Source organism: Atractosteus spatula, chromosome 12 (genome assembly GCF_055471065.1).
Source record: "Atractosteus spatula isolate fAtrSpa1 chromosome 12, fAtrSpa1.hap1, whole genome shotgun sequence".
Taxonomy (NCBI): domain Eukaryota; kingdom Metazoa; phylum Chordata; class Actinopteri; order Semionotiformes; family Lepisosteidae; genus Atractosteus; species Atractosteus spatula.
The window spans coordinates 47,024,138-47,168,316 of NC_142717.1; the positions used below are offsets into that span (position 1 = coordinate 47,024,138).

A 144,179-nucleotide genomic window follows, 5' to 3' on the forward strand; every position below is an offset into this window, starting at 1 on the left:
GCTTTGAATGTGCAACAGCCTGAAATCTTTGTAACTCCTTTGCTGCATTTTCACTATTACAGATTTCAGTTGTGTTACATCCTCTTTCAACTGGTTGATTTGACAAGTTATTTTAACATTCATTTATTACACTCTGAAAATATGTCAACATTGCTCAGCTGAAACAACTGATATAGAAATAGAATTTATTATATTACATTCACAATTTCTTAGCCTAGTTTAATATCAGCACTCACGAATTAAAATACCATTCATGAGAACACAAGACAAGTCATGTTTTAAGACATTCTATTTAACCTTATTGATATCTGTAGTTTTAAAAAAATGATGATGATGGAAGAATATATCCTCATGTCACCAGCAGTATTTTCTATCCTGTCATGTTTCCACATCGACTGTACATCTAGCGCATCTGGTTTTGACTGAGCCAAATTACATATGAGCCAATGCATAATTGGGCAAGTACACATAAAAGCATTTTAATACTAACAGTCACTATGTTTTCTACTCATGTCTTATAATAGGTTAGCCACAGTGTTGTTTATTGTAGCTTTTATTGGTTTCAGTTAAACATTGAATGTGTAAACATTGTGAATGGTTCAGCTCAAACTAAAAAGTTCTCTAACATGCCTGAAAACTCCCCCAAGAGTAACAAAATGGGATTAATAACTGCAGCATCAGTAATGCAATTAAAACATTTCTGTTTACCCAGTTATGCTCTGCCATCAGGAATTTACCGTGCTGAAGAGATAAAAACATAAGATCCTTTTTAGATGTGAATGTTCCAGACTGTTCTCTGTGTACATAAAGAGCAAATGAAGCTGGAGCTGACTGAGCATTAAACTGGTGGTCATAAAGTGCAAAAGGAAAGTCAGGACATTAGACTGAGGATAGAGGCGAAACCAGTCATGGAGAAACAGAAGAAAGATGACCCAGCTTTAGCAATGCTACAGTAGGTGAAGGCTGGGTTGGGGTTAAGGTTGTAAGCGGATCTAGATTCAGAGTAAGTATGAGGATAAGGTTTAGAGTAATGGAAAATTAATAGAGCTAGAAACAGTATTGTAAAATGTGTTTATCTGAATACAGCATACAAATGCCAGCTATAAATATGTATATTAGTATTCTATTTTAAATACAGTTTAGTCGTTTTTTGTTTTTATTATAATTTTGCAACTTTAGGATTAAGGTTAAAGTTTGGATCAGTATTAGGTGTTTAATATGGCAAGTACTGCAAATTCTGCAATTTCCCTCATGGGATCAATAAAGTATCTATCTAAGTACAACAAAGCAAAGGCTGAGCACAGTGTATGAACAAGGGGTACAAACTGTCCGCTAAAAACACAGAGGCTCTTAACTATAGGATCGGACTCTTCTGACCATCTGTACTTCTTAGTTACTTATTTTTATATTGTTGTTCAAAAGAATGAGAATGACACAGTGTAGTGGGATACAAAATGGTTATGTTAAGACTGTAATTAAAAAAATAGTTTTGATCTGATGATTGGAATTTCTTGGGCAGTGAAAATAATGGCAGAAGAAAACAAAATATACCAAACAATAACAATAGGGCTCCAGCAACTTTGCTGTTTGGTCCCATCATTATAATTGCATCCTGCCTGTGTCTAAAAACAAACAGAAGTACTCTCAACAGGGAATCCCAGTGATCTAAGTCTAAGGAGATTATAAAAATGGCCCATATGTTACATAAAGTATCATTTTAAACCTTTTTCTGACAATGCCTGATTAATACTGAACATTTTTAAAAAACTTTTTACACTGGGGGGTCATCTAAAAACATGGATGTTTAACCACATGGAGGTTAGATGCCAGAGGAGGCCATTTGACACATTGCAAATGTTTGGTTAGAAACATATTCCTGAAAGTTTAAGATGGAGTGTGGTTTATAAAATCTCATTTAGAGTAGAGTGATTTTGATTACATCACAACCTCCCATTCCAGTCCTGAATGTGTGCTAGTTCTTAATTAATATCTTTAGCTGATAGGCTTGCTCTTTTAGACTTTCTTTTCCTCTGTCCTGCACTGAGTTCTTATTAGTATATGCAATCTCTCCGGTTCCATGAAGCTGACCCCCTACAAACAACACAAAAAACTTCTTCCTTCATGAATTCTGTCTGAACAGTCCTTAATAGCTCATTTTCCTTCTCCAGAAGTCCAATTAATTACATTTAAGGCAACAATCTGGGATGTGTGCAGTTTTGAAAGTCAGAATTTTGTGCAGTGTTCATCCAATCATAAATTCCATTTGACTTTTTAAAAATTACAGGTAGATTTTAAAATACATCACAAGCAGAAAACCTAGTAGACACAGGTGTTCACTGGGTACGTACAGTACGTACTGTAATTGATTCTTTTAACCTTTACTAGGTTTTTAAAAGTTTGCAGTCCTTACTGAAAAAATATTTGTTTGCATCATGTATCAAATTTCTAATACTACTTTTAAAAAGTAATATCTTAAGGTAACATAATCTTGGGGTAGTGGGGTCATGGCCCACGTCGAGTGCCAGGTCCTCCATGTTGGAGGTTGGGCGCAAGGCTGACAACCCTGTCTCATAATGTTACGGAAACAGCAACAGGATGTCGCTGCCCCTACATGCCGGAAGGCATAATGGGCAAACATCCATCCATCTTAAGGTAAATACATTAGACATTTCATATTCAGCTCTCTGACTGATTTCTTCCTTAGATCTATTTCATGGGGGAAAAATTAAATCAGACCAGAGTCCATTCCTCCTGAAGTCCTGGAATAAGGGCTAGCCTGGGTGAGATACAGATATCTCATCGAACTGCACAGACAAGTCCCACCCTCTCTCCCTCAGTTCTTCTGTTTTCCAAGTCTTAACTTTCATGGGAAAATTAAACTGTTTGGGACTTGCACCCATATTTTACATAATTCTTCCTATCTGTGTCCCACCCCACTATTCCAGCATCATCCGAGATGACGACAAACAGCTGGTGTTCTTACTTTTTCCAGTAGCTCTGGAAAACTCTTTAAGGCAATATCCCTCAGAACATTATTACAGTAATATTCTCTAAAGTTTCTAAAGTTCTCATTCAAAAACTTTAGTGTATGCTCTTCTGTGTAAAAGTAATGATGTCTCTCTAGGAAAAGATAATTATTTGCTATTTATTTTATCCCAGTACTTGTTGAGTATAATTACTGATTAACATTGGACGACAAAAGCATGAAGTTTCTCAGATGTCCGTCTGCTGCTTGATGGCAATTGTGAGAGCAGAAGGACTTTTTTTCCAACCAGGCCAAGGTGGATGAATTACAAATAATCTACTGTAGCCTTTTTCTCGTAAAAGGCTGTCATCCAGGATGTACAGGGGGATGCGGAACTGGTTATACAAACAGTCAGCTGGCGACAGCATGCTAATCAATGTCTGAGTAAGATGAATGCCCTGGGTAGGGGTAGCTGAGATCTGTTTCTTCCCACAGAGCAGGGGTGTGCCTGAGCCCCCTTGATCACAGGTTTAAAACAGCAGTAACAGAGTCTTATCAGCTCTGGGAATCTTTTGGTTAGGAAATGTTTTTCTCAGTGCCAGGGCTCTAGTTCTGTACAAATTATCTCTTGCGTTCTGACATTTATAAACCATTGCAGCCATTTAGCCTGTCTCCTTTGTTGTTCGACAGTATGCAGGTATTTGTTCTGAAATATTTCAAAGTTTTAAATGTTTTTTTGTGTGCAACTCGATCCTTCACGACACAGACAACAAGACCTCCACGAGGAACAGAAGGAGACAGTTTTAAAACCAAGTGGCTTTGTTCTTAGTCTGGGTAGGGATGGTGAATATAATTTTAACATTCTCATAACTGAAACATGTTGTTCTCATAGTTCTCCCAAGAGGTTGGGGTGGACATACACTCATGACGTTAGTAAGATTAGATTTGGAATAAAACAAAAACAAAGCTGTTCTGTTTTAATTGCCCAACTCTTTTTTTTATATTATTGCACTTCATACAATAGTTTTTGAGTAAATACTGTATTAGATTATGTTTAGTATTTAATAATATTTTTTACCGGTTACACCATTTTTAACATTTGATTAATACTGTAGTTCTCCAGAGATTGAACATCCTGATTAAACAGAATAGATGGGTAGCTACCTTTTCTTTATCCAGTACAAGGCTGTGGGTACAAGGCAGGGTGTACCCTGGACTGGATGCTTGTCCATCGCAGGGCACTTATCTGATATAATAAAGCAATAAAAAATATTTTTATTTATTTACCCTTAAAAATAAAAACTGCTGCATTTTACATTTAAAAGTACAATCAACCAAACAGAAAATAGTCATGTTTTATTTTATCCTAAATCAACCTCTTACTGCCTGTGTCCCAAAGCAACATTTTAAGATTTGGAATGTGAGTAATGTAACCCTGTACAGTACCCGACAGACCTTTTCCACCAGAGTTGCAATGAAGGTCTTGATAAAGTACCTGACCCTGCAGAGACCTGGAGTGACACTAAAGGTTGTGATGGGAAGCTGTCTCCTCTTGATCAACCCTAGGGGAAAAGTGTGAATTAGGAAAGAATGACCATTAGGTTATTAAAATATATTTAATCTCTTGTTTCATCTGTCAACAGGAGCAAGTAGAAGAAAGACTTGAAATTGCCTTTTCCATCTGGGTTTGTCCTGAGACAGCTGACTCTTGTCTAGTCAAATTGAAAAATGCTGGCAGAAACATGACAGACATGTATTAAAGGAAAAGAGAAAAAAAATCTTTACAACACTAAATCACACTTACTCTTAATACGCTTCATAATTCCCTCTTCCCACTCCCCAGTTCACAGATCTCTGGGGTTTATTATAGGCGTATACTGTAGGCAGTGGCCTCCACCTAGTCTGCTTGCCAGGCTCAGACATTGACTTACAGCAGCTTTTTAGAAGAATGCATTATAAAATGTTGCATAACTCTTTCAAACTTTCCAGTCCTAAAGCCATTACTCAGTGGAATATGCTCTTGATTCTCTGTGGTGTAAAAAGTAAACATTTTGAGATCTAAACATTCCAGAACACTGCACAGTAAATAACAGAAAGATCTTTACCTGCGCTGCTGTTAAAGAATTTTCTTCTCTTCTTGTTCTGAGCACTTTTACTGATAAAGCAAGCATGTTCCAGAAAACATGAATGCCTAAAACTAAAATGAAGACTCACAGGATTGAAAAAAAAGTTTTTAACACTTATGCAAAATTTGCTTCACTGTTTCCATCACCAAATGACATGTAGGAATGATTCCCAAACTTTACTCAAGTGAAGCAAAAAACATATTTTCCTTTCCCTTTTAATTCAGAGGTATGCACCTTTGTATTCTTCGCAAATTGTCAGAAAAGGTTCCCAAGTCCACAAACCCATTGTCTCTGTGGATCCTGAGGAATGAGTCATGTACAGTAGCATGGACTGTGTCAAGTACGGAAAGATTTCTTCTGGCCTGGAGTGCTGGCCCCCCTTGAGGATAAATGGAGTATTTTGAATTGAATTGAATTTGATTACCATGAAGGCCTTTTGGTTGCCTGCCCCTTCATACTAAGTGGGTTCTGAGTTGGTGCTGATGATGCCGCAATATGTGCTTTGACAGACCAGGCTCTCTGGAGACTTTTCAACACTGACAGACCAGGCCAACGTGACATATTCACCAAAGTGATGTCCCGTTTTGTTGAATTACAAATGATGTATTATTTCTCAAACAGAAAGCTTTTATTTCCAAAGTAAGTTAAATGTCAGCAAAAATTGCTAAGAAAAATTCAAAACTAAAATATGTTGATTGCGTAAGTACTCACCCTATTTGTTGTGGCTAAATTAGTGCAGCCGCTCCAATAGTAACAATGTGTTAATTTCAGTTCATGGTCAGATTTGAAAAACATTGTTGTACACTGTATGAATTATAAAAATTGTAGAGTGTGAGGATAAAGAAATTAGATTTAATGTTTTCAGCCAAAACAAGGTTAATTGGTATTTTCCTATACATTACAGCTTCGTGTTTTTGTTCCTTAGTAAGCACAGGGATGGTGTCATGGAAATCTTTTAAACTAAACAAGTAGGTGTTGACTTGAACGCAGCATCCAGGAGTCTGAGGTGGAAGCTGCCAATCACCGTGTGAGTCAGCAGGCTCTCGCCGTAGCTGCGAGGAACACTGTGTCAACTGCAGGGGCCACTTCCTGTTTACGTGGTTTCTTCTGTGTTAAGCATTAGCATAGAGAGGTCCAGCTTAAGTGACTCATGTGGTGCGAATCCTTGATCAGGGTCAGAAAGAAGCAGACTTAATGAGGCTTTACAGAAATCTCTGAAGTTTCTGAAGGTATCGTAACAAGCAAAAGTTGAGGTCTGCCTTCTACAGCATACCTGTAGGCTTCTGCTTTTTACACAAGGTACTTTACTGCATAGCTCCTGTTTGTCAGGAAACACAAATCACTGTGAAGGAAGGCAATGATAATGTATGGTGTAGCAAAGGACGAATGATATGCAGGTAAACCCCATAAATATGACACAGCTCTCAGTCACTGCTTGATCTCACATGGTGTCTGGTACACAGAAAAATAAATGAGAATTTGAATGACCGTAAGAAATGTTACAATTGGTATTTTGACCACCCCAACCTGTTTGGTTCCTAGTTGACTTAAGAGTCTTGTCGAGCTCTTTCTTGGAAGAAGCCAGGGCATTCGCTTCATCAACACGGCTAGAGCAGCTTGTTTATTATTCAGAAGCCATTGACAAAACTCTTGCTGCATTTGCTCAAGACAGAGGTCTTGCCCATAAACTGGAGAAGTGATAACGTTGTGCCCATTCATGAGAAGGGTAAAAAAAACTGATCCAATTAAATAATTATTGGTTGTTAAGTAATAATTAAGTAACAATAGACTATTAGGTCTGACTTCAATTTCATGTTAGATTATGGAAACATACTGTATATTTAAGAAGCATCACATGCATGACAATCGGATACTAGGGAAAACTCCAAATGGATTTACAATAGTAAAGGGAGGTCTTGCTTAGCTAACTTGTTACAGATTTTTGAATAAGCAACAACAGTAAAAGATACACACAGAGAATATGAGAGCATATGATTTGGTGTATTTAAATTTTAGAAGGCTTTTGATAAAGTTCTTCATTAAGGATTACTTCTCAAATTACAATGCAGTAGGCATTCAGGAAGATGTATTTGTTTGGATGGAGAATTCCTTAATACAAATTAGAGAGTACAGTTAAGGAGTAAATCCTCAAATTGGTGTGATGTAATCATTGGAGTATCACAAGGATATGTAGTAGGACCACTGTTCCTCCTATTTTGCATCAATGATCTAGATTATGGAATAGTTAGTAAACTGGTCAAAATTACATGTGATACCAAATGGAAAGGATTGGCAAAAACTGCAAGAAGCAACAGATGCAATTCTGAAAGATTTAGATCAAATTCAAGACTGATCATATACTGTATGTGGCAGGTGATGTGGACATGTGCAGGGTTTTGCATGCTGATAGCAAAAAATTAAACTACTGTATGTCACAGTAATCTAGGGCCGATTTTCCTTCTTCAGCCCTGGAAGAGAATGAGAAAGCTGAGGTCTTCCTCCTTTGCCCTCATTCACGATGATGAGCTGATGGATGTACATTCTTTGCACTTTTAACCTCATCGTGTCTGTGTGTGAAGATGGAGGCCCTGAAGTTTGCATCTTCTAAGAAGCATCTGAGATAGAAACATCATGTTTCATGTGTTTCAGGTTCTGTAGTCATACATACGCAGACTCATATAAAGTAGTTTTTCTCTACTCTCCCTTTTCTTCTAAATCATCATAAATTTTCTGCTAACTAATTGAAAGGCCAGTGTGACACCCAATGTTATGAATTCCAAAAATTGTTAACTACGTGATGTACTGTAAACAATTCCATGTGCTGTTATTATTAATTACATGTTACCTGAAAACTCTTTCCTGAGTGCTATCAAATGGCCAGATGTGTGAGAAGCAAAGCAGTATTAATGTCCTGTCTCAAGGGTGTTATTTTTACACAGATTTTGAAATTGCAAATTGAACGTTTTTTGTGGGAGGCAGTACAAAATTAACATCCTATAGGGAACTGTCATATGTAAATTCTTCATACAGTATGTGATCTTGAGTTTCTGATAAACACATTATACATGTGCAGCTTGTGTCATGACAGAGACTGCTTGAGACTATAATGATTTCCTCCTGCTAAAACAACCACACAAATGGCATATTTAAGAGAAGAAGGGTTGCATCTTTAAGACTGTGAAATTATAAAATAATATTTTTTTTCTTTTTGAATGAAATACATGTTTGGTTTATGAATAGAATTTAATGTGATCAAGTGCCATTCCGCTAATTTCATAACACCTAGCACCTGACAGTCACTCACAGTAGCCTGATTGTTACAATAGCAGGTTTCTGAGGTACATTCTGGGGCTAAAGTGATTTCTCGAGGTTATAAATAAATGAATTTTGAACAGCATGGCAGCTGAGGGAGAAGGAAAACAGAGGGCCCTTGTTTCACTGAGTGACACTAATTTTGGGTAAAGGCTTTGTAAACATAGCACCAGGCCTCCTGGAAGCTGGGCAACATACTGTAAAGCTGGCATAACAAGCCATGACGTATGTAAATAAATATACAATGACTGGAGAAGTCTGATTTAATTCAGATTAGCCGAAACGTTATGAATGTCGTTGCAGGGTCTATTACACAGTTTGTCTTCCTCTTGCATGCAGGTGAAGAATTTTATTTGACAATGACAATATGTTTTAAGGGCAGATATTAAGCTTAAAATTTCAATATCTGTTTTCTTGTTTAGGATGTGTGAGTTTGGTTTAATTTAATGTAGACTTTGTAAAAGCCTTGTAAAAACAGAATGTTGCTGTTCAGTCATAGAAAAGGAGGGTAAGTCTGAGTTACACATACACTGTAGCTGTAGGGATAAAAAGAAAACATTCCTGCTTTTACATTGTTTAACCCTATAACCTTCAGGTAAGTTAAATGTTATTCTGCATTATAAACACCTCAATAAGAACAGTCTTCATTTGCTGATGTTGCACTCAGAAAAAGGTGCAAAAAATTCAGTTCTGCCTTAACTTAAGGTTCAGTTCATAAATGTTGATCTACTGTACAGTATGACAAATGGACTTTAAAACATCTGATTTTAAAACAAATTCTTGATATTTTCTTTATTCATTCATCATGATTTATCAAAGTAAATGTATGAGACCCTTAAATAGAAGCCATTTTCATCAAGGTAAAGTTACATGTCAAATTTCATTTTTTTCTTTAATTTTCCTTGTCTGATATAAGGAAGACATCGGTGTCGTTTCTGATGTGGGTTAGAAAATGAATTTTGGAAACTGAGCACTTTATTAGTCCGCATCTGTTGTACACATCACTGCTCAGAGCAGAAGAAAAGTTAGAATCCAGAGGGGATCATTTGGACCATCATGTTCATCCTCCTTTGAAGGATTTCAAGGAATTTGCTTTGGAATTTGATTTCTAATCATCCTCTTGGGTTAATGAGCTCAAACATTGCATGGGCTGGGCTGAGCACGCAAATGAAGACTTAGCCATTGACAACTATAAACGAAGAGTGCTGTGTAAATGTGCTGAAACATGTCAATACATGAATGTCTGACAGCTCTCACAGCAGACAGATCAGATGTGTTATTCTTTTTTCACCTACAGCTTAGGCTCTTATCCGTTTTGGGATATAAAGGAGGTTCATTGAGTCACCTGCTGTCATAATGAAGTTTCTAAAATCTGCTTAAAGGTAGAATTTGTATTTAATAAATAATAGTAATACAGCAGTGATAAAAACAAAAATTGTGAGTCTGTATTAATTCTTACAGATAGCATTCAACTTTATTTAGCTGACCCTGACAACTGGTCATACAAAACTACTACTCAAAGGGAACTTCAGATTAGTTTGCTCTTGTTATTGCATACTCTATGTACATCTTACATTAAGTTGTTTTTATCATTCCCCTAACATAATGTACAGCAAGAAATGTTTTCTTAAAAATGGATGTATGTTTCTGATCACTGGTGGAATATTATAAACTTTGCTTTTTATTTTTCACCTTAAAACATTTCCTTAGTCCGGCCGGTATCACTGAACAGTTATTTCAGCTCCAGCACTGGTTCTGTAATGGCATCTCTTAAATTCAACACTTAGAAGTCGACATAATCCCGGGCATTATTTATTTATGCTACATGGCTTCATTATTCATCATTTGCTTGGGTTCGCTCGAGTCACGCTGGTTAATTTACAGGGGAGAGCGCAGGCGTCCCGCCAGAGTTGGGGTGCTCAGAAATCGCCACAAGAAACCCTGGCTCCAGCGTATTTATACGACTAGCTGCCTGTTTATTATGCTTCGGGCAATGGTCTGTGAAGCCAGCGCAACCTTTCCTGTAGTCTGCGTCTCCGCTCCTGGTTCAGAACTTCCTTACTGCTGTATTTCACTGCGATTTAGAAAGCTGGGACTTGGGAAACGAAACAAAGTTCATTCCGGAGAGGCATGGAACAGCCCTGGCTGGGGCCGAGCAGCCTCAGCTCTGAGAGCGTCACCGAGCAGCGCCCCAGACAGACCGTCCCGGCCCGGCGGTGCGGTGCGGCGGACAGCGGGCACACCCACCGCCGCGCAGCCGTACGCGTGCGTGCGGCCTGGCCCCGCCCGCCCGGCCGGGCCGCCCCACCCCCGAGCGGACCGCAATGATTTAGAAGTTCAGGAATCCCACGTGACGTCACCATGGGGTGATGTAATGCTTCTCTAAATAGAACGTATTGTAATCTTCTCTCAGTCCAACGTGGTTCCTTCTCATAGAGTGTTGCTTCGTCTCTGCACTTGTTTGGTAAGTTCATAAAATTGCCCTTTATTGCGCAGAACTCTGTAATAGCGCGAAACTGAGCCTGCAGATGTTGAATGTTAAGTTCCTTGCCTAGATTACTGATGTTTTCTGTTGGAAATAACATGTATGACATCCATCTCTATTATTCCCGTGCTAATAAACAGTTAGATCTGTATCAGTTTGTAGCGTGTGTATCAGCGAACAGTGAAGTAATGTAAACTGCTGTGACTAAAATTACTTTTTTTTTAAAGTTAACAGGTTGCGTACTCTCTGAATGCTACAGGTCAGTCTAACTAAAAGCACGTCTGTGTTTTTCAAAAGCAGACTTGTCGTTCTAAGTATGCAGTCAAATCCGGGGGTGTGTTAAGTGTACTGAACTGTAGCTGTTAAACATTGGCAGACTTGGGCGGACAACTGTTCTCTGACGAGAAAGCCGGTTTTGGGGCTCCAGTCTGAAGATGTCTCTTTGCCTTACATGAACCCCAAGCTGTTGGTATTCGTCTGTGAGGTTGATTTGCCTGTCAATAACAGACAGCACAGAGAGGTTAGCCCTACAAAGACGGGGCTGACCGAGGAGAGTGACAGGCTGGTGACATTCCGGAATTCACGTTCGCTGGTGCCCAAATACATGTGCACTTTAGCAACATATAAAGTAATGTACTGTAGTAATATACAGTTACGGATTTACTGACAAGCAACAATAAAGACTCGTTTATCAGTTTCGGTTCACTCTTTCTAGTGGTGAAATATATCATTAATCTAACTTTGCTTGTTCATTCACTCATTGTCATTTGCAGCTAACCGTGTGTACTGTTTTACTGTAAATAAGAATTATATTTTCAGGATTACGTCATTCTGCAGACCAGTAAGTGTTTGATTAACAGTCTGAGATATTGAAGGGTTCAGGGGCAGATCTGCTGACAAAGCACTCTTGCGTTTAAAAGCCCACAGGCTGAAACGATGTTTTAATCTGGAGCCTCAAAGTTTTGAATAAACGCGTCTGCCTCGGTTTGCCTTCCAGAAGGCTTGTTTCAGCTGTCATTTTTACTGTAGCCACGATTTTTGCAAAAGTTGTTTGCTGAAAGCTAATGCAATTATATCGTTTATATGTAATGAAGTACCCGCGCCTTTTGTCTTTATTAAGCCATTCACATAGGATAGAATAGTGTCTCGCATTCATGAAGGTGAATATGTTCAAGTACCAGCAGTCGGATAACGGATTAAGAAACTCTAGCAAGCCGTAGATAGATGGCATATCGTTTTATACAGATCTTTGTAAAATCTAAATGAATCGATCAACCAAAGTATTTTTTGGTTCACTTGGGAATTCGAGGGCATACTCATCATGCTGTTCATGCTGGAAAGGTAAAGTTATTAACACCAGCACGCAGACAGGACATTTCTCTGCAGAAGCTCTCCACTCGAGCGGCGCCGGAGCCGTGTTCGCTCACAGGCGGTTTAACAGTCCGAGAGGGACTCGGGGCTCTGTGGCTAAAATAATTTCCAAGTTTATATCCTCACAATACATTCAGTTTAGTTTCAATTTGTAATAAAATATATAATTCTAGGTGTAGGTATAATAGAGGTACAGAGTTTATTTGACGTGATAATATACCAAAGATTAACGTTTCAGTACGAGTGGGTGCTCTTTACCTGGACTGTCATCTCGAATGTATTTTTTAAAAATAACACAATTAAAACAGTAAGATATATTCACATCCCCCCAGCTTTCTGCAAAAGACTAAAATTCCTCACGTCATTTTTGGCGTAAAACAAACTGTGCTAACACTTTTAAAGATCGACCATTATTTTTTAACAGTAAGACCTAATATCTTAAAGTCAAGAAGACACCGCAGTTATTTCGGCTCTCAGGTAAACTACAGCAGATGGCGCAATGTAAAGTTATAACATCCCGACAACGCATTGTTTGGTGTTGCACACACGATGCTTACAACAGCGAGCAACTTCTCCCTGATCATCTGTAAATATATGCGTCTCGACATAAAAAATAAGGCACAGTACATTACCTAAGTTTACACGATGAGAAAAAGACTAAAAAATGAACCAAATTTTAAAACTAATGTCTGCTAGTCCCTTTGCCATTTCAAAATCCTCTACCTATAGGGACCATCTCACCTGCCTCTGTAAAATGCAAACACATTTCTGACATTGACCAAGAAATCTATGTTGTACAATTGTCTACAACCCGAAGATATTTAGCATTTTTCATATGCAGGAATCTCACATGGTGTCTGATGAAAAGATTGCTGAACTAGATATTGAACATAAGAAAAGTTAAAAACAGGAGGAGACCATCCAGCTTGACTGGTGGAAGCTCATCAAGTCTGATGCAGATCAATGAAGTATTGAAAGCATTTATTTTGAGACAGACCAGGCAACAACATGTAGTAATTGTACCCTCAATAAGACTGAACCGAAGGGTCATATCACCGTAAAGTATCTGATGACTCAAAAACAGAACACCGTTAGGATGTGTAACTAGCAACAAAGAAAGACAGGGAAAACAACACTCTGCTCATCTCAGGTCAGTATTTGGACCAGCTCTGAGTGGACGTAACTGCACAAACAAATGCACTTCACAGTTTCAGGTCAGGCGTTTATATTCTGTTATTGGCACAGGACAATTTTGACCAAAAAAAATCTCACAGAAACATGACAAAAATGAATGAACACCTCAAACCTTGATCGTTGTGCACTATAGAGATGTATAGTTTCATGCTGCCGGAAGAGCAGAGTAATGCAAATACTGTACAGTAGCTTAACGTTCATTAAATATATTTTTGTATCAGTTCTCCTAGTGTTTACCCTTGGTTTTAACATCCCAGTTCAAAAAAGAATTTCATGCTCTTTCGTTAAAACACCAAATTGTTTGATTGCCTCCTCCCATTACTGGAAAACATTAACTACTGTATCTAACTAACTAGATGGCAGCTTTATATAGCAATAGTGCTTATTGAATTACCCAAATCAGTATAGTATTATAGTCATTAATTAGAATCTGCACCCACATTTGCAGAAGTCAACTAGAGAAGTCTTAAAATGCAATCTCATGTTAAAACTTCTAGATTTCAGAACTAGGTTCTTATGAAATAAAACAGACAAATCCTAATTTAAAAATACTTAATTTTCAAATAGGCATTTAACATGTGACTTTATCAATCCTTGCCAACATTTTCTTTAATAATCAGATATCAATACCTAGTCAAAATGTCTTTGTTGTAAAATGCTGCACAGATTACAAATAATTAATTGGGTGAAACGCAGGACAGTACCGTTTCATTCTTTTTTTATAATGTTCATGGCATCACTGGCCAAAGAGGCAGATTGTGTTATTATTAAGGACCATATGTACTGTAAGTCTTGGAAGGGGTCACAAAGTTCAAAAAAACATATCCTCTTTCTGCGGAAGAATTGCTTTTCCAATATCATTGTTGTTTTTTTATGAGGAAAATAAATGGAAAAGTAATATAGTAAGTTGTGGAAATAAAAATGCAGTTACACATATGTCATTTTGAATTTCAGAGGAAAGTTTCTGCTAGTTTCCATGTTTATAAAAAGTTCCAATTTATGGAAATTACCATTTATTATTACATTAATATGTGATAAAAACCCAGGTCATACAGCCTGAGATTTTGTCAGAACAGCCTGAGGAAATGTTTGTCATTGTTGTACCTTTTTGTTTTTTATAATCTTTCCCAGGTTTTAAAGTGCACATATTAATTGTTTTCAAACCACCAGTAAAATTCTAAACATGACAATATTTTTTCTCCAATAGTATTTGTGCAATGTTGTCAACACTTACACATAATTTATAAAATATTTATAGAGAGGCCTAATGCATGGAGTACAGTTGTTTTGATTATGTGCCCTTTTCAGTTCTGTGATTTTTCTGCTGCAAAAAATTATACAAATATGGTGAAAGAAATTAGGCTTCAGCCAGAGAAGTAGAAGTGTTTTTGGGCTTCTTCTGATATTCGTCTGTCATTCTTGGCTAATTCTGTACAGATTTAATGGATGAAGTGAGGTTTTGTGATTGAGAAGGTGGTTTAAGTCTGTCTTCTTTTTGTTTTATTCCAATACAGTGACGTACATATAAACACATGGGCCATAGATAGATGAAGACCTATACATGAAAAGCATGAGAAATTAAACTAAGGGCTACAGTGCTTACCTTGAACTTGGTCTCTGTAAGCCCTTGGGGTGCAGCACGACTCAGATTTCTAACACAAGTTTGTGCCTGTCTCTTATTCATGCCATACTGTTTGAATTCTAATGTGTACCTGGAGAATTATACTCAAGTTCCTTATGAAATTCTACTCCAAGCCCTAATCCTGGCTTTAATTCTCATGAAGAGTTACTTACTGTATAATGTAACCAAATTTCCTATACTTAGCTAAAACATCAACATGGTGATTTATTACATAAAATATCAACTAAGCATTTGAGAAATAAAGCCATAGAATTGATACAGTATGTGTGCTATTTAGCTTCTCTGTGGAAGATACAAGTGAATTTCAATCTGAAATTTTCTTTAAGGTATAGTGAGGTTGCAGAATTCACACGGTTAAACACAACCGAAGAGCAATAACTGTAATTATCCACTTTTGCCGTTACTTAATAATTGATTTTTTTGTGTGTTTTTGGTGGAATTGAGGGAACTGGAATCTAACAAAACGAATGTTGTTTGTGTTTCAGTACCCATTTGTCTTAGAACATTGTGGAGCTTTTTTTTGCAGTAACGTAGTGGATGAAAATCTTACGCTCAGTGTAAACTTTGCATACAATTGAAATTGCCCTGGATAAGGGCATCTGCTGCCGAAAAAATAAATAATAATGTAATTATTTTTGAAGGGTCCAGTAACATCTCAGATGAAATTATACTGTAAATGGGGGAAACATGTGACTTGCAAATGTTTTACCTCAGTGGAGTGCTGTTTGCACTGCTGTCCTCAAGAGACTTTGCATTCGAAAGGCTGCAGGGTATCTGTGTTATGAAGGGAGACGCAGGATCAAACCAAGAGACAGACTGCTTTGCTTAAAATGAAACCATGTTTGACTGTTTTGACATCAAGTGACAAAATATTTGGTAAAATTTAAAATATTTTTTAAAAAGTTAGAATAGTTATTTTGCTCGATTATTTTGTCAGCATAATCTTAATTTTGTATAATTGTACTCTGTCCAGGATAACAAAGAAGTCTTAAAGCAGGAATAAGTGTCGTTTTGTTTTAAACAAGAAGTCTGTTTTGTTTTTTATTTTATGAAGTTCGATTTCCTACAGTGAAATATAGTAAAGAAATCACATCACCTTCTCTGGATGACTTAGAACTATACAGGAAAACCTGTATTCTCTTACATTTTGAAAATAAAAGTCATCAAGTACGTACGTGCTGTTAGCATATTCATCAATACTCTTTTTAAGGCCTAATTGTAAGTATCATCATACAGCCTATGATGTAAAGTCCAGCTGTTCATGGAGATGTTTCGTTGTGTATCCACGCTTCATTCACACACATCAGAATGCATCACACAGAGTGTTTACTGACTAGACGTGTTTATTTGTTGCATGAAGAATGAAATTAACTTATTTGTTGGGCCATTTTCAGCATTGTTTATACATAATCTGTTCATTTCAGGCATACAAGTAATATCACATGGACATTCTGATTCATAATATTGATATATTCATCACAATTCGAACAGTTTTAGTTTTTCACATTGTATACAATGTGTGTAAAATGTATTCACTATACCTTTGAACATAAAAAGATCCTTTAATCCACACAAATTGAGTTTGGAACTACTAAAGGCCTGTTGTTTTTTCAGAGTGCAGACCCTATATTCAAATGATATAGATGATACTTTAGTACAATACATACATTTGTTCATATCTTTCTCTAATTCTTTCCTCTGTGCAGTCTGTATTTTTCATTTTCCTTTTGGAACGTCAGATTTAAAGTCTAGGATCACAGCTCCTGAGTGACGGCTGCAGACAGTCTTGTCCTGCTTGCTAACTGGCTCCTTTATTCCCCTGACCAGCTTCTCCAGTGGATATTGTTGCACTGTTGACCTTGGCAGTAGAGAGCCGGTCCCTGTTGACTTTGACCAGGGCTGTTGCTAGATCGCTGGTTTGTAGTTGGTGAGGTGAAGTGACCCTTCCCAGCTCATCTCCAGATGAGTCTCCAGTGAGTCCGCAGCCATGCTCAGCTGTTTGTTGTTCAGCTGGAACTATGATGGGCAATTCAGAGGGTCTGTAGTGTTAGTAATTTTGGATTGACTGGAATTCCAAAAGCCTGCTAAAATGCCCCCCTTAATTCCAAATTTTCATAGTAGTCCATCTTAATATTGTCTCTATATTATTGATATTATGCACCCCTGGATGTATTTTAGGTTGTCTTCTTAAAATACATTCTTAGTAACAAGTCAATTTCTAAAAAGTCTCTAAAATAAAGGGTTAATATTCTGTATTATATTAATTAATTGCATGAAAATGGTTTGTTATATGAAGGAAGTGAGTATCTAAATACTTCTAAGTCCTTTTTGGTGTACTGAGCCTTTGTGCTATTTTTTGTGGTGAGCGTTGCATTATTTTTATGTCTCCAACGGTGCTTTCCGAAACAATGTGTCTTTAAATACCTAGCAGTGGTGTTCCTGATTACCGCCTTGACACATGCCTGTATTAGATCACACTAGATTCCCTCTGAGCAGTTTGATGCCCTCTTTGCAGCTGTTAGTAATTAGTAAGCCAACATATTAGTCGCACTGTTGCAGGTTCCTTCTTTGATGAATCGCATTCAGCTTTATTCTGAGAATAGTGTGCTTAGAGCACTGCAGAACATGTTGTGACTTTCCTAACACTCCCTGCATTTTGTGTGGCTGTGTCATACATTGATGTCTCAAGGTTTCACGATTTATGTGTGAGAATTTAGTTGATGTGTTGATATCTTCCCTCCGGTGTTTTGTTTATTACATCAATGAATGGCTACAGTAGGTATATACAGTATAACGTTTTTCAGATTTGATTTTCATTACATGTTTTTGCCTTAGTTGGACATCCTTCTACATTATTAGTATATTTGAACTCCTCAGAAACTTTTCATTAGGAATGTTACCATTACATCCAAATTCACAGAGTTGTATTATACTGTGTTCTGTTTTTGAAAGGAAAAAAAACTAATTAAAAACTTAGTTTTAGGACTTTATTTGAGCTCTATTGCTTTGTTTTGGTAGTGCTGGTGTAAAAGGACTCGTGCTTTTGATTCACACTCTCCTAGGGATGTCGGAGGATAACTTCAGGGCTGGGGAATGAAAACATTGCCGCCATCCTGTGAAACAAACAATAAACAATCTTAACGAGAATGATAAGAGTAACCAAAACATGTATTTTGCTATTTGACTGTATTTTAGATAAATCAATTGCTTTAAGGTGTCTGCATTTAATTAATAAAAGCAAGAAAACTTGGACATTGAAGGCAACACGAATTTTGTACTGTGATTTAGTATTGAAAATGATTTTTCTTACCCTAATATTACAAAACGTTTTTGGTTTCTCACTGGAATTTGTGAAAACCATTATATTTTCATTACTATACTAACAGACTTCAGCTTCTGAGTCACGGTTTTGAGCAGACTGCTTCTCTGTGCTTAAGGTCAATTCTTGATGCATCTCTGATACACTGTGCAAGAAGTGTTGATTAATTTGCAGCCATACTCAACTGAACCAGCTCAACAAGACCGTAATGTAGGACAGATCCAATCATTATTAATGCAAAGACATAAACATGAAAATGCTTAATGAATGATTGTTTCTCTGTTCTAAAGCTATTTTTTCAAAGGGGAGAACAATTTTTATAATTTATGGTATTTTGCCATATAAAAATCTATCCAAAAAATACATGAATTCTGATGCTTCCTGAAGATATCCTGTAACTAAGTAGAGTGGCAAATTAATAGATTTTTTTCTTCAGTTTATTTACCCTTTTTTCCATCTTTGGTCATCTTGTTTTTTTTCAGCTAATCAGATTTTGACCTTGTTTCATTAGTAACTCCATATTCTTAAAGTTTCCAAAATCGGAATAAAAAGGCTGTATGAGTGAAACAAAGTAAATGGAAAGGGATTTTCAAAATTTGAAAAACAAGTTCTGTTTTGTCAAACATCAAAAGTTACTTAGCTGAATCTCTACTGAAACCTGTGACTATATCAGAAGGAGCATAACAGCCTGTATAGGGTGAACCTGAACACGTTCTCATGCGCTCTTACACACACGGCAATTGCTGTCACAGGACTCTTCGGCTCCGTTACAGTGCATCCTGCGTGTGCCTTAAAGCATAGATGCTCAGATTGGAAAATCACGGAAAGCCTATGAGTTATGACAATAAACACATTTTAAATTCTTTGCTTGAATTTACTTAACTAGACGATTTTACAGCATCTGTGGTTGCCCAAGTGTCATGTTCTGAAGAGGTGAATCTATGAAAGAAAGCAAAGAGAGTGAAGATTAATAAAACACTAAGTCATTAACGCACTTGCCAGGAAATACAGAGTTGGCCGTTAAATTTGTGTACCAGCTGGCAGAAGCAACCAGAAATGTGCTATGATATTTTTCCTGGTTAAATCGCTTGGCTGGGTGATTGTTTTAAAATTTGTTAGCTTGCCCTGGCCAGTTTTAATACATTTTCTAATCCTAAACAAAAACAAACAGCTTTGAGTTACTTTTCTCACCCATGGGAACCATAATTTTAAGTGTTTTGACTTTAATGGGGCCAAGTTTCATGTGATGCTTTTAGTCTTTTGATGGAATCTACTGGGCAGGTTTTGAATTGATGGACCTCACTGAAATTGATGAATTGCTGTAGATTTTGTGTGTTCTGCTTGTGTCTTTGTGAGTTTACTCCTGCCTCCTAAAGGCTAAATAACTGGTTCATTGGTGTCTTTATATTGTATTGTTGTATTATGTCAGTGCCCTTTGCTTCTGGATGGGATCAGTGTTCTCATGATCCTTACCTGAAGTAAGCAGCTTAGTAATGTTGACTGGATGGAAGTAATTGAATTTGAATTTGAGTTGAATTTGATAATTACAGGATGTCACAGAAGTAGGACTGTTAATATTTAATAATATAGGTTCAGGCACATCTTGTAAACTCAGCAGTTCACCAGTTTCATTCTATTTTGTATGTAAATAGTATTTTGTTTGCCTTTTCTGTTCATTTAGCACAGATACTATGAGTCACGAAACCAATTCACCAATTTTAAACCCTTATTTAATACTCCATGGATGCAATCTACAGTATAAATCATATACATTATGCACACGTACTGTACATTATTCACATATTCATTATATACAGGAACAAGTAATAGGTTTATTCCATGCTGAAAAGAGAAGAAAGAAAACACAACGTTTCGGCCATGGGGCCTTCTTCGGGTGTGAGAAGAAGGCTCACACCTGAATAAGGCTCCACGGCCGAAACTTGTTCCTTTGCAGCCTACGCATGCTGACGCAGCTCCCCACCTGAACCACTTCATTATATACAGTACATGGTTACATACATGTATCAAGAACAAGAAGCAAAGGCTTCCAAAGGGGCTTCTCAGCTGCTTGTCATGTGTCACAGAGAGCAGCTCCCCTGACATGCGATGCATAATGGAATCGACAAGCCTACAGGCTAAAAGAGGGAGAAGAGGAAGGAACCTTTCCTTAAGAAGATCCTTCTTGAAGGGAAACACTAAAGGGAAAGAGAGAGAAAGAGGCCCAGAGAAAGTAGGTTGGATGTGTAAATGAGACCTGTACTGAAACTGGTAAGCAGGCTAACTGACCAATGCTAGTTAGGATAATTTACTGTACCTGAGCCAGGTTTTGGGTTTGTATTTGTGTTTGTATGTCCTTCAGCTGTGTAAGTAAAAACATTATTTCAACTATACTGGCACCTCTCTTTGTGTCTATTACCAGAGATAAAACCTTTCCCTGCTCACAATGTGTGTGTTACTGGGACAAAGAAAAAATGTTTATAGTCACAGATGAAGGTGAAAAATATTTGATCACATGCTGAAATAAAGGGCCTTTGCTGAGCATGTTTCATTCAAAACAAAGTGCGTTCTTAAGTTTCCATATAAAGAATCATCCAGCTGCCTAAATGCTAGGAATTGGAATCATTTTGACTGGTTTCATTGTATTTAGTGTGGACTGATATATGATAGTATATTAACCGTACAAATCGACACCTCCCTATGATTCACTCGTTTGCCTCTTATAATTTAAATAATGTTGATTGACCTTGTTCATGTAATCAATTCATGCTCTATGCAAGCAAACCACTGACAAAAACACTATTTACAATTTCTCTCTGGCATTTCTGTCTTGGCCTTTGTGCTGACCATACGGTGGCACAGCGTGTTGGATTCCTTCATTCTCCAAACTGCTATGTGTCTAAAGCTTGGTTACATTCCTGGCCCAGAGATAGTATAAGCCATACTGAAAAACACATTTGAAAAAAAAGTAGTTTCAGTTGGTCCTCAGCAGGATGTTGTTTTAGACAAGGTTACCAATTTAAAAAAAAATGTAATACAAGCCATTTACCCCGTAATAACTACAGTTTTCTAATGGATACTTTGGATTGTGTTTTTTGAATAATAGATATACAGTAAAACCTTAATATTCACAAGTTTCATATTCACCTATTTGCGTAAGATTATTAGTGTCTACTTTGCCACATTAATGGACCAAAATTGCTTGTTCGCAGGCTGTGCAGTACTAGAGTAAATGTGGGCAGCCGCTTGTAGATCTTTTCACCCGTCCTGCATTGGTCTTTGTAATAACAAAAGAACATGTTTACAGTATGTCTCTTTGTTAGAAGTGCTTCATGGGTTGGGCTTTAGGTACTCAGTGACTTTCAGGAAAGTGTTAGATGCACGTTGTGTGTTAACGCCTCTATATGTGGGGAGCCGGAGCGGTGGCAGGAATCCTACTCCGTTGGGCTCCTGAGCAAGGCCCTTAACCCCAACTGCTCCAGGGGTGCCGTACAATGGCAGACCCTGCGCTCTGACCCCAGGCTCTCTCCCTGTCTGTGTCTCATGGAGAGCAGGCTGGGGTATGCGAAAAGATAATTCCTAACGAAAGAAATTGTAAAAGGTTAATGAAGTGATGTTATTATTATTATATAAGTGTTGTACTGCAAAATAAGAGAAATATTAAATATAAAAAACTTTTGTTAACTGTAGTTCCCTAAGTAATTGCAGTCTCAGTTCTCACATGTCTTGTGGAAAAAGATAACATAATAAATTGTAAGAAGAAAGAAAGCTAGACCAACCGCAGGAGCAGGAGAGTGAGTTGGTTGAATGGGAAGGGAGTGAGGCCACTGCTGTTTCTCCATCCACACCCCCACCTCCACCCAGGAGCAGCTAACAAAACCACCTTTATGTCCAGCCTCTTTATGCAAGATGTCTCCACTTTTACAGTAGGTGCAAAGCTGTACACTTCACTTACTTTCTTGTCAGTTATTACTGAGCTGTAATAAACTTCATTACTGAATGGTAGTACTGCATTTATATTAATTAGAAAAACAAGTCGTAAAAGGTAAGGAAAATGTGTGCTACTAAGAATGAAAAAAATAATTCTAATACAGGATAAACTAGGTACTTTACTCTTGCAAATACCAGTTTTTTATTGTAAAAAATAAATACATGTACAGGGGTGTTTTATACCCATGAGGAATTCATTTATTTATTATTTGAGGCAATATAAATAAAACGTTGAATGATTAGTGTTCTTTTGTTGTGATTGGTGAATTTATGGTGACATTATAGGAAAATTTAACAACCTGTCATAGAGACACAAGAATAGATTCACAGTCTTTATTAATCTGCTTGCTTGATACTGGTTTCTTGTTGTCTGACAGTAATTTTCAGTCAGGTAGAATTACTTTTAACCTTCCCAACATTTCTTTTAAGTTTCTTTTGAATATATTAATATTAATATTGTAATATGATGTTACTGAAAGACTTCAACATGTAGGCCTATGGAGAGCAGGTCTTTCAATGCTGTTGACTATTTACAGCAAGGGCTAGACGCAAGACCTCAGGTTAGCGCTGCTTACTTTTTGAGAGCTTTTTGAACACTCCTCCACTCACTGCTGAGTCACCTTTGAGAGACTCCCTGGAGCTACCTTACCACAGAAATATCTAGTTCTGGCTTCAGACACCTGAAGAAGGCTCCACGGCCGAAACGTTGTGTTCTCTTTCTTCTTTTTTTCAGCATGGAATAAACCTATTACTTGTTCCTTTGCATCATTTTAATATGGTTCTTAACCTAATCAGCTTACAATTTGGTTCTGCTAGCCCTTCAGCTGGTGGTGCTTTGACACTTAAGAAATGTGCAGACTCACTGACCATCTAGAACCCAAGTGCCCATGCGTGTTACACTATGGTTTGTGTAAATGATACAATTTAAGAACTAAAATTTCTAGCTGTTAAAAAAGTATTTTAGGCAAAAATCTGTTTAAAATTCACAGATGGAAAACGGAACAATTTGTTTATCCCAGTCTTTTTGCTTTTCAGATGGTTTAGGACTGATGAGTCTGTGTATACTTAGCCGTAGTTTTTGGATACCTGTTCTTCATTTACTGTATTATTTCAGTCAAGTTAAGTTTTGTTTTTGTTCGTAGGTTATGGAGTATTTTTACTCAAATCAGACTTTGTACTTTTGCTGTTGTACTACAATTTCTCTCACAGGATTATTAAAGTATCTATCTGATCACTTTGCTTCCAATTAAAAATATCATAAAGTTGGTAAAAGGTGGCAACCTCTATGTGGAATTTTTAATGTGAAAAAATATGCAAAGGAATTTAATTGTTACCAATATGATACTTACAGGAGAATAAAATCCTTCTAAGTAATATTGTAAAGAGGGTTTTACTGTACTTAACATTAATCTCCATTATCCGTTAAATTTTGGATGACTATAGACATTGTAACCATTAATATGTTTATTTTTTATAGCAGAGTCTCAAATACAATGTTCAAAGTTATATGTATTAAAGAATAATTAAAAAGAATGAGTGATACAGCTCGATATTCTAGTCTAGATTTGGTAAAACTTAGTATTATGTAGTCCTTTGCAGTGCCAACAGTCAAACAGAAAAGTGCGGCTGCATGCCAGAGGTGGTTTTCCACATCTCATTATCTAAATGGGGTTGTACTTTTATCATCGCTTTTAATATGGCTGAGACTCACCCCTGTATTATACCAGATGTTATAGCAGAGACTGCTCTTCTTTCCAAATGTTACTTTATCTCAGTTTATACTGGGCAATGGAAACATGAGAACATCAGTGCCAAAGGTGGAAAAGGATTACCGTGCAAATGAAAAAATGACAAACATTTATGTACAAATCTTGTGATTCTTGTTTTTGTAGCATATACTGTATTATCTACGTAAAAGCCAATGAAGTCTAATTAATGAAGTTATGAATTTAATATTACACCAGTACTGTTGTAGTTATTAGGCTTTATTTTTTCTATGCAACTGTAAGCTAATGTATGAGTAGGAGAAAGGGGAATAATAATGAGGAAGTGGTAACTAGAATACAGCATGTTAAGTGTGGTGTTTTATTCAATTTAATTAAGTTTGTTCTTTCCTATGGAAAATATTCGTCTTCTAGCTGTCCTTTGCTGATTGGAGAGACCATAATGCAAAATGAAAGGAATGTTAAAGAATTTAGAATGTATGCATTTATTTAATTTGAATGTGACAGCATGAAGTGGAAAAGTTATGTAATGAAACATGTATTTTGAGTAATAAAGTGGTAAGGAAGGGATTCTGCACTGTGTGGGGTTCTCTGCACCTGGGTGACAAAAAGGAACCTGCTTGGGCCAGTGTTGATATCAGACTAAGAACTTATGTGTCCCAAGGTTCTGAACTCATTGTCCTAGCAAATATAAGTTTTAAATCCAAATATTTAATTAATTGTAAGGGAAAGTAAGAACTTTAGCAGAATTGACAAGAGATACTGTATCTCAAAAACAATAACTCAATGAACATTTTTGATAAAATTGCATTGTGTTTGCAATATACACCAGTTATTAGATCATGTGACCATTAGTCCTTTTGGACGTTAAAGTATAGAAAATGCACAAATGCTTATTTTAAATAACCATAGTATAAGGGCTGTGTTTTGTGATTGATGTTTTGGTTAACAGTGTGCTAATTTAAAAGTGAGAAAACTCTCATTTTCAGTTACTAATGCTCTGGTATGAGATTAAATTCTTCTTTGATTTGCAAAGAACCAGAGATCAGAAAAGGCAGAAAGTATGTTGCCTTCGAGTTATTGGCTAATATTACCTGCATTCTTAGATTCAGCTTAGGTTTGAGTACATTACGTACTGAAACTTTAGGCTTCTTTTTCAAGGGTCTATTTGGACAGCACCAGTACCACTGTTGTGTGCTATGGCATTGTAGGCATGAATGTATAATCCATAGTCAAGAGAATCTGAGAGTGTTCAGAATTTACCTGGAAGGCATGTTCATGGTCTTTTTTTCCTGTCTTGTGTTTAGCTTTATGAAGTGTCAATGATGAATTTGGAACAAGAAAGGCCATTTGTTTGTAATGCCCCAGGCTGCTCGCAGGTGAGTCCAATGGAAACAATGTGATGTATGTTCATAGTAACTTGATAATGAATCCTGTCGTACATCTTGAATAGAAGTGGAATAATGTGTACCTCAGTGAAATGCAAGACGTATTAAAGGTCATTTGCAGCTGGTGTTTTTCATTGATGTTAAAAGCTGCATTTTAATTAGAGTTGCCAAAAGTGCTATAAGGAGACAGGTAATTTAATGAGAAAAATCAGATTTAAAATGAAATTGAAATATTTTTGTGTAGAAATGTAAGTGCACTAGTCTTTAATAATAATAATATTTAGAAATATTTAATTCTTACAGTCAACAGTCATTTAGATCAGCACTCTCACATCCAACATCATGTCTCTTTGTTTCTGTTTTTTATTTACATTTTGTTCATGTGTTACTTTTACCGTTACTTTTTTGCTTTTACTTCAAATACGCCAATAAAAATTAACTATATGTTTTCCTGAGTTTATTTATCTAAACTGACCTGGATCAGTAGAAAGTAGACAGAAAGTAGTCTTGATTGAATACAAATTCAAGAATTCAGAACTTAATTCTGAAAACACTGAGCTGCATTCAGTAAAGAAGAGCCTTTTTTATTTTTAATTACAGTTCATTCTTTCCATAGAAGAGCTTGTGAAGGCAGTGTTTTCACATAACTCCTGTCTTTGTCAGAAGTTTGAAGCCTGTTTTTCTGAGCCTCAGGGTAAACACTGGGCTAGCCACTCAAAGCAGCCAACTTCAACTGTGAATGTGGATTTCAAAGTCAAAAGTTGTTTTAACAGCTCTTCGCACATGTGTAAAAATTTGATAAAAAGGCAAATTATTGCTCTGAAAGTTCTCCTGTTCTGTAGCGTAGTGATCATGCAAGTTATAGCTTTCATGTTACTGTGAATATAGTTATGTAGCATTGTATGTGTGAAATATGGAAGTAGTTTAAACTTTTTGACTCATGGAAAAGCTTGACAAATCCAAAACAGTTATAAAAATGTTGTTTTAAATAATTTGGGATGACATTGCTGCTTCATTGCACCTTCAAGTGGTTTTAATTGTTTTTCTTTGCAAAGTTTAGTTTTTCTAGAACCAAGACCAGTCTAAGTCCAGTAGTTCAGGAATGTCAGATTTCTTAACATAAACATGCCTACACTGTCTTAAAAGTACTCAAGCTTCTTCCATGTTTTTTACGGTTCCTTATTACTTACAAAAGAACATATTGTGTATCACTTTGTGATTATTTTTAACATGATATTTTTACTCAGTATGTCTTTAAAAAGGGGCTTCAGTTACAGCTAACCTGCCACTGGAAGCCACTATGCAGCCTCTAAGTCTTTGTAAATAGCCATACCAGAGGTGACTGACTTAATTGTTTGCTTTTTGGTAAAGATTTTAGAAATTCAGTTTCATATAGGGTGTAATAAAGCTTATTGATTGGCACAAAGGACATGCACAGTGCTAGTGGTGTTTATTTGAAGTCATACAATAAAGCCTCCTGAACTTCATTTTGTGGCAATTGTGATTTTTTGTATGTGCAGACGAGACTGCTCTGGTTAAGGCTAGTGTCTATCATAAAATGGTGCACTCTAGTCTTGAATAATGCAGAGCTATTACTTCACTCTTTTCTTTTCATTTGTCACACCATTTGATGAAGCGCCTTGGTAGAGACTTAGATTGGTGTGGTACTGTAGCTACTGTAGGTAGATTGGTGTGGTAAATGTGTATAATTAGGCTTTTTGTTTGATGAGTGTTTTTGAGTGCTGACTTTTTGTTGTGTTTGACATGGAAAGACATACAATGAAGCCTCCTTGACTTGACTCTAAGTCACGAGTCTTGTGTGTGTAAGCCCATGGGACTGCCCTGATTAAGGGTAGGTCTGTCGTAATGGTATTTTTTCCATTTTTACATCCCACTTTCACTTTAGTATATGAATCTCTTGTTGAGGTGTTTTCTTCATGCAGTGTTGCATAGTACTGCAGTCAGGCATGAAACCATGTGCATGAAGGACACAGTATTTTCAGACTGTATGTTCGTGATATCCTTTCTTTCAGGTTTTACTTTGCTGTTGTGCTTATTACAAAATGGTTTCAAGACTTTTGGTTTTGTGAATACAAAGCAGCAAGGTGCCATGTGCAGTCAGCTGCACAAGCTGTGGTGACTTGCTGCACTCTTTTGCATACTCGTACCCTGTACAAGGTTGGCCAGATAAGCTGTAGTGATCTGCTACCTGTTGTGCATGTTCATACCCTGCATCAGGTCAGCTAGATAAGCTGTAGTGACCTGCTATACTCTTGTGCATATTCATACCCTGCACAAAGTCAGTCACACGAGCTGTGGTGACCTGCTGCCTTCTTGTGCAACCTCATACTGTGCACAAAGTTGGTCACACAAGCTATGGTGACCTGCTGCCCTATTGTGCATATGCGTACCCTGCACGACTTTGGCCTGACATACTGTAGTGATCTGCTGCCCTCTTGTGCATACTCATACCCTGCATCAGGTCAGCTAGATAAACTGTAGTGATCTGCTGCGTTCTTGTACTTTCTCATACCCTGCATGAGGTCGTCCAGACAAGCTGTAGTGATCTGCTGCGTTCTCATACTCTGCACGCTAATGCCAGCTCTTTCTGTCTGACAGCGCTTTCCCACCGAGGATCACCTGATGATTCACAGACACAAGCATGAAATGACTTTGAAGTTTCCATCTATAAAAAATGATAACATATTATCAGGTAAGACAGCAGTCTTTTAATAATGCTATTAATGGTGAATTACAAAGATTGATTTTTTTATTATTGTATAATATGTAAAATACAAAAAAACAGAATCATGGAGTTCCTTAATTTTTTCATTTATTTAAGAAGTCAAACTTTAAAACAATAATTTTCTTCTTAGTTTTGAATTTCTGAATCCAATTCATTGTCCTTTTCGGACTCATTTCATTCCCTTTGACAAATAAAAAAATCTGTTAGTTGATTGTGTGACTACATTGGCCTTATAGATCATGAGCTTTGTTAACATGTGTTGTCTACCAAGCATCACCAGCTAATTTAGAGAAGCAACATGTCCAGTGAGGTTATCACTGGAAGCCATTACCCCCGCACTATCAAACGATTAAACTCCCAGCCTCTCTCACTTACAATCTGAGCCTCACAGTGCCTTCTCTCTTACCATGTGTAAGATCTTTTTTGCTAAGGTTCTAGGCGGGGGAGTTTTTTTAATAAACCGGGTGGGGGAAGGAAAGATCTTGTTATGATGCCCCCCATTACTATCTGTAACAATTACCAAGGTTCTGGATCCCTTCTATACTACAATATTTGGTACTCTCTTAAATAATTTTTTTGCGTTATCAAAAGGCCTTGTAGTTTTTTCATTCTGAATTTGGGGTCTCCATTAAATTCTAAAATTCTGAAACAAAACAGTAGATGCTTTGTGCTGGTGCTGTTTGCCTAAAGAGATTTCTTATTGGTGAAATACTTCAAATGAGACTTCTTTCATTGAGTGTGAAAACAGCACTAGATGTGAACACCAAATAAACTGAAAACAGCCATAAATATATGCTCCAATGAGTGGTTACTACTTCATTGATTTTTGAAAGGTATAACTGTATAGTTTTTATTCCAAAAAGATTTATACACTGTTAAATAAAACATGAGACATTTTTCCATTTTACTATTTTGAAACCCTGAAAAAAAATAGTAGGTTGAAGAAGGCTGAAACTCTGTGGCACTAGAAGGTAACATTTAGGTGCATTAATATTTGAGGTCAAAGTTTTCTTTGAAGTTGAAGTATAAATGTTATATAAGTAATTTGTATCTGTCCCAAATGTCCAAACGTTGAACCTTATCAGACAAAAAGCCCTTTCCTTATATTGGACCTTCAATTTTTGGTCTTGCTTATGTCAAAGGTGCTGCTAGTCTCGCATGGCCCAACATCCCTAAATGCTTCACTTTTGCATTGAACTTGTTCTAAGTGAAGCCTGCTTGTTGTTTATTTTGGTAAGCTTGACCATTAAAAGATCTAAATCTTTACATTGTATATATACTATACACATTTTTTAGTATTTTAAGTGAGGAAAACAGTTAATGAAACACTTCACTATTGTAGCTTTATGTTCTGAATCTGGGACTGCTTAACTGTAAAATATCAGGCACAACCGAGAGGTGAATTGTACAATATAACGTATATAACATGAATTGTCCAATTTTCAATTTTGTCTAAAACAGACTTTACTTTCTCGTTCCCCGAATTTTCCTCTGTCTTCTACCAAGAGACAGTTGGAATAAGTAACTGGACACCACATGAGTAATGATGATGAAGTGGAGCACACTGCGGAGGTCAAGGGGAAGATGTGATGACTTTACTCTGATACTAACTATGCTGTGCCCTTTTAAAAATTTGCTTGGGCGAATCAAAATATTATTAAAAACATTCAGATCAAAGTGTAGATCAGTAACAGTACCCCAACAAACCTTTAAGAAAGTAAAATCTGAAATAAATTATTTGAAAGGCTAAAACTGCATAAAAGATTTTAAATAACTATTTTTTTTATAAATGTTTCTAGGTTATAACCTAATAAACAGCAGAAAGATTTTATGTATCAACTTGATGTCTGTGACTATTGGATCTTACAGCTTTTTTATTTCTAGGATAGCCCAGCAGTGGAGAGAGTATACTCTGTAACATTTAACCACTTAAAAAGCAATTTAGACAAAGAAAAAAACAAGCGAGTCTCAAAGAATGGTGTACCCACTGCATACTGTTGTCCTTCAAGTTGAGATCTCACCAGGGCCTTTTGTCAATATAGTGTCAGTGATTTTGGAGATATTCTAAAACCAGCTCATGACAGAATACATTAATAAACATCTTTTCGTATGATTGAGGGTAATATTATAGAGTAGTGGTCACTGGCCTTTAGAAAGTTGTGGGTTCAAATCCCAGGAGAAGTGCTATTGGCTTACATTTAAGCAAGGTACTTCACTTAAATTGCTGTAGTAAATGAATGCTTGTATAAATGGGTATCCACGTTGTCATTTGATATTTGTAATGAGAATTTCTTCTCATTTGACTTGCCTGAATTGCAGTAGTTGGGCTACATGTGAGAGTAAGACGAGATATGCATGCTATTTGACAGAGCTCCCCTGGGCAAGGGAATTGGCAGCCTCACCACGAGGACATGGCCACCCAGACCCTCCCTCAAATTGCAAGGATTGAGCCAGGGAGCTGCTACAGGGTGTAGGGTGGCGGGAGGGGTACGAGTGAGATGAGCATGGGAATGTACTTATATATGCAGGCGAGCAGAAGTGTGTGAGATTAAGATCTGCCCTTCCTCCCGAATCTCTGTTATAACTTTGTTATAATTCCATAAATAAAGCTTTAAAAAATCATCTTATGCACCTTACAGTTTGCTCAAACTGGACATTCAATGAAATAGTTTGCAAGGTCTTAGCAAGGTCTGTTTGATCTGTGACACAGAAGAACAGCCGCTGTGATTTGGAGCCTTTTCTATTATTTATGCTCTTTGGAATGTAATAGGATTCCCTGATTTAAAAAGCTCACTCTCTTGGGTTACCGGGGATTGGTGTGCCACGTGTCTCCAGTGAGACTCTTGCAAGAATGTAATATTAGAGTGCTGTGGACTGCGGGGGAACTGAAGGGGACACAGCTGACGGCAGGACAGTGCAGGGCCGGCTCAGCTTCGGATAAAAGATGGCTACTCCTGCACATTCCACAAGCTGCCGGCAAAGGCCTGCTTTTCTGATCTTTTCGGACTTTTCAGTGGGCTCACTGTCTTCGCTGAAGCCGTGGAATCTCACATCTCTTAAAAGCACAGCACAGTCCTGCCCTAATAATGAGTTTTATTTGAGAAAAGATTTGAACAGGCGTTTTCTTGTTCTTTCTGTGTGATTGACACACACAAAGATAAACTTAACTAGAATCAGATTAGATTATGTGAAAATTATTTGAAATGCTAGGGTGTAAGGATCTGACATTTTGTGTATGCTTCACAAATAGGGTTGTAAGAGATGAATATAATAGGCATTGCACTCATTTTGCTTATGTCAGAATCTTGCTGTGGTTGACAATTGGTCTGATAACAAGTGAAGTTAATTGAGTGGTCTAATAACTTTACTATTTTTATGTTTACTAATGGGAATTTAAGTATATTTGACCTTTCCTTCAGAGTGTAAGAAAAAAGTTGATGTACTGCATATACAGTAAAAGCTGTCTGACACGATAATCAAATACCATGCAGGAAATCTCTTTTTAAAGAAAAGTGGCTTATAAGTGGGAAAGATTTTGAAAAGATGTATTTTTTACTGTAAAACATACTATAACTACACTATATATACAGACATGATATACTTACATGTTAACATACCGGAAGAGGGCTCCATGGCTAAAACGTTGTGTCTCTTTTCTTTTCAGCACAGAATAAATCTTGTTCCTTTGCTATTATTCACTCGTTTCAGACCAGACACCTACACCCACTCGGTTTCTGAAGAACTGTGAAGAAGTTGGCCTCTTCAATGAGCTGGACTGTTCCATAGAGCAGGAGTTCAGAAAGGCACAGGAGGAAGAAGACAGCAAGCAGGTAAGCCAAAGTCTCTCTACACAGGGTTGTGGCAATGGCACAGAGAATTATATCTACATACCATCTGACTTACAATCAATTAATGGGATCCACATCCCCCGCAGTCCCAATAAAGCCCATTCCATCATTCAGGATGGAATTCCCCCCCCACGCAGTGGAAAGTGGTACCGCACCATTAAAGCAAAGACCACTAGACTTAAGAATAGCTACTACGGTACACATCATCAACAGCTAACTGAGCAATGCCTCAGAATTCACTGCTCCTCATAACTCTGCACTACGTTTACTGGACTACCACGTATTTATCGTCTTGTGTGTTTATTGTCCTGTGATGCCTGTTGTATGTTATTGTCGCTTTGATGTACTGTCATTATTTATTATTATTTTTGTATTAGTTTTGGAATGTACTGTGTAAATTATGTGAACATTTTGTTTATTGTACTGTACACGATCAAGAGAGAATAGTGCGAGTACAAATCTCAGTGAACCCTTTACTTAACTGGCTCCATTCTTTACCCCTCTGCTCCTACTATACTTAGTACCACCATCCACGGTCTCCTCTGTGTATTGTAATTGTGTTTTATCTTGCGTATTCTTTTTATTTATTGTTGTTTTTATTCTGTAAAGTGCTTTGAGAAGCCCCCTTTAAAGGCGCTATATAAAATAGACTTTTTTAAATTATTATTATTATAGTATATGTACATATGACAAATAAACTCCTCTCTCTCAAGTGCGTGAGAAACTTTTCACTTGGAAATATAGTGCTTCCTGTTGTAGAGCAGAAAATTGTAATGTCTTAAGAATTTCCCCACCTGTTGTCATCACTGTCACCAGTACTACATAGCTCACAGCTCACAGAAGCAACCTGAAAAATAAATTACTTTAGTGCTGAATGTCAATTGAACAGGAAACAAAATTAAATGTCTTCACATTGAGGCCTGGTCTAATTAAATATTGAAAAGTAGATAGTTACACTTCTGCAAGCTCTGGCAGGATCCAATTTTACATTCAAAACAGGAAAGACAGGACCATAATGGTAGTTGCTTGTTTTCTCCTTAGAGCATATCATTTCTGAAAACAGTCAAGCCTACTGTCTGTACTCCTGCTATACAGCATTTAGACTGCAGGCAATCTGCACTTCAGTGCATGGTCTACTAATGGTCACTAATGTTTGCTTGTTTTTGTGAGACTCCATTCTTTGTCACTTGCTAGCTGGATGGTTGAATCAATGGGCAGAGGGTAATTCCATGCTGAAAAGTAGAAAAGAATGGAAACTGGGAGGTGACAAGGTGCTACAGAGTTTGGAAATCTAAGATGATAATTTTAGCTTCTGACATCTTTCTGGAGGATCACAGATCCCTCCGACATAATAATTCCTCATTTTTTCTCCCAGCCATGCTAATAATGACCTTTCTTTGTGCAAAATTTCCTAGGGGTTCAAAGACTCCTACTAAAGAAAGAAATCCTAATCCATAATTATATTAGGTTTACACCTTTCCCATTGCTAAATGTCTTTTTTGATACCCCTCCTGGAATTCACAGAATTCCATCCCTTCTACCCACTTTTTCCATACTTACACAATCTCAGATTTTTTGCTGTTCTTATCCTAATCTTGGTCTCATATTCCTGCTCTCTCATTCTCTCACACACCTGTAGAAGGCACCACTGCTGAGAGGTTTTGTTCGTATTCCTTTTTACTTTTTAATATGAAATTGACAAATAAATATGTTTTATCTACCTGACGTTTTCTGAGCCTGAGAGGATGTCTAAACCACATCCATCATGCTGATGCCTGTTGCCACTGCCATACTGATGTACTCCCTGTTTAATGACTATTTGCAATGCACCTTTATAAATAACAGATTACACCTACATCAATGAGTCTTTTTACCTTCTCAAAACATTTTGTCAGTACATCAAAATGACTGATACTTTTAGATACTAAATCTAATAATAAATAGATTTCAATTTCCTCTCAATTTCCTCAATTTCCCTTTGGGATCAATCAAGTCTTATGTATCTAGAATTTAAGATTTCCCTTTTTGTTGATGTACTCAATACCGATTGATTTCTGTTGAGTTTAGATACTTGCTTTATATCCTCACTGGAGTTTTTACCTCTTTGGTATGAATACGCAGAAGCCCTGCAGTAGTCCGGTGTAGAAGACAGTCCGATATTAGCAGTCGTAGTGTAGGGTAGCAGTGACAGCAGAGCTGCAGGCAGACTCTGCAATCTGACCTGGCTAAGGTAAGGAACCCTGCGGGATCAGGTTCTGTCCCTTAACCTACATCCAGATGGTTTTAGGTTTATATTGAACTGAGCATTAAGTATCTAGAATGTTTTTCGTAGTTTATATTTGCTTGTCGTCCATCCTCACTGCTAGGGGATACTGGCAGGTGTTGAATCAGCTGTGAGTCAATGAGGTGCCTGGCCGGTGGGTGAACACAGCATGGGAGTGACTGGCCTGAGTCTGCTTCATCCATCCCAACAAGGTGGACCATGGCTGTCTGCTTTTGGGTTTGGAGGTTTGCTGTTCAGTCAGCATCAGACCTGTAAGGACAGGCCTATAATTGCTAGGTTACAGAAAAAAAGCTCTTGAAAAGCACAACAGTCTGATTAGCATGACTGGCTAAAAGTCCTAGTTTAGTCTGACTAGACACTCAGCTGAAAATGTGCTGGCTGAAGAAAAAAGTCTTCCATCCATCCAGGTTTTCTAACCACTTCTTCCAGTTCAGGGTTGCATGGGAGCCAGAGCCTGTCCTGGCAAGCAGCTGGCGCAAGGCAGCACAGGGCAGACACGGACAGGGACAGGGACAGGGACACAGACAGGGACACAGCTACGGCCAGTTTTCCCAGAACTGTGGAAGGAAACCAGAGCACCTGGAGTAAACCCACATGAACACTGGGATAGAACACAAACTCTGCAGTTGGCAGCCCAGGCCCAGGGCCCGATGATAAAAAGGCAGCAATGCTGAACACTTCGTCACTACGCCACCCAAGACCCTGAACCGACAAGATGAAATTGGTTTTAAATCTACAACTTCCCAAAGGACAGTCTAGATTCCCAAAAGATTTTTGATTGTGGGATTGTGAGCTAAAAACGTCAGGTGTATAAATGTGTACATACAGTGACAAAAGTGTTACACAGTATATACCACATACTCTGCAAAAGTAATTTTTTTTTGTTTTTTTGAGATTTTTGACTGTAATTTTTTTTAAGTAATACATCCAAAAAGTAAAATTTAAAAGCAGTTTTTTTGTATATCCTAAAACTTTTTTCCCTAGGAAATAATCTGAAAACTGCTTTTTCCTTAAAGGTCATTGTAAGCATGCTTGTGTAAGCTTTGTGGGACACTGTCACTGACATAAGTGTGAACCCTCAGTGGTTACAGTTGCCGAAAATGCTTGTAGTACATCATCCCAGGAGTTCTTGTGTCAGACGTGTTGGACAATACGTTTGGAAAAGTATTAGTGCTAAACAGTTCTTGAATTAGTTAAATTAATTGTTCATTGTTCTTTATAAAGTTTTATTACAGGCTGCTAAACAATAAATATCCATTTCCATTCAAAAGAAGTAAATTCAGTTGGTAACTTCATCATTTGCATCAATATAGAAACTTAAGTTAAATTTTCCCTTAATTGACTGGAAATGTATATACAAAATAAATACAAAGGCATTTGGATTTAATAAATGATTGCTTCCTTGAGTAGGCTAAATTTTACCTATTGAGATTAAATCTTTAGTGTGGGTTGGGGTTATATACAGTATGTTGATAAATGGGACAATGGAGAGAAACTATGCATCTGGACTTTAAATTATTTAAAATAAATATTCCTTTATATGAAAGAATTGTATATTCCAAAGGCCAGGAAAATAAAATTAAGAGGTCCTCAAATGGATCAATGATTCTATAAGAAAAGGCTTGATCAAAAACACTGCTATACCAGCTATGTGAGAATCACAAGATTTATAACAGAGAATATTGTGAAATACTCCCTGGAGGATTTATAACAGAGAATATTGTGAAATACTTCCTGGAGGATTATAACGAAGAATAACACACAAAATTCTCTCTGTTTTGCAAAATAAAATAAGATCATCCAAAAGGCACCTTGAAAACAACCTTACTATTGGTATTAAAACAAACCATAAACCTTTTCATTATTTTGTAATGGAAATGGGCCCAGGAGGAGATGAAGTTTATTACAAATTATGGGGACAAAACAGTGTACAGTGAAAAGGGAATTTCAGATACTTTAATAGCTGCTTCCCTGATGTCTTTGAAGATGAAGATGAATGAAGATGCCACAAATAAACCCAGATAATAAAAAGTAAAGAAAGAAAAATTTGAATTATATATGATACTGAGGTATGGCTCAGAACCTAAATCGGTTTCAAGGTCCATACTGAAGGAACTTAAATATATTAGTGAAGCAATTTATAAAACACTAACACAAACTGTCACTCATTAAAAAACTGGAGGAATTCCAGGAGATTGGAATATTGCCAGTATAATAAAAGTTAGAAAAATGGGGAATGTACTGCTAATTATAAGCCCATCAGCTTGACATGCATATCTTGTCAAGTAATGGAATACACCATTAAGTATCATGTAAAACCATATTTGCTCTGTTTTTGGGGACAGTTAACATAACATCTGCATTGGGAGGTATTGCTTAGAAAATTATTTAAATGTGTTGTTGTATTACAAATGTTGTTACAGTGCGTATGACGTTGTGCATCTGGAACATCAGAAAGTTTTCCCATGAGTGACTTACTCTTTATCTTAATGCTGCAGAATTAATATTGCACTGTGTGTATGGATTCAAAACTGACTCCAGTGTTGCACACAGAGTAAAACTTAGGCTGGAAGCATCTGTGTAGGACCATGCATGAAATGGACTCCTGCAGGGCTCAACGCTGGGCAGCTGTTCCTTGTACCTAAAGACAATATTGATAAAGGTGCTGGTACGAATTGTATAGATTTCCTGGTAATGCAAAACTTGAGGAAATGTCCATCAATCACCAACAGGTAAATACTGGAAGATTTGGATAGTTTTCAGACATCTGTCGATCATCAGAATGCACTTATAAGCAGGCACAAACACACAGTGATAATCTAGAGTCACTACCACAGCATTTACATAGAGAGGAAATCAGCACTAGGTGAGACCATTGCATGGTAAATTAAATTTAGTGTAAATAAATAGACAAGTAAAGGTAAGCATATAAGAGAAAAAATAAAAAATAATAACATGGGTATATGAGTATGGTAAAAGATCCTACTGTATGCTATGTTGTAGACTCATTGTTTTCTGCACCTATGCAATACAAACAAGCAACTTAAAAGCCAAATGCAATGCTTGGCTTCATAGCATTAGAATGTAGAATAGAAGTCAAGAAACAATGAATCAGTCTGACCATATCTAGAATACTGCATTCAGTTTTTGTCAGGACTGTGTTTGGCTCCATCTCCAAAAGAAGAACTGGTGAAAGTCCCCATAAGAGCAAGACTCATTTGATATGAAAGTGTGTTTGTAGCAATTTTAAGCTTTTCAGTCTCACTACAAGAGAGATATGAATGAGATCTTAAACATCTTAAAGGGAATCAATAAGGGTGTTAGAATAGTTATTTCAGGTTTAGAAAGCAGAATATAGGGGTATAATTGGTAACTGGTTCAAAAACAATTTTGCTCTAATTACACAATAACACATGGAATGCATTTCCAGGGCACAGAAGAGGCACAGATGCTGGGAACCTGCAAATCTAGACACGCTGCTGTAGCTTGTCCAGAATGGAGCACACATACAAATAAGCGTTTCATTTCACTTGTGCAGATGACAAATAAATTGAACTAAACTGAAACCGTTCTACTAATATAGCTTCCTTCACAGGGCACTGCCAGGCTAACAGAAGAATGATGAGAAAAATGTGATTCATCAGGTTTCTGGAAGGGGCTGGTAAAGAATGGTCATTCCAAAGGGAATTGTGACTTTGGAAGGCCCACTGGATTTAAAGGAACAGCCTGCTCTGGAGTGAGAGAACAGGGCTGTTGGTGAAAAGCCTGCTGTGTGAGTTACTGTGACAGTTTGTGCGTTAGAGAGAGTAGGTGTGGTAGAGGGGCCATGGCACTGGTGTCACGCCCTCCACATCTAGAGGGCGCTCCTGCTCGGTCCTGTTCCTAGTTTCCCTGTGCTTTCCTTGTACTTCCGGTGTGTCTTGTGTCTGGGGCTTTATATTTCCGGGTCTCTCCTTCCTCCTCGCTCAGCATTGGGATCGGTTGTCAAGAGGCTCCCCTCACCAGGTCGCCCCACGCCTGCTACCTGAGGGCTCATGTCTCGCTCCGACTCCACCCGATACCTTGAGCCCGGACCGAACCCTCTCATTCGCTCCATTCTTACCGCTAAGCATTGGGTCCTACTGCCTCGCCGGTCTCTCTCCACGGCTAGCCCCGGCTTCCGTGACACCTGGCGCCCTGGCAGTATGGGGTGATGGGTGGAGAAAAGGATCTGTCGGGCTGCTGACCTCTGGTGGTCGGCATGCGGTGGTGAAAGTGTGAGGGAACCACTGATGCAGGTGTGTGAGAAGACAGCGGTCTGGGCATGGGGACTGTGTATTTCTCAGAGAGATGTGTGTGACATTGGCGGAGTAGGAGGCTCCGTGTGTTGTGACTAGGAGCAGGGAGACTCACAATGAGCTGCAGCCTCACTGGATAAATCACAGTGTTGGCCCACCAGTAAGGTAAAGAAGGCAGTAGAGCAAGCGATCCGAAGGTCTTCCACTGCTGCTCCCTGAAAGGGACTAGCCTGTGTGAAAGAGAACCAGAAGTGAGGTTAATAGAGCTCGAATACCCACGAGTGAAGGGCTCAGCGACTGGAATAAACCTTGAGACGGATCTCAGTGGAGGTCATGAAAGGGTGGAGGACCGTATGAGTATCAGGCTCTGGGCTTGAGAGTCTGTGGCCATCGTATAACAGCACCATTCTAGGAGAAGAGTATGTATATATTGGGGAAAATCGCCAAAAAGTTTCCCAGCAGGCTGTGAAGTTGTGTTACGATTATGATCCCTAATTCAATTCATTTTGATTCAGTTCCCCGTAGATTCAATCTGATCCCATCCCATCCTATCCGATCCCATCCAGTCCTGGGGAAATGTGTTATACAGGTGGGCCCAACACAACAATACAACAATGGACAAACAACACCAACAATGTATGCACTGTAATAAAGTGGAACAGTGCTATAGGAAATAAGAGAGTTATTTTCCCTTGTTTGAGAGTGAGATTTCAGTAGGAGTGAAAACCTGACTCTGTTCCATTAACTCTTATAGGAAAATCCTCCTGCTTTAAATTGGTGGGACAAATTTACACTCTTATGGTCCCAGACATGCATTTTTATATTGGTCTTATGGATAAAAATCCCCATTATATATTGTTTCACTATATACAGTATGTTGTGATTTTCTGGTCCCTAACCCTGACATATATCAGACACTGTACTCCTCCAAAGTTGTTTTTTTGCTTTTAATTATTTTTCTTTGGCATTACTATTTTTTTAATGGAAGACTGGCAAGCTACTGTTTCTCTGAGCTAGACATTTTGGGAGGAAAGGTTGTGTGACTGTTTCCTATTGAATCTGCATTTTAGTGTCTAACCATTTGGGAACCATTGTATTTGATTTCAAATATTTTTTTTCTTTTGTTTTATTCAATGAGGTTATATTTTAGAAATTATATGTTAATTCATGATGTGCTTCTTTTTCTGATGCTGGCTGCTAACAATGTTTTGTGTTAGGCATGTTTGGGTTCCTGGGTGAGGTTGGTTTTACTCTGCTGTCTTTAAATGTCCCTAATGGTTATGTGTAATATTATATTCTGGAACATAGGAGGTTTTAATTTTTCCATCAAAAGAGCAAAATGTTTATACTTTTTGTATAAATTCATTTGAGGATCTCATCCAGCTGTTTCTTGATAGAAACCAGAGCATAAGCTTTGATAGTATTGCTGGTTAGCTTGTTCCACACTCCCACAACCCTTTGGGTAAATAAGGATCCCTGCTCTGAATGCACTTTTACAAGTTTCCACTAGTGTCCTCAGTTTGTGTTTCACTGTTAGTTCTGACGAAAGTCCAAGGATTTAACTTTGTCAGTGCCTCTGAGGATTCTGAACACTTGTATCAGGTCACATCATAATCTTCTCTGTTCATGACTAAAACGTTTTAGATGGAGTTGGCTTTACTACTAACTTCTATATACTTTTCTTTGCAAATTGACACTTTTCACTGGTTTAAAAAATTAGCTCAAATTCTTCTTAAAAATAACTTATTAGGATGGTCTGATTATAGGCTATCACTCGACAAAAACCAACATAAATTCTGTAAGCATACATTGGTATGTATGTACAGTATTTCATATGGTTCATATGACCAATATTTCACTGTATTGATGGCATTCTCCTGCTGTTTTCATAGTTCAGGCTGCACTACATGTTAGAATTTCCATTATAAAAATGAATAGACCTCCTCACTAAGGTCTCACATTAGTTTATTTTTATGATACCCATTTCACTCACTCTATCATACTTGGAGTAAATTGGTAAATTGGTTCAAACATAACTAATTTTATGCAGGCTGTGGTCAAGGGTCCAGCTGACATCTGTACATCAGTCTAATGTAAATTCTGTTCCTCCCTGTTATCTTTATCTGGGTTAGTAAAATAGAAAACTTGGCTGATTGTCAGTGATGGTTGAAACGATGTTTTAAGATTGGTTCTATATGACGACTGCTCATGTCCCTCTGTCACAGATGATTTGTAAATTGTTCTCATTGCTGCATAATTAAGAAATGAGGAATTGCGAGAAAATAAGTGTTTTTTTGTAGGTTTGGGATGGTTTGGGATGGGTGAAACTGTAAAGGAGGTACTGCATGTAGCCAGGAAAGAACAGTGTTTTAAAGTGTTTAATACCTTAAAAGTCTCTGGATTAATGTCCAGAGAACGAAGAGTACTGGAAGTCACATTTAGGCTGGTATGGGAGGTGGATGGAAGCTGATGTTGTAGAAATGATTGTATTTGATTGCTAGATACAGTAAGTAATGACACTAACACTAGGGTGTCAGGTTTGCAGATCTTGAGAATGGGGACTCCTGTGGCTTAAAAAAAACATTAAACTAACTAATGACTTAGGCATGATTCACTGTTGATGAGGATATTGCAGATATTGCAGATAGATCCTTCTTTTGGTATTTAAAAAGTTTTTCAACTTAGTTTCAAAAGGGATAGGATAACTGTCTCACTGTTGCTTGTGCTGTTTGGAAGATTTCTTCACAGTCGCTTCAAAGCTGTAGAGTCAGAGTGGACTATCAGTGAAGAGTCACTAGTTGTTGCGGAAAAGGCAAGATTAAGTCCAGTGGGCCAAGACTATAGAGGAGTATGGAAAGAAAAAAAAAGGAAAGAAAATAAAGATGTTCTAGTGCCAAATATTTCAGAACATTAAGATAATATTTGAAAATTGTTTTGTAAATTTGATTCATTTATGCTGTAATTTAGAAAATACACTGTATTTTATTTGTGGAAAATGGTTACTGAAATAATTTTACAGTGGTGCCTAGCAGTGCTGAAGATGGTTTAATTTTTGTATGTATAGTTTTGTAAATCAAACTGCATTTATGTTGTTAATTATGCTGTATTATTAGACCAGCACTGATTCCACAGTGAATTATCTATATAAATGGAGCTCTCTTTGTGTGGTTGTGCAGAACCAGGACAAAAACAGTGTTTGTATAAGGAATTGTCCAAAATGGTCAAGTTACTTTATTTTTTTAAACTAATACAAATGACTTTTGTTTCAATGGTAAACCAAGCAGACTTTTATTCTGACTTAGGACAGATAATAAAAATAGGCAAGAAAGGGGTACTATTGAGAACAGAGAGGACCCTGAATGCACAGAGGAGACCAAGGTACTGTAAAGTGCTGCTTGCAGGGCACCTCTGATGAATGTGTAAATTTCAAAACATATCTATCACTACATTGATTATATGTTGGATATAAATTATAAAACTGTTTATATTGTTACTAAAGGTAGTTTAAAGTTAGTTTAAGAAATGTATTACTTATATAAAGTATATCTCATTCACTTTGTGCTATGTATAAAGTATTTATATTATGCTTTATACTTTATAATATACAGTATACCATACTAGAAATCAACTACCTATATGTATATAGCATTTTATATATGATGTGCAATGTTGATGAAAGGAATCATTACAGTTATTTCTGTTTTGTTGAATATCCCTTGAGGCCATTACTGTGTGCCAACCTGCATGTAAATGTTGTGGCAACACTGACTTAAAACCCAACAACACAATTAAAAGATGGAAACTTCAGCTTGGGCTTCAGTAACCCATCTGTCTGTAACATGTCATGACTTTCCTTCTACTTGGAGTAGAGTGTAAAGGAAAGCCAGTTCATAGAGGCAAACAAGTTAATGCCAAACTGATATCTTAGTCTTAAACAAACCTCATTACAGGCCTGGGATCCCTCCCCCTCCCCCATGGCACACATTGTGAAACACAGACATGCTTCTTAAATTATTGTTCTCCACTTTCATGGGAGACAGAAGTTTGGAGTATGTTCATTTTTGCAAGTGAGGGTATGTATTAATGCCAGTAAGTGACAGATGACTAAAAAAAACAAATCTAAACAGTCTCCCACAGATTTAGTGGCTGTTTTCTGCAGTATCAGATACAGTATCTTTATAGTAATACAGATATTATAAAAGGCAATTACTAAGCACACTCTTTAAAGCTATTTTAGGTATTGCAAATGAGATGCATGCATCACATGAACAGCTACAGTACAGGTGGTTTTCAGAAGTTGCAGGATCCATTTTGGATGGATCCATTTTCTAACCACTTATTCCATACAGGATCACAGGGGAGCTGGAGTCTATCCCAGCAAGCAATGAGCATAAGGCAGGATACAAAACTGGATGGGGTGCCAGTCCATAGCAGGGCAGAGATATAGACACAAATACAGACATGTATACACTCATTCCAGGGCCAGTTTACCCAGACGCCAGCAAATGTCCGAGTATGTCTCTGGACTGTGGGAGGAAATCCACATGAACATGGGGTGAACATACAGACTACACACAGACAGCACCCGCAGATCTGGAATTGAACCCAGGGCCCCAGCACTGCGAACTACTGCACCACCATGGTTCCCTAAATTATATAGAAAAACCTAAAAATAATATAAATTAATCAAATAAGTAATTTTGCATTTTTAGGAATTATTTTGGAAAGGAAGCTATTAAATAGTTTTTGTTTATTTAGTAAAGTTATTAACTTAGCAGATACTCTTATCCTGGATGATTTACAATATATACTGTAATTGCATTTAATAATTAATAGTAATTGCTTACATTTATATAGCGCTTTTCTGGACACTCCACTCAAAGTGCTTTACAGGTAATGGGGACTCCCCTCCACCACCACCAATGTGCTGCATCCACCTGGATGATCCACCATTTCTATAACAGTTTTCATCCCAAAGAATTTCAAAACACCCATCTGGATAACACCTAGCAACCTTTTTTCATCAACATCAGCTGGAGAAATGAGAATTTACTTTGCCAGTTGAATTAAAAGGCAGTTTTAGGAAAGCCACAACCTGTATTTCCTTAGAGGTGTAACAATCTGGGAGGTATTTACCATCTCAGTACTGACCACGCCAGCTGTGGCTTGTTTCTGAGGTCTGAATGGACCCGTCTACAATGTGATAACATTGCTGTCAAAATACAAACTATAACTGTTAAGATAAATACTGAGCAAGTGCTGGAAAGTGGTCAGGGACTGAACAATCCTGAACTCTGTGAGTAGTTCAATCTCCCAGTGAGGAGCCAGGGTGGAAAATGAGCAGGCTCAGATCAAGTGGGAGAAAGGTAAGGGTGTTCAGAAAGGAATGTGAATGGAAAGATGATGACAGATGTCATGTGTGAGGGGTAGGCTGAATGAACCGGTATTGTTGCTTTCATCAGAGTGTAAATCTAGCATCTCTTTTTTTTGTGCTCAACATCTCTGTGGAAGCAATTCCTCTTTGTATCCTTCTGAAGTACAGTAGATACTGTAGTTGTTATTTGTTTCTTCTAATCACTTGTATTTTATATGATTTCCTTTTTTTTTCAAGAACATTTCACTGCACAGTACAGCAGGACCATCTCCACACCAGCCTGCCCAAGCAAGGATGCCAAACCACGACACCAGCATTGTTATACAGCAGGCCTTACCCTCTCCACAGTCTAGCTCTGTCATCACCCAAGCACCTTCCACCAACAGACAGATTGGGTGAGTAGTGTTTCCTGTGGCAGTTGAGTTTTACTAAACAGGTAAGAAACGGTGCCCACTTTCTGAAAAGCAGTGTTATTTAGTAGAAATTATCAGAATGATTAGTTACGATTATTTTAGATTTGATGCTGTTATAATACAAATCACATTTTTTGCATGGTTGTCTTATTTGCTTGTTTATTCAACATATACAGTACCTCTTAGACAGAATGCAAACATAATTTGGAGCACTAATATATTTAATCACATATTACATACAGTAACTTTCTGAATATATGTTTTATGCTTTTTTCCATTATTCTTATTTTATTTTTTAATATATATCATATTCCATTTTCATATTCCATATTTTTAAAGACTTTGATGGACTAGCATCTTTTCCAGGGTATAGTATCTCCTTGCACTCTGTGCCTGCCAGCTCACCATAACCCTCAGAGTATAAAGCTATTAAATAAAATATAAAGCTAAGAATAAAGTTATTAAAAAAGGATGGACAGTGGTTTTAAGTTAATGCTAGCTGTACATTATTATTTACATCTATAATAGGAATACCATTTGGTACCAAAATGGTACCAAAATACCATTTGTAGCAAATAAATATGAAAAATACAATATCCTGTATTGTCACTTGGAGTTATCTTAAATGTAACATAAAGTAAAACATGGTCTACTTATTTGATCTTGAAACTTAAGGTCAGATAATCTCTTAGTCAGCAATTGTTATGTAGGGCTCTTGCTTAGGTTAAAATAAGGTGAGTGTTGGAAAGATGTGATTACTCATCAGCTGCTCTTCTGACTTAAATCACTCCTCAGCACATTGCAAAAGTACCTTTTTTAATTTCGCAATAGTGGACACTTTTGTAATTACCCCATGTAAGTCTTGTCTCGTAAATAATTATGGCATAATCCTGGACAGGCTAGGATGAAAATTAGTCCATTCTTAGGCTCTGTGCTTTGCTTCTAATGCAACTTTCATTCACCAGCCTTACAGCCATAATGGCTGAGTGAAGGCCTGGAAGTCTGGGTTGTGCTGAATTTCCACAGGGATCCTCAGTGCATTTTCTTCTGGTATACTGTATGGTTCAAACAACAGTTATAAGGGAACTGAACTGAAGAAAGTTTTTCCTTAAGACTGGGGCAGTTTCATTCCATTGAAAAATCAAAAAGACTTAATGAGTAATTCATTCACCTTCAGTAGCAGATCTCACATGGTTCTCACATTACTTTTGTTATCCTCTGGTTCTTGTACCTCAAAAACTTTTAAATATGCAATTTGTTAATTCTTTATTGTCATAAGCTTGACCCTCACAGCATTAGGATGTAATTTCATCCCACAGTACTGTAGGAATAAGTGGACATGAGTGGTGCCTTGCATGTCCTGTCAATGGTGCTGACAACATTTACCCTTTTCACTGAGCCCTGAAACACAAACAGGAGGAGGTGGACATGTATCTGAAAACTGGGAAAAGGAAGCAGTTCTTTACACAAAAGGTTGTGGGAGTATAGATCAAGCTGCCCAGCCACTTTTCTGAAGTTGATACTTTAGCATTTTTCAACGAACATCTGGATGAGATCCTAGGGTCAATTAGCTGCTAACAACCAAAAACGTCCTATCAATTGTAACTTTTCTTATACTCTTTAGTAAAATGTAAAAAAAAAATATATATATACAGATTTATGTTTTCATCCTGAAAAATATAAAGGGACATCCCTGGTGTTGAATTGTGATCTGCAGCCAATATACTGGCCAAACACATGACACTCATGTTCAAATGCAGTGATGGATGGCTTTGGTGATTTTGTGAATGTCCCAGTATAGTGAATAAATAAACCTATGGTAAACCTTTGAGTATACCCAGATGGAACCATTCTGTAATTCTTTACAGAATGGAACCATTCTTAATAAATTATTCCAAGTCAAAGACATAATCTTATTCAACTGTAGAATGCAAATGAACGTTCTGACGGTTGCTCCCAGAAATTACCCAGCCATCTAAGCACAAGACATCTATGCCAGGATGTAAAATCAGCAAGGAAGGTATATCAGCATTACTGTGTGCAAATGCTGATGGCCTACACAGGGTAACACCTGTAGTTACTGGCACATCACAGAAACTGAGGGTCCTCTAGGATATAAATAATGAGCTTCCAGTAGTCTGTTATCATTCCAAAAAAGCTCGGTTTTCTTCTGACACAATTTCGTTTACAGTGTGTTTTGAGCTTGAAATATCTCATTGCTAATTTAACAGACAGCCAGCAACACCCCTTGCTGCCTATTGGTTTGGTGAAGTGGGGCTATACTGTTCTGTAATACAATATAGTGTGTTTATATAAACAGTACAGTGCAGTTTAGTATATACATATCCAGAAAACATCTATATGTTATACTATACTATATTATATAATACATGAAATATATGTATATACTGTATTTCTCTGATTGGGATGAAATCATCATTTGTGACTTTGGAAATTCAGCGGTAACCATTCAGGACAGCCTTTTTCCCATTAGTCCATTAAACCAATTCTTTTTATGTGAAATTTTTTATACACAGCTGTTTAAAAGTTCTAAACTTTTTATGTAAAGACACAAGTTTCTACTTCTATAACAACTTTGACTGTTATTAATACAGTTCTGACATCTTCCTTTTGCATTTCTGCTGCTTGAAAATACAGATCTTTCAAGATCAGCTGTTAAAAGAAAATGAATAAATTTGTCAGTAGGAAATCACTGTAGATTTCTTCACAAAGAAGGAAAAACTGGTATAAAAGTTTTTTATAAAAATGGTATAAAAATAGAATTTTGCACAGCAGTATGCAATACAAAAGTGTTGTACGACCATGCTGATTAAAAAGGATGTTATACATTTTTCCTTAAATCTCTGCGGTGATGATGATGTGACTAGTTTCTAGGTTGTTGAAAGCAATTAACTTGATACTAATGAGAACCATTTGTTAAAAATATTAAAACTAATATTGCCAGTGAACGTTATACTGAAAAATGAAGCCTTCATGACAAACACTTTCCCCAAACTCTCCAGCCCTGCCAGTACCAGTTCGACACAGGGGAATGGGGACGTTATGTAAAAGAGGCTTTGTCCTCTGCAGCAAAAGGTGTTGAGACACAAGCAGCCTCCCGAGTCTACACTCACTGTGAAGTTACATGTGCCACACTGAGTCAGTGTGTGATTAAGTGTTCTCATGGCATTCAGTTAGGATGACGTGGCTATTTTTGCTAAATCCCACATTTTCATTTTAAATTTGTATATTGATTTAGGAACATCTGTTGTTTTTGATAGTTGCTTATCATTATTATTTGCTGTCTTTTCGTAATTGTATTGCAGCAGATGTTGGTTTTTGGCAGTGGGCTGTGGACAGTGACTGGATGTATAATACACCTGCACTTCCTCTATGTTCTGATGCCACTTGGTGGCATAGGAGCACTAGAGAACTGTACACCAGCACAGCTCACATCCTCTCCAGCAGCGAGGGGAAGGCTGTGACACCAAAACAGATCAGTCCTCTGAGCATCTTCATCTCATAGAAATGGTGTGGCTACATTCATGTTGTTATTGTTAAGTGATTACACTTTCACATGTTGTTAAATCAATGGTATCTTGAAAGTGCAGGAGGAAAACAAAAAAAAACTGCAGTGCTTACATTTTGTTTTATTTTCCTCAGGTCTAAGAGTTGACAAGTTTTCTGTTGTTGAACAGGTTTTTCTTTGTATGGTTTGATTTTGCACCATTGCAGCTGAAGGTGTCTGTATGACCTCCGGCCGGAAAGGGAAGATCCGTGTCAGTGTAATAGTGAAAATTGGAAAACTTTGAAACACATTTCATTGGAACCCTGCAAATATAGAATGAGCTGGATTAAGCTCCATTCAGATTTATAAAGTAAATGAATTGCTGCATGATTGCTGCCTCTTTATTAAAATGAGGCTAACAGGAAAATGTTGGGAAACACTACATGGATCACAGCCTGTGTTATCTTTTGTTTCTGAAAGGCAGCGTAGACATGTACCAACAAAGGCTCATTTACTGACACTCACAGCTCAAACCTGCCCTTGGCTGTTTTTGTGTGTCAGGTACTTTCATGGCCTGTAATTATGGGGTGGGTTCAAGTCTGCTTTTTCCCTCCCACTGTATTTTGAATACTGGTTGAAGCTGTTGAAGCTGTTTACAGAAGGTGAATAATGCAGCTGCAGCCCAGGCGAAGACGTAGCTGCCTGGCTAAGTATTGGTCTTCATGGCTCTTTGACCGTGGTGCCTGTTCATTTCATATTGCTAATTCTGTTCTAACCTCTTCTTCCAGGGTTAGAGGCATGCTTGAGCAAATTGATCTTACCAAAAAACTGGCTGAGGTTTATTAAATAATAATGATTTATTCTCGTTTTTCAGATATGATGTAAAGCGGACATCTCCAACCCTGATCATGGAGCCACAAGCTAGTTATTCTTGTTAGAAAATTTTAGCAATCGATCAATTAAGCAAGTAAAGTATTGATGACATACTGGTCCTTGAGGGCTGAATGATATTCTTCAAAATAATCTCTAAATAATACTTGAATTGCTCCAGGCCATTACAAATTGGTGATTTAAAGGTAACCATTAAAAATCTGCTGGGGTTGGGTTCTCCAGGACCAGGGTTGGAGACCTCCTGATGTAGAGCATTCAGCTATTCAACAATAAGATTAACTGACAATCAGCAAAACAAAACAAAAAATATTATAACATTCTTGATTCAGAAGTGATGTTAATTTTCTTTAACAGTGTTTATTTGTCTTGATAATTCAGGACATTTTTCGTTAAGAATGCATAAAGTAATACACCGAGGTTCTGTTAATCCGTTGGTTTATTAAAACAGCTTTGATGTGTTCCTGATTCACATAGTAAACTAGTTGAATGCCAGTTTTTTTAAGCCTTTGCTCCAAGGTGACTATGCTGTGTCAGTACTAATAAGGACTGAGTGTAAATGGCCTGTGTGGAGATGACAGTTTGCTGAAGGGAGCTTGCTCTGGTTATGGTTGTGTCTCAGCAAACAGCTCTATCCCATTATTATTTGGACCTGAATCAAGGTGTTGTACTATAGCAGAATCCCACTCAGGATTTGAACCTGTGACCCCTCCACCTGGAGGGATCTCAGATAAATCAATCAGCATTTTATTTTTTTTGTCATGGACATGGTGTGTTATATAATAATGAACATACTCACCTGCTCTTCATACACTCTTTTCATGTGTACGTTCTGATATATAGAGTGACCAAGCAGCTCGCACCAAGGAGCAAGGTGACATCAACAAAAGTAAGATGATTTGATGCCTCACCACAACCTGCCTGGCTACTATGGTGACTGACATGAATTCATTCCTTCATTATGGAGCCCTTCCCTTAGAACTGAATGTAGTCTGACATATTTTTAGAAAACAGTATATACAGTGTAGTACTTTTTGGCCTCTTAGGACCAGCATTCCTTTGGTTGAGAATGACGTCCTCATATTTATTAAGGAATGTAAATAATTCCTTATGCTCTTATTCTGTTGTGTGGAATCCTTATAATATTTTTTTGTTTTGAAGTGTCAGAAGACATTACAAGATGAAAGTGGTTTATAATGAGCCTGTAATGAGAATTTATTAAATTTACCTTTATAAAAAATCTGGCATGTATTGTGCCCCCAGAAAGGGCATCTTGCATCCCAGGGTTAAGAACCACTGGTCTGCTGTCTGCTCAGCCACTGTTGCTGTAACATGCTGGAGCAAATTCCCTCCAGTCGATTCTCCTCTAATTTCAAGGAAACATGACCTGAAGTCATGGCACAGGACCACAGCTAAACTGTGCGGCCTGGAGCGAACCGGATTGGTTCATTATTTTACAAAGTGTAAATTGCATTTGTTCCTTTGTTTAATTGTCTGTAGTAATGAATGTAATTAACAAAAAAATAGTTATTTAAATTGTACTGTATATGGAAATACACACTTTATACTGTCTAGAGTTTAAAGTCGTTTATGTCTAAACTTAAATAGACTTGTAAAACATTTTCATTGGCCTTGCTAAAGCTATATAAAAAATATATGCTTCAAATTAGATTATTTTGAAAAAAAAAGACTTTTTCCATGATTACATTTGGATTATCTCAGATAATAATTGGACAATAACTACCTCCAATAGTTAAATATAAAGTGAAACATTTTGTTAAGGGAACATTCTAATGAAGACATTGAAAAGGCACAATTGTTTCTAGATGGACAAGAGAATCGGAAAGCAAATATTTTGTTAATAGAATAGAAAATAATGTGAAAACTGTCCTTTTGAAAGAAAAGGATTTGTTGTACAAGCAGCGGAAATGACCTGGACAGCTTTCCGAGTGAGATCACATGAGTGAAAAAAATTAGGTCAATTAGTGGAAAGGGTCCGAAAAAGTGCGGGAATCCAAATTACTGATGGCTAGTGTGATGCCTCCCTACAGTAATATCCTGTATTTATAATACATAATTGGAGCAGTATCTGATACTGCATTTTGTAATAATATATTCAGTTCATTCAGTTGTTAAAGAAACTGTACATGGTATCGATTGGCAGGTTGTTTTGTTGAGATTGTGTCTGTTTTTATGTGTAAGAATGAACGGTTCAGTGGACATTGGTAAAGCACAGAATCACTGCATTATAATTGCATATGCAGGTTTAGTGCACACATGTAGGGCATACTCTAACTGTAGTTTTATACAGAGAAAATGCGTCTTTATTCTTGCACAAGCGGTAAAAAAGAAATCTTTTCTGTGGCTGTAGCACAACAGACTTTCCTGTAGATAAGGAAGGGCACATGCACTGGGTTAATGTTCATCTGAACTTTGTATAATGCCTGCAGTGACTTTCAGTATGACAGTGATGGCTAAGTGCTTAAAAATGAGTTATGTTGTTTTTAGCACCTTTGGGACAGCTGTTTATTTTGATTTATAAACCTTGTGTACGTTGGCTTGTGCTCACATCTATTGTGCTGCAGGCTTGCAAGCGTTATTAAAATTAGCAAGGCTTTGACACTGGGCCTCGGCCATGCAGCTCCGGAGCTCTTGCCAAATCCAGGAGAGAGTTGTGCTGCACCAAGAATCTCTGTCCTCTGACAGACAGCACTGATTAGAGAGGCTAAATGTCAACATTGTTCTGGGAGGCTCCTGGCGAGCGTCCAGCCTGTGTTTAGTGTATTGGGCTTTTCAGTCTTTTTTTTATCACTGCTTCTCACATATTATAATTCACTCTGTCAAGCACAGAGTGCTTGTTGCTGTGGTATGCCTAATTGCCCAATGCTTTCAAAAAGAAAGAAGGGGGAACATTACATACTATACTTACAGCATCCTGAAGCTTAACTTGTTTATCTGCAATAGTGTTAAATGTAATTCTGTTTAATTAATGGAATAGCTATCTGTGTACATGTGCTTAGTAGTGCCGTGCATAACCAGTTTTTTGTTAAGAATAGTTTAAAAAACCTCTTATCTGCACTTTGCATGTGTGGAAACACAACAAAAAGTAGAAATATAATTATAACAAATAAAAATAATAGACATGTTTAATGCACTTCACCAAAAAAAACAGGTACCGCCCTTTTCCTGTACAGCAGAAGAGGTGTTAAAAGAGTCTCTCCAGAGGCCTGAAATCCTCTGGCTGTTGTCTTGTCTCCTGTTTCTTTTTTCTTCTGTCTCTTGTTCAAGGCACAGGAAGGTTTATAAACCTTGAAAGTGTGCCATCCAAGTCCACCAATCAAAACCTGACATAGCACCATGATATGTTAGGCAAATGTATATTTTGAACATTGGTAAAATAATGGTAGTGTTTGATCCATCCATGGCAACTAAAAGCTTTGACAGAGTTAAGAATGTGACAATTGAATTTAAAGGGAATTTAAAGACTGAGACACTAGGGTCTTTGTTTACATGGGTTGGTAGATAGTTCCAGTTTAAAAGCACTTTAATGATGATGTTTCATGTTGCTCATGAAATATCAGCAAATTGAGCTGTCTTGGTCATTGAAACTCCTGCCTATGATACTGTAGTCATTATTCTAAACAACAGTGCCTGTCCAGAATTTTTATACTGGACCCTAAGCATGCTGGGATGTTATTTGGTTAATTAACACATGAGCCATACCAGTGTGGAAGTCATTGGTCTTTATACACTTGGTATCCCTTATTTACCCAAGTGTCTCTGTTTTTTTATCCACTACCTGTAGATCTTACAGCCTGTCAAGGTTATGTCAAACAGATGGTTACAGGGGACAATCATGAGGTGCTGTCTTTCAGATGAGATCTTAAACTAGTCCTGTTTTTAAAAAGTCCTGACTGCTTGGTCATTAAAGGTCTCAGTGGTCATTAAAAAGCCCAGTATCTTATTTAAATTACACTTTGGCTTTCTTAAAGTTCTTGGTTAATTCACCCAGATGGTTGCTACACTTGAACAGTAGATGAAGTAATGCATAGACTGCTCTGAGAGCCTTGCAGACAAAGAGCACTGTGAAATGAGCACCTGTAAAATGCTCATTTGCAGTTATGCTCCAATACAAAGACATTAAGAAAACAACAAACGCAAACACACAACAGCTTTGGATGTTAAATCAAACTGTAAAACTGTAGTGTTAAATGCAAAATTCGAATCAATGAATAGCATTCTAACATACTGTATGTGTCTTTGTCATCCATATGAGCCAAGGCAGGGAAATAGCGTCATCAGTGGACCTGTTATGTCGATATGCAGACTGCAGGGGGTCTAAGCACTCAGGGACCATAGTGTTAATGTGCCTCATGACCAGCCTTTCAAAGCATTTAATTATGGTGGATGTGAGCGCTACTGGCCTGTAATCATTAAAACAAGTTGCAGTATTTTTCTTCTGCACTGGTATAATGGTAGTTTTCTTAAAACACACAGGAATGTAAGATTGTAAAAGTGAAACATTAAAAATATCTGTAAATACTGTGGCCAATTGGTCTGCACAATACTTAAGGACCTGTCGAGGAATGCCATCCGGGTCATCATCTTAAGTATGTTAACCCGTCTGACTTCAGCCTCTGTGACAGTCATATCATCAAGGACTGGGAACACTGGTGCCGGTAGTTCCATGATTTCCTTCTCAAACTAAGTGTACTTGGCATTCAGCTCATCCTGTAGAGAGAATTCATTATCAGTGGATGATGTAATTTTAGATTGTTGCATTAGAAAGTGCATTTATTGTAGATTATAGTTCTCACATGTACATGGAAATGCATTCTTCAGGCAAAGGGAATGTTCACATTTTAGCTTAACCAATGCCAACATTTTTGTTAAATATAAATTATATATCAGGCTCGCAACCAGCAAATCAGTAAATTGCAAAGACATGTGACTATCTCATTTTAGAATTTTTCCCATAATTTAGAATGTTATCTTATTAATATGATATATGAGAATAATACAAAACTCTGAAGCTTTTAGGTTTTGCCTGCAACTAAGCTTTTTAGGAATTAAATCCATCGCTTGTCTGGCAGTGGTGCCATCTACCTGTGATGTAGTTATTATATTTTACTCTTTAAGAATTGGTGTTAGAGCTGATGTGCAATATCATCTTGAAAGAATACTGAGCATGGATGTGGCTTTTCAAGAAAGCAAATCTATTTTCTTTCCCCTTGTAGATGCTTCCTGTCAAAAACGTTATTCTAAACAAGATGGAGAACAGAAATAACATTAGTACAAATGACATACATAGGCTGTTTAAGGTTTATCAAGCCATAACCACAAGACCACAGGGGAACTATCAATGGGACATTCCTGCTTCATAGTTCTTGCAGCTGTTGTGTCCATTTTTATTTAGCTTCAGATTTTATTAATGTTTTGCTTACTTGTTTTTTAGTGTCAGCATCAAACCTATGGCTGTATGGATATGGATATAATCTGCATGTCTTATTTGCAGATGGCTGTTAGTAGTTTTATAAACCATTCAAAACTGAACCAGAGTCAGTTAAAACCATCACAAGCAACACAAAATATTAAAACAAAGAGGTAAATTGAAACATTGTTTGTGTTTTTTTAGGACCCTAAAAACTTTAATTTCACCTCAGCACTGGCCTACACTCTCAGTTCTAAAATATAAATTGAGTTATATAAAACTAGTTTGTAGTTTAACTAGATGTGTTAGAAAATACTGTATGTATGTTGCACTGCTTTATGGAGTGATGCATAAAATACATTAATGCATGCAAAATGAACATGTAATTAATAAGATATTAAAAATACGTAATCTTCTAATTGTAAAATATAGCATTTGTGATAGAAAACGTAAGCAGCTATTTTAGTACTGCAAAACAGCTCAATTCCAAGAGCATCTGGTTTTTCAAATGTGTATTGCCATACATATTGCAGTCGGCCTGCTACTTCATATTTATTTTACATCTCTTCTGTAACTTCTGAGTGTTTATTCTCTGACATTTACTATAATGGTTCTTGAAATTAATTTAACACAAAAAATAATTTTCCTATTTATGAACATAGCAAAGGTTATACAATAAAAAAAAGGAGAGCTTTCAGCCCATTTAACCCAAATGCATCTTTTTCATGATAGAAGACAGGGTATCAGCTTCAACAGCAACTGGGTTCAGTCCCAGGTAGGGGCAAGTGATGTACCTTGCTCTAATTCCTTCCTGAAGTGTCCCAGGTCCACTCAGCCTGCTTTCCAAATGAGTACCAGGGGTTCATCCTTCCGGGGGTAACAGGCCAGCTGGAGCGTGATGCTGACCACATCATCTCCACCTCCAGTGTTGGATAGTCAAGTAAAATGGTGGCCCTTGCCCCCCATTCCCCATGGGCCTTTATGGCCTTAAAAGGGACTGAGTTACCTATATGTAGTAGAATTCAGACATACTGGTCTTTAATTATAATAGTTCAAATTTTTCATTCTGTTTATAGATGGGCACTACATAAGCATTCTCTGTCCCCATGCACTACTTGAGTCTTGAGTGACTATTTGAAGAGTTGTGTCAATGACTTATGAACAACGGCTCTTGTTTTCTGAAGTATAATTTGCAGGCTGACATCGGACCTTGGACATTTATTAATCATGATTTTTTCTAGTAATTGACACACTTCTGCCTTCTGCACACTTCTACAATAATACTGTTTAATAAAGAACTGCCTCCTCCTGCCTGAGGCATGATGTCTGTTCCTTTTTCAGTGAAGATCTGAATGGATCCTGCTTAATCATTTTATATGGTGTTTATTCTTCTGTTATGTTTTTAGTTTATTTGCTAAACTATTTGGGAAAATATTTTTCAGCTTTTGATTTGCTCACTCTTTCGCTTTAACTTTGGTTTTTTCCTTACATTGTTTTGCTGTGTTTGAAAAAAGAAGCTTTACATATTAAAAATCTTCAAATCCATCGAGAAAGTCATTCTGAAACAGCTCATTACAAAATGTGATAGATAGGCCAGATTTCCCCATGTTTTTGTATTCTGTATGTTCCAGTGTTTTTATGTTCAATTATGTTGTTTATGTTCAATTCTTCTTCTGTACATAAATTCTTAATTTCATTACAGAGTGTATAATTATAATTAATATCTGCATTTGGTGGTATATAGCATACTCCTAATATTATGTCTTAAGCATCGTCTTATGAATCGGTCTCACATAGGTTCTGAGACCCTTAATTCTTCTAGGCAAGTGTTTCTCAACCTTTTCCATCTCTCAATACAGTTACATAAATATAAAACTTTTGTGGGATTATAAAAAGTACCACTGCCCTCCCAACACAAACATACACATCACAAGTCCAAGAACAGTATTAATATTATAAACAAGACTTATTTCAATGTTTCATCGGAATTTGTCTTGAAATGCATAGTCGCCTTTTCCTGGCAGGACCGGACGACAGTGGAACATAGAGCTTTTGCTCAGCTGCCCAGATGTTCTGTATTTTTGTTTTTTATGTTCGTACGGCTTGAAAAACTGAACTTGCACCACAAATGATCCCCATGGGACATCTCTGTTTTATGTCTATGCGCTGAACATGCAACATGACACTTTAGTTACTTCACAAAACTAATATAAATAAACAATATTCCTTTTTATTTATTCTTATATTGTATGTGATTTTCCAGAATTCTGCTGCACACCTGTTAATATCTGAAGGCACACATATCATCCACCTCAACGCCAGAGATACAGCAAACCGTGGACGTCTCACATTCCCTGATGTAGATCCCAGTGCAGTATTCCAGAGAGTATGATCTTCAATAAACACCATTTTCTTTTTGTGTTTTTGGTAGTTACCAAAACCATACCTATATACATAGCCCAAATTCTGAAACAATTTGGACAAAAGAGCAGAAATAAGGAAACCTCAAATTGCAGATTTTTCTTTTATCTCAGAATTTTAATATTGTACTGGCCTGGGTTCCTGTGCAATAAACACTAAGATTTTTTGCTATTTGTTGAGAGTAGTACTCCCTGGCTTCTAGCATACAGGCAGTCCACTGGCAATGACAGCCCCAAGACATCTGTGAAAGAGGCAGAAACAAGGGCACCGCTCACACTATAGGGAGAGGGAGCTCTGAGCAGAGCCTAGTACACTAACTCTCCCAGACAATGCTCACAGGCTGACAGACAGCACCGGAACACTCTCAGATCTCAGATAAAGGAGCACAAAGAAACTGCAAAATCTTAAACGGGAGTTATGACAATAATACTATTTAACTCACTGGAGCAAGTGCTGGACCATACTCCAGAAGATCCACCATCTTCCTTACTCTGTTAGTGCTCCACATTACCATTTCTTGTTTAACATGGTCTGCCCCATTGCTTTGGGTACTTCTTTCACACCCATTGGTCCACTCTCAGGGAAAATTGAATAGACTCCTCCCACCTGCATGTCACACTCTTTTATTCTCCTCTCTCCACTTTTCTTAGTTCCCCTCTCTCTTCAATGCTTCCGCTCTGTCTTCATCAAGATTCTTTTCCCAACTAATACTCTTTGCACTGTAATGCCTCCCTGTAACAAATCCGTATGCACATGCCTCCTGATGCAGCAGCAATCAAGAATGTTGTTTCCTTACTCTCTCAGTCTTTATCTCTCATGCTTACTTTCCATGACTGCCCTGTCTGTCTGCAGCTGTTAAGGCGCAGATGGTACTCAAGATTCAGCCTGTATTATTTAGACTCCCCTCTCTCTTAGTTGTGGGAAGAAATTACACTGCTGCCTTTCCAAGCAACGCACTGCTCCTTCAGGTGATAATGTCTCCCATTGGCCTTGGTTTAGCTGGCCATCTCTGTTAAATGGCAACACACTTCAATCTCATTGGTGTTGCAAATGAGCTACCACACTGCCCGCCTGTCCAGAACCTGTGAAACCCCACAGTATAGTTTAGGCCATATCTTCCTCAAGCTCTCCTAGTTTTCCCCACAGGCCTGTAGCCAGCCAATCCGTTACCAGCAAAACTCCCCACCGGAGCTCTAACTTTCCTTCCGGATTGGAGCCTTGATGCAGACTGGAACCATTTCTTCCCAACTGGTCTTATAAGCCTCCTAATTAGCCCCAGAGGAGAGGCTAATTCCACACAGAGCATATCCTGACAGCTCTTTTCCCTCACGTGGAATCCCACTTGATCTGAGTGCCAAAGACTCATTAAGAACAGCTGTGCCTTATTCTACAGCTTTTCTCAATTAAATGGCAGCCATCTTGGCTCAAGGTCACATCAATGGGCCTCGGTTTTGAGACAAAATGGTGACTTTCACACAAAGCCACCTCTCAACTTCCATCTCCCATGGGTACATCAAACTAATTTTCTCAGAACCAGCCTCTGCTAATTTATATTTATATTTAGCACAGATGGCATGACACCAATCCTAGTGAATAACAATATCACATTAATATTACCATATCTTTCATTTTATAAAGACGAAGGTAGACCAGTATTTAATTTTTGTTCATTTCTAACATTTTCTTAATCCATCTCACTGCTAGTTGCACTGTTACAGTATATTCACATCTATATCACATAAGATAAGAACATAACAAGTTAAAAACAAGAGGAGGCCGTTCTAACAATGGCCCATTTAGCTTATATGGTTGCTAGTAGCTAATTCATCCAAGGATCTCATCCAGTCTTTTCACCAAACAAACCCGAGTACCAGCTTCAACAACATGGCTGGAACAAGCTTGTTCCAGAAACCCAAAATTAGTTTTTTAAAATCATGCCTTTTATTCTCAGTTTTATTCAAGTACTTTTTTGTGGTTTTGACTTGTAACCTCTGGATTGTGTTTCATTGTTGATTCTGAAGAAATCCATTGGGTTTATGTTGTCAGTGTTTTTGATTAATTTGAAAACTTGGATCAGGTTCGCTCATAGTCTAATCTGTTCAAGACTGAAATGGCAAATTTCTTCTAGTCTGTCAGTGTAGGGAGTTCCTTACAGCCTCTGAATGTATTTAGTTGCTATTCCCTGGACTTAAGCTTTCATACCTTTTTCTGTAGTAACAAACATTGTAAAAATGTTACAATCTCATTAAAATATGCAATGCATTAGTGTAGCAAATATGAAGAAGCTTTACGCTTCTGCAAAGCAAAAATAAAGCTAAGAAGAGCTTCCAAGTGTAATCAACATAAACTCATATGGATTGATAGTGAAAGTACAGCCAGGCTGAACTGATTAAATCAGGAATTTAGGCACCACAGGTATGGTATTAAATCTAGTATCATAGCTGGCAATGACACATAGCGAACTGTGAATTTACTAAATGCTTGTCTTAGTGAGCGGGGGGTCACAACTGTTGGTCAATAATTTTTATTTATATACAATCAAATTAATATGAATAATAAGTACAAATTTTGGATAATTTGATCGCATTTGAACATAAAGCTAATTTATGTTTAACTCATTGATTTCAAATGACCCTAGGTTTTGGGACCCATTTACTTTAAAATTTCAAAGTGTAATGTCAGTATTTGGTGGCATGTCCCTTTAGGTAATGATTGTGTTATTGTTGTTGTGTTCAGTTGTTTGGTCAAATTCTAATAATTAAGCTAACAGACAAATAAAAAGGGATGATTAACATTTTGGCTTCAACTTGCCTAGCTGAGTAAATGACTGGGATGGTCGGAGATCGTTGCAGATCGTGTGAGCCAGAAAAAACTGTTGCAGTGATGTTGGGGTGGAGGGAGGGATGTAAAAAGACGTACGCAGTGCTGGCTTCAGCCAGTGGGTTTTTATGTTCAGGGAGGTGGAAGTGTGAGATTAGAATTTGACTTCCTCCTGAACGTCTGAACAATAACACTACATGTCTGCGACCCAGTGAATTCCCCAAACTCTACTGTGTCATCATTTGAGATGCTTTGTTGCAGCCACTTTGGGTTCTTGCCTGTTCTTTTGGTCTTCAAACTTGTAAAATCAATGCTCAGTTGAATTTAATTCGGGAGATTAACTTGGCCATTCTGAGATTTTCCATTTTTTTGCCCTTGGTTGCATAAGCCATATTGTATATGTTTGTTTTGTGGTCATGCTGCAAATTCAGCCTACTTACTATGCATGGAAGCACTTTCTTACAGAAGCAGACAAAATGCTTCTGTAAATTTCATTCTGCTGCTGTCATGATTAGATGCATCATCACTTTTGCACTTCCAAGCAAATTTGAATCTGTCTAAATTGTCTTTTCCGTTCTTGGTGCTGATCAGAGATTTAGATCTTCTGGTGTTGCTTTTGTAACACTGTTGTTTTACTCTTCTGTGAGCTATGGACAGCAATATGGAGGTTGGTAATTTCACTGACAGTTGTTTTAGTGTTTTGCTTGACAGCTCTGATTATTTTTCTGTCATATCTGCAGATGTTTTCATTGGCTGACTTGGTCATGGCTGTTTGGCAGTTATACCTGCAGTGCCTTTCTTTTTCAGTATTTTCTAAATTAATTATTTTAATGTCCCCAATTTCTGTGTCCTGATTGAATTTTCCTTTCAGCTTCAAAATTACCTCATTTTCTTAAACAGATCTTTGGTATTTATTTTGATTTTCACCTATCTGCCCCAAACACTGAAGTCAATGTGCCACTGAAAGGCTGATAGGGTGTTCACAGCTCTTTTATGGGCCTGCTTACCCAACATCAAACACCTGAAGGCAAGATACTGTATACCTATCAGCGAATTGTCAGCTTGCTTAATTGACCCAAGTGAGTAAAACTGAGTAGATTTTATTTAGAACAATGTACTTAGGAATTCTGTTTATTCTTTTTAAACGAGAAATGGTTGTTATTAAAATTCCTAGTGAAGATTCCTCTTAAAACTTTTTAGTTTTGATGGGCACTGCAAGTTATCACCCTAATGTATGACAAACGTGGTGGCAAGGTTCACTTAATTGTTTAGTTGAGAAGTTATGTTTCTCTACTGTTTTTAGACTACACAACAAGTCATGATTGTATAGTATTAGTGAAATATGTCACTAATCTTTTAAATCGGATTCTGAGAAACATTATAATATTATTATTTTCAAACTTTAAGTTAAATTGTATATAGAAAGGTAAATTTATAATATAAAGTCACTTTTTATTCATGTCAGTGAAGGTTACTGTGTGAAAATTTCACATACAAACTACATTAAATCAGCAGGTTAAGGTATTAATTCATTCTGCACTATTGGTAGAGATTTAGCAAGACCAGTGTGTGGCTTAAAACTATTACATAGTTCACTCTTACACTGCTTGTTCAGACAGGAATTTACTTTTATGTGTTTATTGGCAAGGTTTATAAAAATATAATTTAGAAAATATAATTATGGTGTTTCTCTTAATTTCACATTCCACTAGCTTTTTACACAGTTATGATTCACATTAAATATACATTGTGGATTATTTTGCTTTGGCAAAATCCTCAAAATTAACAAAGGGTATGAGTACATACTTTTACTTTTACTTTTTGATTATTTTAATTTCAATTGATTTATTTTAATTAAAATGTACTTTGAAGAGTTGTTCAGGTTAATTATATCAAAGAAAATGATGTCTTTTTTCGTTACTTTAAAGGCAAGGTAAATCTAAATCTAACCCTGCAGTCTCTGTTGTTTCTTTACTGGGCTCAAGTCATTAGTTCTAAGATCTCTTTGAGTGCTTTTGTTCTGCAGTTTGAACAGCATTTTGATTGTCTGATGAAAAAGAGAGAAAACATCAGTTTTGTGCTCTTTATAAGCATAATGAAAGTGTGAAGATGTTCATGTTGGCAGATATAAGTATAGTGCAATTAAAAGCCTCACATTTTACATTTAATGACCTTAAATAGTATAATGGCAAAAATATCTCTCAGTCAAATTTTGAATTTTTGTATGGCTAGCATCCTAGTGGCCTTATATGCTCATTTAAATTATCTGTTTTTGCCCAGTTATGATAAGTATTTTAGCTTATCCTACTAACTTATTAATCCTAACTAATAAAAGCATAATTATAATAGTTTAACACCAGAAACTATTTGGTAATATATTTAAGGGGATTTAACAGGAAGTCCAGGATATTGATATGGTCACTTTAAATGTAAAACTGTTGTTCTCTTTGTCACAGTCATTTTGCTTGTAATGCTTTGACTGTGTGAGAATCTGTAGTAACTTGATGTTATGGTTTGTCTGTCACTCTGAAGCTGGCATGGTAAGACCTGGGTAGTTGAATAGATCTCTTAAAGTACGTACATGATCATCACTGGAAGGATTTCTGTAGATCCAGGTTGTCTGTGGTTATTAATGTGCTTTACAGTTGGAGCAGCACCACAAAAAAACATTTTATCGTTGCTTTTGGTATGGGCACTGTTTTGTTATGAGATTTTTCTTTTCAGTGAATTTACTACCTGGAACATTCTGTTGTAAACATTATTGATTTCTACTCAAACATTCTGAAATGCTTTTTTCCAAGTATTTCAATTTTTAGTCTTTTCGTGGCCAATGGCAGCTGTTTCAGCATTTCTCTCATTATGTATTCTGCCCTTCCTGTTCTGCACTTTGTCAGTTTGTTGTAGTTCTGTTGGAACTATCTGGAAGCATTAGATAGATGTTGTATGGAATGTAACTAAATACACAACAGATTATTTAATTTTTTCTTTCTGCTTAACAGTAATGACTAGATTAAGCTTTTTTACTGATCTGTGTCTAGAACACACAGCCTACCCATTTGAGTTCGGAGACTTAACCATTATGTCACACTGCTGCTCAGCTGTTATAAATAACTGGTAAAATTAATTATCTAATGCATCTAAAATCTATTAAATGCACTTTTCTAAATACCATGTGGATCTGTGAGAGTCTGGAATATTGTCATGGTCTGGAACAAGCTACATGTTGTCAGAGCTGATAACCTGGCTTGTTTCAAGAAACAGCTGGATGAGATTGTGGGATCAATTAGTTACTAACAACCAAATGAGTTAGGGGCACCAGATTACCTCTCATGTGCAGCTTGTCCCAGACTCCCACAACTCTTTGAATAAAGAGGTGCCTCCTTTTCACAGCGTTAAATGTATTTCCCAAAAGTGTCCACTTGTGTCCTTTGTCTTCTATTTCAGTGTTGATTCTGAAAAAGTCTATTGGATAAGAATCAGGTCCCCATCATAGTAATCTCAGTTCAAGATTTTAGATTAAATTATATTATTATATAATGAATCCAGAGAAGCAAAATGCTTTTTGTAATTTTATATGACCAAAACTATATAAAATATTCTAAATTAAGTTTTATTTGTACATATTACGACTTCTATTATAATGCGAGGTTATAGAAACAATAATAATTCAATAATTCAAATGATTAAATTATTCAACTACATATCCTAACATTGTTTATCTTTTTGACTGCTTTTACTGCTTCCCCATGTTGCTTAGAAGATTATAAAATTATTTATCTACATTAACACCTACATCTTTCTCATAACTAGTCTCTTCAAGCTCAGTGCATACCATTTTATATTTGTAGTTAGTGTAGTTAGCGTTAGTTTTACATGAAACACCCTACAGATGTTTAAACTAAATATCATGTTTGCCCAATTGCCCCAGTCTGAATTATCTACAATGTTAGTTAATCCTTCTCATTTGGCATAATTTTCAAACTTGTCTAGTTTTTTTAATATACCACAATTTAGATCGGTGACAAAACTTCAGAAGAGCAGCGGTCCTATTACAGATCCCTGACTAATTATAATTATATAATCATACAGTATATACTAATTATTCACTAATTATATCAACCCCAAACAAATGTTCAAATCATTGAACATTTATCAGTTCTGTCACCTGAAAGCAGTATACTGCTTGTAGTATATATTGCAAAATGAAAATTATTTTTTATGAAAAACTTTATCAAAAGGCTTCTGAAAATCTAAATATACCATATTTATCCTCTGTTTGTATACTATATATGATTACTGTTGCTTGTTCAAATTCCAAGAAGTTACAGTAAGACCTATCTTTTCTAACTTCATGCAACTATCCCTTAGAATCTTGTTGCCATGCAGATTAGTCTTACTCTAGCCCTTATTATTGTTTCCATAACCTTGCATGTAATAGAAGTAAGAACTAAGTCTCTTGAGAGAACACTGGGAGAATTTTATTAATGCTCAGTGAATGGCATTTCTTGTTTTCTTAAGAATACTGTGTAGAATACCATGAGGGCTTGTTAGAGCTGTTAATCTTAAGTATTTCATATTAAAATAATTCCTTATATTAAGTATCCATAACACTTCTGCTTCTTCTATCATGTTATTTAATATGGATCTTTTGTCTTTTAATTTGTCTTTTCTCAGCCTGAGGCATGTTGTATGTCCCTTTCTTGGTAAATACCTGAGTGAAATATTCTTTGAATTTTATAGCCATTTTCTCACATCATCTTGATGTTTTCAATTTTCCTGTCTGACATTTAACCTAATTGTTTATTGTTCTTTGGCTATTGTAATGAATGCCAAAAAAAAAGTATTTATTTTAGCCTAATTTTAGCAATATTTGTTATTATTCTTTATGGGTGTCTATAAACCTGTCTCACTTTTCCTTATTGTTGAGGTAACTTATTCTGACAGCAGTAGAATTAATTCTTAAGTAAACATTTTTTTTGCTTATGATGAAGAAAATGCTTCCATACTTATTGGGTGGAGCTTCAACATGCAGCGTGACAGTGATCCAAAACATACGGTCAAAGCAACCAAAAACATCAGGAGAAAAAAGTGGAAAATCTCAAACTGCCCAAGGCACTCTCCAAATATAAATTCAATTCAACACTGATTTTACATATTGAAGTAAAAACTGAAGTCAGAATATCCCAGGAATAGGCAAGAAGTCAAAGTGGCTGGAGCAAAGCACCACTAATGATTACATGAAGAGTACTGTGAGATGATTGTATCACAGCCTGCATTCAAGTATTGCTTCAACAGAATATGCAACCAATTGCTGACTTTCACACTCCAAAATTTACTTAATGTGTCCCAGTACTGTAATGAAGTGTTCTTTCAGGACCCTATGCAGACAACACAATCTGGGGAGGAGTGAGGAAAACAAAGGGAAAAAAGCATGCAGAGGGGCTGGAAGGAAAACAGGGGGCGTGTCCATGGTGCGCTGGTGTTCAGGGGAGGTGTGGCTGAGGCCAACAGTCCAAGGGAGTCCGAGGCAAATCCATGAGTAGAAATAGTCCAAGACTGGGTGATCCATCCTGACGAAGACGAACAAAGTTAAAAGCCGGAGTGGGATCCTGCAGAGGGACGGGGGAATAAAAAGAGGGTCATGGGACCAGACGCTCCCAAATCCCGGACTCAGAAGGTCAGGACGCCGTGATGAAGCCTGTGCCGTCGAGTCGCTCCTGGACTCGCGGATAGGCAGGCTTCCGGGCGTCTATCTTCCAAAGCTGAGCCCAGATTGCAGGAACGCCTGGCTTTTATAGGACGGGGGCAAGAACCAGAGGCAGGTGCAGGGGATCAAGAATAAAACTAGGAAGGGCTGGAGTGTCCTTAAGAGGAGGGGTTTAAGAGCATGAAGTACTTCTTAAAAAAAATGTTTGTTTTTGTTCTGTCATGATCAAATAATGAATGAAATTACCCAAAAATAAAGTTTATAATATACAGTATAGTACTTAACCCAGATTACTTTGAGTTAACAAATACAACTTGTTTAACTAGAAAGCAAAATATGTTTTGAATGTGCTATCAGAATACTTTTAGAGGGTACTGTATTGTGAATTTGTTTAATTTTCACAATAATTCTCATACCAGAGAGAGATTTAGACTTAAAGGTTTATGCTGAAGCAAAATTTAAAAAGCTCTATTTCTGATTAGTACAGATCAAGGTAGTGGGAACACTGATTCTTATTTTTACGTCTGTATAACCAAGTCAGTCGTCATTTGTTACAAGGAGTTTAGCTATACCTAGCTATACCGCTAGTCATTTGAATTGTATTTGAATTGGAATTAATCTTTATTGCCCCTAGGGAAATTTGTCTTGCATATCAAGACATCATAACATATAACATACATGATAATAATACAGTACAGCAAGAGTACAATACAATGATACAAAACGTGTATCAACATTTAGTGAAGCACCTTACTCAAGAGTACAACAACAGTGTCCTTTCTGGGATAACCACCCCGGAGTCCTGCCCTGAATCTCATGCAGACGTTTGCTTATTTTTTTTATTTTTCCAGCCTGAATAAATTTATTACCTAAGAACATATTGTATTTGTGTTGTAGCTCCTCCATGAGGACACTTTCTTTCTTTGCCTTTAGGTTTGATTATATATAGAAATCACCATGTGGTACAGTATGTGTGATTCGCCTTCATCTTCATCAGCACCATTTCAAATCAGTTTAAGTTTTCATTATTTTGAGTGTACTTCAAAAACAATTAAAAAACATAAAAACATTCAAATCAAAGGAGGCCATTTGGCCATCTAGAATGTCTGGGCAGCCCATCTGCTGTCTTACAGCCCCAATTTTCTTGTGGGGTTTTGGTTGCTCTTCTTTTCTTACATCTTCTCAAGACACATAGGTAAGATTTGATGGCTATGCTGAATTGAGTTTTTCTTGGGCAAAGGGATTCCATACTTGGGGGAAAGGGATTGTGTTTTTTCAATATAGCTAGTACTGACTATAGAGAGATAAAGCACATGAGCACATGAGAGGACTTTCATGTGTTTTTGCATTGTATGTGTACAGTATGTGTTCTCTTTTGCATTTGTTTTAGTTTGGCAAGCTAATTAATAAAAAGAAACCATGAACACACTACCCTGGTCACACTGAAATACCAGAATACCTCAAATACCATGGTTACTCCAACTGGTTTCTCAGGACCCTCTTGTCTACACATTTTAATTATTACCTATTTCTTCAATGGGGGTATTATGAAATGAAATCGTCAGCTGAATTAATAATGTGTTTGATTTGACCTTTTTGAATTATACGATTGTTATCTTCAAAAAGCAAAACTGAAGTGTTTTATAGGAAACATTAAATCTCCAAATGTACACAAATTAGAAACAAGTGAAAAGATTCTTTTGAGCGTGGTTTAACAATTTTTCAATTTTTTTAGATGAAGTTACCCTGCAGACTCCAGAAAGGTGAGGCAGAGGGGTAGTAGGAGGCTTTGCAGGTTCTGCTCTCTTAGAAGGGCTGGTCAGAAATCTCCTTTTAACAGTTCCAAAGAATGAAACATGAGGCTAATACTAGTTAGGCATTGTGGATTAAACATTGTGCTTAACTTTGTAAGAAGTTAACAACCTCAAGAGTATGACTACAAATTACAGCCGTGGCACATGCATGTTTAATTTAACTTAATAGCAGTTAGTTTCTTGTTTGAAAAGGAATCATTCTGCTTGAAGTGTTAAAGTCATGTGAGAGTTACTTCAGAATCAGAATTTTTTAACTTTTGATATTACTTAGATTGTGTTTCATTGCGCAGTATGCGTAAAGTAAAACGTACATCTGACCTGAATTAGGATGACCTCATTGTGTACTTGAATGGATTCAATAGTGCATTTTTCAAAGGAACGCCCTTAGCCTGTTCACTCTGAAATCCCCTTTCTTTTTCATTCCTATATACATGTGTCATGGATTGCCTGGGGTAACCGACCAGAAAATGAAAATTTTTAAAACCTAGCTATCTGATGGGCAACAGTGCACTGAGGCTTTGGCAGTGTTTTCATGCAGCCTATTCAATAGCTGAACGTGTAATGGTGTTCGGCACAGCAAGACTGAGGGGTTGAGCAATGGGTGTGGATAAGAACCTTCAACAGGAAAGACTTTTTCTGGTCAGATAGTGGTTGTCAAGCCTGACAGTGACACAGGATTTCACAGAGAGAGAAAGAGGATAAGCTGTTTATGGAATTCAGGTGTTATGGGATGAATTATGGTTTATCATTTACAAAATGTTTTGACAAATTGCATATTGCAATTTTTTTTTCAGAGAGAAAATACATTTTTAGTTAAACTGCTTTTAAATATGGTAATACAGCTTTCTCCAAAATGACAACATGAGACGTTTTGAACTCATATATGTACAGTAGGCTTTTTAATTTTAAAAATTAAGCTACTATTTTTCTACTAATTTTTCTTCTTATTAGAACAGAAATATCAGAACTTAGTGTCAGAACAGAAAAAAAATCAGACTAAAGTAAGGACTTGGTACAGGAGTTACTGAAGAAGTCTCCTTTGTGCAAAATGTGTTAGAATGTATAAACAGAATGATTTAAAGGATATATTTAACACTCTCCTTCCAAATGCCGTGGGACAAGATGTGAACTTTATCGTGAGATGGAACAGTAAACTTCATTTGGGTCATGCTGCATTAATTCTGTGGAAGTTCCTTTATTCCTTCTTTGGTTTTATTGAGAAATAACAGCAGTTATCACTATCCTTTCTTTACTTTATAGTAGAATATATACCCTATAGTACCCTCCAGATTTATTCATAACCCCAGTGAAACAGGAGCACATCATGTAACAGATTAGACAATGTGCCCTAGGTTAAACATAATGTTATGCTGTTAATAGTATTGCACAGATCAAAGTAATAACTAAGTTTAGAAACACAAGGGTCATATTGATTGACTCCCCTGTAGTTATTTTTTTTGTAAATCCTGCTCTGGCAAGGATGACACCGACAAGATGCCTCCTGTTCTGTGTGATTGTTTTCCTGCTCCTCCAAGCAGAATTGCACTAAACCTCAACCCTTCGGTTTAATTTGCAAACTGCCTTCTTGAGCTCTGGGGACCTAGATAGATAGTCAAGAACATCTATGTTGTGTTCAGAGTACTATTTCTTTGTCAATTTGGATGTGTGCTCTGGATTATTGTCAAACTGTCTGTTGACAATGTCCGTTTTTGGACAGGCTTGAGGTTCTTGGCAGTGGAAAGCTGCCATTTGGCCAGTATGTCAGAATGGTACCTGTTTGAGTTCATGATTCTTCGTGACTTATCTACAGCTCCAGGACACCTGCAAAATAATCCCTAAACATAATAAACCCCCGCAATACATCACCTATGCATGGGAGGTTCCTCAGCATAAGCTTTAAGACATTGATCCAGTTGTCATTAAGATTTAGTTTACCAAGTTAAAGTCACCCCACTTTCTGGTCTGACACGAAACTTACCACAAAACGTCTCAGTATAGACTTCTGTCTTTCATTGCAACCCAGCAATGAAAGCCAAAATCATACAGGTGATGTCAAATGGTATTTTTCACACTCTGTATCAAGAAGATGTCAGTTTGGAGATCACCAGCTGTTGCCTTTGGATTTACAGGTGCTGGCTGAAGCATTTGTTTCGCACCCTGTGGTGCCAAGATACTGTACACTTGCATCTCGTTTTCAGCAGGTTCGCCACTGTACTTGTCATCTTGAATTCTTAATAATAGACACTATAGTGGAAATGTTAGATTCGGCTTTTTGTGGATTATTTTATAGTCATCCCCTGACTTGTGGAGGGTCAATAATCATTTGCCAGCTGCTTTCAGAGAGCTTTCTGACCTTAACCATAATGTTGATGCTCCTACTGATATTGTTCTCTGTGTTACTTCTTTTTATCTGCCAGGGAAACAGGAACACTTAGAGGCCCCTATATAGTTCACTGCAGAATGTTATTGTTTGTGTTGTATTTCATTTATAGGAATACTTAGAAGTGTGAAAAAGCGTGACAATAGTGTTTGTTGGAATCTGATTAATTATTTCAATTATTTAATTATTAATGTATTTAACTATTAATGACAGATATTTTTTTTCTCTTTGGAATGCTTTGATGATTGCAATATTATAGTAGTTTTAAAAAGACACATTAGTCAATCCATAACTCATTATATTACATAATAGTTTTTGTTCTTATTTCATTGGAGGCATGAATAAATCTGAAAGGCACTGTATGTTAGGATCTTTTGCTAACAAACTTTAATTACATTGCTCCTCATTGCAGCCTCCCCCACAGTTAAAATAAACCCCTGCAGTTCAGCTCCTCAAAATTAATTGTTTTCCTTAACACCTGCTTTCCTCTAAGCAATCTTGGCTCTGGTTAGGCTTGTTATTTTTCTTCAAGAAAAAAAATAATTCAATACTTCTGATTTTTGTGAGAGATGAAACAGCAGTGCTTTACTGAGACTATTGAATGGCAGATGTGAGTTAACTATATACTGGTTTCCAAAGAAACCTACAAGACCTCCGGACTCCATGTTAAAATGTAGTACTTGCTGTATTAAAAAATGTGCAAGGTTTTCCATTTAAATGAAGTTCCCACCTGCTCCTGAAATCAGAGTCATCTTAATCCCCACAGCTAGCACAAGATTTGGGATCCTGCACAAATTAAACTTTGATTAAGAATCTGACTTGCTCTGTAAGCTGATACATTTTTCAAATGCTTATTTATTTAGGTTGATTGGTACACTGCACAGCTCATTTGAAATGAGAGAATGTTCTCAAAGTCAAATTTCAGCAAGGAGGGTCTGGTTACAAGCTTCACAATGTGAATGGTTTACTAACTAGACCGTTGTTGGTACGCTGTTTTAAATTGTCGTGTGCAGGGCAGACAGGGCAGTTACATACATAAATACAAATGCGGGCTGTGCTGCTGAGTGCCAAACTGAGTGCCATTACTCTTTGTATAATTATCTCTGAATGACCAGAGACAATGACCGGATCAGAACAATTCATGACTTAGCAAGAAACCCTTATCTGTCTCTTCTGTTGGTAAGAAATTATCCACCGATCAATAGGGATTACAGAGTTTACAATTTAACTATGGTCTTAATTTAGATCCTGTCACTGCAGAGTAGATTGAGGCGACATATTAATTAACACCATTTTGCTTCATTCCATTAAAATTGTTTCTGAAGCACTTTTGACTCCAGTAACATACATCTAAACCTGACAGGCTGTCTCATGTCTCCCTTGGGTAAAAACAGTTAAATCTGAATAGAGATATAAAAAGGTGTGTTAAGTCTTTGTTCACCAATACCAGTTTCTGAAAATGCTGTGGTGGCCCAAGAAAGATTTCATTAATTGCCAAATAAACTATGTTCACTTGAAGGGGAATTGGATGCTGTTTAAAATGTGTTCAAAGCGTTTTATGGTTATCATCATTCTTATAATCAATGCTTCAATGATCTGTGAGGGTGCAATACTATCGTACTGTCTCAGAAACAAAGCACAGCAGTCTGAAAGAAGGACATTTCCTTCAAAATACAGTACAGTCATGTTCACCAGCCCACTGTCATCTCAGTATTATGACTGAAAGTTAGTTTATGTACGATTTTTCATACAATGCAAGAATTTCAGAATGTCACATTCCTTTCATGCTTTACTTTACACTTTTACAACATTTGTTTCTACCAATAAAAGCTCATCAATGTTTTATGGTTTTTAATTAAGGAGATCTTTGTTAACTTTTAAAAGCTGTCTAAATAAAAGTGAAAAGGCAGAAACTTTTTTCAGACATATGTGTATTACAATTAACAGTTCTGTTATTCTCAGCACAAGTTTTTGTACACATACTGTTCAAAATCACACATTTCATAAGTGGCTGAGTCCAGAATTGTTTAGTATGCCCTGAACACCAGTTACAGGATCTCATTGCAAGAGCGTACACCAACAGCTAATCTGCAAAACTGTAGACACAGTACCTTTGTTAAGTTAAGAATCTGTAATTGTTAATGTTAATTTGGCCAAATATGTTCTATTCAAAATGATACTTTTATATCTTGGTTTACAAGCCAGCAGAAATCAGCAAAGTATATATTTTTAGCATATTAAGTATTTTTAGCACACCGATTTAAAATTGACATTAAAGAGCACAAAATGACTTGCAAAATCAAATTCCCTGTTGTGCTTCAGAACAAGGTAATTTGACCTACAGATAAAATAAACACTCCAATGGGTCCATGTGGTTTGGATTACAAACATATCAGTTTCTTTTTCTCCTGAGTACCAACTGTACTGTACCATGTGCCAGAGCTTTTAGACACTTTCTTGCTGTTTGATTTATTTTGCAGAAGTACATTGTTTAACTTGAATTATTTTAATTCATAGCACAAGTTTGACAAAAACAAAAACAATGGTGTTGAAACATAGCCATAAAAAATAGTCAGAGATTTTCACCCATAAGGAAGATGTGGGAGCTATAAATTCATTTTCAAATGAACACTTGAATGCTGTGTAATTGAATATATAGGCCCTGCCACAGAACTGCCCCAGCTCTGATGGGTGTATTTATCTTACAGTCTGCGGGGCCAGGCAGGAGGTCTAGAGGTATTCAGAGATGCAAAGTAGCCCAGCTAGTTTTCTCAGAAGATGTGGAAGCTCTGCCTGTAGAAATGTGCATGCAGTATCCCTAGATACTGTATTCTCTAATAAAAGTCAACCTTGGTTGTAAGCCATCAGGGTTGATGTATTTTATTAGATTCTTATTATTTCTTGAAGTCCAAACCCTTGGCATTTTTTAAAATTCTGATTAAAACCAGTAAATTACTCCCAGGATCTGCGGAGTGTTTATTCTGATCTTGATGCAGCTGCTTGCTGTTTGAGGCAGCTGTTTCTCTTTCTGTTTACCCTGTTTCCAATGGCAATTGCACCACCAAGTCTCTGTGTGTCTGGAACTTGGCCTGAGGCTGTTTTGGTTACATTTGAAAGTTTTTAGCTGCTGTCTGTGCCAGATTTAGTGGTGACTTCACCAGCACGGAGTGAAGCTTGCGTTGTTGTTTTTTTTTTCATTTTGGATTGAAAGTGGGGGAGGCGGTTAGCATTGAGGAAAGAAGCCAAGGGCATTACATCATCCTTTGGATTAGAATCAAATGGGAAGGATATGACTCAGTGAGGCTAGTTAAGCTTTGGCTCAGGTTCGCTTCATGTACTCATTCCAGGGCTCTCATGTTCTGAGCCTCAGCAGGGAATTCGGGCACAGTGATGGCCATGAGGTTTGTTTTTAATTTTCGCCCTCCGTTCCTTTTATATTCTGTGAGTAGCATGCTTTGCATTAGCATTGTGGTGACTTAGTCAGAATCCTCAATAGCAGAATTCTGTTTCTTGTTTGTTTTAAAGAAAATAGTATTAAGAAAAAAAAATGGAAAAAAAAAATCCAGAGCCTACAGAGTGCAAGGTTTTGGTGTTATCTGCAGTGGTGGGGGGAGAGTTACGAAGGCAGGGACCAATCAGGGACTGATGATGTAATGCTTGAGCTGTGAGGCAGTTCAGTAATGTGAGAGCGAAGGGTCAGGGCTGCAGCACATTTACCTGGTCCCACAGGGACTGAAGTTTATTATCAATTGCAGTCACTGTAGCTCTGCCTGATATGTAGCCCGTAATTATTTACAGATCTTACATTGGATGTTAATACATACTGAAAGCATGTCATTTTGGTTTTCAGGACTTTTTTTTCTGTATTTTTTTAGAAAAAATAAAAATTGAAAGACCTTTAAATTAGTGTTCTTTTGAGCCATGCAAATATTTTTTTTAAAGGTGCATACAGTACAGTACATTAAAAATAAAATTTTCAACAGCATCTTTGAATTGGTATTTAAAAAGAAGTACATGTAATTTGAGGTGGCGGATGTGTTTCAGGTTATTTTTCTAGTAGTTTTACTTAATAATCTTGTGATTATGTATAGGAAGAAATAATATTCTGATCTGCATTTTATATTTTTCTTAAAAAAAAGGAAACAGCAAATATGACTGCATAAAAAATAACATAAGAAAGGTAAAAGAGACAAGTCAGTTTGAACAATCTCATCCACTGGGTAGTCAATAGTTAATTGATCTGAGATCTCTTGAAGGTTTATTGAAAAAAAGCCAGGGTATCAGCTTCAACAACGCAGCTAAATAATTAGATGGACAAAAAAAAGACTGATCTTGTGAAGAGCTGATCAAAGGGGCTTTCATTTTTTCCAAGCTTACAACAGTTTGTATTTTCTGTGGTATGTGCATGAATATGCTGTGTTATAAAATGAATGAAAAGAAATGCCTTTTTTACTGCACAGAATGAGCGTCACTGGCACGGCCATGTAATTATTGTCCAGAGAGTCAATTAGGTCTTAAGTTTTTCCAGTCTCTTATAATGTTGAAATGAACCTTTTAGTCTAGTTAACACAGACTATACATTGTTTAACATGTACCAAGTTAACACAACCATGAGTCTGAGCATGTCTGAAAGTGTTTGGTGACAGTTATGACTTCAAATGTAATTTGAATGCTACTTTAAAATGAAAAGTGAAGTATCAGTATGAAGTGCTTTAATAGTTGGGATTGCCAGATATTTCAACCTGCCTAAAAAATCTCAGGGACTGATTTATTACATATTGTATATTATATATTATTTGTTATATATTGTATGTTATATATTATATATTAAAAATAAATGAGCAGCAGACATCAATGCAATGTTAAAGTATTAATAAGAAATCTCCATTGCTCTGAAATGTATGTGTATTAAAACCATGCGTTGACATATGAGCCATCTTATGTGCTTTAATATGAGTTTATTTAAAAACAAAAGTTTGGTTCTGGGTTAAAAAAAACACCAGTGATATTTAAGAAGTTACTAAGAAATATGTATCTCAACGAAGTAAAGATCTTCATCATGGCATACAGTAGGTGATCGCTGTAGATAACAGGAATTGTTGCATTTGTTATCAAAGAAATTGATTAAGTTAGGTGAGAGTGTCTGGATTAACGCAAACAAATACGCATTATTAATCATATTAGATATAACTATACATAATTTATTACATTTGTGATCATTATGTCTCTGTTCAATTGTCTGGGACATTATTCTTTCTTCAGAGGTTTTCTGGCTGTTCTGCAGTTGTCATTCTTTAACTCTGGGTGCAGACTATGGTATGCTTTACAGAGAAATGAGAACTTCTCAAAGCTTATTTATTAAAATCAGTACTGCAAAGGACAAATACAAAAACATCAGCCCAAATTAGCCCAAATCAGTCCTTGTGATTTTATTGCAGTTGTGAGCAGAGCAGTTGTTAAACATAGGCACGTGCAAAATGCAAGTTCATTATTACAATGCTATTTACTTAGCAGCGTTTATAACTATGGCTAATTGCTTATTTTTAGCCTGGGTGTGAATATGATAATCATTTTTGTATTTATTAACTTGCTTGTGACTGGAATGTCACAAGCAAGCTAAGAATTTCCTAACAAAAATGCAGGGGGTCTGGAACACGGACTTATAAAGAAGCTTGTAAAGACAGCTTGATAAATTCTGCTGTTTGACACAAATATTCTGTGTCTTCTTCATACAGTTTAAAATACGTTTAAAAATAGCTGAAATTATTAAATATTTGGGCAAACACATAAGAAAGACATTGAATTTATATTCGTTCCCTAACATATTTTGATTCTTTTTAAGTAAACATAATTATATAAAGTGGACGGTCAGTTAAGAATAGACAATGGACGATTAGCAGAAGTTCTCCATGTTTCCACCATCCTACAGCAGAGAGTCCATCAGAATAATACCCAGACAGGCCTTCATGCCAGGGCAGGGACTGTGGAGGTTCCCACTTAAGCACAAACACCTTTTTAGCTGCAGTGATGCTGGCCAAGCAGAGCTGTAAAATGCCAAGACTGCAGTCCCTTTTCAACAAGAGTGCCAGATGAGGAAAAGGAATATTTTTGTATTGAATAGTCGATATTCCCAAAATGTGTAAAAAATAAGGGAGTAAGAACAGTATTTATGTAATTATGAATACAAGGGGTATGTACACATTTTGAAAAAATTGTCATTTAATGGTTAGGATTTTGGGAACTAAAGGCATATTGCCCTAAGTAATTTCTTTGTCTAGAGTATTCAAATTCCTATTTCAAATCTTATTCACTGCTAAAGATTTGCATGGAGCCGCTAACAGAAAAACCTGTTAGAGCAAGCTCTCACATTGTTGTTGTGCTGCTCAAATCTAACAGATTATGCATTGGTACAGTATGCAATCCAATCAATATTTTGAACTGTAAGCAGTAATAGCAGTTATTTCCCTTTCCATATAATTTTAGACAGTCTTGTGTGCAGTCTGACCCCTAAAAGAGAAAAAGGGGACACAGAACTGAAAACAATCAAACATATCCACTTTATCATAGATATGTGAACTTAGAACGAATTGGGAAAATGTATCCATATGTTCAATTCTGCAACTACCTGTTCAAAAATATTGTTCAAATCCAGACTAAGTGCACATCCTGTTAGGACATTGAAGGAATAAGAAAATATACTGTAATTTATGCAGGGATTGTTTATTACATTTGTGGTTATGTCTCTGTGATTGTGCAAAATGCCTACTTTACAATAAATTGTCAGTACAAAGAGATAAAAGCATTGTTCAGCATTGTTAATGAAAGCAAAGGCAAGGGTAGAAGACTGAGAGATAGTTTGAACAAGTTTTTGCAAAAAAAACTTTTCTGTTTCAATGCAGTTTTGCAATAATGCATTTCTGAAACAAAGAATGGTTTTATAAATTATGTTGATTCATATACTTTCGCAAAGTAAATAGTCTAAATGAATAAATATCAGTGCTTTAAAATAGATATCATGGAAGAACATGTGATATCCTTCCTGCTATTTGAAGTAATTCTGTCAATCGAACTAAATAAAGTACAGTATGCATGTAGCTGCAGAGGCAGGAAATGGGCACCAAGATGCAGAGTGGGCAGTCCTGTCTTATCTATCAGTTATATTAAACAAGTGGAAACTTGATCATTTCAGGAAATTAGGCAGTTATTTAGACTGCTGGTGGTGCTTTATTTATTTTACTATACACTTAGAATTAATGGTATATTAGTTAGATATACTGCAGGTATTGTTTTTCCAAAAGCGATTGCTTTGATATTCATTCACAATTACATTTATAGTCCAGTTCTTTTTTTCTTGCAAATATTCTGACATTTTCTTGAAGTTAAATATTGGCAAGGGCTTTTGACTTATAATTATAAAATGACAGTAGTATAGTTTAAGTTATATAATATAGATTTTAAAATATATACAGTATGTGAGAATAAATTACTGCTGATATTGTGAATATTGTGTATGATTGTTGAATCCACCGCTTCTCTCAACTATTAGAAATAGGAAGTAATAAAGTTTAAATAAAGTTTGTTGTTTGGATAGTAAAACTTTTAGTCATGTCTTCATAAAGCAGAACACATCTGTTGATATTAAAGATTTAAGGGATGTTCACTCTAGATTTCAAATTGTATTTGTGCCTTTAAACTTGACTAAAGTTGCTTATAAGAACATAAGAAAGATAACACATGAGAGGAGGCCATTCTACTCTTCTAGACCATTTGGTAGTTAGTAGCTAATTGATAGAAAGGTCTCAGCCAGCTGTTTTGTGAAAGAAGCCAGGTTTCAATAGCATGTCGGTTTCCACTTGCTCCTCCTTGTTCATCTGTCACTTTTCATTCTAAAGACATTTATTGCATTGAAACTATTTTTGTCATTTGAATACTTTATCGGATCCCTTTGTGGTCTTCTTTGCTCAATACTAGGTTTAGCTTCACTTCTTTTAGCCTCTCAGAGTAGTCTCATGATGGTTACTGTTCACAGTTAATACTGTACTAAAACAGCACACAGTGGACACTGATACTTAAAAACAGTGACCATAGTGCTAATAGAAATAATAATGACTTAATTTAATAGTGTTGTGCGCATTAACCCCAACTTTACTGCAATCTGGAAATGTAGGGTTCAATGAATTGTATTTTGAGTTAGCTTGGCTTTATTGTCCTCAATGTCTGACTAATGTGATATTTTCTTTATCCAGTAGATCACATTTAAAACAGTTGCAGTTGTTTTCAGTATTCATGTTAAAGTTGATAGTTTGAGACATCACCTTATGTAGATAATCTTGTAGGTGGTAGTGTTAATACATCATGTTTGTTGCAGGAACTGGTGAAACCACACTATATCCCAACATAGTGTAGCATAACATGGAGGAACTGATGTCAATGAAAAAAAATGAAAAAGCTTTCTATTTCCTGAGTACCACATGAGCATTAACAAGTGCTATTGAAGCGTGACTAAGTGTTAGATGCTTACTTTTGTTTCACCAGGCCTGTTCCAGGCTCGCTGTCCTCACTGCTGCACCTTCGGAACAGACAGAGACAGCCTCTACCTGCCTCAATGCCTGGCACCCTGCCTGACCCTCCTATGCCTGGATCCTCTGCAGTATTAATGCCAGTGAGTATGAAGAAAAAACAATCTGTTAAATTTTTAAGGTACATGTAAAGGTTTATTCCATGCTGAAAAGGCAAGAAAAGAAACACAACGTTTCGGCTGTGGAGCCTTCTTCAGGTGTCTTAAACTGCCTTCTTGAACCAATTTTTTAGGTCTTTATTTACTCATGAATACATAAAAAACGATACTTCTTTCTAGATGTACTGTAATATTTTCAGTACATATCTGCCTAGTGATTTAGTTTGCAAGAATGTATTGGTTTTAGTGTCACACATTAATTCAGTGATGACTGCTTGGCTTCAAGTCAGCAGTACAGGAGGCACTTCTAAAGCTGTCTTCATTCCTGGATGCTGGCTTTTGCAGGGAAAGGATGAGAAGGCTCAATGCTTGTTTCTGCCCCCTTAAAGCCAAAATAAACATGCATACAGTTACAAATTGTTGACAAATGCTTATAAGAATAATTTAGCAAACCAAAAACTTACTATTGTGTGCTTTACTGAGTTTTTGTCATGTTTCAGGCAGGAATACAAAAAAAATTGCCAGAAAAAAACTTGGACAACATTTTAGTGACCATGTTTTTAATGTGTGCTGTTTGGATTCTATCACCTGATGTGTTTCGACATCATGAGTCTAGCAGTACATCACATTAGTACTTATTTTGAAGTTCAGGGCAGGTATACAGATGAGTATTTTATTCTCAAACATATTATTAATGTTCTGTGTTTTCTAAGAATATAGTAAGTACTAAGAATCCTATTTGTTGTATTTGATATTTTCTTTTTTGTTTTTGGGCTCAATATGTTTTTGCTTTATATATTTTCTGAACTGAGTTACAATCAGTATGAAACATTCTTTCTCTGATATTTAGAGCTATGCCTTTTATTATTACTTCAGTAACTGGTGGGATATTTGTTATATTAGTATCATATACTGTATGTATTTTACAATAGGAATTACAGTACCACTGCAGGTGGTAATGTTATGCCAACTCTAATAATACGTGGTTATTTGATTAGATTATTATGCACACAATGAATAATAGTCTAATCTCAGTCTAAATCTCAAACATATTTAAATAACCCTTGAATGATTAGAAAAATGAAAGGCTATTATTGTCAGAAAAATATGAACACGTTATATGTCTATAATAGGTGCTCTGTGTTAAAAACAGTATATGATACGGGGAGCTCATTTTATTCTTCCAGATTATCATATTATTACCCCAGTACAATGTCTTAAATGATTTGACATAAAGCCTTTTCTTCAAGTTTAGAACTTTACATTAAAGAACAACAACAACAACAACAACAACAACAATAGTGAAAGTTGAATCATTTGTGATTGCGTACCAGAGTTTATCAAGTATAAATGTATAGTAATAATACAACATGACCTTTTAAGTAACATGATTCAGATTGTGTTTATGGATACCATCGTCAATATTTAATAAATTAGGTCCTGACAGAGACTGACAGCTCGGGAAAAGAGTAATTGTTTTCATACAAAATACACTTAAGAAATTAAGTAATGTGCTCTGTTTACAGAAGGGGCTCCCCTGACTGTGTCCTCACACATGTCATAGGCAATGTTTCCGCAGCTACCAGATCAGACAAAGATAGACTTACGCTCAACACCCACCAGTAAAAGGGTTCGTTTGAACACCAGCTTTTTATAACAAAAATGAATGAGTGTAATGCTCTATATGGCTACATTTGTTGCATTGAGGGAATTAAAAAATACAGGTATTGATATCAAATGGCAGGCTGCAACAGCTGTCGCTAAACTGCAAAAAGTATTCCAGTCTCTAGTTTCCTGCGTTAGTTTCTTTTTGACTGCATCTCTGTCATTACTCAGCTTCTACAAGTTAAATTAGGACATTTCTATTTGGGGAAACTGTACTGTGTGAAACATCTTTCGCTGAAGATTTTCACATTGTGTTTTGACAAAGTTATTACTTTGGCTTGACTTTGCTTTTTTACATTGTTTCAAACCCTGAAAGATTATGAATAATTTAAAGAATATTTCAGTATTTTGAAATCTACATTAAAAACAAACATTACATTAAAACCACAGCCCATCATATATATTTTAAATGTAGTTTGACATAATATACATTTTTAGTATTTAATTTTTATTAATAAAAAAAATAAACCTGATCAAACGAGCTCTTAAGGAACAAGTGTCTTTTTTTATCAGGTATGATAATTTACTACAAGTACTGTTAGCAGTAGGTTATTTGATTAGTAGTTTTGGAATTTGCTTTCAAAACATTTTCAAAATACTATCAGTGTAAGAGTGACTTAATATGTTTCATAGAAATACTTATAGGATTTGTAATTATGGATTACATTTAAAGTAATACTCTCTACATTTTTGTTAATCAGATGGAAAGGCAGATGCCAATGGGCTCCAGTATCATGGGAATTCAGGGTCCAAACCTCAACAACTCCTGCTCTTCATCCCAAGTCCCTACAATGCATTCAGAAGCTAAACTGGTAAGGAATAGTGGAGTTGCAAACTTGTTCATCTATGTATGGATTTTAAATATGATTGCTACACACAGAAAATAATTTATTTTCTTGTAGGCTTTCCAGATTTCACTACACTGAAGCAGTATGGTATTTCCCATTTCATACTGTACCAAAACTACGCTTAAACCTGCTGGAAAGGTGCAAATACATTAGAAAGCTGGAAAAGTCTTTGTGATTAAAGGAAGCTTACTGATCTATATTCCCCCTAAAAGTATTGTTGAGGTACAGCAATGCCAAAACTGTTACTGTACATTAACTTTGTGGTCAATGTATTTGATTTTTCATCTTATTTTTATAAATTATAAGCACAACATACAGTAATATATATTTTATTTTTGTGTGATCTCATGCATACATTTGATCATATTAGAACAAAAATATACTTTGTGTTCAACCCTGTGATTTTAAGTCACCAATTGTATGGGGACACATTCATTTTAAATAAATTTCATAGTTTACAAGTCAGAATATGGTTGCATATCCTGTGACTGCAAACTTTTGTGAAATAATTTGGGGTGGTTTGCAGCAGCCACTTTGATTTCATCATGTACAATTACTTCTCAGCTGGATTTAAATTCAGAGATTGACTTGGTCAGTCCAAGATTTAACACTTTTGTCTCCTTGGTTGCACTGGCTCAATGTTTAGAGTCATTTTCATGCTTCATGATGTAGTGCTGCCCTATAAGTAGGTAAGGATTTTTATACATACAGTAAGCAGGCAAAATGTTTCTGCTGCTGTCATCAATAGATGCAACTTCAGTAAAGACAAGTACTGTACATTGTTCCAGAGATGGCAGTACATACGCAGACCCTCCATACTTCACTGAAGAGGTGGTGTGCTTTGGAGAAGATCTGCTGTTCCTTTTTGTTCTTCACACTTTAATCATTTAATCGCTTTTTAAAGGGTTATTTTGGTCAGATTTCTCCATAAAACTTTGATCCAAAAACTTTCCTGACTCCCTTTTGTACATCTGAATTGTTCTGAACGTCTGAACAGAAGCACGGTGCAGGTATTTTCCTGGCTAGAAATTCAATAAATAAATTAGATATAGTTTCTGTGAGGGAAGAGTTTTACTTTGACATTAAGATAAACCACTTTGATTACACACAAAGGCCATTGCTCTTATATTGTGGCCTTTACGCTGTTTTTTTGCACCTGAACAAATTTAGGGTTTCTGTAACCAAGGGGTTGAATACTTATGTAATTAAGTATTCAAATGTTTAATTTATTTACATCAGAATTATAGCTTTATCTGTTTGCAGTACATAATGCAGATTCTTAATATAAAATCCTTCTTGAAACTGCCATCATCACATGCTCAGATAACACCGAGATGTGGAGATGTGCAGGGGATGTTTACATATACAGAATAATGTTCACTAGGAATAACTACACACAAGAATTAGGCATATTGACAATGTTTATTGAGTGTTTTTTTCATCACTAAGGATGAGGAGTGACCAAGGGGCAGCTGCACAGGTAGAGATGAGGTGGAGGAGGGATGCACATACGGATGAGAAGCAGAAGGGGATAACTCATAGTATTTCTCTTGTGTTAACTTGAGAAAATCACATCAGGAGTTATTATGATTTAGACTAGTTGAGGCCAATTGGTCTTTATTCCTCCCAAACATTCATTGTAAACTCCATTTAAGTTGTCCATGAAAAAAAAACAGTCTAAAATAATAGGCCTACAAGAACCTGTAGGCAGCAAAACGATGATCCTAGTTTAATATTTCAACTACAGTGTAATGCATACACTTTATAATGATTTTTAATAGGTTTATTGGAATAAGATACTAATGCCTCATTTCTTATGGACTGTTTATGAAATTATATTAATTTTATGGAGAGAGGGGTTAATACATACACACTGATTAATTTTAATATGCTTACAGGCAGCTTAAATGTCAGTTCTTATAATGTTTCAATTCCAAAATTGTTTTCATTTAATTTTTTTAGCCTCGAAGCAGTTCAGTGTCACGGAAGAAGTCATACAAACCCACCAGTATTTATTTACATTCACTAACCAGGAAGGCTTTATGAGAAACTGTCTGACTTCTAGAATGTAGAGGAGACAAGGGGCAACAGCAACTAATAAATATGACACCCCCCCAAAACACACACACATTTACCAGGAATTTATCAGGCATAAAGACACATATGGACAAGCATTATTACTGTAGATTCAGGCGTCAGTGAGAGGTGGTAAATCTGAGCCAAGTGCACAATGAGTCTTCCTGTACAGCACTTTAACAACAGACAAGTTTAATGTTTAATTTTCACATTTTAGTTCATCGATGTGTGTGATGAGGCTATAATATTGCTGTTTTAAAATGCTCTTCTTGTTTTCTTGTTCTTTTCCCAGTGCTTGGATATGTCTGTGTATCCAATCATGTAAAATTTTAATAAACATATCTTTTATCCTTAATAATCTAGAATTATACAAAAGTGCTCAGAGAAAATAGATTACTTATAATAACATTATGTAGGCAGATGTAGAGGAAAATTAAGCATTATAGTTTACCTTTTATAATATTGCAAACATTTAATTAAATGCATTACTTTTGCTGTCTTAGAGTTGGAGCATTAAGAAGGAAAAGGAACATCTTCATAGGTAAAAAGGGGAAGATTATTAAAATGCATACATTAAAATTAGAAAAAGAACAACATCGTTCAATTATATATTCTCCTTAAATGCCACAAACCTTGCAGGTGTAAGTATTTCATCCATCCAGAACAAGTGATTTAGAATATTTTACTAGGATTAATTTCATACTTTTAATTTACGGTGACTTTAACAATACATAAATAAAAACAAAGAAAAGCCAGTCAGATACTTGTGAGGATTGAAAGTGTATTACTTAGATGCTGAGAATAGCTGCATATGCTGTAGGCACTTGCTTGAGTGCAGGTTGAGCTCTGTGATAACAGGTCTGAGTCTGGGTCATGTTACTAGCTCACTGACCAAGAACTCTCTAAGCAGCAGCACATGATTGGCTGAGTGCCACAATGGGCAGGGTGGGATTAGGAAAGGGCTTTCTCAGCTGCCAGTGCTACAGTGATCCCTACAGCCTCCTGGTGCTATCAGTGAGGGATGTGTCTATCTCCAGTTGGCATTAAACCACTGGTACAGTGCTGTGTTGCCTGTGACGTGTTAGAAGACAAATGACTCAAAGGTGGACAGATTGAAGAAGTCTGTCTGCACTTTCTCATTCTCCCCTGTGTGTGATCGTGGGGTTCATATTATGAACTGAGATTGTAACGCTCATTGGCTGCTACAAATTGGGTTGACATAACAAAAAATAATTGGCAATTCTAAATGAAAAGGGATTGCTGCATGCATGGAATAAAAGGATTGGAAAACACGAAGCCTTTTATTCAACATGATTCTAAAATCTAGTACAAAACTCAAAATGCAAGTGACAGGTGGATCCTTAAAGTGATACCTTAAAAAATAAAAATCCAAACAAAACATTTGGTTCATACTATAACTCTGTATGCAGTACTTAAAGGTTGTCAGATACAGTAGGAGTTTCTTTCAGTCCTGTGGAAAGACTTGCTGCTCATGACTAATGACTTTATATCACCTAATAACATTTCATATCTTTGCAAGCTGGAGTCTTCAGTAGAATGCAGTGTGGACATGTGATGGCTGTGTTTGAAGATATTCTTCAAAGTTTGCAAAGGGTCTTGTCTGCTTGACATCAACAGAAAGAAAAAAGAAACTTTTTTCTGTAAGTGATTGTTCTGGCAAATGGTATATTCAGAAGAGAGAAAAGAATGAGTGCGTTCCAGGGTCATTTAAATGATTGATCTTTTCTCTAATAGGATAAGCAATCTTTTTCACACTATAGTTTGTTTGTATGTCTGTTTGACTCTGTCAAAAGTCAGCTTTTGAATGACATACTGATGCAAAATGCAAATGTAACAGTCTTTTAAGTTTTACTTCAGTTGCTTATTTAGCACATGATTTTATTTACATTTTTAATGTTGAGCAGATAGGTTTGTTTGATTAGCATTGCTCCTTGGGATAAAAGGAACCATTTTACCATTCTGTCCTGCACTGCACTGATTGCAGTGTAAAAACTATCAAGAAGAAATGACCCACAGACATTCACTTTCATTTTGTTAAGCTACTCCACTGTAGCTTTGGCCTTGCTCTTGGGGTCATGATATAGAAGACAGTTCCCCAGTTTTCTGAGCAACAGCATTCTGAAACCAGAATGTGTAGGTGCTGTGCATTTAAAATACATTAGGGTTCATGAACACTATAACAGCATACATCTTTTAAGTCAAATTAAAATAATTAATAGAATTATATTATGTGGATTTATTGTATGTGGCTAGGACAGAACTTGATCATAAGCATAAGAGGAACACATATTGCAGAAACGTTACTGTCGATAAGTAATAATTCAATTAAAGTTCTTTCTTCTCACATGATGAAAGCTATTTCCAGTCCTGGTTGTCATTTAGTCTCCCAGGATAACTACTATAAGTTTCTTAAATTTTAAAAACTGTACAAACCAACTGCATGGGTGACACACAGAAAACTCAGCAAGTAGCTTTTGTAATTAAGGTGATTGAACAATTGAGATTGTCATTTGTGAGTTGTGCTGTATTATGGGTGACTTAGCTGTATCAGACTTGTGTAAAATAGGAGTTTTATCAATACTAACTTGACCCTGCTGTACAGTGGAGAATTTTTTTGTTATCCAGATAATCATCTTTTGTTTATATTGTTACTAGGGTCAATAAATCTGTCACTAGGGGTTGGAGTAGGTGCTGAGTTTTTTATGAGGTAAACAATACTACATGTTCCTAAACTAAAATTCAATTGGCTGAAAAAACTGGCAGAAGTCTCTGTTATGACATAATCCTTGGCACCAGCATAAATGTATTTTTTTTTCTTTCAAGGAAGGGAATAATATTCTTAAAGAAACAACAGATCATTAAAATGATGAAAACCTTGAAGACTCAAAAACTTGAAATGTAATAAATAATAGATACCCGTAGCAATACTTTTTTCAAGATATAGTATTCATCCATCTTTTTATTTATATGCCAGAGTAAAGATTTTAGTTTTAATAAAATGTAAATCATGTAGAAAGAAATAATACATTTATTTATTTTGAAAAATACATTAAATGAGTAATTAAATAAGTTTGCCTTATGGGTTATTTTGAATAAACTAAAATAAAACTGGTTCCATATTCATCTGTTTATCGATTAAATCAATTATTAGCACAAGATCCCACAAGTAATAAAATTGGTACTAGAGAAAGTGTGTAGTACCTGCATCTCATCCTGTAAAATGAACACTTTTATGGTTATAATTATTTTAACCCTCATCTACAAAATTGCTCAAATCTTATAAAACAGTCAGGCACAAAATTATAGAGGCTGTCCTGGATAAGTATGGGCCCAACTTTATAGTGAGCATCAGACTCATTTAAATTAGAGGATGTGCAAATACTTATTAATGTGATCTAAACACCATTTTTGTAAGCAATTTTCCACAACATCTGCATGAATGGTAGCATTGTCAGAGGATGAGGTCATTCAAGAAAGACGGTGAGCTAAGAGCACAGCTGAATCTACAGACTTCACTCCAACCTACTGACACAGATGAGTGTTAAAGAAGCAAGAGCCCTTTTCTAAGACAGGCTAGAAATGTTGTATTCAAGGGTAACCCAGGTATGCTTCTCAAGTTTGACTATTAGTCATGAAGGGCAATCTGACCAGGTTTGAAGATCACTTGATTTGTTTTTTATGTTTTTGAAAACCAAAAGGTACTGTACTTATTTTTTCTTTTCTTATTTACCACATCTTAAAATTGCATCTAATGTGTTTATTTGAATTAAGAACAGCTCTTACACAACTGAATTTAAACTTAATTGGTTGCAAATAATGCGTTATTGTTTATTCATTTTTCTTTATGCTAGTCAGTGGTAGTTGAGCTGTACTTGATTTTTTGTCATTGGATCATTTTCCTATAAGATGCTTTTTCTTCCTGTTAACTTTCTTTCCTTTATTTTCCTTAATGTTTAACTTTGTTTCTTTCAAGATATTTCGGCTTTCTTACTGTATTTTAATAACAAAAATTCAATTAACCATTGAGTTTTAGGAATTGTGGTAACAATTTCATTATAATTTTGGAATTAGGAATATATTTAAGGCATATAATACCCTGCTTACTTTAGAGTCAAATTAGTACCTGATATTTGCATGCATAAAATCAGTAAAATCCATTTCCTTTCTGGTATTTAGCTGATATAATGTGAATTGTATGGAATGTGTAATGTACTGGAATAATGAGAAACACTGAACCCTAATGCATTTTTGCTATTGCTAGTGTTTTCTGTGTGTGATAAGAAAATGAAGTTCTTTAAATAGTTTAATTCATTGGTCAAGAGGCTGTATGTATTATTAATAAGAAAGTTCTTTGGAAGCCCATGGTACAGTATGCTAAACCCTAAAACCTACTCAGAATCTGTAAACTTCTAGTGTACATGTATTCTATTTCATACTGTAAGTGTCTGAGCTAGTTGCAATTCATATATTCAACATGCAAGCAAATAAGGCAGAAAAAAGCTTAACATTTCATAGACATATTTTTATGTTGTAAGTGAAAGACATTTTGAAACAATAACAGCTGGCCAAAGAATGCAAAGGTATAAAACCATAACGTGTTAAAATTGACCTCTTATAAAGCTGAAGCTCACATCAAGCTGCCATGGCTTTTGCTTGGTGCTTTGGCTGTCACCCCATGTACACTATGTGGCAGACCCTGGCTGTTTAACCCATAACCGCATTCACACAAAACCCAGACTGGGCTGGGACTTCTGGTTTAATGCATAATATGAGCATTACAGGCTTCACATCACTAACTGCATTCTAAAATGCCAGTTATTAGTGAGGCCTAAGGCAGGCTCAGACAGTGAATATAAACTCTGAACTCTGTCAGTCTGCTTTGTTCTTTACTGTAGTGAGGATAATGGCAATATTTCAATGTTACTGATTAAATCAGTTTATAAGGGAACAGGTAAAGGTTTATTCCATGCTGAAATGAAAAGCAAAGAGACACAACGTTTAAGCTGTGGAGCCTTCTTCAGGTGTCAGTATTGTAAAGTATGTATTCTACATACTTGACACCTGAAGAAGGCTCCGCAGTCAAAATGCTGTGTATCTTTTCTTTTCAGCAGGAATAAACCTTTACCTGTTCCTTTGCAGCCTACACATGCTGACCCAGCTCCCTACTTGAACTTAGTCAGTTTATATATTGATACTTTTGTCTCATTTTGAAGATGTTGACTGACACTTTTATAATTACTACAAATACAGCTTGTGCAGAGATCAATATGCAGTTTTTAATAATATTTACATTTACAAAGCATGGTTATAATTAAAGTTCAATGAATCAAGTGTTTGCTTGATTTAAAATTAAAGGAGATTTTCTGGGACCACTAGATTAGTTGCTGAAGAAGGAGCATGTTTTCTTCCTTTATTTACAGTATGTATAACTATTCCAGCTATTGCAATCTTTCTGTTTTGTACGTTCTCTGAATAAGGTAGGGCAGCAATTTTCAGACATCTTTGTCCTTAGAGAAGATTTTATTTAATTTTAATAAATGGGTTAATAAATTAATTGAGGATAAAGAGGTATATTCCTAGAATTTTGAATATGAATACCGACCGATCAGTAAATAACCACTAAACAAACAGCATATCGATCAAAATTTATGTATCTGTATTTCCAGTAATAGTTAATGTTTTATTCCTATATTAAAGCCTCCATTATCATTTCTCAACAAAAATAATTTGCAAGTCACAGGATTAATCATTGCTTATCATGGATTTGTCTAAAACCCTTAGACTCAAGCCAGAATGAGCAAAATTTTGTTTTAAACACAACAGACTATAGCGAAATTAATACTACACAGAAGATGTTAACATAATCACATATGAAGAGCCTGGTTTCCTATAAGGACCTCTGTCGGTGTCCTCTGGGTGTAGTCCAGTCTTCTGTGGTTTCCCTTCTCTTCTTCCCGTTTGTTGCTGAGGCACAGGTGGGGTTATAAACTCCAAATGATGTGAACCGAGACCACCGATCAAACCCTGACAGCAGTGTCATGATGTCAGATCAGATCAGATCACTTTATTGGCCAAATTGCATGTGGAATTCATCTTTTCACGTACCCCAGCTTGCTCTCTATGAGACACACAGACAGGGAGAGAAGCTTGGGGTCAGAGTGCAGGGTCAGCCATTGTACAGCGCCCCTGGAGCAGCTGGGGTTAAGGGCCTTTCTCAGGGGCCCAACGCCGGCTGTGGGATTTGAACAGGTAACCTTCCAGCCACAGACACAGATCCTTAGCCACAGTGCCACCGCTCCGCCCATGTACGCTCCGCCCATGTACGAAGCGTATAAGGTTTTCATCAGATTATGTGACATTTACGCATTAGACATTAACTGCTCAACCAACTGGATTGGAACGCATGACAGACAAAATAATTGGAAATAGACAAAACAATCTAACATTTTCACGAGCATAGCTAAGTGTATGAAAACAACCATTAACTTAATAATTAGGAAATATATAAGGTAAATTACATGCAAAAAAAAATAGAACAAGAATGAAGTAGTAGCAATATATACAGTATATATAAAGTAGGATAAATAAACAGAAAGATTATGTTTATTAATTATTAAACAAATTTCTAATCAATTTCAACCATACATTCTTACAATACTCTAAATGAGGTAATACTAGTGCACTGTTCAATTTTAACTTAAAACTTAAATTCTACAATTTTAATTATATAACTTAATATTTTGCCTTTTAATTGTTTCTTCACATTGTCTAGACCATGAAAGAAAATTGTCAAAAATATACTATTCCCAAAGTCCTTTTCATAACTAGCCTCTTCTAGCTCATTTATAATTCTTTTACTTTTGAAACTGAAACAAGTTTTTACGTTTAATTTTAGTTTTCTTCCCAGTATTCCTTTCTGCCTGTACCTAAGTTTACATTTACACTTTTTGACTGGATCTGGTCATTTCTTAAAAGTGCTTTCTCTTTACATATTTGCTTTCTCTTTGCCCATAATTAATTGTTTTTTAGCCTCTGGGTTATGTTTTAGTGCGTTTTAGGGTATTCTGTCATTAATATGAGCTTCAGAAAATATCTGTGCATTAATTTTGTTTTAAAATGTTCAAATTAATTTTTAATCTAAATATTCTTATTTTGTTTTGGAGCATTTGTAAATTGTACTTGAAGATCAAGACGGAAAGTGTCACATTTCTCACATAAATAAGGAAACATGCACAGTGGACAAATGGAAATAGTACTTGAGTGGCTCGACTCAACGTTTTTGGTCATGGGTAGCCTGTTTGTGTAAATTTTAAAAAGTAAACTACCACAATTTGTTTGATGTGCTTTGCATAATAGTTTCATTTAAAAAATGCATATTAAGGTTTCCTTTTTTCATCATGCATTTTCTGTGGTCCAGGCATAATTTGTTAGTGGCTTTATCCAGCCCGTTATTATGTTGGTATGCTGTGCACTGTATTAAGCGTCCTTTATGAAAGGAAATTGAACAAAGTGTAGTTCTGTTTCAAAGCACATCCATTATATTGACAGTGAATAGAAAAACTGCCAAATGCATGAGCACATGCTTTGGAGCAGTATTTCTTCTGTGTGGGAATGCTGGTGTATATCCATACCGTGGTACCAGCTAGTCTGAGTAATAATAAATGGACTGGGTTGGAGTCAAGAGTTACTGGCACCCTACAATTGATGGGTGCAAAGGGAAGAAGCCAGTGGCTTGTCAGATGTAGTGTATTTAATAAAACCTTCTGAATCTATGAAAAGTACTGTTTGCCAGTTTTAAAATTCCCATAACAAATCACTTGAATTACTTCAGCTCCTAGGAGGGTGGAGTCATGTAGTCGTTCCTTCCAGCTTTTAAAGGTGAAAGGGAAATATAATAAAGTGAGCTAATATAATGACAGTGGGCTGGGGCACGATCTGTGGAAAAAAAAGTTGGTACAGGTCCTGATTGCAGTAAATTAATGAATCCCTTTTAAAGTCTAGCTGTGTAATTAGCCTCTGTACATTGAAGCAGATGGGATTCCCAGACCCAAGGGAGAGCAGAGAAAGAAATATTACCACAGAAGAAAATCGCAGGCTTGATTTATTTGGCAATTTTTAGGTCCATTTACACACACACACAAAACACGCAAGTGGCTTCAGTGGAAATAAGGAATTTGTGATTCCCAATGCTGTAAAGTTTCACAATTACAGAATTCAGTACTGGTTTATTATTGGTGTTCAAAAATAAATATAAAATGTACCTGGAGAAAACCAGAGCTGATGTGAAACATGAATGTAATTAATGTCATTAATTACATTAAAATCTGCATTTGTGTTGTAAACAAACTCTTTACAAACACCTACTACTGTATACATGATAGGAACAGGTAAAGATGTGGCACTTGAAAGCTCCTAAAAGTGCTATAACCCCATGTGTGGATACACAAAGAGCAGTGGGTTTGCAAGTGCTGTTGTGGAGGTAGATTCACTGCTGTACTCAAATTAAAACCTTGATGATGTTGTAATATTAATTGGTTACAATTGAAGAAGAAGGCAGGGCCTTGATGCATTCCTCAAAGAGATAACTTCTGTAATATTACAGTATTTCATTCTTTTAGTATTGGAGCATATAGAAGACTGCCTAAGTTGTATCATGTTATTGTCACCTATAGACACTTTCTTTGAGTGAATACCGTAGGTTTTGCTCATGTTTCTGCTTCAGTAGAGAAGAGACTGTCTTTTCCTCACATTCACGTGAAGAATTAAAGTGTTGATTATCCACTAACATCGTAAAGGTAACTTGTAACTTTTAAACTGACCTTGTATTGTAAATTAAAGTCTAACGTAATGAATGACAGAATAAATGAAGGAATAAATATGGATATAATTAAATCAAAATCAAGAAATAGTTTTTAAGAATTACACTGAATGACATTTTTATGAAAAGAAAAACTTGTCTTGTGGAAAAGATCAGATTTCATCAGAAGGCTAAACCATTGTTTCCCATATGTTGTTGATGGAGTATTTTTGTTACAGAGTGACAGTATACCTTCAAGGTTTTAATTACTAGTTAGATAGCTAAATGTGTTGGGATAGAAGAAAACTGCTTATTATTGATGGTTATTCTAGGCCACCGCTGATTTGGAGTGGCCTTTATGATGATCACCTTGTTGTGAGGTTTGAGTGTTTTGTAAATGTGTTTGTGATGTTCCACTGTCTGAGTGCAGCTGTGACGTTTTCGTTGACGTTGTGCTCCTGGACATTTAAGTCCATTGGTGCTCTACTGATTTGACATGAGGGATTTTACAGGACCACATCACACCATTTGGATGTGTAAGAACTGTAATGATCTTATTGTCTGCTTTTAAATGCTTGTTTTTGTATAAATTGTATTTTCAGATACATTTTCTGTTTTGATGTCTGTCTTCTTGTTGAAAAATGTGTTGATGTTCCTATTTCACAAAGCCAGCTACATTGGGCTTTCATTGTAGTTTACAATGTTGATTGTTTTTAATTCAGTCTCTGTTGATTGCCTACTTCTTATTAAATATGATTTTTGTGTTACTGTAAGAGTAGTAGTTATAGTATAGGAATAGTAATTCTTAAAGATTTTTTTCTTAGTTTTTAAATGTTAGTTTCTTAGTTTCTTGAAAATGTTTGGGATCATGTATTAGAGAGCAGAATGGCATATTTATAAAGTTTAAGTTTTGGTGTCCCATTCATGTGATTACGGACATAAAGGAAAACTGGGCTTCTATTACACTGCAGTGCTAGAGATTATACAGTATATATCCATTATGTTAGAAAAGAGAGGACACCAATTAGAACTGGTTTCCAGTTGCATACAATAACAGCAGACCTTAATGTCTTCTTGATTCTTGGGTTACCTCAACATTTGTACATATTTTGTATCTCACAGATTTGACAGAGTCAACAGAGTTAAAGGAGTAAATAAAATTCAGTTGTACATTTAAATGCATATAACTAATAATTTCTTGCACTTGTACAATACTTTTCATCACACAGTGCGTTCTGTGAAAGTGGGGACACACTTCATCCACCACTGAAGTGTAGCACCTACATGGCTGCATGACTGTCGCTCAACAGCCCCTATACCCACTGTACAGCAGATTGTGTAGGGAAGTGAGAAATTGCTTGACTAACTGAATTTAGAGGGAACTTTTAGGGAGGTCAGATTACACAAGCCCAGAGTGGAATGTATCCAGGACACCAGAGTCCTTACTGTTCTGAATAGCGCCATGATATATTTAATGACCAGGAGTCAGGACCTACAGTAAGTTTAATGTCTTATCCAACATCATAGTGCCACTACACTGCTGCATTGGCTTGGAAATTTTCTGTCCAGAGCGAGGAGCAGTCTCGGTCTCAGTCTCAGTAATGCAATTACTGTACCTAGTAGTTATTTGGCACATCTAGTAGCTTTAAAACATTTTTTAGTAATGTAAGTATAAAATTGATGTTATGCCATTATATAGATTATATGGAGAACAAACTATGCACAGCATGCTAGTGTTTTTTTATTTGATCAGGATTGGTATTAATACTGACAGAGGAGTATTTTATAAATTTTTGCCGCCTTCCAGAAGACCTCCCATCACTTTGGTCCCTAGTACTAATTCAAATAAGGTGAGTTCTGGCCTTTTCCCTATTTAAGTCTATGGGACTTGCATAAAAATATGAAGTGCCTTTTTGACAGTTCCAACGTCAAAAATAAAAGGCAAAAGTCTTGCATTAACATTGTAAAACATAGAAACTAAAAAAGGACAATATTACAATTCTGAAAGGAATGTTAATACATAAATCTATGTACAGATGTTAATACTTTATAAAAATACAGTAACATAACACATACTTACACTGCAGTTAAACAGATAAAAAATAGCTTACATTACTAATGTAGGAACTATCAAACTTAGCTGACAATTTCTGACAATGCTGCTTAAAATATGACAGCCTATATGATCTATATGATCTTTTTAACATTTTCTTCATTTTTCTCCAGCATTTTTTTTACTTAATGGAATAAATACTTAAGGCAGCAATCAGTAAAGGACAGGGAATGAAAATAATGTGACGATTTTATTTCTTTTTTTATGTGATAACTACATCCTAAACCCTACAGTATAATTTTGAAATTAATCTTTAACTTTTTCCTGTACTGACACCTTTTGAACAGAGGATGAGCTCTTGAAGCTTCCAAGTAAATCTAAGCAATAGGTAGATAAACAATCAGCTTTCCAGTTGTGTTAAAATGTATTCATAGTCTTTCATTTCTAAATATGCAATTGAAGATGAACTTCAGAGGAGTGCTGTCCCTGCAGACTCCCTAAGCTTTGTTGCTGTCAGGGACAGTCCTCTGGCCTCACAGTGTTTCTGTACTGTTCCCTGAGTTCCCTTATGTTTTAAGGAAAGCCAGCTGCAGAAAGATAGAGCTGGCACAGGTTGGCCTGTAGCCACATATTGGAACCTCTGCAGATAAATAAGCAGACTAATTGAATTAATAAACAGATAGCTCTACTCTGCCAGCTGGAAAGCTATCAAAACATGTGATAAATTAGCACCCACTGGAATAAGATGGAAAAAGGAATCTGAATGATCCCTTCCCCCAACCTTAGTCCCTCTCCATCCCTCAACACGCTGGCAGTGAGCCAGTGAAACCTAACATGAGACAGGCTTGTTTCTCTCTGCTGATAATGTGTTATTAAATTTCTAGACTGTGGTTGATGGTAAAATTCCGTGGTCTTTTGTGGGAAAGCGAGATTGTCTGCTTTGGTGGTGGGGAATGGAGCTTTGTACATTGCTACAGGATCTGATACATACTGTATGCAATCTGTGCTCTTCTTGCTGTTTGAAAGAAATACCATTTCACAATTTGGTGTTACTACACTCCATCCTGCGTACATGTTTGTAAGAATGAAGGAATACTGTTCATTGCTTGGCAAAACCTGTATAAATTGAAGATAAGTTAACCTTCAGCTAAATTATTACTCAAAGACTTTAACAACAATAACAGTAGAAAATCTGGAAAACATATTCACCTTTTACTTGCTGAAATGTGTATATCATACCATACTACCACTTTGATAGTTTTAGGGAGCTTGTTTTATGGATTAAAATAAACTTAATAAATAACATGTTCATGAAATAAACTTAAATGGTGAACTTTCCAGGCAGCATAGACCGTGTAGCACATAGAGTAACTTGTGCATGCTCTTAATCTCACTGTGATGTGGGAGATGTCACCTACTGTTTGCACAGCTTGAAGGCTGGCCTGCCAGAGGATCAATGTACAGTGTGTAATGTACGTAAATAAAAATAAGAAAATAAAAAATCACTAAAAGACTTTACCGTTATTAACAGTAGTCTTAGTAATAAACTAAACAAAGCTATAAAGGATTTTGTTTTGACTTGTGTGTTAGTTTTACTTGCTTGGTAATTGTGTATTAGGTAGTGGTGTGAATGCTGTATATTATTAAGTGTAATTGTTGGAATTACAGAGCAAGTGTGTAGTGGGATCTAAATCTGGTCCTGGAAATTTCCAAAAGTAGGGGCAGATTCCTTTTTTAAGGGACGCAGGCCATGATGGGTGTTGATTTGTGGCATTTTGGTGACGCTCAATAGCAAGATACCCTCTGATGCCTAAGTCTGGATCCCAGGACTCCACTGTTCTGTATTCTGGACGTTCAGCTGTAGTCTCAATGGTAAATCGGGCCAAATGCTATTTAATTTTGTTGTGTGATTAAATTGTTTTGAACACAAACAATGCCCTCCAGATTTAGCTGTACCACTGATGAAATGGGAACAGAAAGACATGAATAATTATTCAGTTTCAAGAAGCATTAGGGTGACTTTATTTATGCCTGTTTAAAGGTCTTCTGGGAAATTCTGGACTATACAAAGACATTTTGATCACTGTTTAGATACCTGTGTTGTAATGTTGTTCGAGTAAAAGACATATGCCATTTGGTGTTGATATATGTCATCTATAAGTATTTTACCGTACATGCTCCTTGCATAATGAGGTTTTGGAGTTTCTGCCATCATAGCTTTACAAAGGCAGAGCCCTTTTCTGTACCACCCTCACACTCGACCATTATATCTCATGCAAGATGCCTTTTTCTACAGAACTGACCAAAAAACTGGTCACAGATGAACATTCACAGATCACTGTGCAGTATATATTGTAGCCTCAATACCACCTACAATGATGAAAGATCAATAAACCAGTCTTTAACTGGAATCAATGAGTAAACAAATGAAATTTTAAACCCAGCACACCTTTCAGTATCTTGGAAATGTTTTAACAGAAAGACATACCCAATTGTATTGTGGCTCTCTTAAGTATTTCTGTTGCATCAGGGTCAATCAAAAACACACTGGACTATTTTCCATTTGCTCAATGTGTTTTAAACACAATGTGTTTTAAACATCTTGTACTGATTGTACATGCACAGATGAAGATTTCATATACTTGGAGTACCATTATCGATTAATCATATTTGCATTTTATAACATACAGTATAGAATACTTTAGTATTTTACTTTGGCACTGTACCAAGAAAAGCCCTTATGACAGGACAAATATAGAAATATTAAAATGTAGCATATTTAAACAGTTAACCCAATTTATATTAAATCATTTCACACACCATGCTTATCACTATTCTTGAGAAAGTCACCAAAATTTGATGTTTTTCTATATTACAGTACATCTTTAGATGTCTTTCAGCAAATGACCATAATCATCTGAAGATGCATATCTTCAAACTGGAGCATTGCCTTTGCTATATTCAAAATAATAAATTTGTGAACTTAAGATGTTATATAAAATTGCATATTATTAAAAATAAAATTAATTAAAAATATGCATATTATTTTAAGTTTTTTCTTGTTCATTCAGTGTGCCTAAAAGAAGCCCTCTGATGTGATGTCCTGAATAAATAATTAAGTTCTTCAGTGAAGAAGTATTGTAATGTACAATTGGCACTAGCAGAAAAAGTCTCTTTTGCTACTTATTTGTCTTACTTGAATTTGCATGTATACACTGATAAGTCAGAATAAATCTATTTTGACTGTTGAAGGTATTTCCTTAAAAATATATTTTTAATTGATCTACTCAAAGTAAATCTAATCACAAGAGAATGTGTATCTGTTTATAATGTCTATCATACTACAAGCAATTACCAGAAAGGAGTGGATTTCTTAAAGAAATCCTAGATTAGTAAAATATTGTGAAAGAAATGCTAGATACAGGCTGGCTGCTGTAAGTCTTTTCTGATGGATGGAAAGGGCAGGACATGGTGTGGCTCTGCTGAAGTAATAAGAGCTGCTCAGCACAGTGTCCTTTAACGAGCCTGCAGGGTGGCTGACTGCTGCCGCTGCCTGGGAGGGAGGATGAGGTAGATAGCTGGTTTGTGACCAGGACTGTGAGCCAGAGCAGCTGGCGGTCTCTCCCAGTGGGTATAATGAATGTGGATCTTGTTAAATCTATGGACCCCTTGGAAATGGTCTGTCTTGACTGAAACCAGCTGTGAGTCGGTTCTCTCACTCTCAATCTGCTCATCTGCTGTCTAAACAATTGGAAATGTAAGACAGCGCTTTAGGGAGTCAGGTTAAAAAAATGTTTATTTGTATTTGGAAAGTGGGACTCTCTCTGGTGCAATGCATGTGATAAAACATAGTATAAAAAATTCACAAAAATACGTTCTTAATGTCTATACTATACATATCCTGAAATTACTGTCCCATGTTAAACTTTATACAAACTTTTGAGGAAACTTTTTAGAATCTAAAGACTATAAAGGTTCCCCAAACGATACATATATACTGTAATTTCATATTCTCTCAAGTGTTACTGTTACCTGTTTTTTTTCCATTTCAGGCACAAATGACAACTGTTCCTTTTTAAATCTAATTTCATGTCCTCTGAGTAATATTTTTGACATGCTGATACATGAAACACATTTATATTTGTGTATTTGCTTGCTTGTTGTTTTCAGTGGTAGTCAGCTAAAGCCTGAAAATAAATCCTCGAGAAACTCTGTTTGCCGTACACTAAAAATAAGGGCACCTTGTGTCTAATTCTTGACTAACCAGACTGCTGAAAAATAGTAATTTGCTTCCACTAAGTAGACCACAGTGTTAAAAAAGCAAATCTGGTGCAAAACAAATACAAAACTTGGTCATGCTGTGAAGTGAAGTCAACATCTGTCTAAAAATTCACTATAAAGTTTACTAGTCTGAAAGGTGCTCCAAACATATTGAGATTATACAGTATATGTGTGTAAACATGTCAAGCTGTATGTGTGTATACAGTAGGTATACAGAGAACATCAAAAGCAGCTTATTACTTCTTATGTTAACAAATTCACAAAACTATAAGGTAAATTATAATCTTTTTGTAGCCGGACCATAAAAAATTACATTTCATTGAACAGAGATCACTTAGGTAAATTCACTATGCTGATTTACATTTGTAATCAATAGGGTTGATCAAGAGTTGGTCTGTTCTAAAAGTCACTGGCTAGCAGTGTGTGTAATTACCACTGGAGGAAATACAAGCTCTACATCTGTGACGCATGCTTTGCATCAGGTTGTGATGTTGGATTCTGTCTCATTACACTCATGGAGCCTAAACAAGTATGTGCCTGTTCACTGATTTCTGAGAACCTACTGTAGATACCACACTTCATCCGAGCTCATCCCACAGATGTTAAATGAGACTTAAGTAGGGCATTCCTGGCACAAATGCAAGAAGACATCATGTGTTGTGGCCAAGTTTTAATTTATAGCCTCCATAAATTCAGTGTTTTGGCAAGTCAAGTGTGGCAGAGACATCATCCAGACAATGCTCCACATATAGAGCACTTTTCTGACTGCACACACACTCCATCCTAGACCATCACACTTAGACCTCCCCTTCGACTGGTTGGTTGTACACAACAATCAGCAAATAGCATACTGTATGTCTCTGCACATCTGTGTTGCACTTGCTGTTGTCCATTAGGGTGGTCTGCACAAAAACACACTAAAACTGACTTCACAGTGTAAGGGTGCCTGAGATATCTTAGTCCAGTTCCAACATACCAATATCACAAAAGCATTGTTCTCTTGATAATCAGAACTTATTGCTTTCTTTCTGTGTTTTTTGCCATGCTTGACATTTAAGAGGGATTAAGGTAGTGAGGTGATTTTATAGACAGACTAAATTCAGTAGACAGTGACTCAAGAGTCGCTATTAATCATGAATGAATAACTAATAAAAATAGTGACAAAAATATTTAATCAATATCCAATGTAGTAGTTTAAAAAAGCAGTGCATAAGTGTATTTATTTTTGATGCTCATTGTATGTATATGTGATTTGTTTGTGCATATGGAAAGTTGCATCAGACTTAAATGTTGACATTCTGTCTGTATTACTGTAGATTATACTACAGTATATAGTTGTTCAAACCTTATTTGTGAACTTCACTATCATAGTAAGACAGAAGTGGATTATTACCCTGAATTTTACATTAAAATATGGCTTCAGTATCTCACGTGTTTCAGAATTTTTAGACTGGGGTTGGCATTCTTGGGAATGGCTGCTGGAATGAGCTGGCGTGCCTCTATCTCAGATATTTCTGTATCACCTCTGGAAGACTCTGGACTACATCCTCAACTGCTGCAGAGTTGGCTTTGGCTGTTGGGGGTTTGTGGCTGTGAAAAATCAAAACACACTTTTCTTGGTTCTTGGAGAATGTTTGGATGGATATTTCTTTTACAGGAAAATGTCGATTGTTGTTTATAACACATATTACATTAAACAATGCTACTGTAAATTACATTAAAGACAGTTACTGCTCAAAGAAGAAAGAAAAAAAATACTTATATGTCTGTATGTATTTGTTTAAATTTCCCAGAGGCTGAAAGCAGCACTGACTCACCACCCTGCAGCCATGCCCAATGGGACCATGAACACGATGGGTCACATGATGGAGATGATGTCGGCTCGACAGGACCAGACTCCTCACCACCACCTGCACTCGCACCCGCACCCGCACCAGCCTCTGCAGCCTCCTCCACATGCCTACCAGCACCAGCACCCCCCACCCCATCACCACGGGCACCATCAACCCTCTCACCACCACCCACAGAGCCATCAGCACCCCCACTCGCACCCGCAGCATCTGCACAGCCACCCCGCACACCACCAGTCCTCGCCACACCAGCCTCTCCACTCTGGAGCGCAGTCTCAGGTACCTGCCACCACTGCTGTCTGCTGCTGACCTTAGGACTCTTGTTATGTATCGGTTTCAAACAAGAGAAAGAGGTGTTAGTAGAGCCAGTAGGGGACACCCTGCAGTTTGTGTGGGTCCTAATGCCCCAGTATAGTGACGGGGACACTATACTGTAAGAAGGTGCCGTCCTTCACATGAGATGTAAAACTGAGGCCGTCACTCTGTGGTCATTAAAAATCCCAGGTCGTTTCTCCCTGAGAGTAGGGAGAGTAGGGTTGCTACCCTGGTGTCCTGGTCAAATTTCCCCCTGGTCTCTACCAGTCATGGCCTCCTAGTAATCCTCATCTATCAATATTGGCTTCATCGCACTGTTCTCCTCCCGACTGAGAGCTGGTGTGTAGGGAGTGTACTGGCGCACACTGACTGCCGTCGCATCATCCAGGTGGGGCTGCACACTGGTGGAGGAGATCCCCATTACCTGTAAAGCGCTTTGAGTGGAGTGTCCAGAAAAGTGCTATATAAGTGTGAGGAATTATTATTAAGAAAGAGATTATGGGAGTTGATTAGTTTTCCTTTCCTTTAAACGTGTTTTATTAGTGGGTGAATCTTATTTTATGCTGAAGTGCTACTTACTGTATTTTCCTTTGTCCAAAACTAGTGTGTCACTTGTGATGCACAAAACTATGAGCGAAAACACAGCCATTAACTTGGGTGCTGCAATTATATTAACACAAGACTTAGTTTCCTGTCTGGTAATAAGAATGTTCTAATTAAAATAATCAAGTTGGAACCTTTAATGTGAAAATACAAAAAGTACCCGTATCAGTCATATTTATTATGTTTGCAGTGATTTAGTTGTGATTACCAACTCGGAAAATATCTTTCATATGCTGAAATCATGTTTGAGGTTATCTCTGGTTATGGTGGTCCAGACTTTTATTCAGTGATAATTGTTTAATTATTTTCAACTACACATAGTTGAACACAACTCCTTTTAATATAGAAACATACTAATGACTTACCTGGGGGAAGCAGTATGTACTGTTATTCTGCATGTGCTATACTGTGCATAAATAATGTCTAATGACTGTTACTATACTGTTACTATGCAGTTAATTGATTTAAAAAGCAAAAATAAGCATTATAATTGAAGAATAGCCTTTTTTGTCATGATCAAATTTAATTTACTCATCAGGCTAATCTGTGAGTTATGCTCTGTCATTCTGATATTTTCTTTATCTTTATATTCTTTATCATAGAAATCTTAGTTCTAATGATTTTGTATCAGACATTTACATACCATTTAGTATTTTCCACCTGTCATACTTCATTTTGAAGTGCATAATTAATTATAATTTTAATTATAATGTAAGGAATACCCTCAAATAACTATTAGTCATGTAAAGACCTTAAGATCTCTGAGTTTAAGGGAGAACAACAACAGAGTTTAAGAGGGTTGTTTCGTGTTTTTTGTTGTAAGGAGATAGTGATTAAAGAAAAATATTACCTTGCTGATTAGTAGTTAGAATATGTGCACATCTGTTTGAGATACTAATGTGTTTTGTTTTGCAAAACCCTGCATCCTATTTTTTCGGTTTTCTGAGTGACCAGATTATTGTGTCTTGCTGTATTTTTGCAATGTCAAGAGTAACTGCATTCTTCAAGTAATTGTGCTCTTTATATATTTATCCGCTTACAAAAGTAATCTTGCTCATAATTCTGTTATGTGTTTCAGCTAATTCTAAAATAAGATGGAGAGAAAAAAAGTATTTATTGTTAATTTTAGACATACTGTAAAATCATTTTCATTTATAATAACAACAGAGAATGATCAATTTGTAAAAAGTACACGAAAAAGCCCCCTATGGCTATGTATAGCCCAATTTGAGGTGGCATACAGTAGGTCTTTAGGGACAAGACATAGTCATAAGCTAAATTTCACCAGTGGAAATGTTCTTAATATTATTAACTAATATTATTAGTTATTCAGTGTATTTTAATAGCATAGAGGGCTACCTACTAAACCGTTAATCTATACAATGCCATTCATAGCACCAAACATACAGAAAACATGTAGCCTATTTGTGTTGCCTTTAGAGGTGTTTTTCTTTCATTTATGTAGACCAGACATAGATTGTATTGCATTTTTTTTCTGAAAGTCTTTCAGGTGGTGGCTGGCAGTTAATTTTAGACTCCTGCCATTCTTGACAGAGAGCCAAAATGTCTGCAGATCAGGGGCTTGGGGACTGATGTGAATGGGAACGGGAGAGATGTTTGTGTCTGCTAGCATCTGTGCCATCTCGTCTCTCTATTGTTTTCCATTTTTATTTATTCGGACACGTCGCCACAAGCGCCAATAATAATCCCTCTGCGTGTTTGACAGGTATCACCTGCAGCCCATCAGATGCAGCCGACTCAGACACTGCAGCCTCCACAGGCCGCTGGGGGCCGAAGGCGGAGGGTGGTGGACGAAGACCCAGACGAAAGGAGGCGGAAATTTCTTGAAAGAAATCGAGCGGCTGCCACGCGTTGCAGACAGAAGAGGAAAGTGTGGGTGATGTCATTGGAAAAAAAAGCAGAAGAACTAACTCAAACAAACATGCAGCTTCAGGTATGGGCCATACGTTTGCGACTTCACCAAACCAGAGTGTTGACACAAACTAGAAAATGCACAGTACCCTTCGTGTTTCCATACAAATGCTGCCCTCAGGATGGACTCCCTGAAGACATCTGCAGCCGTGCTAAAGAGCTGCAAAGCAGAATTCTGAGCAGGTTGTCAATCTCTTCCCACTCGAGCGCTCTTGATGAATTTCAGGCCTTGTAAGAGTTACAGGCAGAAATTAAAGAACTTAGTTCCAAGTGTTAAATATAGGTTTCTTTGTAACTTATATCAATAAACATTGGCTCTGAATCCAAAGTGGCATTTTCAGCCTAGCTTACAGTTGGCAATATTTAAAACTTTCAGTGTTACTCTGTAATGTACTGTAGGCAAAAGTAAAGTAAACATAAAAATGAGACTTTCAGACAGAAAATAAGTGGATAGATGATGGCTCTCTTTAAAAAACTTTGCAACACCTATGTCACATTAGCTTTAAATAATTCTGTATTCTTTCCCTTCCTGCTAATTAATTATGAATCACATGAATCATGATATGATGAAAGCCATTAAGTTATGTTTTTGTTTTCACTTGGCAGTTAAGGAACATATGTTTAAAAATATTGTACTGCTCAAACTGAATTTTTTAACAAATTAAAAGTTTTGGATTTATTTTACTAAATATTTTAAGTTAATATATTTTACTTAAAATATATTTTAAAATATTGAAATCTGGAATGAGAGACTAAATTCTCTTTGTATGCTGTCACTCTTACTGAAACAACGTGGTTTACAAAAAGCTCTGAAAAACATTATGTAAAAAATATACTGTAAAAGGGAAATCAAAAGTTCTAGCATCTGTTGCTGTCACGCCATGTACACCTAGAGGGCGCTGCTCTTCTGTCCTGTTCCTAGTTCCCTGTGATTATTCATGTCTTTCCGGTATGTCTTGTTGTGTAGCCTATTTACTTCCTGTGTCTGCTCTGCTCCTGGCTCAGCATTGAGGGTACGGATGTCCTGAGACCCACCTAGCACCAGGTCTCCCCACGTCCGTGGCCTGAGGGCATAGGTTTCTTTTCGACATCGTCCGACCCCCTGAGCCCGGGCTAACCTCCATGTTGCCCCTTTTGCCACTACGCATAGGGTCTTTATTGCCCTCCTGGCCATTCCAGGGCTTGCCCTTCAAACATCCGTAACGGTTTTGGCCAATGCAGATTTTTTGGAATTACAGAAGAAAATAAGAAACGTTAAAAATTAGAGGAGCCATTCTGTCCATCTTGCTCATCTGCTTGCTTAGTAGCTAAAAGACCATTAAATTCCAGGTACATGCATCTTGAAAGAGTCCCGGTTTGATCTTCGATTATCTGGTTGGGAGCCTGTTCCCAATACCCACAAGGTTTTGTGTGAAGAAGAGTTTCCTGTTATTCATTCTCAGTTTCTCATTGCGACACTGCACTCTTTCTTTTGCTGCAGACCATGAAGCAGCCCACTAGGTGGACCCGATATTTACCCTTCAGGATTACATACATTTGGATAGAGTTTTCTCTCCTTTGTTCTAGACTTTATAAATGTAGTTCTTTTAGGCACTCTATAAAAAAACAATCAAGCCGCTGAGACCAGAAATAATTCTTGTTGCTCTTCTTTGATTTCTTTCTGAGGCTATATTATCATTTTGTGGTGTGACCAAAGCCAAAAAACTGAGGTCTTGCAAATGAAGTGGAAATCTTATAATGTTGATTCGTTTAAATTTCCCTTTTTGTACTTTATTCCCAATAATTATTTTTGTTTTTTATTGCTTACCTGAATTGTTTTGTGGAGGACAAAGAAGAATCTACATTAACACCATCATTCCTTTTGTGCTTAGACTAGTATACCAGAATCTAGACTGCTGATATGCTGTACAGTATGTCAGAAAAAGTGATAGGCCTAAAACATATCCTTGTTATATACCACAGCTTATATCTGGCCATTCAGCAGTTTTGCGCTTTAAGATACCTTGCTGCTTTTTAACCATTTCTTGATCCCAGAACATATATAACCTTACCTCCCTATTACTTTTAATATATTTTTTTTAATTCACCTGTTATGAAAGATCTTATGAAAAACATTCTGGAAATAGATAGACAGATAAGACTTTATTAATCCCGTAGGGAAACTGATGTGTTACAGCAGTCCAGCCCAAGACAAACAAAAACAGACATCAGAATAGTTATAAAACAAAAGACAACAAAATAAATCTAAAAATAAATAAATAAAAAATAAATACATAGGTGTGTGCAAAATATGATTATCATAGTCACTGTAAAAACAATAAAATATGTGCAAAATGTGCATAAGTTTATACAGACTGAGTGTCCAAAAAGTACAATGGAGCAACATGCTGTCCATAGACGAGCACATGAAAAGGCTAACAGTCCTAGCCTAGGGCAGCGTTATACACCCTGACAGCCGCCGGGAGGAAGGACCTGCGGAAACGTTCCCTTGAACTCCGTAGCTGGAGCAGTCTATTGCTAAAAGTTCTCTGCTGCCCAGTAACAGTCCCACGAAGCGGATGAGAGGCGTTGTTCATGATGGCTGTGAGCTTGGTCGGCATTCTCCTCTCAGCCACCACCTCCATGGGGTCAAGGCTCATCCCCAACACAGAGCCAGCCTTCTTGATAAGTTTATTGTTTATTGAAATACTCTGTGGTGAAAAAAAAGTACACACCCTTACAATTTTATGTTTGAACATATTTAGACATATTTGATCTTAGTTCAGGTGGGTAGCTGTGTCAGCATGCATAGTCTGCAAAGGAGCAAACAATAGGTTTATTCCATGCTGAAAAGAGAAGAGAGAAAACACAAAGTTTCGGGCGTGGAACCTTCTTCAGGTGTGAGTAATGGAATAAACCTATTACTGTTCCTTTGCATATTTGATCTTAGCCTGGTGAAGGTTCACCTTCATCTTCACCTTTACCTTCGCCAAGTACTAATAGAGGATAAAACAAACCTCATTTGACAAATAACATTCAAAATTTCTTCTTTGCCATTATTTCTTTAAGAATCACCCAGCACTCAATATCTTCTTATGAAAAAGTGAGTGCACCCTTAGGTCTGCCATCTCAGTTAAGAGGGTGTGTAGAGTCAGATTAGCTGATCATCAGGAAGTGATTCTCCACATGTATATAAAATCAGAAACTTTGTCAATTTGCTCTTAAGCACTCAGGTATGTGGTAACACAGCATGCCTAGATCAAAAGAAATCTGTGACAATCTTTGAGAAAGAATGGTTGCTGCACTTGTTTCTGTTACAAAGCCATTTCCAAACAATATGAAGTCCATCATTCCATGGTAGGGAAAATCTACAAATGGAAAAAAAAATAAGGCTGTTGCCAACCTACCATGTCTCTCTTGGTATTTTAAATGTCAAGTGTTCAAGAACAAGTCACAATGCATTAGATTGAGAGAGAACAGACTGGATCTTGGCAATATTGAAAAAATGATCCTCAGACACCAATGATGAGTCCATCCTAACAACTAGATTAGTGACAGAAGTTGTTACTGGAATATTACGATTTCCAATATTAGGAGAAGAGAAATTGGCATTCTGGACCTGATGAGGGGTGCCCACCAACAATAATTCTGTTTTGCTACTATTTACAGTAATTTTAGAACATAATACACTACATCCATGCCCCAGCCTCCTCAAAACAAACACTAAATTGCTCAGGGCTGCTACTGGGTGCCATTAACATAGCAATGCCAACGATACCATGCTTCCTGATGGGAGTTGATGGAGGGTAAACAGAATGGTAAACAGGAGGGTAAATAGAATCAGATGCCTAGAGAGGACCTTGTGGAACACAACAGGAAACCTCACAAGAGGGTAACTTGCACTACCAAGTACAATAGGTCCATATCTGTTGGAAACATATAATAATAATAATAATAATAATAATTGCTTATACTGTACTTATATAGCTGTTTCCTGGACACTCCACTCAAAGCGCTTTACAAGTAATGGGGATCCCCTCCACCACCACCAGTGTGCAACTGGGTGATGCGATGGCAGCCATAGTGTGCCAGAACGCTCACCTCACACCGGCTCTCAGTGGGGAGGAGAACAGAGTGATTAAGCCAATTCATAGTGTCCCTGTCACTATACTGGGCATTAGGACCCACACAGACTGCAGGGTGAGAGCCCCTTACTGGCCTCACTAACACCACTTCCAGCAGAAAGCCTGCTGAGCTTCAGTGGGCTGGCAGTGGTGAGCTGCAGGGTGATATGGCTGCTGGCATACAGTATCAATATGAATGAAACCAGTTTAAAAACTGTCCCTGAAAGTCCAAAGGTGTTCCTAAGACTCTCTAAAAGGATAAAATAATCAAATGCTGTAGTGAAGTCTAAAAAAATCACAGGCTATTTGTTACCTTAAGCAATGCATTTTCTGTGTTATGCGCAGTTCTAAACCCCAACTGAAATTCCTCATGAAGATTTTTATGTGCAAGATGGCTATGTAGTTGAATAACAATTACCTTTTCTGGGATTTAAGGAAGGAATGGAAGATTGGAGATTTTTGTAGTACTGACGGAACACAACAAGACAGAAGGAAACCATTCTGTACATGTGTAATGGGGGTGTGGGGCAGAGAAACATGCTTTTAGTAATGTGGTAGGAATTGGATTCAAGCGGAATGAAGAAGTTTTCTTTTTGAAAATAATATCCTTGACATATTGTTGGGTAAAAACAGAAAAATTGCAAAGTTACTAAGAGGCCAGTCATGTTTGGCAAAAAAAGGTGGGGAGGTGATTGTTTGAGCCTCCTTTGCTGCCTCAGGACCTGGACACCTTGCTATTATTGAGTCCACCATGAATTTCACACTATACCAGAATATTCAAGAGAAAAATGTAAGAATGTCTCTCCGACAGCTAAAACTGAACAGAATGTTAATCCTGCAACAGGAAAATTATCCAAAACTCACAAGCAAATCTATAACAGAATGGCCCAAAAAGAAAAAAATTCAGGATTTTGGAATGGCCAACTCAAACTCCAGACCTAAATCTCATATATGTGCTGTTGTGAGACCTAAAGAGCTGTGTATACAAGAAAGAAGTTCTGTAAGGAAGAGTGGGCTAGAGTTCCTCCCATGAGATGTGAGAGACTCTTACAAAAAAGGTTTAATTCAAGCTATTGTTTCCGTACATTAACCAGTAATATAATTAAGACACATTGGACTGTCATTTTCTGATAGTTTTACCTCACTTATTATGAATTGATTTCACTTGAAATTTGCAGTATGTAACTGAAATTTCATCAAGGTATTTTGTAACTATTTTCAGGTATAGAATTACCGCAAAGCCAAGGTTTCATTTATGATAACATAATTTATTTTTTTAACTTGTCTTTCAGAATGAGGTTACAATGCTGAAGAATGAGGTAACCCAGCTGAAACAACTTCTTTTGACACATAAAGACTGTCCAATCACAGCCATGCAAAAGGATTCACAAGGTTATCTAAGTGAGTAACCATTAAATACTGTGATTTCCAGTTGATTTTTTACAGTTTATTGAGAAACTAATAGCAGTCTACATTTATCAAGTTTGTTAAAGCAGTGAACTGGAGCCTGCTAAAGAACCCCTTATCTCCAAGAAGTATTTTTGTGCTCTGAAATGTTGTTTTTGTTTAAAATTGCTCATACTTCAATCATCAGAAATGCTTTCTCTTGGCTGATGCTGTTATTATATTTTCTGTAATGCCTGTTCAATTTAATTAGTGTTACAGAGCTGAGTAATGTAACTGGAAAATGTACTGTACAATGCCAGGACTAGTTTTCAAGGCATTATCAGAACTGGCTTCCAGGAATTAATGCTTTACTCTATCGAAGTAAATCACCTTTAATACCAACCTAACAAGCACTTTCTGTGTGCCTGTTTGTTGAAATAGTACATGCTCCTCAGAATTAATTTTCACAGTGTTCTGAACTTTTGTGGTACATCACATGAACTAAAGCATAAAAAATGTCTGAACTATTATTTACCAAATATTGAACTCATTATATTTTACATATTTTACATCATAGACAAAATCTGTGATCAGCTTGAATGCATTCAATCTTTAACTTTATTGATCTATATAAAATAACATGAGAATCAGGATCAGAGAAACTATTTTTAAAATATATATGTTTTTGTATTGCCCTTTTTGTAATCCAACAGGTCCAAGTACATTTCATTTCTAAAGAGCTGTGTACCAGTATGTAGCCTCCTTAATTTTGCTTCACTGTTTGCAAATGTATATGTGTCTTAAAAGAGAACGTGTGTCTGATGATCTAAAGCTCATTGTATGTTTATGCTAGATCTGAGTTACCAAACATGTTATTTCATTAAGCAAAGTAACTTGGGGACTATTGTGTACTTTTTCATGTCATTGTTGTTGTGAAATATTCTTTTCCTACCATTGCTGATTTTAGCACATGCTCACCATCATGTGCAAATTTAGTTGTCTTCTTTTTCTAAATACTGTATGGAATGGAATTAGATGTGTATAGAAACATAAAAAGCATATTACGATATTGCTATTCATATTACTGATACTTGGATTATTGGGGAATTATCACTGGGACTGCCTTGTCTGTGTAAGTTTTGAAATGAATACAATACATAAATATAAAATTTCACATGTACAATATCATAAGGCATTCTTCTTTTTGTTAATTCTTATGTAGGTTTTCTTAGAAGGCTTGTAATTACTAGTAACCCTATATACATATTCTTACAAACTCTTTATTCTTGGTTTTCAAAAGCAAAACTATCTCAACTTTAATTTATCACATTTGCTAAATGGGCTACACATAAACAATGGCACATGTTTTATTTAAAGTACTGGAAATTGTTAACAGATTTTGTACTAAAGGTATTTGAGCACAAAAATCTAAATGAAAAAATCCACCAAATATTCTTAAATTAACATTCTCAAAGTGATCACAAAACAGCGAGATGCTTTATACAGAGCAAAATGAAAAATTAAGCTGCCAAACTTGTCATCTTGACAAAAAATATCTTTAGGAAATTTAGTGACAAAACCTGAGTTATGAATTCCTGGCAGGACAGACTAACACGTTGTTGTCTGCAGGTCCAGAGAACAGTCCTCCTGGGAGTCCGGCTGCAGTCTGTTCCCAGCAGCAAGTAATCCAGCACAACACCATCACCACCTCCACCACTGTTGTTGGAGAAGCTGTAGGCAGCGCTGCTTTAAACCAGCTGACCAACCACAGAACTGACATGAACCCCATCCTTTAAAATACGAGTGATGGAACATGGTGGCAGAAAACGTGCAAAAACCATTTTCTCATTCAGGATATATATTTTTAAAGAAAAAAACCTATGAAGCCTGGAATCAAATTTGTTTAAAGACTTTTTATGTGTTTTATAAATTACTTTAACATGTCTGTCTTTATTATGTTTGTTGACTGTCATTTATTTTAAATGTTGTAAAAAGGGAGAAATACAATTTATTCAGTATAATCTGGAAAACTGCTTCTTCTGGTACAGATTTTTAGTGACAACCAAAGGAAGCCTTTAGTTTTGCTTCAAGCATTGAATGTTGCTTTCTCTTATACTGCTCTATATTCAAACTAATTATTTATTTTTCAGTATTATTAAATGTCACAACTACAGCCATAAAACTTTATTAAGTTTTAAAATATTGTCTTCAGTAATGCCAAAAAATCTTAAAACAGAATTTCACCTTTTACTAAACCTAATGAACGATAACAATGGATGTCAAAATATGTGTTATGCAGAAACGTTTCTTTCATAATTACAGAATTAGAGTTCTTTATCAATATAGGATTTGGCTTTCTAGGCTTTTACTTTTGTTGATAAAGACAATAACAAGGTTTTCATATGAGAAAAGGCATGAAAAGTAGAAAGGGAATAGTGTAACTGTGCTTCAGTTACTGATTTTGTTTGAGGAGTCAGTTACTGAGATTTTACTTAGTAGTTTGTGGTGTTTTCTTAGGCTTTAAAATTGTTTTTGCTCTTGTTCTTGTTGATGTTATATTTATTGTGATGCCCTTGTTTTAAAGATTTAGGAGTTTTACAGGGGTACAGCAATGCAAAATATATAAAAAATCTAAATTGTACAAAGTTGTGTCATTCCATAGTGTCTGTCAGAGCTCTACTACCTTCTATAGCTGCATTCACAAGTGCACTGCATAATGCTACACATAATGATTCTTTATGCTGTTGTAAAAGAGTAGCATCACATCCATTTCTTCACAGAACATACTTCCATGTTTAGTTTACCAATATGGGAATGCCGTGGAATGACGAAATTCAAACATAGTTTCAGATCATCACCTTTGCAATAAACCCGTTTTTATTACACTAAATACAATGTCCTTAAAAGCATTTACATATTTTTGTATGCACAGAAAGTCTGAATAGTAAGCATTTAAATTGTATTACAAAGGAGTTGTTATAAAACTTCCTTAGTTTTAAAAATTGGGTATTTTTGTTAGTGCCAAGCTATGGGTCAGGGTGAGGAGAGAATTACTTGAAAATCAGACTGATAAAAGTCTAGGTTTCAGACCTATTTCTGGAGGTCACTACAGCCTTGAAATATAAATAGAGGGAATAAGGCTAATTTTCAGACAGAAATGGAACTAAATAAAATTTGGCATAACTCTTGTCCTGGAGGCTTGCAGTGTCTGCAGGTTTTGATTCCACCTTAATGACCTAATTGACTTAAGTATTACCTTAACTAGCCTAATTTAACATTTCTCAAAGGTCTTCAGATGTTGATGATTTAAACAATCCTAAAATACACTGGTATGGCCCTGAAGAATACTATGCACATTAAAGTGCAATCTGAAGATTATTGATCCTGTGGTTTCAGATTAGTTTTACATTAAAACTACACCTAGTGTTCCTGCTTTAATATTTTAGAAAGTTTGGTTGCACCTATGTAAGAATTCATGTGTGTTTCTGTTTCTTATTTGTTCACAAAAGTTTTCAGATTTAATTATGTAAATGTTTGAGTGAAACAAAATGAAACAATGGAACAAGAGCACAAACCAGTTTTTGTACTAGCTAAGAATTCTCCTTCATTTACTTATGCTCTTCAGCCACAGTGCCTGTAATAATATTTGTATTTTTCCTCTGTCATTTGTTGACAGATGAGTTTTGTATCTTCTACTGGCTAGACTTAAGAAAACAATTTCTCGATATTCAGTAGAATATCAAGTTAATTCAAATCTCCTATGCAATGCAAAGAATCTTTCTGTTGATACTTTATAGGCCACATTTTAAAGATCTCTGCAAGCTAACCACACAGAATTTCCTGTTGTTTTGCATCTCAACCATTGCCTTTTATCTGCGCCCCAGGTTATATCTAAGTGCATAAACATAGGAAAGGATGGTTTCCGGAGATATTAACTGCTGTAGGTCTGTGATAAGTCATGATTAAAAACCAGGGGAGCTAAGGTCTAACCTACACAGTGCCTTTATCAGAGCTACCGAACAATGTATTTGTACATTACCGTTACTCAACTTCTTTAGTGCACTGTCAGACAGTATATGATTAGTTGGCAGTCTTATTTTGCAAAGGACAGGGATCAACAAATACTTTAGATTAGGTTTTGTATAGTTGGTGCTTACTTTAAAATTAGATGTAATTATTTAAAACCAAAAATAAACGAATCCATCTTTACATTCCATGATAAGAAGAAAACAACTGTTTTTTATGTAAGATGTTAGAGAGTTAGAAGTGTATTTATACTGTTTTCCTGTATATTGGTACTGTACTTAAAAATATTAAATCGCTGATCATACTAGAAGCAGTTTTGTTACACGCTAAAAAAATTAAGGATAAGGAGAGTTTGTTTAAACATATTAAGAAAAATTATGATGGTAAAGTGAGTATTTTAGAGAATCTGACAGTAAAGAGAATTTTCACAACTTCGGTTTAAAAGTATTCTCTTCATAGATATATCAGTGTTTATTAAGAAGACTAATTTCAGAGAGGTTCAAGTATAATTGGCTAGAATCAGCCAACCATATTTGATAGTTTTCCACTGAAAAATGGTGGACCACATTCTTATCTTACTTCCATAAAGTAGACACCTTTGAAATGTGCCTTTAGTTTAGATATGCATGGAAAAAATGACTATAAGTATGTACTGTACTTTTCAACACACACCTTTTGGCCCAATATTGGCATTGTTTAATTCCATATCTAATTTCTTTTCTAAGTTTTCTTGGCATTTGGTGTACAGGCACTGATATATATATTGTTTTTCATGACTGATAAAATGTATTTTCCCATGATAAAATGTATTTTCTCAATTATGCTTACTGCTACAAAGCATATAGTTGTATATTTCACCATTCTGAATGACTTACTTGTCAATACCTTTCTTTTCAAGGATCTTAATTTACCCATTGACTGATACTGTAAGTTAAAATCTCTTTTGGATATCAAACATTTAAAGGAGTTGTAAGGTCCTGGATGTAGCATATTTGAGGTAAAGTTATTTATTCATCTATCTACTGTAGTTAAGGCATAGAAGAGAAACCATTGGCTTGCAATAAAAAAAAAAATTAGTAGTCTCATCTAGGTGTTAGAGTCAAGATTCTTAAACAGTATTATCCACTAAGGCTAAGCAGAAAAAAACAGGACAAATAATAAGCACCCAGATGTTTTTTTAGTGTATTCAAAGTCCAATTTATGCAGCTGCTTTGCAGTTTGTGATTGATCCTCAGACATTGCAGTTTTGAGAACTAATAAAAACATTTTCTAGATCTCCCAAGTCATGTATACATTACAGGGCTCATGTATGAATCAATTGGTGTTGTGTAAATGTCTCCTGTCATGGAGGACCTGGTCAGTTGGCACAGTGGAGCATAACCCTTACCCTAACACTGTGCATGCTTGGAGCCTGTGACAGATACACTCATTAGCCCTTTTAATATTTACAGTAATTTGAGAAAATATAAGTCCAGAATTGGTTGTGCTATCCATAAACATATTTAAAGTTTAAGAAGGTATTTGATCAGTGTGTCACCATTATACTTTCAGGTGGGTAGCTGCGTCAGCATGCGTAGGCTGCAAAGGAAAAAGTAATAGGTTTATTCCACACCTGAAGAAGGCTCCACGGCCAAAACGTTGTGTTCTCTTTCTTCTTTTTTCAAGCATGGAATAAACCTATTACCATTATACTTTGTCATTTAGTTGTATCAGGATTTAAACATTTTTCAGCATAACATAATCTTCTGGACCTTGCACAGTTTAATAATATTCCCTGCAGTGAAACAAAAGGATTACAGGATGTGGTTAACCCAGTTTTCTGTCATAGTTATTGTCATAGTCATCCTGCACAAAGGCAATATACTGTAGTTAAAATTAATTAATTAGTTAGTTAATGCTAACACTTACAAAGTGAAAATTTTCTACAGATATTAGTTTATTTACAGTACTTAATGTTCTTTAATCCATACCTTGAAAGCAGATTCAACTGAGTTTTACAGAAAGCATACTGTTTAAAAACATCGATTATAAGACCAGAGAAGCAAAAGCTCATAATCCACAAGAAAACAGCATCACATACAAGAGACAAACATCATAAAATGTTGATTTGTTTCTTTGATAATTTAAATTTCTTCTTTAATATTTACCTTTTAAGCTAGTTTGCAATAATCTACAAATGAACTTATGTAGCTTGTTTATGCACTTTCTCTTCTGTGATAGCAGAGGATAAAATGGCCATATGTTGGAAGTCAGTCATTATCTGTTATTACACCAACTAAAGAGACTGTTCTTTTAGACAGACCTTGTAATTAAGACTGTGTGCCTAACACATACTGTCAGAAATATAATGGAACACAATTACCTCAAAAAAAAAAAAACAACAACACATGAGGAACATAAATTTGAATGCCTGCTGAAATGAAAGAAAATGTATTCTTGTACCTAAGCACTTCCCTTCAGAAGAGTACCACTGTAAAAGAGAAGTTTAAGCTTTGAAATGTTTAAATCCTCAGTTGTATAATCTTCTTGGTAAAATTAAGAATTTTTCATCCTCCTTTCCTTAGAGCAGTATTACCAAAAATAAGCATTAGTAATATTTAAAAATGTAGCAAAGATTGCATTATTTGAAAACTGTTTTCTGACATAAACTGGAAATTTAATTTTTATGTAATTTAGATTGAACTGCATGATGTGCAAAGGTTAATAATATATAAAACTGATTGTAATTGTAATCCCAATAGGCCCACATCAAAATTAGTAGTCTCATCTAGATGTTAAGATTCAAGATTCTTAAACAGTATTATCCACTAAGGATCAGCAGAAAAAAATCAGGACAAAGTTTTCCACATTGCTTGCTTTAGTGTGAGATTGTTATGTGCATGAAAACATCGTTTGAAAAAAAGTACAGTTCACTTCTTATTTAATAAATTACTGTTCAAAACCAGTCTGCTAGTTTCATTGACTGGAAGGTTTGTAAAACCTCTTGATAACTGATGATCCAATGTACATAAAGCAAAATCATCTAATCACTCCACATAGCAGAAATTGAACAACTACAGTACTAATTTCCATTTTGCTGGCTTAAACTTTTTTAACTGGAACTCATATAGAGGTCAAACAAAACAACTGAAATTGACTAAAAAATCCATTGGTATATCAAATATGAAAGAAGAATGTGGTAGGGCCATTTTGTAAAACTTGTATGGTTGGTAATCAGCTGTGAAGTACTTTTTGCATTCATTTTAAACTGCTACTTCCAGATGTTCTTCAGCATTTTCATTTGGTAGTGGAGTGGTTGGGAAAGCATGTGGACTGTGCTTTGCAAATATCTGAAAGCTAAAGAAGTGGTGTTTCTTTATTTGTTGGATAATGCCTATATATATAAATATATAAATATTGTATAAAATTTCAAACTTTTTTTACCCTGTATATGTAATACAACCACCTTCCTTTTTTGGAAGGAGTAAAGCTTTGGTACATATTTGTAAATATCTTTACATAGCACTTAATACTTTTGTCAAACTTAATTGTTTCCTCCTTTTTAAGGCACGGTTATCGTTAATATTAAGCAATGAATTCATACATGTCTGCTTTGTATTGTACATTTTTATGTTTCTTAATTTCATGATTTTTATTTTCATTTGTACAGGAATTAAATATAACTGCAAATACAGTATGGAAAATAAAGCACTTGAATGCAATAAATAGTGTTGTTTACTGTGAAAAACTGCCAGGTGTACCACTTTGCCCGGATTGTGGTCGCCGACGACCATGCATGTCGTTTCTATTTTTTTTTAAAGATAAACGCAAGAAAAACATTTTTTTCAAACCGCTCCACAAATTTTCTCACATGCAAGTATTCTCCAATATCATCACAACAAAACCATAAAGTTTGTTTCCACAGATGTGACACTATTGTGCAATAAACCAATAAATTAATGAACTAGCAGAACCCCAATAAAAACACCCGGCCAGCACAGCATATCAATATCATACATTTTTACCAACGAAACCGCAAAATCAAAAACCAGCAAAAAATATATATATCAAATGTTTTTACCTTATTCTGAAGCATGATACATATCCAAAATAACCCAGACTAGTTTATCTCTAGACCTGGAGGCTATTGAATGTTATTGACTTTGTAGTAAATGTTTGAAGAGGGACCTCGAGAAATAAGGTGATCTGATTGGTAAAAAGCGCTGTCATTCATTGTATTTTCAGCCATTCAGAGCCCTTAGGGGGTAAGACTTCCTCTAGAAGCCTCAGGCTGCATTCCACTTGCCTTTTAGCTGTCAATCATTGACTCAGAAGGGGTAATCAAACAGTTTTTTATCAGTTTCTTATCAGTGCTCCTTTTTTCACACCAGAAGGCAACTCTGAGGTTTTTTTTCATTGCATAACAGCAGATAAAGACTCTCTAGCAGTGTCTAAAGGTTTTTATAGCAATTGCAATGTTTTTTATTCTTATTATTTTCAATATTTTTATGATTTTTTATTATAGGCGTGAAATTTCATTCCAGGTCCAGTCTTCACAAAACATGATTTAGAATTTTTTCTAATTGATCAATTTGTCCCAGATTTTTATCCAAGCTAGTAGTCACCTAGAACAAGGTTGTCAATCATTCCCAGGCCTTTTTACATGCATATAGTTGAAAAATCTGACCTCTGAAGACCAAAAAAACACTTTCGCCTGCTGTTTTTTGTTTTTTTTTTCATATGTTTGTCTGCTGAGTGGACACATTAAGAAATATAAGAAATTTGACTGTTCACACTCAAAGCCAAGGGGGTTAGCTTCAATTTAAGACCTGAACCAGGCTCTTGCTATGTTCTGCTGCAGAGATATAACAAATGTTTAAGGGGAAGGAAATTCCAGGCGGAAATTGGCTAAATGTGTCCATGGTTATAATTAACAGATTTGAAACTGATGTTGATATAGATGCTGATGCTGTTGTTGATGCTTTACTCATTTACTATTTTGGAATGGCCTGTGAGGATTTAGGGTCCTGATAAGGCAAATAATAAATGTACAGTAAGTTGTTGTGCATGTGAGACTGATTGGGGGAGCATGCCCAACCACACTGCAAGGTAAGTTCACAATTGTTAAAATATACTGTAGTTTTATAAAACATTCAGAGAATAATGCCAATTTTTCACTATCTGTACATCACTTTACTAAAATACAGTTCTTACTGTGGAGGAGATATAGGCTTGTTTTATAGTCATAAATGTTTTCATATAATCAATAATTTATAATTACCAGTTTAGCCATAAAGAGCACAGAAAACTACAGTTCTTTAAGATTAGTTTTAACGCAAGATCAAGTTAAACAACAATCCGCTGAACCCTAATTTCAAATGACACTGAGTCATGAGATTAATATAATAGATATGATTAATTGTTGAACCTGAGCTGTCGTCAGTACTGTAATTCTCCTGGTTATTGATAGGCTAGCATGACTTCATCCATGACATCAGCACCTTCCGCATTACAGATCATCTACAATTCCAAATGAGGAGACAAGCAATATGCACTTTCCTCATTTGATGCTTATAAAGTCATTTAAGATGCCTGTGACAGTAATGAAGAATTTAAGGAGTTGTTCAATTTTCATTATATTTCATATTCAATTATGTGATGATGTGACCCTTACTAACATAACTAAACCTTACCACTTTTATGTTATTTTAATGACCTGATGTTATATTGAGACTACAATCTTTTTTGCTAACCCCTTTTTGGGACCATAGATCATTCATTGGTCCCCTTCGAGTCTTCTTTCATATTGAGTGTTCAGGATGATTTACTCTGTGATGCCAACACTTAATTCCCATTCTTTCTACTTTCACGCAATAAGAAGATATTCTACTCAGAGTTCCTGTGGGTTTCCCTCTGTACATCATCCCTCACTGTATATTCCTGAAAAAACACACAGCACTCAGCATGTCATCATCTGAATCACTGCACTCTGGGATATTCTCCTTCAAACCCATGCTCAAAATTCTAGATGTCTCATTTTTGTTATAAACACTCTTCATTAAACGCTGGAGCCCCTGACATAACACTCAACTTTTTAGGATCACACTAATCATATTTAGTCTAGATGCGGTTTTCAGTTTGCTTTTGGATATCCCTATATGACTGTTAATATTTGAGGACAGCTGAGTTTTAGCTTGAGTTTTAGCAATCCCAAAAACTGCTTTAGAAAAGATGTTGTTGAAATATTGGGGTGGTTCTGGTTTTAATAGAACTGTAGTGTCTTCCTGAGGGAAATTTATTAAACAAGTGGTAACCTGGATGTGTTTATGGATGGGTCTCCAAAATGGAGAGCAATCTTTGTAAAACCATTAGTTAATACTTTGTAAAACTATTTTAGAATTGCTTAAGAGACACCAACATTTTTTAGTTGGTGCAAAAAGTACATTCTCTGCTGTGCTTTCTTTGTGACACTAGTGATATTAATTTCCTATTTAAATAATTAGAGCTCATAATTCTCAAACATTTAAAAGGCTCCACCACACTCATAGCTACATCACTGATTACTATGGAAATAGGTTTCTGAGAATGTTTCTGGATGTCAACCACCATTTCCATTTCAAGTATTTTAAGGTGGTTGTTAGTACACCATGATAACAACTGACTTCCCTCCCTCCTGTACATGGTCCCATCATCATTAGCAATGAGACCTACAAGGGTGATGTCATCAGCGAACTTAATTAGTTTGAAGGTAGATTCGCTGAAGCTGCAGTCATTGGTATACAATGAATTTAGTGGATTTTACAGGTGATTCAAAATTTGCCTAAATTATTGTTTACATTGGAACATCAAGTTCAAAAAGCTTTTTTCTATGGTTGTCATTGTTTTAGACTTTTTCAAATCTGATAACTGGAGGGCTTCAGAGTTAGATGACAGGATTGCTCTCTTGAAACCTCAGCTAGGGTTAGGGTTAGCATTTCCACAGTGCTTAGTCATGTCTAATAGTAAGAAAACCTCTTTTACTGGGTAAACTCTTAGTTTTGTCATTTACTATGCAAGTAGTATAATGTATAACTGGAGTCAAAATTTAATTGTTTTTAAGTCAAAGAACCTTGGAGTTGGAGACACTGGCCATCTTATCGACTTCAAGGGCTTTGGAAGGTTTTGTACAGGAGAAGGCTTCAGTATGCCAATATCTGTGGCCTCTTAGTTGAAAACCGCAAAGCTGTTTGGGGATGCATTGTCCGCTCTGGGTTGAACTGGCACAGCTGAAATGTTGTATTTTCTTTTTTCTCTTTTTAGCAGGGAATAAACCTATTACTTGTTCCATTGCAGCCAACTACCCACCTGAACTACTTGAAATTATGGAGCCTATCAGGCCAGTGTAGGTTTTCATTACAAGAACCAAAAAAATTCTGTAGTAAGTGTTTGGGGGCTCAAATGAGACTGGTGCTGTTAAAGGGATGGAAAGACCCAATCTCCTCAAATACGACCCGAATAAAAACCTGCTAAAAGAATACACTTTCCCCTGTCCCACAGTGGCAATTCGAAAATGACTAGCCAAATATTTACACATCAGGAATAAAAATATATCTGGCATCCCTACACCCCCCTGCCTCCACCTTCCTTGTAAGTACCTCCCTCCGGACCCTCTTCCATTTTGAACCCCCCCCAAAAATAAAACAGAAGCCTGTTGATTGCTGCTAGCATGGGACGAATACTAAGCCCACATACAAAATCAAGGGTAAGACCACTGGTTTTATGACCAATATTCTGCCTGCAAAGTCAGAGATCAGAAGGACCAGAGCCCAGTTTTTTTCCCTGCACGGTTTTGATGATTTCCACCCAATGCCCATCACCAGACCCCGTCCAGATCCCCTTGCACCTCCTCACGCCAACCATTAAAAATCATAAGTTCCGATTTGTCTCGTTTCAGTTTTGCCCCTGATGCTGCACAATGCTCTTCAGTCACTCATGAAGCTAGGTCTATTCCCTTGGAGTCAGAACACAAAATTGACACATCATCCATATGTACAGATGCAGCCATTCAGTGCGTGGCACAGACACGTACCAGAGGTAATTGGCTACGGCCTCGTGCATCGTGACGCGCGATGATGCAAAATACTGCGGTACGTGATTGGTTGACCTCGTGGTGCGTTGGTCGGTCGTAGAAAGATATAAATGTCTTTACTGTGCCCGTTTTAGTATTGAATATTTATATGGAATTTTACCACTAAAGGGAAATGTTAGTAGCTGAGCAGAAAAAGAATAGGAGCATACTGTAACGCGTGTGAAGGCCATAAACGATATTAATTTTGGAACATAAACATACAGTATATGGCTGGTCTCGGTACTTTAAAGAAAAAATACACACCAGTATTCCAATTCTCCCTAAACATTTTAAGCATCGAAGTCTTTAACTAATGTGATACCGGAGTCAACAAGCATACTTTTAGAATTTGATTAAAAGGGAATATAATATGGAATCGCGTATCTAAAGAAATTAATAACGATATAATTATATTCATGTACCGCAACACAAGCCGGAATCCAGCTGGAGCCATGACTTTTTTTTAACAAACATTTCTTTGAAAAAATAAAATGTTTCCCTGGGTCAGAGATTAAATAAAACTTCACTCGCATCAAACAAATTTATATTTCTAAATATCACAACATGATCGAATTTAAGTCATTTTAATAACAATGAATAGTCACCTATGCGTTACAATATAAACATTTATATTGATTTAAATCGCGTTTTGATTTAAATCGCAAACACGTGTTTAAATATATGTGTTTTTTGATTCACAATCAGACGAAAGCAACATAAATTGATATCTTTGTCTTCTAAGTATCTTAATAAACTTTCAGCATAGCTTTCTCCCCGTTTAGATTTATTTTTCTTGGGATCATGGGATCAAACGTGGAAAGATTAGATTGTAATCGTTTTTATTTTTTAAATACATTTTAGAAAAGTGTAATCTATACTAAAAAGCTGTACACCACCTGCTATAAAGATACATATTGTAATACTTTCGGGTTCGGATAGGACGGATACAAGAACTCAGACTTGCAGAGTTAAAGCAAGTTAAAGCCTTGATTTTATATATCACCTTTAAAAGTGGCATCTCAAAGCAATACAGTAGATGTAAAAACAGTTAAAAGGACCACAGATTACAAAGTAAATACCCAACACTGATTTTACCCATCTGTCATGCTAATAAAGCACCTTGAATTCAATTGAATTGAGGGGAGGGGGCGAGCGAGAGAGCACAGCCAGGACAGGCAAATAACATACACTCCACAGACATTCACAACAGCGACATATCATAAAACGTTTGCACATATTGTTAAATTATTACTTGTTTCTCAGGAAGTTAAAAAAAACACTTGAATTACTTATCCAGTCTCTCGAAATAAAATTATTTTTCAAGCAATGCAACTAACGTCAGGCAACGTGTTTTTTTTAATCCAACATTGACAGTCACATCTTAAATCTTGTCAGTCAGCTCTTTTTTCTCTATTTGAATTGTGGCGATTCAAACAACTTGGGATAACAAGTGGTCTCAAAGTCACCGAGCTCACAGAGCTTCAACAACAGATGACAATTTCCTTAGTCCTTCCTTAGTCTTCCTGAAATTGTCAGATTATGAGTGAATAAAAGCATTTTATTAAAAACACGTTTGCGTTTGTCTGGGAGCTATATTATGTATTTTTCATATGTAAGATATAATGATGTGTTCCTGCTTACACATCGCACAACTTTAAAAGCTAGAAAAACAGGTTTTGACTTTTGTCAAAGGACAGCACACTCTCTCTCGCTTGCCCTAAACAGACAATAGACAGGGGGGAGGGCAAGCGAGAGAGAGAGAGAGAGAGAGAGAGAGAGAGATGTGAATTCCATCAAGTCAGGCACCTGTGAATTTGCAGTATTCCCAGAAAGTGCCACATCCCATCCACTGTTCCTCCAGAAAGCTTATGCAGAAGTGAAGGAATTAAATATGGAATTAATATGGAATTTAATATGGAATTAAACCGGTTTCACAGGTATTTTCAAAGTAGAAGGGGGTGAGATTTCCAGCGAAAGACACCCCCCCCTCCAAAACCCAGTAAGTACAGTACTGTACTTACTGGGTTTTGGAGGGGGGGAGGTGTCTTTCGCTGGAAATCCTGCCCCCTTCTACTTTGAAAATACCTGTGAAACTGGTTTAATTCGTCACAGCCAGCACTCCCGCAGAGAGGGGGTTGTACTTGCAGTGCATCGGTATAGATGGGAAAGCCAGAGCCGACCGCTACACCGCCCCTGTGTTTGGGGTGCTTATCATTCTCAGTGCATAACAAGGAAGATTAATAAACATAAACATAATCTCATGGTTAAACAGTCAAGTCTAGACATGTGTGAGTCTAGTCTCACAGAGCTTCAACAGCAGATGACAACTTGTGAGTTCGATTAAGAATGAATAAAAGCATTTCATTTATAACGCGTTTGCGTTTGTCTGGGTGCTGACAAAGTAAAAAATAATTACTTTTTGACAATGAAGAACTGTGTGTGTGTGTCTCTCTCTCTGCTGGCGTTTGTAATGGTTTTTATTTTTAAATACATTTTAGCAAAGTAATGTACCATAAAAGTATTGTGAGACATATTTGGATTAACATGTTCAGTGTTCAGTGTGTGGTAATTTGTTTGGTGCGAGTGAAGTTTTATTTAATCTCTGACCCAGGGAAAAGTGTGGTGTGGACGGCTGAGGAGAGAATGCAGGCTTGCGCTGTGTCCGTTATTCTTTTTGTCTTCTTCTGGCTTGGTCGGATAGTTTTTGTTTTTGTTTTATCAATAAAGTTTGATAATCTGCCAGTGAAAGCTCTGTTGTCCTTCACATGAATGCCTGAAACATTGTACCATTGTATTCCTTAGACTTCTTTTTCATCTTCCTTCCCCCACGCTCATCCCAGAACTACCCTCCACATAAGGTTTTTGATTTGGTGCTTCAAGAAAGAACACTCTTTGATCGTCTGAACTGGTTGGTGACTGTATCAAAACTGGGCAGGAAACATTCTCTGCCTCACCCTCTCGTACCTTACCACCTGGAGTGATGTCCCCCTCTGAATCAGACGATTCCGACATCACCCTTTTGTTTGTTATCTCCATACCTTGTGCCTCCATGTCTGATGGCTTCTCATCAGAGGAGGATTTGCCCTCCTCTGAATAACCCTCGTCCCCTCCACAAGAGCTCCCTCCATTTCTCTCATTACTGGAATCACCCTCACTCTCCTCCTCTACTTCCTCAAAACTCCCCTTCCCATATACTCTTTATCCAAACCTTTCCCCTTACTTTCACCGCTCCCTCCATTCTCAGCTCTTTCTACTGATCCCCCGACCCCTTCACTGGTTTTGCCCCATTTCTCTAAGTTTTCCTCTCCCTCCTCCTCTTCCTCCACCCCACCTCCTACAAAGGCCAGCACCAAATTTTCCTTTTTCAGTTTGCAAAAGAATCTGGACAGTTCCTAAACAAGTGCTCACCACTCCCACACAAATTACACCTCCCCCCATTTGACCCACTTCTTTACATTTCCCACATACCACTTGTGTGCATGCCTCCACCAAGTGACCCAGCTCCCCACACCGTCTGCACAGTTTCGGCTGTCCCTGGTAGAACACCAGGCCCCTATTTTCCCCAAACACAATTAGTAATGGAATGTTCTTATATCCCCTGTACCGACCTCTGTGTTTACACAGGTTACCAGTACTCACCACGCACACGTCCAAATTCTTTCCTCATCCCAAACTTTCACAGGGCCACCCTTAACCATACAAAATCTAGACAGCCAAGTAGCAATATCATCTCCAGACACCAACTCATTAAACATTCTCACAATCAATGCCATCCCTATCACGCCAGCAGACATATCACCCTGCAACTCCCAGCTGTCAGCCCACTGAAGCTAAGCAGATGTGAGCCTGGTCAGTACCTGGATGGGAGACCTCCTGGGAAAAACTAAGGTTGCTGCTGGAAGAGGTGTTAGTGGGGCCAGCAGGGGGTGCTCACCCTGCGGTCTGTGTGGGTCCTAATGCCCCAGTATAGTGACGGGGACACTATACTATAAACAGGCGACCTCTGTGTGGTCATTAAAAATCCCAGGGCGTTTCTTGAAAAGAGTAGGGGTGTAACCCTGGCGTCCTGGCCAAATTTCCCATTGGCCTTTGTCAATCATGGCCTCCTAATAATCCCCATCTATGAATTGGCTTCATTACTCTGCTCTCCTCCCCACTAATAGCTGATGTGTGGTGAGAGTTCTGGCGCACAATGGCTGCCGTCACATCATCCAGGTGGGTGCTGCACATTGGTGGTGGTGGAGGGGATTCCCATTACCTGTAAAGCGCTTTGAGTGGAGTGTCCAGAAAAGCACTATATAAGTGCACTATATAAGTGTAAGCAATTATTATAATTAATCCCTGACAAATCTGTCAACTTGTCCACTAACTCTCTGTATCTTACCCCAGAATTCATCCATTAAACCCACAGAATTAAAGATTACATCAAAACCCTTGTTCTTAGGAAAAGTAATGAGACAGTTTATATCCGCAATTTTTACACCCAATTCACCTTGCAATACCTTCTGTGAAAAATCAAAGTGAGAAAGAACACCCAAGTGCTCCACAGATCCCCCCTTCCTATATTCCAACCTGAACAAAACTAATTTTAGAATACAAATGCCGGGTGGTGCACCGCGATCTCCAGGCACCCCGGAGTTTCTAAACAAAAAATGTCAGCTAGGATCAAGAAACAACTTTTCTTCAACTTGACTTGCGCCAAAAATCCATCCCTGAAAATAAACATTCTCTGAGTAGTGTGTAAATGCTGATCCTTACCCTACCTGGGGTGTCCACTGAGCATTTCCGCGAACTCTAGTTGAAGTTCTCTGGGCATGAGATTTTGACATGTTACCCAAACCAAAAGGAATGAGTGGGAAACAATCAAGACAACGGATAGAAGCACTTGCATTTGAATGAGTTTCAAGCATGCTTGGGTACTCGTGTGATCTGAGTGACTCAGTTTTGGAATACTACTGTCGCGTGGTGCACCGCGACATCCAGGCATCCCGGAGTTTCTGAAAAAAAATTTTCAGCGATTTTCACGAAACCACTTTTCTTCAACTTGAATTGGGCTAAAAATCCATCCCTGAATATAAAAGTTCTCTGAGTAGTGTGTAAATGCTGATCCTTACCCTACAGATGCAGCCATTCAAAGTGCGCGGTACAGACACGTACCGGAGGTAATTGGCTACGGCGTCGCGCATTTTGACGCAAGATGACGCGGGGTACCGCGGTACGTGATTGGTTGACTGACAGGGGCACTTGTGGTCCGTTGGTCTGTTGTAGAAAGATTTACTGTAAACGTCTTTACTGTGCCCGTTGTAGTATTGAATATTCATATGGCATTTTACCACTGAAGGGAAATCTTAGTGCCTGAGCATAAAAAGAATAGGAGCATACTGCAACGCGTGTGAAGGCCATAAACGATATTAATTTTGGAACATAAACATACAGTATATGGCTGGTCTCGATACTTTAAAGAAAACATACACGAAACATGGTTTCATTATGACCAGAATCGGTCTTGAGATATTTTTAACTTGATTTACAGTATTTGAGAGGTATGTCTTGACACCGATACTACGTAAATACTGCTCACTTATATGTTTCTAGGTCTATATTATGCATTTCATACTGTCAAATTACTTTTGAGCAACTGATAAGAAGCGCGAAACGGTATGCCCAGGGCGTTTTAGTTTCGTTTTGTGCGGGGACTGCTTTAACTATATCGCCGTGGATTGATTAGAGATATCAAGTACATACAAGTCATTTTTTAAATGTTGTAGTTTGTCTTGTAAAAATGTTACAAGTACATCATCTGTCAACAATTACACAGGTTCTGTTTCCATATTGCAGATTTTGGTTACGTAATATTATTTTCTAATTTCACATTGTGAATATATGATTTGGGCAAACAGAGCCGCAAAGAAGTATATTATGGGTTGTTGTTTTTTTTGCAGTTTTATCTAGAACAAGCGATGCTTAAACCTTTGTCTGATTCTTGTGAAACTATCCACACGACAGTTACCTAGGAGTTGACTTCAGTGATGTCACTGATGGGATGTTTCTAAAAATCCATCCACTGTAAAACGTCTGCTCCAGTTGTCCTGCATATGTATTCGCTAATGAAGCTGTGTGTTCTGAGCCTGGTTCTCTACATTTCTGTATGAACCAGCTTAGAGGGCTAAAGACAGCTTGTGTTTAAATTGAGTGTAAGGTAATTTATGCTTCTAAAGTCATGGTCAGCATTTATTATTGTACTGTGCTGTAAACTTGTTCTGTGCCTAATTACATTATTTTATAGCTTTATCAAATCTGTACATTGTCTGTCGATAATGTTTCTGTAGTGCTTTTTCAGCACTCAGCATGTGACTGCACCGGTGGCACTGTGGGTTAGGTGCCTGACTCCCATGTCACACGGTCTGTGATCGAATCCCATGGAACTATGACTTTAATTTTTAACAAACAATTCTTTGAAAAAATGAAACGTTTCCCTTGGTCAAAGAATTAAATAAAACCTCACTCACACCAAACAAATTTATATTTCTAAATATCACAACATGATCGAATTTAAGTCTTTTTAATAACAATGAATAGTCACCTATGCGTTACAAAATAAACATTTATATTGATTTGAATCACGTTTTGATTTAAATCGTAAACGCGTTTAAATATATGTGTTTAAAGGCGATATACTGTATAAAAGCGCTGATTCTTATGGAATGTGTTCCGCCGGGGATTCAAAAAATTTATTTTTTTTAATCGCGTATCTAAGGAAAATTGCAGTATAACTTTGTTCATGCACATCATTATACAGTATCTCATTTTGTATTTCTATAAAAAAAAATCGTGTGCCCAGCCACTATTGTTGTTATTGTTTTTATCCTGTAAAGCGCTTTGAGGAGCACAGCTTTCTCACCACTTAGATTACTTTTTGACACCATCCTTACACAAAGCAGAAACTGATTGTATTTTCCGATGACATACAAGTGCAAAGATTACAGATTTTAATCGTCTTTTTTCTGAACCAGGGAAAATCTGATCATGTTTCTCTATAACAATAATAAAAAACTTTATTTTACATATCACCTTTAAAAGTGGCATCTCAAAACAATACAGTAGATGTAAACCACAGATGACAAAGTAAATACCCAGACAAACGCAAACGCGTTTTTAATAAAATGCTTTCATTCATTCAACAGAGAGAGAGCGTAAAACCTGGGCGTAACAGCTGTTCCTTTTTCTGATCACTCGCTCTCTGGATAAATGTCTCGCCTGTCCTGTTCTTTGTTTTCCTAATTTGCCGATTATGCCTGCTGCGATCCACTCCTACCCTCACACCTAAAGAAGACTATTTTAAATTTCTTTGCGCATCCTTAAGGTGATATCACATAAAGGTGATATGTAAAATAATGTTTTTTTATTATTGTTATAGAGAAACATGATCAGATTTTCCCCGGGTTCAGAAAAAAAGATCTAAAGTATACTAGTTAAGAAAAATAAATCTAAACGGGGAGAAAGCTATGCTGAAAGTTTATTAAGATACTTAGAAGACAAAGATATCAATTTATTTTAGTTAAAATTTTATATATCACCTTTAAAAGTGGAATCTCAAAGCAAAGTAAATACCCAACACTGATTGTACCCATCTGTCATGCTAATAAAACACCTTGAATTGAATTGAATTGAGGGAGAGAGGGGGGGAGGGCGAGCGAGATAACCAGGACATAAGGCAAATAAGATACACTCCACAGGCATTCACAACAGCGACATATCAAACGTTTGCACATATAGTTAAGTTATTACTTGGTTTTCAAAGTGCAATGAAATACAATATTGTTGTTGTTGCTGTTCTTGTTGTTTTTATCCTGTAAAGCGTTTTGAGAAGCCACCTTTAAAGGCGATATATACTGTAAAAGCGCTGATGGGGTGCTTCTGCTGCCCCAGCTTCCAAAGAGCGAAGGGTAAGCAAATACAGCAGACTTCATCTGAAATACGCGATTACAGCGCATATTACAAGGTATTATTGCCGTTTTGAATTTTAAATTCAATTATAATTATTTCTTCGTAGCCTGTTCTTCAAGAAAACACCGCACGGGCGAAACGATCTTCGAAATCTACCACCAGGACAGTAAAAAAGAAAGCTGTAAGACGGAAAAAAAGAAAAGTTTATTTTGACGTCTGTTCCGCGACTGATGAATACTACTGTGTGACTTTATTTCTTACATGAATTATGTTATTTTGCCACAGGCCGTGGGTCTCTGCTCTCGGCCACTGGCCAGGGTGCCAACCTGTAGAAGCAGCACCTGTGTGGAGACTTTTCGGCAGCAGCGGGAGCAGTACGACGCATTACTGGGGAGGATTGGGAGGCTAGAGACACTCCTGAAAATGCAGAGGAAGGAGACAGTATGTTCCAGCAGTCAAACAGTTGAGCAGCTGTCTTCCGAAAAGTGCCTCTCCCAGCCGCGCAGGTTGCAATGCCTGGCGGAAGTTCTGCCCCCCGCAGAGCACACACAGCCTCAGGACACTCCATCCCGGCCTCTCCGCTCACCACCGCGCAGGAATTTGTTGATGCTGTCCCCGCCGTCTATCTCCCCCCAGGAAGCACCGTTCACAGAGCGGAATTCACAGACGCCAGTGGGACGAATAATTCTCCCAGATATCCAACTGTTACCCATCACTCAGGAGATGGAGGGGGGGTTGTACTTGCAGTGCATCGGCATAGACGGGAAAGCAAGAGCCGACCGCTATGCCGCCCTCGTGTTTCGAAATCTTGTGACTTTTGAAATTTACTGGGGGTGGACCAGGTCTGTAAATTTCGATGGGTCCAGAGGCAAAAGTGCCTTGTCTTGCAATCTCCGGGAAACCATTAGTAGCATGGTGAATCGGAGATTCTCAACCCTTACTTCGTGCGACTGGAAAAGAATTCGTGATAGGATCAACGAAATGCTTCGTAGAAGGAGGCGCTCTTTTCCTCTAGTCTAACAGTCTGTCCACAAACAAAACATTCCTGTTAGACAAGAGGAATTGAAAAAAAACAATTACTTTTGTCAATGGAAACCGGTGTGTGTGTCTCTCTCTGCTGGATGTCCCTCTCACTCTCTGCTGAATGAATAAAAGCATTTTATTAAAAACATGTTTGCGTTTGTCTGGTATTTACTTTGGTCCCTTTTAACTGTTTTTCCATCTACTGTATTGCTTTGAGATGCCACTTTTAAAGGTGATATGTAAAATAAAGTTTTTTATTATTGTTATAGAGAAACATGATCAGATTTTCCCTGGTTCAGAAAAAAAGATCTAAAGTGCTACACCTAACTTTCTTAATTCGATGTATTTAAAGCAGTGAACTACTGTAGGTGTAACATAACATTCAGAAATACAATCGAGAATAGTTTTGTGGTGTTTGTTTAGATGAAACGTTCCTAAAACGTGTAACGTAACAAAATTAAAGACGATTAAAATCTGTAATCTTTCCACTTGTACTGTATGTCATCGGAAAGTTTCTGCTTTGTGTAAGGATGGTATCAAAAAGTAATCTTAAGTGGTGAGAAACCTGTGCTCAATGTATTTAAGGGACTTAAAAGTAAAAGGGGATGCTTCATATTGCTTGACTAATTTTAAAAACTAAGTTATAAATGCAGACGCTCCCTCGGTGCCTCGCCGGGTGTAAATATCAAAATATACATTCGTCCCGGGCAGAGGCCGAAGAGCGCCCGGCTGGGGTGCGCGGGGAAGAGCAGGACAGGAGTGAAAGGCGGGGTTTAGGAAGGCGTACAGTCTGGGCAGGTATAGATTACACTTTTCTAAAATGTATTTGAAAACTAAAAACGATTACAATCTAATCCTTCCACGTTTGATCCCAAAATCCCAAGAAAAATAAATCTAAACGGGTAGAAAGCTATGCTGAAAGTTTATTAAGATACTTAGAAGACAAAGATACTGTATCAATTTATGTTGCATTAGTCTGATTATGATTAAAAAAACACATATAATTAAACACGCGTTTGCGATTTAAATCAAAACACGATTTAAATCAATATAAATGTTTATATTGTAACGCATACTGTCCAGCCTCCATTTCTCTATAAAAATTTACTCTATTACACACACACACAATAGAAGCAGGAAGCAGAAGCAGGGACCGTTGTCAGAAGGGAAGAAGGTGACTATTCATTGTTATCAAAAATGACTTAGAATCGATCATGTTGTGATATTTTGAAATATAAAAGTCAATTGATTGTCCATAATATTGCTATTCTATTTTTTCGAAGAAATGTTTGTTAAAAGAAAAGTCCAGCACCAGCTGGATTTGAACACACAACCCGTGCGTTGGTAATCGGGCACGTAGACCAGTGGGCTACAAGGGAAGTTGCATGAAGAGAGAGGCAAAACAACCCTACACAGCCCTGTCGCAGTACACGAATATAATCATATCGTTATTAAATTCTTTAGATACGCGATTCCATATTATATTAGCAGAAAAGCTTAAAACTACCACTTTTTCATATCCTATTTCACATGTTAGTTAAATACTTCAATGCTTAAAATGTTTAGGGAGAAATGGAATACCGGTGTGTATTTTTCCTTTAAAGTACCGATTCCTGGAATCTGACTGGCTGAAGCTTCTGAAGTGGTTCCATAATATCTGGTATACGGAAAAGAAAGTGTTGATTAAAAAAGCCTGGATTCTCATGTATCTCATACAAGTATCTTTTAATACAGTCTTTGCTGTGCTCTTGAGGATCCTTGTGATATTTTGAGCTCTAGTTGAATGATAAGTGTCGCATTTTAAATCATTTTCGTAGTTAGAAATTATGAAACTCCCTGTTAAAAGCAAGGGAGTTTTTTATGCCCGTTGAAGTAAAACAAAATGCCTGACAAAGTAGGGCTTGGACAGATCCCAAGTGCTTGTACAAATGTGCTAAAGAAATTATACTTTGAGTATACAGCTTGTCCAAAGTCATTCATTATTAATACTATTAGTAAAATCTTCGGTAAAGGCTTTGATGCATAAATATTTCTGATAAAGGTAGGTTGTGTACTTTTGTCCAACTGAGCAATCTTGCTTTCATAAAATATACCAACATTTTAATGACTGATGATTAACATGCTGTAATACAAAGTTCAAATTTAAAAGCTCAAATGCTGTACATGAGAGGTTAAGCTCCCCCTGGCGGTTTTACAGGGTGATGCCGGATACTTTCCGGCATGACGTCAAAGGACGCGATTAACCGCGTGATACTGCGTTAAACCGCGACACGCCCACCGGGATATGCCGCGAAATACCCCACCCACTTTGAATGGCTGCATCTGTACCTGGGGTGTCCACTGAGCATTTTCGCGAACTCTCGTTGAAGTTCTCTGGGCATGGGATTTTGACATGTTACCCAAACCAAAAGGAATGAGTGGGAAACAATCAAGACAACGGATAGATGAACTTGCATTTGAATGAATTTCAAGCATGCTTGGGTACTCGTGTGATCTGAGTGACTCAGTTTTGGAATACAACTGTCGCGTGGTGCACCGCGACCTCCAGGCACCCCGGAGTTTCTGAAAAAAAATTTTCTGCGATTTTCACGAAACCACTTTTCTTCAACTTGAATTGGGCTAAAAATCCATCCCTGAAAATAAAAATTCTCTGAGTAGTGTGTAAATGCTGATCCTTACCCTGCCTGGGTTGTCCACTGAGCATTTCCCCGAACTCTACCTGAAATTCTCTGGGCATGGGATTTTAACATGTTCCCCAAACCAAAAGGAATGAGTGAGAAACAATCAAGAAAACAGACAGAGGCACTTGCATTTGAATGAGTTTCAAGCATGCTTGGGTACTCGTGTGATCTGAGTGATTCAGTTTTGGAATACAACTGTCGCGTGGTGCACCGCGACCTCCAGGCACCCCGGAGTTTCTGAAAAAAATTTTCTGCGATTTTCACGAAACCACTTTTCATCAACTTGAATTGGGCTAAAAATCCATCCCTGAAAATAAAAATTCTCTGAGTAGTGTGGAAATACTGATCCTTACCCTGCCTGGGTTGTCCACTGAGCATTTCCGCGAGCTCTACCTGAAGTTCTCTGGGCATGGGATTTTGATATGTTCCCCAAACCAAAAGGAATGAGTGGGAAACAATCAAGACAACAGATAGAAGCACTTGCATTTGAATGAGTTTCAAGCATGCTTGGGTACTCGTGTGATCTGAGTGACTCAGTTTTCGAAAACAACTGTCGCGTGGTGCACCGCGACCTGCAGGCACCCCGGAGTTTCTGAAAAAAAATTTTCTGCGATTTTCACGAAACCACTTTTCATCAACTTGAATTGGACTAAAATTCCATCCCTGAAAATAAAAATTCTCTGAGTAGTGTGGAAATGATGATCCTTACCCTACCTGGGGTGTCCACTGAGCATTTCCGCAAACTCTACTTGAAGTTCTCTGGGCATGGGATTTTGACATGTTCCCCAAACCAAAAGGAATGAGTGGGAAACAATCAAGACAACAGATAGAAGCACTTGCATTTGAATGAGTTTCAAGCATGCTTGGGTACTCGTGTGATCTGAGTGACTCAGTTTTGGAATACAACTGTCGCGTGGTGCACCGCGACCTCCAGGCACCCCGGAGTTTCTGAAAAAAAATTTTCTGCGATTTTCACGAAACCACTTTTCTTCAACTTGAATTGGGCTAAAAATCCATCCCTGAAAATAAAAATTCTCTGAGTAGTGTGTAAATGCTGATCCTTACCCTGCCTGGGTTGTCCACTGAGCATTTCCCCGAACTCTACCTGAAGTTCTCTGGGCATGGGATTTTAATATGTTCCCCAAACCAAAAGGAATGAGTGGGAAACAATCAAGAAAACAGACAGAGGCACTTGCATTTGAATGAGTTTCAAGCATGCTTGGGTACTCGTGTGATCTGAGTGACTCAGTTTTGGAATACAACTGTCGCGTGGTGCACCGCGACCTCCAGGCACCCCGGAGTTTCTGAAAAAAATTTTCTGCGATTTTCACGAAACCACTTTTCATCAACTTGAATTGGGCTAAAAATCCATCCCTGAAAATAAATATTCTCTGAGTAGTGTGGAAATACTGATCCTTACCCTGCCTGGGTTGTCCACTGAGCATTTCCGCGAGCTCTACCTGAAGTTCTCTGGGCATGGGATTTTGATATGTTCCCCAAACCAAAAGGAATGAGTGGGAAACAATCAAGACAACAGATAGAAGCACTTGCATTTGAATGAGTTTCAAGCATGCTTGGGTACTCGTGTGATCTGAGTGACTCAGTTTTGGAATACAACTGTCGCGTGGTGCACCGCGACCTCCAGGCACCCCGGAGTTTCTGAAAAAAAATTTTCTGCGATTTTCACGAAACCACTTTTCTTCAACTTGAATTGGGCTAAAAATCCATCCCTGAAAATAAAAATTCTCTGAGTAGTGTGTAAATGCTGATCCTTACCCTGCCTGGGTTGTCCACTGAGCATTTCCCCGAACTCTACCTGAAGTTCTCTGGGCATGGGATTTTAACATGTTCCCCAAACCAAAAGGAATGAGTGAGAAACAATCAAGAAAACAGACAGAGGCACTTGCATTTGAATGAGTTTCAAGCATGCTTGGGTACTCGTGAGATCTGAGTGATTCAGTTTTGGAATACAACTGTCGCGTGGTGCACCGCGACCTCCAGGCACCCCGGAGTTTCTGAAAAAAATTTTCTGCGATTTTCACGAAACCACTTTTCATCAACTTGAATTGGGCTAAAAATCCATCCCTGAAAATAAATATTCTCTGAGTAGTGTGGAAATGCTGATCCTTACCCTACCTGGGGTGTCCACTGAGCATTTCCGCGAACTCTACTTGAAGTTCTCTGGGCATGGGATTTTGACATGTTACCCAAACCAAAAGGAATGAGTGGGAAACAATCAAGACAACAGATAGAAGAACTTGCATTTGAATGAGTTTCAAGCATACTTGGGTACTCGTGTGATCTGAGAGACTCAGTTTTCGAATACAACTGTCGCGTGGTGCACCGCGACCTCCAGGCACCCCGGAGTTTCTGAAAAAAAATTTCTGCGATTTTCACGAAACCACTTTTCATCAACTTGAATTGGGCTAAAAATCCATCACTGAAAATAAAAATTCTCTGAGTAGTGTGGAAATACTGATCCTTACCCTGCCTGGGTTGTCCACTGAGCATTTCCGCGATCTCTACCTGAAGTTCTCTGGGCATGGGATTTGACATGTTCCCCAAACCAATAGGAATGAGTGGGAAACAATCAAGACAACAGATAAAAGCACTTTCATTTGAATGAGTTTCAATCATGCTTGGGTACTCGTGTGATCTGAGTGACTCAGTTTTGGAATACAACTGTCGCGTGGTGCACCGCGACCTCAAGGCACCCCGGAGTTTCTGAAAAAAAATTTTCTGTAATTTTCACGAAACCACTTTTCATCAACTTGAATTGGGCTAAAAATCCATCCCTGAAAATAAATATTCTCTGAGTAGTGTGTAAATGCTGATCCTTACCCTACCTGGGGTGTCCACTGAGCATTTCCGCGAACTCTACTTGAAGTTCTCTGGGCATGGGATTTTGACATGTTACCCAAACCAAAAGGAATGAGTGGGAAACAATCAAGACAACAGATAGAAGCACTTGCATTTGAATGAGTTTCAAGCATGCTTGGGTACTCGTGTGATCTGAGTGACTCAGTTTTGGAATACAACTGTCGCGTGGTGCACCGCGACCTCCAGGCACCCCGGAGTTTCTGAAAAAAAATTTTCTGCGATTTTCACGAAACCACTTTTCTTCAACTTGAATTGGGCTAAAAATCCATCCCTGAAAATAAAAATTCTCTGAGTAGTGTGTAAATGCTGATCCTTACCCTGCCTGGGTTGTCCACTGAGCATTTCCCCGAACTCTACCTGAAGTTCTCTGGGCATGGGATTTTAACATGTTCCCCAAACCAAAAGGAATGAGTGAGAAACAATCAAGAAAACAGACAGAGGCACTTGCATTTGAATGAGTTTCAAGCATGCTTGGGTACTCGTGTGATCTGAGTGATTCAGTTTTGGAATACAACTGTCGCGTGGTGCACCGCGACCTCCAGGCACCCCGGAGTTTCTGAAAAAAATTTTCTGCGATTTTCACGAAACCACTTTTCATCAACTTGAATTGGGCTAAAAATCCATCCCTGAAAATAAAAATTCTCTGAGTAGTGTGGAAATACTGATCCTTACCCTGCCTGGGTTGTCCACTGAGCATTTCCGCGAGCTCTACCTGAAGTTCTCTGGGCATGGGATTTTGATATGTTCCCCAAACCAAAAGGAATGAGTGGGAAACAATCAAGACAACAGATAGAAGCACTTGCATTTGAATGAGTTTCAAGCATGCTTGGGTACTCGTGTGATCTGAGTGACTCAGTTTTCGAAAACAACTGTCGCGTGGTGCACCGCGACCTCCAGGCACCCCGGAGTTTCTGAAAAAAAATTTTCTGCGATTTTCACGAAACCACTTTTCATCAACTTGAATTGGACTAAAATTCCATCCCTGAAAATAAAAATTCTCTGAGTAGTGTGGAAATGATGATCCTTACCCTACCTGGGGTGTCCACTGAGCATTTCCGCAAACTCTACTTGAAGTTCTCTGGGCATGGGATTTTGACATGTTCCCCAAACCAAAAGGAATGAGTGGGAAACAATCAAGACAACAGATAGAAGCACTTGCATTTGAATGAGTTTCAAGCATGCTTGGGTACTCGTGTGATCTGAGTGACTCAGTTTTGGAATACAACTGTCGCGTGGTGCACCGCGACCTCCAGGCACCCCGGAGTTTCTGAAAAAAAATTTTCTGCGATTTTCACGAAACCACTTTTCTTCAACTTGAATTGGGCTAAAAATCCATCCCTGAAAATAAAAATTCTCTGAGTAGTGTGTAAATGCTGATCCTTACCCTGCCTGGGTTGTCCACTGAGCATTTCCCCGAACTCTACCTGAAGTTCTCTGGGCATGGGATTTTAATATGTTCCCCAAACCAAAAGGAATGAGTGGGAAACAATCAAGAAAACAGACAGAGGCACTTGCATTTGAATGAGTTTCAAGCATGCTTGGGTACTCGTGTGATCTGAGTGACTCAGTTTTGGAATACAACTGTCGCGTGGTGCACCGCGACCTCCAGGCACCCCGGAGTTTCTGAAAAAAATTTTCTGCGATTTTCACGAAACCACTTTTCATCAACTTGAATTGGGCTAAAAATCCATCCCTGAAAATAAATATTCTCTGAGTAGTGTGGAAATACTGATCCTTACCCTGCCTGGGTTGTCCACTGAGCATTTCCGCGAGCTCTACCTGAAGTTCTCTGGGCATGGGATTTTGATATGTTCCCCAAACCAAAAGGAATGAGTGGGAAACAATCAAGACAACAGATAGAAGCACTTGCATTTGAATGAGTTTCAAGCATGCTTGGGTACTCGTGTGATCTGAGTGACTCAGTTTTGGAATACAACTGTCGCGTGGTGCACCGCGACCTCCAGGCACCCCGGAGTTTCTGAAAAAAAATTTTCTGCGATTTTCACGAAACCACTTTTCTTCAACTTGAATTGGGCTAAAAATCCATCCCTGAAAATAAAAATTCTCTGAGTAGTGTGTAAATGCTGATCCTTACCCTGCCTGGGTTGTCCACTGAGCATTTCCCCGAACTCTACCTGAAGTTCTCTGGGCATGGGATTTTAACATGTTCCCCAAACCAAAAGGAATGACTGAGAAACAATCAAGAAAACAGACAGAGGCACTTGCATTTGAATGAGTTTCAAGCATGCTTGGGTACTCGTGAGATCTGAGTGATTCAGTTTTGGAATACAACTGTCGCGTGGTGCACCGCGACCTCCAGGCACCCCGGAGTTTCTGAAAAAAATTTTCTGCGATTTTCACGAAACCACTTTTCATCAACTTGAATTGGGCTAAAAATCCATCCCTGAAAATAAATATTCTCTGAGTAGTGTGGAAATGCTGATCCTTACCCTACCTGGGGTGTCCACTGAGCATTTCCGCGAACTCTACTTGAAGTTCTCTGGGCATGGGATTTTGACATGTTCCCCAAACCAAAAGGAATGAGTGGGAAACAATCAAGACAACAGATAGAAGCACTTGCATTTGAATGAGTTTCAAGCATGCTTGGGTACTCGTGTGATCTGAGTGACTCAGTTTTGGAATACAACTGTCGCGTGGTGCACCGCGACCTCCAGGCACCCCGGAGTTTCTGAAAAAAAATTTTCTGCGATTTTCACGAAACCACTTTTCTTCAACTTGAATTGGGCTAAAAATCCATCCCTGAAAATAAAAATTCTCTGAGTAGTGTGTAAATGCTGATCCTTACCCTGCCTGGGTTGTCCACTGAGCATTTCCCCGAACTCTACCTGAAGTTCTCTGGGCATGGGATTTTAATATGTTCCCCAAACCAAAAGGAATGAGTGGGAAACAATCAAGAAAACAGACAGAGGCACTTGCATTTGAATGAGTTTCAAGCATGCTTGGGTACTCGTGTGATCTGAGTGACTCAGTTTTGGAATACAACTGTCGCGTGGTGCACCGCGACCTCCAGGCACCCCGGAGTTTCTGAAAAAAATTTTCTGCGATTTTCACGAAACCACTTTTCATCAACTTGAATTGGGCTAAAAATCCATCCCTGAAAATAAATATTCTCTGAGTAGTGTGGAAATACTGATCCTTACCCTGCCTGGGTTGTCCACTGAGCATTTCCGCGAGCTCTACCTGAAGTTCTCTGGGCATGGGATTTTGATATGTTCCCCAAACCAAAAGGAATGAGTGGGAAACAATCAAGACAACAGATAGAAGCACTTGCATTTGAATGAGTTTCAAGCATGCTTGGGTACTCGTGTGATCTGAGTGACTCAGTTTTGGAATACAACTGTCGCGTGGTGCACCGCGACCTCCAGGCACCCCGGAGTTTCTGAAAAAAAATTTTCTGCGATTTTCACGAAACCACTTTTCTTCAACTTGAATTGGGCTAAAAATCCATCCCTGAAAATAAAAATTCTCTGAGTAGTGTGTAAATGCTGATCCTTACCCTGCCTGGGTTGTCCACTGAGCATTTCCCCGAACTCTACCTGAAGTTCTCTGGGCATGGGATTTTAACATGTTCCCCAAACCAAAAGGAATGACTGAGAAACAATCAAGAAAACAGACAGAGGCACTTGCATTTGAATGAGTTTCAAGCATGCTTGGGTACTCGTGAGATCTGAGTGATTCAGTTTTGGAATACAACTGTCGCGTGGTGCACCGCGACCTCCAGGCACCCCGGAGTTTCTGAAAAAAATTTTCTGCGATTTTCACGAAACCACTTTTCATCAACTTGAATTGGGCTAAAAATCCATCCCTGAAAATAAATATTCTCTGAGTAGTGTGGAAATGCTGATCCTTACCCTACCTGGGGTGTCCACTGAGCATTTCCGCGAACTCTACTTGAAGTTCTCTGGGCATGGGATTTTGACATGTTACCCAAACCAAAAGGAATGAGTGGGAAACAATCAAGACAACAGATAGAAGAACTTGCATTTGAATGAGTTTCAAGCATACTTGGGTACTCGTGTGATCTGAGAGACTCAGTTTTCGAATACAACTGTCGCGTGGTGCACCGCGACCTCCAGGCACCCCGGAGTTTCTGAAAAAAATTTTCTGCGATTTTCACGAAACCACTTTTCATCAACTTGAATTGGGCTAAAAATCCATCCCTGAAAATAAATATTCTCTGAGTAGTGTGGAAATGCTGATCCTTACCCTACCTGGGGTGTCCACTGAGCATTTCCGCGAACTCTACTTGAAGTTCTCTGGGCATGGGATTTTGACATGTTACCCAAACTAAAAGGAATGAGTGGGAAACAATCAAGACAACAGATAGAAGAACTTGCATTTGAATGAGTTTCAAGCATACTTGGGTACTCGTGTGATCTGAGAGACTCAGTTTTCGAATACAACTGTCGCGTGGTGCACCGCGACCTCCAGGCATCCCGGAGTTTCTGAAAAAAAAATTTCTGCGATTTTCACGAAACCACTTTTCTTCAACTTGAATTGGTCTAAAAATCCATCACTGAAAATAAAAATTCTCTGAGTAGTGTGGAAATACTGATCCTTACCCTGCCTGGGTTGTCCACTGAGCATTTCCGCGAGCTCTACTTGAAGTTCTCTGGGTATGGGATTTTGACATGTTCCCCAAACCAAAAGGAATGAGTGGGAAACAATCAAGAGAACAGCTAGAAGCACTTGCATTTGAATGAGTTTCAAGCATGCTTGGGTACTCGTGTGATCTGAGTGACTAAGTTTTCAAATACAACTGTCGCGTGGTGCACCGCGACCTCCAGGCACCCCGGAGTTTCTGAAAAAAAATTTTCTGCAATTTTCACGAAACCACTTTTCATCAACTTGAATTGGGCTAAAAATCCATTCCTGAAAATAAAAATTCTCTGAGTAGTGTGGAAATGCTGATCCTTACCCTACCTGGGGTGTCCACTGAGCATTTCCGCAAACTCTACTTGAAGTTCTCTGGGCATGGGATTTTGACATGTTCCCCAAACCAAAAGGAATGAGTGGGAAACAATCAAGACAACAGATAGAAGCACTTGCATTTGAATGAGTTTCAACCATGCTTGGGTACTCGTGTGATCTGAGTGACTCAGTTTTGGAATACAACTGTCGCGTGGTGCACCGCGACCTCCAGGCACCCCGGAGTTTCTGAAAAAAATTTTCTGCGATTTTCACGAAACCACTTTTCATCAACTTGAATTGGGCTAAAAATCCATCCCTGAAAATAAATATTCTCTGAGTAGTGTGGAAATGCTGATCCTTACCCTACCTGGGGTGTCCACTGAGCATTTCCGCGAACTCTACTTGAAGTTCTCTGGGCATGGGATTTTGACATGTTACCGAAACCAAAAGGAATGAGTGGGAAACAATCAAGACAACAGATAGAAGCACTTGCATTTGAATGAGTTTCAAGCATACTTGGGTACTCGTGTGATCTGAGAGACTCAGTTTTCGAATACAACTGTCGCGTGGTGCACCGCGACCTCCAGGCATCCCGGAGTTTCTGAAAAAAAAATTTCTGCGATTTTCACGAAACCACTTTTCTTCAACTTGAATTGGTCTAAAAATCCATCACTGAAAATAAAAATTCTCTGAGTAGTGTGGAAATACTGATCCTTACCCTGCCTGGGTTTTCCGCTGAGCATTTCCGCGAGCTCTACCTGAAGTTCTCTGGGCATGGGATTTTGACATGTTCCCCAAACCAAAAGGAATGAGTGGGAAACAATCAAGACAACAGATAGAAGCACTTGCATTTGAATGAGTTTCAAGCATGCTTGGGTACTCGTGTGATCTGAGTGACTCAGTTTTGGAATACAACTGTCGCGTGGTGCACCGCGACCTCCAGGCACCCCGGAGTTTCTGAAAAAAAATTTTCTGCAATTTTCACGAAACCACTTTTCATCATCTTGAATTGGGCTAAAAATCCATCCCTGAAATTAAAAATTCTCTGAGTAGTGTGTAAATGCTGATCCTTACCCTGCATGGGTTGTCCACTGAGAATTTCCCCGAACTCTACCTGAAGTTCTCTGGGATGGGATTTTGACATGTTCCCCAAACCAAAAGGAATGAGTGGGAAACAATCAAGAAAAGAGATAGAGGCACTTGCATTTGAATGAGTTTCAAGCATGCTTGGGTACTCGTGTGATCTGAGTGACTCAGTTTTCGAATACAACTGTCGCGTGGTGCACCGCGACCTCCAGGCACCCCGGAGTTTCTGAAAAAAAATTTTCTCCGATTTTCACGAAACCACTTTTCTTCAACTTGAATTGGGCTAAAAATCCATCACTGAAAATAAAAATTCTCTGAGTAGTGTGGAAATACCGATCCTTACCCTGCCTGGGTTGTCCACTGAGCATTTCCGCGAGCTCTACCTGAAGTTCTCTGGGCATGGGATTTTGACATGTTCCCCAAACCAAAAGGAATGAGTGGGAAACAATCAAGACAACAGATAGAAGCACTTGCATTTTAATGAGTTTCAAGCATGCTTGGGTACTCGTGTGATCTGAGTGACTCAGTTTTCGAATACAACTGTCGCGTGGTGCACCGCGACCTCCAGGCACCCCGGAGTTTCTGAAAAAAAATTTTCTGCGATTTTCACGAAACCACTTTTCTTCAACTTGAATTGGGCTAAAAATCCATCACTGAAAATAAAAATTCTCTGAGTAGTGTGGAAATACTGATCCTTACCCTGCCTGGGTTGTCCACTGAGCATTTCCGCGATCTCTACCTGAAGTTCTCTGGGCATGGGATTTTGACATGTTCCCCAAACCAATAGGAATGAGTGGGAAACAATCAAGACAACAGATAGAAGCACTTTCATTTGAATGAGTTTCAATCATGCTTGGGTACTCGTGTGATCTGAGTGACTCAGTTTTGGAATACAACTGTCGCGTGGTGCACCGCGACCTCAAGGCACCCCGGAGTTTCTGAAAAAAAATTTTCTGTAATTTTCACGAAACCACTTTTCATCAACTTGAATTGGGCTAAAAATCCATCCCTGAAAATAAATATTCTCTGAGTAGTGTGTAAATGCTGATCCTTACCCTACCTGGGGTGTCCACTGAGCATTTCCGCGAACTCTACTTGAAGTTCTCTGGGCATGGGATTTTGACATGTTACCCAAACCAAAAGGAATGAGTGGGAAACAATCAAGACAACAGATAGAAGCACTTGCATTTGAATGAGTTTCAAGCATGCTTGGGTACTCGTGTGATCTGAGTGACTCAGTTTTGGAATACAACTGTCGCGTGGTGCACCGCGACCTCCAGGCACCCCGGAGTTTCTGAAAAAAAATTTTCTCCAATTTTCACGAAACCACTTTTCTTCAACTTGAATTGGGCTAAAAATCCATCACTGAAAATAAAAATTCTCTGAGTAGTGTGGAAATACTGATCCTTACCCTGCCTGGGTTGTCCACTGAGCATTTCCGCGAGCTCTACTTGAAGTTCTCTGGGCATGGGATTTTGACATGTTCCCCAAACCAAAAGGAATGAGTGGGAAACAATCAAGACAACAGATAGAAGCACTTGCATTTGAATGAGTTTCAAGCATGCTTGGGTACTCATGTGATCTGAGTGACTCAGTTTTGGAATACAACTGTCGCGTGGTGCACCTCGACCTCCAGGCACCCCGGAGTTTCTGAAAAAATAATTTCTACGATTTTCACGAAACCACTTTTCTTCAACTTGAATTGGGCTAAAAATCCATCCCTGAAAATAAAAATTCTCTGAGTAGTGTGTAAATGCTGATCCTTACCCTGCCTGGGTTGTCCACTGAGCATTTCCCCGAACTCTACCTGAAGTTCTCTGGGATGGGATTTTGACATGTTCCCCAAACCAAAAGGAATGAGTCTGAAACAATCAAGAAAAGAGATAGAGGCACTTGCATTTGAATGAGTTTCAAGCATGCTTGGGTACTCGTGTGATCTGAGTGACTCAGTTTTGGAATACAACTGTCGCGTGGTGCATCGCGACCTCAAGGCACCCCGGAGTTTCTGAAAAAAAATTTTCTGCAATTTTCACGAAACCACTTTTCATCAACTTGAATTGGGCTAAAAATCCATCCCTGAAAATAAATATTCTCTGAGTAGTGTGTAAATGCTGATCCTTACCCTACCTGGGGTGTCCACTGAGCATTTCCGCGAACTCTACTTGAAGTTCTCCGGGCATGGGATTTTGACATGTTACCAAAACCAAAAGGAATGAGTGGGAAACAATAAAGACAACAGATAGAAGCACTTGCATGTGAATGAGTTTCAAGCATGCTTTGGTACTCGTGTGATCTGAGTGACTCAGTTTTGGAATACAACTGTCGCGTGGTGCACCGTGACCTCCAGGCACCCCGGAGTTTCTGAAAAAAAATTTTCTGCGATTTTCACAAAACCACTTTTCTTCAACTTGAATTGGGCTAAAAATCCATACCTGAAAATAAAAATTCTCTGAGTAGTGTGTAAATGCTGATCCTTACCCTGCCTGGGTTGTCCACTGAGCATTTCCCCGAACTCTACCTGAAGTTCTCTGGGCATGGGATTTTGACATGTTCCCCAAACCAAAAGGAATGAGTGGGAAACAATCAAGAAAAGAGATAGAGGCACTTGCATTTGAATGAGTTTCAAGCATGCTTGGGTATTCGTGTGATCTGAGTGACTCAGTTTTGGAATACAACTGTCGCGTTGTGCACCTCGACCTCCAGGCACCCCGGAGTTTCTGAAAAAATAATTTCTGCGATTTTCACGAAACCACTTTTCTTCAACTTGAATTGGGCTAAAAATCCATCACTGAAAATAAAAATTCTCTGAGTAGTGTGGAAATACTGATCCTTACCCTGCCTGGGTTGTCCACTGAGCATTTCCGCGAGCTCTACTTGAAGTTCTCTGGGCATGGGATTTTGACATGTTCCCCAAACCAAAAGGAATGAGTGGGAAACAATCAAGACAACAGATAGAAGCACTTGCATTTGAATGAGTTTCAAGCATGCTTGGGTACTCATGTGATCTGAGTGACTCAGTTTTGGAATACAACTGTCGCGTGGTGCACCTCCACCTCCAGGCACCCCGGAGTTTCTGAAAAAATAATTTCTGCGATTTTCACGAAACCACTTTTCTTCAACTTGAATTGGGCTAAAAATCCATCCCTGAAAATAAAAATTCTCTGAGTAGTGTGTAAATGCTGATCCTTACCCTGCCTGGGTTGTCCACTGAGCATTTCCCCGAACTCTACCTGAAGTTCTCTGGGATGGGATTTTGACATGTTCCCCAAACCAAAAGGAATGAGTCTGAAACAATCAAGAAAAGAGATAGAGGCACTTGCATTTGAATGAGTTTCAAGCATGCTTGGGTACTCGTGTGATCTGAGTGACTCAGTTTTGGAATACAACTGTCGCGTGGTGCATCGCGACCTCAAGGCACCCCGGAGTTTCTGAAAAAAAATTTTCTGCAATTTTCACGAAACCACTTTTCATCAACTTGAATTGGGCT

General features: G+C 37.3%; 1 protein-coding gene across 1 annotated transcript; it reads left to right on the forward strand.

Annotated features, from left to right (window-relative positions):
* Positions 1-10,761: 10,761 nt before the first annotated feature.
* creb5b (cAMP responsive element binding protein 5b) lies at positions 10,762-112,226 on the forward strand. Its single transcript, XM_088929507.1, has 11 exons — positions 10,762-10,867; positions 25,433-25,504; positions 28,133-28,226; positions 31,968-32,089; positions 44,280-44,437; positions 77,960-78,086; positions 80,468-80,578; positions 99,636-99,971; positions 102,337-102,564; positions 107,938-108,046; positions 109,661-112,226. Exons 2-11 carry the CDS (start codon positions 25,448-25,450, stop codon positions 109,825-109,827), a joined length of 1,509 nt encoding a protein of 502 aa, XP_088785633.1. The 5' UTR covers positions 10,762-10,867; positions 25,433-25,447; the 3' UTR covers positions 109,828-112,226.
* Positions 112,227-144,179: the final 31,953 nt, after the last annotated feature.

Bases quoted from the DNA above. Each gene is read 5' to 3' on its own strand.
- creb5b (XM_088929507.1), top strand. From the start codon at position 25,448: ATGATGAATTTGGAACAAGAAAGGCCATTTGTTTGTAATGCCCCAGGC. The intron at 80,579-99,635 runs GTAAGGAATAGT...TAAATTTCCCAG, and splicing joins TGCATTCAGAAGCTAAACTG to AGGCTGAAAGCAGCACTGAC. The intron at 99,972-102,336 runs GTACCTGCCACC...CGTGTTTGACAG, and splicing joins ACTCTGGAGCGCAGTCTCAG to GTATCACCTGCAGCCCATCA.